Source organism: Lampetra planeri, chromosome 4, assembly GCF_965212315.1.
Source record: "Lampetra planeri chromosome 4, kcLamPlan1.2.h2, whole genome shotgun sequence".
Taxonomy (NCBI): domain Eukaryota; kingdom Metazoa; phylum Chordata; class Hyperoartia; order Petromyzontiformes; family Petromyzontidae; genus Lampetra; species Lampetra planeri.
This window is the reverse complement of record NC_136110.1, coordinates 5,860,860-6,005,038: the sequence shown is the minus strand read 5'-3', so window position 1 is coordinate 6,005,038 and position 144,179 is coordinate 5,860,860. Positions and strand designations below refer to the sequence as shown.

The window sequence follows — 144,179 nt, the reverse complement described above, 5'->3', positions numbered from 1 at the left end:
TGCAACCATTGTGAATATAAACATGGTCAAATACAGATTTTCGCACAAAGGGTGTAATTCTAAACCCGTTGGAGGCTGAGTCGGTGGATCATTCCGAAATCGTTGTGCGTAATTGTCACCTGCGTGACCATGAAAAGCCCTGCAGAAGGCAGTTTTACGAGTAGATTCGTTGACACACCTGTGCAATTTTTTTTTGTGTAAGCCGCCTGCGGGTACAGATTTTCTTTGGACACTCCTTCCACATGCAAAAACTACTCTGAAGATTTATTTTCAAAAAGGTGAGCTGCTTCCTCCTATAAACGTCTTGTGGGGCTCATTGAAGGCTCTCCTACGTGAAGCAGTATCTATACCAGAATAGTCAGCCATGCTCTATCCACTGCAGGATGAAGCCCTTCCGAGGACGTCGCTATCTTTTGCGCGCTTACAAAGCAACGATCCATTTAGCTTCTGAATGAGCTTATTTCATTACTCCATCTCTGCAGTGGATGTCACCTGAAGTGTGTTCCTTAGGTAGTGTAGTGGTTAGCGTGCTACGCTACAAAACCGGCGACCCGAGTTCGATTCTCGCTCATGGCCAACACCAGTGAAGATTATCTGAACCGATCCTAGGCCTCCCCTATGTCGACTCAGATCAACTCTGCCTCAAATGAATACCTGGTGCAGTGTGTAAAACATAGTCAATGAGGAGACAAAGGCAGTCGGGCGTGGTGCTGGCCACCTACCCCCTCGTGTGCCGTTCCGGCCTTCATAGGTGCTCGCTAACAGCACTTGTCCCAACAGTCTGTTAAGGCTACACGGGGGATCTTTGTCTTTGTTTCCTCCCCTCACTGATTCTTCCTTGTTAGTCTTGAGCAACGGCCATCATCCCTTCTAGCGAAGTGTGCTGCTCAAGTTTGATTACTTACCTTTCTTAACAGTCAATACGTCGTATACAACTTTTTTTACTGGTAGGAACCTCCTGGTTACACCAGCCCACAAGGGATTATTGTGTCCGTCCGTCGTGCAGGGAGGGGCTGGGTGGGGAGGGAGGGGCTGAATGGGGAGGGACTGGGTGGGGAGGGGCTGGGTGGGGTGGGTGGGGAGGGGCTGGGTGGGGTGGGTGGGGAGGGGCTGGGTGGGGGGGCTGGGTGGGGTGGGAGGAGTTGGGTGGGGGGTGGGAGGGGTGGGGCTGGGTGGGGAGGGGCTGGTCACCCCGTGGTGCCCTTAAAAAACTCAACGTTTAACCTACTCACGCCGGCTTGTGCCCGCCCTCACAGTCGGGCATATTTGCGGAATACACCACGCCGCCGTTGACCCTGGCCATTGACCGAGCAACCCAACGTTCCTACCAGCTCCCTCCGCAGGAATGTGTTCTGACCCATAATGTTTTCCCTTTGTCTCGGACCCTAAAATGGAACCAGAGAAGGCCCTTCAACGTCTGCTAACAATGGCACTTGGGCTTCGGGACATGTGACTTTGAAACATGTTCACCCAGTGGTTGGTTTATCCTGGTGTTCAAAATTGTACATACTGGGACAACTATATTATCATATTTATATTCTTTAATGGGGTAATTGAATATAACTTTCAGTTTGAAGACTGTGTCGTTCTATTCTTGCATACGGCTATAGTTGTATATCCAGCAGCTATTCGCCAATGTCCAGGTCTGTTAGTCATGAGAGTGCTTCAGGAGAGAGTTTGTGTACTTGATATGTAGAAGAATGTGTACCGTATATATGCATATACGTAGTGCTTAACATCTCCCTTGAGTATATTGAATTATCACATTCACTTGCAAACTGATACATTTTATCTTCTCTGTGTGTGTATATGTATATATGTGTGTGGAGCGGAGAGTGTAGCGGTTAGCACTCTGCGCTACGAACCCAGCGACGCGAGTGACGATTATCTGAACCGGTCCTGTGCCTCCCCGACGTCGACTCGGCCTCAATTGAGTTCCTGGTGCGGTGTGGAGTAATAATCCCCATTAGGGAGACAAAGGCGGCCGGGCAGAGGTGTTGACTACCTACCCCTTCGTGTGCCGTGCCAGCCTTCATAAGGCCCTCGCTAACAGCACTTGCCTCAACAGTCTGTTAAGGCTGCACGGGGGATCTTTGTCTTTTATATGCGTGTGGAAACTGCCGTATTTGTGTGGGGGGGGGGGGGATGGACAAGAGCCGTAGACTTACCTGTGAACAGGGCCAGGAAGGAGTGGATTAGCACCGTGACAGACTCTGCTGAGGCGAACTAATGAGAACGTGCACAATCCGGGCTGCCGTGACCCCGCGAGACAGCCGCTCCCAGACGGGACCCACGTCTTTACCGAGTGTCAAGAAGAGCGGCGGCAGCTTCTTGTCGAACAATGCAAACCGAGGGCTTCTTCCATTTTTCACTACCGTTTGAGAATGTTTTCCTCGCTCACGTTTGGCCCCGGCGAGCTATTTGTCAGTTTCGGGGAATGCGGTGTTTGCTTTTCTCGCCAATAATGACCCGTCCTGACGGCAGGTCACCGTTGAATCACCGCTTATTTCATTATTTTCTGTCGGGGGGGAAAAACAAAAATCCCCCGGCCCCACAACCTCTCAAAACCTTGTGGTAGGTTCATACACTTGATAGGAGACTTGTTATACGACAAATTCACAAACCTGTTCTCCATCTGAGGACGGCTACTTGCGTTGTGGCCGAAACGTCGTGAGAATTATTTTATGATGTTTTATTTTTATTATTTTATTATTTCAATTCTACGTGACTTTACCGAAAGAACCAAGAAGAAAAATAGCGAATACTTGTTTAAAACAAAATCTATAAGTATGGTTACACTGATGTCATACCGGTTAGGTGCACTGCACTTTGACCCTGGTGACCTGAATTTGATTGATGGCCACGGTTAACAAAAGTGACATCTAATATCAGTGACGAGTGATATCGGAATCTGTCCCTGGGTCCTGGTTGGTGCCGTCATGTGTGGGTACCGCCATTTCTTTCAAGACTTCTGGTCAACACGGAAGAGTAGGCAATATACTCCCGCGATGGGCTCTAGAGAGCTTCCTCCATTGGCAAGGCTCTTTCTGCCTTGGAGTGGCGATGAAACAATACGTTTTATGATGGTACATTTTACTTCGTTTTTATTTTACCTTTTCACAACGTGTGCGATATGATTTTCAGGGCTGTCTCCTGGGTTCTGGAGGCCCTAGGCAGAATGTCACGTGGGGGGGGGGGGGTGCCTCTTATTCATCAGCGAAACAAAACAGGCCTTATGTGAAGTCTGGGGCAAATCGCTCCAATTCACCCTTACCTTTGGGTGGCCCCGAACTGATCCAAATAAAATGTCGCGCACAAATATCTGTAACTTTAGGGACGTATTCCACACGAGTTCGCCTTTACGCCGCTGCCCGCAAGAAAACCGCACCGAGCACAATTGCGCTGTTGATACGCAGAAGCTCAAAGCTGTGACACTCATGAGTGCCTGCCTGATTGGCAGCCGGAGCTGCCCGGCGTGTAAGGGTACTCCACACTTAACATTTGACCAGGTTCCACACAAGCCCTTTTGTTTTCACTCTGAAGCGTTCATCCATAGTGGGGCACATTTAATGCATGCAGGGCTCAAGCGTACATACCATTGTGGCCAAGCCACTGTCCTGTTGTTTTGAGCAGGCGCTTTTGGCATTTATATTCGATGAAAACAGGCTCAACAGTTCCAGCTGAGATGGATGGATAATTGTGGTGTGATTAAGTTACCGCAATTAAAATTCTTTGTGTATTGAATAATGGGGAAAAAGTATAGTCTTGTGATGCTTTTTTTTGTGTCAATTACCACTCGCGGACAAAGATTACAGCGAGTAAATGCATTTCGGCCAAGTTTTTTAAAAACTTATCTCAAATTACAATATACTGTATCGTGAATGCTCCCTTATTCAAACACATTTTGAGCATAACTGACGTCGCTTGTTCGGGTAATATGCAGTACATACGTAAAAAAGACAAATGCATGTTTTGCAACTTTCAAGGCAAACTTATCCCACGTGTTTCGAGCGCTTTAAAGAAATGCATTTCGTTTCCCAGGGAAGCATTGCAGAAAGCTAAACAGCAGTCGCATTCAGATAAAGATTTTTCTTAAAAAAATTTTTGCCAAATCATTGCCTTTTCTTTTCTTCCCCCTACATCTCGAACAAAAGTTTTGTTTTACTTTTCACGCAACACCGGTTGGGTGCAACGCACGCTGACGCCGCTCGCTCGCGCGTCACAACGCGACGTGCAAAAGCGCGAGGGGGTTTTTGTTTCCCCCTTCCAGAACATTTTACCGCTGCCTCTCCTTCGCTCGTCTGCGATTTGTTGGAATCGTACAACAAGGCGCGCGAGGACCTAAATATTGACGATTCCCCTAAGCTGCGAGCGTTCGTCGGGAAACGCAGCCAAAATAAGAGCGGGGGGCCAGCCTGATGGGAGCGGTGGGCCGCCCGCGTTTGGCCGCACTCCAGTGCCGAGCACGTGTTGCCGGTCGCATTTCGCCCCCCCCCCCTCGGAGACCGCCCTTCCAAATCAGCGCGCTCAATTTCGCCCCGTCCACACACCCCTCCACACACCCCTCCACCCCGCGCTGGCGAAAAGGTCCTCCTCGCTGGCTGGCTGTTTGGACACCTGTCACTGCGATCAGACCTGCTTAGCGTCTCCTCGGAGACTCGTCGTGATGTGGTGGTGGGGATGGCGGTGGGTTGGGGCAGTCGTGGAGGGGAGGGAGGGAGGGAGGGGGTGGTGGTTGGGAAAGAGTGCGAGAGAGGCGAGAGAGAGAGATCCGAGTGTTTTTTTTTGGTGTGTTTTGTTGCCAATAGGGTCACGATGTCGCGGAGCTCAGCCGGCCATCACAGTGCGTGCACCTGCGCTGGGTCGTTTTTCATGAACAACGTTCGCTCTCCTTTTCGGCGCAGTCCGTGCGTGGCAGAAGATGAAGAAGGAGAAACATCCTAGAGCCCTCCTTCATTCCTACAGCTTATCCTTGGTGCGGCGGGGTTTTTTTTTTGTCCTCGTGGTGTTCGTGCTCGGGGAGGGGTGGCGGCGGGGGGGGGGTTTGGTTGTAAGTGTTGCGTGCCATGGTTGGGTTGCTTTGGGGGCACGCCGTGTACTGGGGACGAGGTGCTGGGAAGAGGGCAGCCAGGGTGGTTTCAGAAATTTGTGTTGTGCCGGAGGAAATATTAGAGGGCTCGTGGGGTGGGGGGGGGCGAGGAACGCGAGACTCAGTACGCCGGTCCCAGCGAGCCGAAGCGTGGCGCCTTGCCTCGAATGCTTAAATTCTCAACTGGGAGACGTCACAAACGCCAAATCTGTGAAGCTTTGTTAGGGGAGCAACCAGGCGTTAATCGACGTATTAATTTTCTAACCCGTCGGTAGTCCGCACCGGGGCAATGATTTGCAGGAAAAAAAATTAACGAAGACGTCGTATTTAAACAATGAGATCCTCCGAATCTGTTTCTGAATTAGTGATGCCAACACGGATATTCGTATCACTTTAGTCACGTTCATGGTGAAATGTGTACCGCGAGTGGAGTGTTTATTCATGGTGCATTTGAAACGGATTCTGACATGTATATGCTAACTTTAGCATATAAAAACATTTCATTTTTACTTGCGGCATCGGTGAATACAATTACTATTCTAACCTTAAACAAAGCTGCATAAAACCTTAACTCTGAAGACACATTTGGTCTGAATCTGCTTTAGACGACTTAAATCGAAAAAAACAGAGGAATTTTCCAGCAAATGTGTAATGGTCGTACTACAATGGGGGATGGGGGGTGGTTGGTGGCACAGTGGTTAGCCACACTGCACTCTGAACATGGCTGTCTGAGTTTGATTCCCCTCCGTGGCTAACGCAAGTGGCGAGTGGGTATCCAACGTGCACTGACCAGCGTGATCCAATCAACCTCTGTTGCCACGGAGTGGACGGAACTTTATCCAGCAGTGGATTGACAAAGGGACGTGTGTGTTTTTTTATGATGGAGGTGCCACGTGGTTTTAATATAGAAGAGGAATACATGCATCTCTGTATGTATCTTGAACTTCTTTCGCACCCTACGTAGCCAAACCATGATAAATCGGAGGTGTTTATGCAATCACATTACACACCCGTTGCTTTACAGGCTTTTGTCTTGGGTGAGATTAAGTTCCCACACTTCACCCCACCACAATCAATTCACAGATACATTTACCAGTTCTAATGCCAGGCTAGCAAATCCACAGTGACTCTTCTTTAGAATTAACAAAACGTCCTGTATTATACATATATGATTACGATACTTCAAATATGTGTTCAGAACATATTATTATTGTTATATAAATGCAGATACAATTGGCATGACATAAATGTGTGGGAACACACAGCCGGCTACAACACACACAAGATACCGATACGTTCTGAAATATATTTCATACGGCATACAGGGTGACCTTTTAAATGTACGTTGTACGCATTTTTATTTTCCTTTTACACCTTCGAACAAAATGGACAAAAGCAATTAATCTGAACATTGTGCAAAGAAGCGTGGATAGACGCAGGCTTGTAATTCCGCTGAGAGGGCAGAAAGAGGAACGCATGGATCGGAGAACGCAGACGGCAGGTTACGAAGAGAATTCAAACTGTTCAGTGCACTCGGGCAAGATGTGTGGTTTGGAGGTGGCCAATGGTCAAGAATAGTAATGGAGTGGCAGCCAAGGTATGGAACGTTTTCGTGTGGACGTCCACCGAGGGGGCGATGGAACGGTGAAATTCGCTCGTGTGTAGGTAGGTGCTGGGTGGATTATCAATAAAATCGCGCGGGAAAGACCTTCATCCAGCAGTGGCTTAACCGCGGATGATGATTACGATGATGATTTAAGAAGAATGTTGTCACATTGTTCAAATGTTGTAATGTTTCTGCAACAACAGCTTTCGCTCGCCACTAAATGGTACTTGTGCCGGGCTAGGTGCACAAACGCATTGCACAACACGTGCCACATTCCACGAGCGGCTCGTGTCGAGTGGCAGTGGTGGTGGTGGTGCGGAGGCAGTGGTGGTGGTGGCATCACGGTGGTGGTGGTGGTGGCGGCATCACGGTGACAAAATAGTATGCGAGAAATGCAGAGAACGCGAGGTGCAGGGATGCGTGACGGACGTGTTTGGGACAAGCGGGGGGAGCAGATTACAGGGCCCTGTGAGCTCCCTGCGGGGGGGGGGGTTGCCTCTACCCCCCCCTTCCAGCTCCCCCAATGTGTCCGCTGTTCCGGGGGCGACACCCCGTCGCCACCCAGGGTGTGCTGTCGCCGTCCCCAAAATAGCGCAAATCCACCGCCCCCTCTCCTCTCTCTCTCGCCACGTTCCTGGTCACAGATAAGTGGCGGCGACACCCAAGGGCCTTGCTGCGTGTACAGTGGTGGCAGGGGGGACGTGGGGCGGCCAAAGGGCGAGATGGTAGTCGCAACTAAGAGGCAACGTGGATTGAAGCTTTCGTCACGGCAGGAATCCACACGCTTCGGTTCTTTGGGTAAAGTCACGTGGGTAGAAATGAAATAAATCACGACGTTTCGAACGCAACACAAGATGCCCGTCTTCAGGTGAAAATCGCGATGTTCAAGGGAGCAGACATCGTGCTGCTCGCAGCAGACATCGCAGCTGTCGCGATTTTCACCTGAAGACGGGCGCTCGTGTTGCGTTCGAAACGTCGTGATTTATTGTATTTCTACCCACGTGACTTTACCGAAAGAACCAAAGAGGAAGAGTCAACGTGAGTCGTACGTGCGCACGTGGCCCACCGGTGCTAATCGGAGGTGCGATGGAAGGACAATAAAAAGAACCAAAGAGTAATTCCTGCAGTCACGAAAGCTCCAAATTAAGTTTGAAGGACAGTAAACTAAACGCTAAAAGCAGTTCTAGAGAAATGAGTTTTTCAATCTGAAACGTACTTTGCACGATTGAAGGCACCAGGTTGTCGATAATTATCATTTAGTGTCGACCAGGTTTTCGTTGTTTGGTTTTGGCAGTTTTTTGTGTAAACCCCCTCTCATCCGACGGTACAAATCAAACGCTCCGGAAATGTTTTGATGTCCGATGTTTTGCTGCGTTGGAGGTTATTCGGGAAAGATGTGGAGCGAAACGTCTGACATCGTGCCAGACAGATCTGCACTGTTTAATAAACATTATTGTTCTGCACAATTTTGCTGCCTTTCATTGCATATGCCCATTACAGTATCACTAACAGAGATACCATCTCGATTTAAAGCTTTCGTGACTGCAGGGATGTGAAATACGTAGGAGGTGGGCGGGAGGTTTCAAAGTCATATTATGGCACAAGTAGTGACTAATCCCATATCTGCATTTCCTATAAATATGCTAAATTCTTCTTGATATGCAAATTATTTTGTCAAGGCGCTCTTCCCCCTCCAACCCAACTTAAATATATGCTCCAAGCGTGGTGGTGTTCATTTAGACGCTGTCTCTCCGACAGACCTGTTCTTCACCTGAGGACGGCTGCTTGCGTTGTGGCCGAAACGTCGTGAGAATTATTTAGTTGGTTCATTTTTATTATTTTATTATTTCCCTTCTACGTGACTTTACCGAAAGAACCAAGAAGAGAGATACCATCGCTCTCTCTTTTGATGCACTCTGCTATAAATCAATTATACACTCTCTTTGTGCTTGACGAAAAGCAGCTAAGGGGCCATCCATTGAGTAGGTACGCAACAATCTGTCAAAACTCGACCCCTCGTCCCCTCCCTGTACGCACGCGGACTTTTTATACCCCACCCCACCCCACCCCCACCCTCGAATCCTATAGAACGGCCTATATTAAATCCACGCAGAAACGATCAAGGATTAGTCAATAAATTAACGTGTGAAATCACGACTGTAGGTGCTAAAGCGTCCACGTCTGCAGGAGAGGCTTCGAGACGGTCTCCGCTGGTGTCGGTGATTGCGCACGTGACCAGCGAGTTGGAAGATCGATTCTGCTCGCCAACGCTTTACCAGCTCGATCAGCAGTCACGTATTCATACGAAGTTTTATCACGCTTTATTTTCTCCCATAACCGATTAGTTTCGTGTTGTCCTTGTTTACTAGCCTGCGGCCGAGTTTTACGCACAGCTTTGTACAAACAGTTATCCTTGACCGTGTTAGGGGCCGTCCATAAATGACGTCACGCGATTTTGGACGATTTTTGACCCCCCCAACTCGTCACACGACGTCACAAAAAGTCAGACCCCCCCCCCCCCTCAAAAATGACCTCTCTGCCCGCCCCACCAAAATAAAGCATGCTTCAAATCGCTTTAAACTATTGTCATTGTCGTGCGTATTTAATGTGCCGCTGCACTCTGATGTTGTAGGAGAAACATTTATTAAAAAGTCTATTTAATTAAGTGGAACGTGTTGTCTATATTTATTTAAAGTTGCGCATTTTGATGTGACGTCACATTTCTCACCCCCCCCCCCCTCGTCACACATCGTCACAAATGTCTGACCCCCCCCCCCCCCCAGGTGCGTGACGTCATTTATGGACCGGCCCCTTATCCATCCTGACTGGTCATTCAAAAACTCGTCCACTATGATCTTAAACACACAGTTAAAACTCGATGATCTAGTCTCCATATAAAGTTCGTCGACTGAACATCTGCTGTAGCAGTAGACGGATGCACAGACGAGTGTTAGTGCTGAAGTCCGGGGGGGCAGCAGCAGCACGCACAGAGCACCGCGGCAGCTAAAATCTTGAGCCCACGTCAATCCGCAGTGAGGCCAGATTGAAGGACGTGTGATCATCCATGGGACAGGCCGCCAGACGATGTCAGACTCACTGCTGAGCTGCGTAATAGCTCGCAGTCAGGGGTACGGTGAGCATTCAAGTGACACCTCTCCCGCAGTCCTACTTCTCCCGCTAGGACTTGTTGTCTGACAGCTGAAGAAACTGAACTGTGGCTCATTTGAAGGCCAATGTAGACAAATTATTATCGAGGCTTCACTCCCCACTCCCCCCGTTTCTTATGCGTACGCACATTGTCAGTAGAGCCCCCATACGTAAGCGTACGCATTTGGGTTAGCCCCCCCTCCCCCCTCCATGCGTACGTACTAAATGGATGGCCCCTAACTCAATATCTGAAAATGCCTGCGCTCTTGGTCGGCATTCGGTTGAAAACCAATACACTTCAACATCATGTTACCGCTAACCGCCTTCCTGATTAGTAGCAGCTAGGGTGTAGCGATAATTATAAAGAGAGAAAAATATAGAAAGTACCCTTTGTTTGAAAAGTATAGCATTGCCCGATGAATGCATGCAGTTCACTTCTTAAACGTTTTAACCCTCCAAATGAGTTTTGAAATTAATCAAGTCGTGCATTAAAATAGCAGTATTTGTGCAATTTAGAGGGAGGCCTATGTATTCTATTCAAGAGAGTAATTATTTCCAGAAACTATTATGAAGGACATTAAACAGCATTTATAAAGCTGTACTTCGGTCATTAAGTAATTCTAGTATCAGGAAAGACGTTTGCTAAAGCTTATGAAATATTTTCGTACTCGTGTGGAAGTTTTCTGCGGAGGTTAATTTTGGTGACAAAACCCGCCGTTATTTGGCACTTGTGTGCCACCAATTTCAATGAGTGTCTAAAGATAGCCACTGGTAACATGGGGTGACATGTTACACGTGTTGACAAAAACTGACGCCCTATTTAAAAAAAAATAACAGACTACACCAAGGAATTCCTCCGGGTCCTGTGAGAATTTAAAGCTTTTTTTTTGGTCAGAATCCACTGGGAGTTTCTAGAAAACAATACTTTTTTGGAGGGTGGTCTTCTGTTGGTTTATTACATTATTCAAACTGGGTAAATTACATTAGTAAAGTCTGTACAATTTTAAGTTAATTATTACACGATTTTGGCATTTCCCAAGAATACAAATCTGAAACGAATACAAAGGGGAGTCCTGTGTTTTCTGCTGATACGTTTTTTCGTGAGCCATTCTGTAGAGATTATGCTTTGTGGTTGCTGATATCGGTGGGCTATGTAATACACTCAGAATTTTGCCAAGAGTATCATCGTCCAGTGTCATTCCCTGATGTGATTTTGCACAACTGTATTATAATTAATTATTATAATCCAATTTACCCATTTTTTTATTATGGCATTAGAAAAAATCAACGATTGCATTTGTTATTTTGTAAACAAAAAAACAAATTCATTGGCTTAAGGGAAAATGACATCCTTCACATGTGGTTAAACTCAACAGATGTCATCACTCTGGTGACCAAATGCCTTAAAATGACCTCCCGGTCAATAAAAGCAATAGCAACCATGTCAATCCAACTCACTGTTGTGCATACCGTGCTGTAAATAAAGTCGAAGAGATGAAATAAAAAACAATGACTGGCAGCAATGGAGGGGTGTCCTGGCATCTGTGCGTAGTGGAGTATTATCCCTGGTCTCGTGAAAGCTCCGAATCTAAGCAGGCTTGAGTCTGGATGGTGCTGGGACTGGTGACCCACCTTCACAACCACCGTGGTGAAGTATGGTCAAATATCCATCACGCCTCTCAAGGCGTGGGAAAATATTTATTTTCAGCGGGGGATTGACACACGGGCTGTACACGCACACACATATCCAATAATATGATCACTCCGCGGCAAGTCTGTGTGGGACAGAACGGCATACAAGCCCGCATGTCAGGCAAGGCGTGAAAAAAGCAATATGCCACCCGCTGATGAAAGCGCGTTGCATTTTCATTTGTATTGTTTTTAGTTTTTGCTGGGAGGCCGATCTATGGGAGAGTTATCAGGAGACCAACGGAAGCATGAAGTATGTGTTCTGCTGTGTATGCGTGGGAGACGAGGCCTTCTGGGCCTCATTAAGTCCTGACCATGCTAGGCCAGTGAAATATTCTGGCAGGCATCCACTGGGCTTTCTGCAGTGATTTTTATCTGTGAATAAATGTTCATATTGACCCACTTGAATCTCAATGTGCGCGCACGTGTCAGCCAACAGTGAATAGTTAACGCTGTGCTCGATTGCGAGACAGAGTCAAAATACTTAATCCGTTGCGTCCCATGAATGTCGTGTCACATTCTGATGTTAAACAAATGTTTTGCTGGGTTCCGTGAAAAGTGTGTTTTCATGAAGTTATGTTGGAAAACTGTGTGGGATTGCTGTATGAGTGGATGTAAATTATTGTTTAGAGAAAATGTTGTCTGGTTTGTAACATATTTTCTTTCCCCTGCGATTAGAAGTTTTGGCTATTATACCACACAGCTCTTGTAATGCCTTCCTCCAGAAAACGGATTCTGGGGTTTTAGCGCTTTCGAGTTAGACGTATACCGCGTACCTTTAGAAGCTGGAATCAATTGCACTTCACATTCAGAGGTCAACATACTGAACTTCTAGACCACACAGCTACTCTGTGGCATCGTATTAAACGGTAGCTTCTACTGAATATTTATGGCCTACCGCAGCAGCGTATGTATTCAGTGGTGCATCCAGGGTGGTGGGGGGAATAACGGGGGGGGGGGGGGTGACGAGGGGGGGGGGCAACGGGGGTCCATTGCCCCTCCAACATTTAGATGGCCGTTGTATATCATAGACCATTTGTTTATTTTAATGAGTATATAATTGAAACAAATTCATGAATACTTATTGATGTATATGCCCCGCCTATTTACATGCACGTGTCACGGATTTCTGGATAGTATCCTGTCTAAACGATCAAAAACTTATTTCGTTGACTTGTACATAACATGACAACAGGTTAATGAAAAATAATAATAAGATTTCAAAGTTGTCGTTGTGAAAGATCTTGATGTTTTAGCCAACTTGCCTATTTCTAAAGAGAGTCACTCAACCAAAATGTCAAGATTTAGCTTTCTCGCTCCATAAAATAATTAGAATTCTTATGCAGTGCATTTTTGAAACATTGTACAATACTCTTTGGTTCTTTCGGTAAAGTCACGTAGGTATAAAATAAAATAAAAAATAAAATAAATCACGACGTTTAGGGCGCAACACAAGTGCTCGTCAACAGGTGGAAACAACCCTAGCAACAACCCCAGCAATTGCAATAACAAATTGCAAATTGCAATTTGCAAAAAATTGCAATTTGCAATTTGTTATTGCTGGGGTTGTTTCCACCTGATGACGGGCACTTGTATTGCGCCCGAAACGTCGTAATTTAATTTATTTATGTTATATTTTATACCTACGTGACTTTACCGAAAGAACCGAAGAGTATGCATCATTGCAGTCACGAAAACGTCAGATCTACATTGTACAATATTCGATTTTCTCTTTTTCACAACTGCATAATGCGTTCCCTGTAACAGGAGTATTAAAAGCATTAGTTGTATAGCACGCAAGCCGAGCTGTTAAATTCTCCAGTGCGTCGCAGTTTCCACGTTGCTATGAATTATGTTTGTGTGCCTCCCTGGCACATCTTCTCCACAGAGACCAATCCCCAGCCAGCCACATGTGCATTCTTGGCTTGCCCGCTACCGACAGTCTGGGAAGTGTGGTGATATGCGGCGGGGTTAATGCTGGAATAAAATGCCCAATAATTCATCGCCTCTAAACCGAACGATAAACCTCAAGTTGTATTATTTACGCGCTCCGTTTGTCTGCACATGGAGGTCAGATGCAAGTTCAAGGTAACCAAGAATGGTCTTTTTATTGAGATGGGTTTTCTGCCAAGTATGCCTCACTGCCTGCCCCAAGATGGGCCGTCGTAATAAACATTCATTTTTCAAAATGAAAAACAACGCGTTTTAGGAGTGCTAATATTGAAGGCCTAAATAGGGTGGCTTCTTTTTGGGGGGGGGGGGGGGCGGGGAGGGGGGTGCCCCCGCAGGTTGAGCGGAATATCGGTCACAAAAATAAATTGTCGGCGCACGCGCTGTTGACGGAGAGTCACAAATGCCGCAGTAAATCACAGCACTGCGAGAAGTTCAAATAAATATTTGAAGGGTGCAACACCAGCGGCCGATTGGCTTTACCCAATAACATTCGCGTCATCAAAACGGGAATCCGTATGGCGATTTTTGGTTTTCGCCACGTCCCGGTGACTTACTTGTCGAAACACGTTTGTTATTTTACATGCAAGGTGGGCTGGCATGGTTATCACCATCGCACCATGACACCATTGTACTCTGCTGATCCCAACGGTCGCACCTTGATCAGGTGACCCACTCGCCCTGCAACGTGCACTGTGCTCGATACTCGAGTGTGCTTTTTTACCCTTTTTTAAAATCCTTTATATTAAGTTCACTTGCTTGCTTGCTTGCGTGCTTACGACCGTGCAAATCTTTCGGTCGTTTTTTAACCCACTTCCCGTGATCCAATTGAGCTGACATTTTGCACACAGACTCGTTGTGCGTGACAATTTATTTTCGTGAATTTTTTTTTTCCAAAATTTTACACTTTTTAGGAATTTTTTTTATATGTAATTACCAATTGCTTAATGGTGACAGGCAATCATCTGACCCATAGGTGGCAGCCATCTCAAGCCAGAGGACGAGAGGACTCTAGCCGCCACGCATATAAAGGATTTATAGTGAAAAACTTTGTTTTTACGGGTTAATTTTTTATTTATTGCCGAGTTCACCTCAGACGCCCCCCCCATCCCCCTACCCCCCCCCCCTTATTTTCTTACTGTGATGAGGGCGGTGTTTTGCTTCTCCGAGTTGTGACCTTTTGGAACCTCCTCCTCTTAAACTGAAAAATGATTTGATTGCTGGGGCAATATGATTGTTTTGCTTTCCAGATCTGCATTCAATTCCTCCACTAATGCGAAGATGTCTCTTTTATGGGCTAGGGATTATCGTTCTCTCCAAGGGCCACTGCCATTTGTGAATTCTTAAACATCATGCTTCCACGCTCCCTTGTCTTGTGATGTTATCTTTATTATATTTTCTGTTGTGTTCTCTGATTTGTTTAATTATTTTCCTAATCGGTTTACAGACTTCTGTGTTATTATATTTATTGTTTGGAATTTTCAACCCTTTTCGTAACTGTACGTTTTTTCATGTTTCTTTGTGGCTTGGATCTCTGATTTTTCATCTTGCAACTCACATTCAGTGCCGTCCATGACTATTTTGAGGAGTGTATTCTCGTGTTCGCTTCTCAAGGCCTTAGAATATGTTGCCTAGACTTAGTTTAATTTATCCTACCTCATGACCTAGCCTTTGTCCTCTCATTGGCTTTTCGTATAACTTGTATCATACCTGCCCTTGATCACGTGATCACTTCCTGTGTTGAATTTTCTGAGAATAAAGACATTGCTGACATCCATTTGGGCTCCTCCAAATCCATTTCCAACTTTATCTAAAGGACACTTGAATCCAAAAACGTCACGTGATCCCTGGAGAGACTCGGAAGCCCATGCCTCCATCACAACTGTCAACTTTTCCCCTATGATAGAAAAGGTTTTAAAATATATGGCGTTCTCTTTTCTTCTCACTTCATCCAATCCATCTTTGTGCCAATTTATTGTACTCTTAGGTTTTTTCGGTAAAGTCACGTGGGTAAAAATAAGTAAGTAATAAAATAAATAATAGAAATAAATAATAAAACTAATAGAAATTGAAATAAAATAATAAATCACGACGTTTCGGAGGCAACACAAGCTTCCTTCATCAGGTGTAAAAAGGCACAGCAAAATAATAACTAGGCACAGCAAAATAATAACTACAATTATTTTGCTGTGCCTTTTTACACCTGATAAAGGAAGCTTGTGTTGCCTCCAAAACGTCGTGATTTATTTTTTTATTTCTATTATTAGTTATATAATTTGTATTATTTATTTGTATAATATCTTTCTATTATTATTTATTTATTACCTACGTGACTTTATCGAAAGAACCTAAGAGTATGGACCCTTGCAGTCACGAAAGCTTCAAATCTAGAATTACTAGTTTTGTATGTTGAGGTGGGCGGGTCTGACATCAATGTGTATCTGCTCCATGGAGAGGTGAGCGGCTTAGCTCATGCGCGGCTTCAAAAGCAGCCACATGAATATTGTATTTGGTGAATGGTGGAAGCGGGGCGGTGGTGATATTGTGTGGCTGCACGGTTTGAGGTCGTTGACTGCAGACAGCCCCGCGGGCTATACTCTTAATTATGCGCTGCTGTAAGAGATGGTCACTGGACTTTCACTCGTACCTTTAAAATAGCAAAAATAAACACGACGGTGTGTGTGTACACATACGCGCACGCACATTACATTCTCAGAGCACAAGCGATGGGAATTTTGAAAAAGACAATTTTTGCAGCTCTCTCAAGCTCGAGATTCGCTCCGCTGCCGAGCCAAACGCCGTTGATCACAGACGCTGCGTGATTGCGCACACAACTGTGTGTGCCCATAGCATGCAGAACCACGATCCTTGTCCCTGCGTGGCGGCTGCTGAAGAACCACCACGGCCTTGCACGCGATGCAAACCTGGAGAGGAAATCGCGAACGGCGGCGAAGCCAAGAAAATCGGGCAGCGCGCAAATCGTGAGATTCCCCGCGCGTGATTGCCGTGAGAGAAAAATGGTAATTAAAAATAATATTTGGCAATACGGGGGAGGGGGGCGGTGGTTGGCTAAGTTCGCTATCCAATATAGTAATTCAAATCAAAACGCAAATGAATCGTTAGTTGTGTTTTTTTTATATTCGAATTTCTGCTAGGGTATCGTCCGTAGGGAGATTTAGAATAAGAATGAGTTGTTGGCCTAGCAGGCTGCGCTATGTCACGGTAAATACACTGCTAGGCTTAGTGTCAACGTGGGGGCTCCTTGAGACCACACATACAGCGGTCGACCGACGAACAGACAAAAAACCCCACTGGCTACTGGGAGCGTTGCTGAAACGTACACTATTGGCCTTAATCAATTTAGAGGTGATTGAATAAGAAGCTTCTTAATTCGCTTCTGCGGTCTTGAAACTTACCTGTGTGCAGCCCCATAAAATGGGTTCATTTCTCAAGCAGCCATATGCCAGTGTGTAGATTAAATTGAGTTAAATTAGAATAAATACATTTTCGTTAATGTGCTGTTTGTGTAAGGTTTATGCATAATTTTATAAGCATGTCATGGAGTGAGCAAAATGCAACGAGTGCATGGGTGGCCAAGTAATTACTAATTTGTCAAAGAATTAATCTTTTGCAGATGCTGAGTACTGGAAAAATATCAGATGCTTTTTGCAGATATGAATGTTTGCTCTCTCCAATGCTCGTTCTCTGCATTTTCTGGAAACTGTCGCAAGGGGTTGAATGTGTTCTGTTCACAAACTGTACATCCTGTTTTTGTTACGATTACCATAATTATAAAAAAAATATATAAACCATAACTGAAAAAGACAAATTTTGATGCTGATCTAGAGGCATTTGTTCCATATAAAGCAAACTTTTGTGCTATCGTCTTTGCACGTGCGTTGCAAATCAAACTGAAACGTATACACTGTTTGGATGCAGTTATTTTCCCAATGTTCGCACAATGCTGTTTTATTTCAGATGTTTATTTGATGTCTTTTTTTATGGGTGGGGATTGGTCGTATTTTTGGTTTTCGTGGTACAGATTGTGCAGCAGCACGTACGTTTAAGTTTGCAAATACGTCAGACACGTACCACGAGATTTTGACTGAAGTAATATATTGTGCCTTCGCAGTGTTTTAAATTAGAAATATTGGTTGCACAATACTTAAAAATTACTATAATAATTATGTACGGCTCTGTTATTCCTCTGCTGGTTGAAGAAGGATGTTATGAAGGATGGGGGGACGGGGTGACCAGAAATGGTTCAAATATCCCCTCGCCAATGATGTTAAGCCGTGTCTAGAAATTAAATTCGGGTCATAAAATGTATAGATTCGGTGCACAAAGCCGCCGCGCCAATTCAATGCCAAGAATTGCAATAACCATGCGAATACCAAAAAATGGCACCGTAATAGAGAACACGCACGGGTGTCGTTGAAAACGCGTTCGTCTTGTTGCACGAAATCTATTATTGCGCGAACACAAAAAGGGGGCAAAGAATTTGGAAATTCCTTGTAATTACCAGAATATGATTCACACTGTTTCTCCTGTAAAGTGATCCGCGCCTGCGATAAGACTCCCAGCACCTGTCGGCGGTAACAGGATAACGCGTCCGAGATAAACGCGTTCTCTGGGATAATGAGTAACGATTGAACACCTGCCCCGACTATGGGGGTAATTACACTCGAGCTGGACTTTTTTTTTTGGCACTGATAAGCCCAGCATTCGTTTCGAACGACGCATACTAGTCACGTGATGGGTTGAACACCATCGGCTACTTAAGAGCCATACAAATAAGCAGATGCTGCGTGTTATCTTGGATTATTTAAAAAGAAATAATAATTTATGTTTATAAAAAAAAATCACGTATCAAATGTCCCAAAAATAGTAGCGCATTTATTCAAGTGTACCATTGCCGCGTCTGACATTTGCGTGCGAGCAACGTGAACATTTGATGTAGCAGACGGAACAAAAGCTGGAAAGTGTGCAAAGCAGCGGGGAGGCGCATCCTCGAAATGACACTGACACTGAAAGAGGGGCACGTGGATGAGAGAACATGGACAAGAACGAGACATCATTCACTGTTTATGTACGTGTGTGTTGAAATTCTTTCGCACCGTACGTGGCCAACCGTGCTCATTAGAGATGTGGGGGACGGGACGGACAACGCACTAAACACAAACATCAGTTCTAAAGAAATGAGTTTTAGATCTAGATTTAAAAGTGTACAGCTCCAGTGGCTTCCTAATATCGAGAGGAAGAGCGTTCCAGACGGCCGCAGAAGCGCATCTGAAAGTGTGCGATGCTTCTCAAATAAAGTATCCTTGAGTCGGCCAGTGTGCGAACCAACGAAATGGCAGCCAAAGTCCAGAGTGGTCCAGATGTATTATGACCCCCCCCCCCCCCCCCATTGCATTCAATAAAAGTTTTGTATCTTTTAAGTAGGATTTATTTTAAACAAATGAATATACAAAGGAAAGACATGTTCGAGGTCAATAAATTGGGGAGGGGGTGGGGGGGGGTGAAAAGACATCTGGACCACCATGTAGAATACACGTGCGAGAGTTCATCCACCGTGGAGATGGAGCGATGAACATCCGCTCGTGTGCAGGAGCTGTATGGATAATTGCATCACAGGACAGAGATGGTGACGGCTTGAGGGAGTGGGGATGGGGAGGAATGCCTTCATCCAGCAGTGGATATGTCATGGCTGCTGATGATGACACCGTTTAAATACCGAAGCATTTCAACACAGCCAGACGGCACGTGCAGACAAAATAACCAATATAACAACATCAAATGAACTAAGCATGGTCCGGGCAGTTTGCGCCATGGCACACAATCCCTCCCGAGTGCCGTAACCCCACACAGACGGGAAACTGTGCTCTGATGTGTCATTAATCAAAATATATTGAAGTGTGAAAAGAAATGTTATGTACCCGTGTAGTCATAACAAACACACACGCGCGCGCCTATAACACGCACAGTATATCAACACGCATATATCAAATATACTGCAGCATTGCCCAGTAAAGGAATGCTTAATTTTAAAGCAGGATTTACTATTTAGATTATTTATATTGTACTTACAATTGATTAAAACGTTTTCGAGACGTAGACCATCGCAGAGTAAACACATAACTTACACAAAGATGTTCACTTGAATGCAAAGTCGGCTTGGAGCGGAAATTTGAACTGTAGGACTCTTGCAAAGTGGTCCAGTAAAAATCATAGTAACCACTGGTCGAGCAGCCATACAATCTACAGTGTGTGTGTGATGAGTGTGAGCGAGAGTTATAAAATGAAGTAATTTAAATTTCACGGTCTCGTTCTCTCTTAACTCAAAAAAAAATATCAACGGTGAATTTTTCACGGTGCAACGTCGCAGTCGGGATTGATTCCTCGCAGAATCTTGGCACGAACACCGTTTTTCTTTGCAATGAATAAAAAAAATATTTTCCCAGTTTCATTTATTTCTTAAATAGTTTAATTTAACAAACTGTTATTAAAGTTTACTTTGGCAAAAAATGTCGGGGTCAGCGAGTGCATTTCACGATCTATTTCGCCGGCATAAATCAGATGTAATTAGGTGCGGAGGTTAACAATGATCATATTAAGTAGGGTTGTCACCCCTCTTGATTTTTCCCAGGAATGTCGTCTCTTTGAGGAAGCTGTCTTGGGAAATCTGCGAGTCTTTTCTGGACCATAAAAGTTCCAGGCTTTGTCAGCTGCGTAATAATACAATACTCAAGAAAATGCATTTACATGTATACTAGTTCTCTCCCCTTCCTATATTATGAGACATTGTACATTCCAAAATCATCATCATTACCATCAGCCAAGATCAATCCCCTGCTGAATGAAGAACTCCCCGAGCTGTCCTCATATCTCGTGATCCCACGGTGTAACAATGTCACAAGCACCCACGCAACCTGATTTAATCGCTCCACCTCCTCAATGGACGTGGTCTCAAACACGTTCCATTCCTTGTGGTGGCTGCCACTCCATTACCACTATTGACCATCGGCACATTATCCCTTCTCGTGATCTCCTGCCGCAGCCCACTTTCATAACCGTTTTTTTAACAGTTGAAATGATGTGAAGTGTCACGGTTGTTGTGTGCTTCTCGTGGTGGTAGCCCTAATAATTATTCGTCAGATCGAGAGTAGTGCTGCGGTTAAAAAACAGCGTTCCTATCGGAGAGACGCGCCGCAGTTCGTGCCCAAAGTGGCGGCTGGCGTCGTTTGCGAGAAACGCCCGGAGAAAAACGCGCGTCGGTGGATGTTCCTGTGGTGCTCAGATCACAGGCCAGAAAATGCAAAACAGACAGCTCGACCGCACGAGGTTCTTTTAAAGTGCGCCCAGCGCTGAAGCAACGCGCCTTCATCGTTTCCATGTGTCCGGCTCGGCTTTGGTGGTAGCGTAGTGGGCCAGACGGTGGGTACCAGCGTGCCCGTGAGGCGGGAGGAGCAGGAGGAGGCCCGCGATCAACATTATTTCCTGCTCAAATGACCATTGGCGCCAGTGCTCGTGTCATGCTTACTTACAGCCCTTCTAGCCAGTGGTGGGAATTCTACTGCGGTGGTAGCGCTGCTCTGTGGGATCAGCAGCTGTGCTGTAAACCACGAAGCCGTGGGTTCAAATCCGCTGTCCGCCAACGCTTTATTTCGCACCTCCGATTCGCACGGTTGGCTACGTACGGTGCGAAACTTCGACATGCATACGTGGTGGTTTGCCTCCCGTACCGCGTTTGTCCTAATTTTCAGGTTTGCCTCCCGTGCCGCGTCTATCATCTCACTTACAATGGTAGTACGTTAGCGTGAACTCATTGATCTCCCCGCCCTCTCCCTCCCCCCGTCCCCTCCCCCTCCTCTCTATATTTAAGGGACCGTCACAGAAACGACCATCTCTTTGTGCCGATTTGTGTCCTCTCTCTGTGTGCCGTTGTGATGTCTGTCTGCTTGTATGTCTGTCTATAGTTTTCTAGTTAGATGTTTGTTGCTCACACAGCCGATTTGTGTCCTCTCTCTGTGTGCCGTTGTGATGTCTGTCTGCTTGTATGTCTGTCTATAGTTTTCTAGTTAGATAATTGTTGCTCACACTTAAAATTCTAACTTAGCAAATTTTGAAACACGTAGTCAACCAGGCCATGCGTTAATTGTGTGTTAACCGACTCTCTGTGTTGTATTACATCACATTTCAATATTTTACTAGGTTATTTAATTTTCGTGTGCCTGTATACTCCTCTCTATGTGTGCCGTTGTGATGTCTGTCTGCTTGTATGTCGGTCTATAGTTTTCTAGTTAGATTTTTGTTGCTATTTTCTTTTATGCCTGATGATGATTGCTTGTGTTGCAATCGAAACGTCGTAATGCGTTGTTTTATTTTGATTTATTATTTTATTTTTAGACGTGACTTAACCGAAAAGAACCAAAGAATAATTCCTGCAGTCACGAAAGCTCCCAAATTAAGAGTGGTGGTGGGGGACATTCTATCCATAGCACAACCACTGTTGACTTCCATAATGGAGGCATTTGGGTTAGATCGCGTAAATATATAAATGTGTCGTTAAAACCAGCCACCACCCGACACAGCAAACTAGTAAGGGTTGTCACGTAAACAGAACATTCCAAATCGTAACGAGTACAGCACACCGGTGTGTTGGAGGGCCAAGCCACAACGACACATTTTAGCGACACATTTACACGATCGAACCCAAAATACCTCTATTATGAATGACATTGGTTCGCGAAAGCCTACGTGTTACACTCACTGTTGCCTTGCCCACAAAGTATTTCATACATTTGTCAACTCCAAAAGGAACGATGGGCTGCGTCGATCCCCATACAGGCTTCTTCGGGTCCTCCTTTCTGTCTGGAGCCGCTTGCTCCGGCAGTACATATACTAACATTGGAACGATACAGAGAAGATTAGCATGGCCCCTGCGCAAGGATGACACGCAAATTCTCTTTACAGCTGAACCACCGCGTCTTGCGATGCCACCTCGCTGAGTGCCATAGGCGCCACGGTGGCGAGATGTTAACTACCTCGCCCGCAATACAGGAGGTCGTGGGTTAGATTTCGACCCTGACGACTGCTGTATATTTGGAGTTTGCATCTCTCTCCCCTTGGTCGCGTGGATGTTTCTTCGGGTCCTCCGGTTTTCCCCTCCGCATATAGAAGCGTGCATCTGGAGTATTTGGCTGCTATACATTTCCACGTGGTAAGTTACATCGCTGAGCTATCATTGTGGCCACGTCGCTTCTGAAAAAGAGCTATACAGCTCAGTGGGCCTTACCTGGTAAAATAAACAGTTTCAATAAAAAAAAATTGTCGGTGGAATATTGCTGACTTTTCTTGAAACATTTGACCTCGATCGCAAGAGTTGCAGCTTTTTACGAGAATATGCCATTAAAGAAGGGATACTGTCGTATGTTTGAGAGTCAACATCCTTTGGGAAATAGAATAATGACAATTCATATGACGTGCGTGTATAGACGCTGAGCTTTATACTCATGGTGGAGACACAGCTTTTTGTGGCGCACACTGGCAGCATTTGCCGCCGCAGGTGATACCGACCAGGCCCCTTGACTCGCGGCCTTCAGCAAACGCGAGCGGCTCTTAACGCCATCGCTCAACGCTACAACAATTCAGCACGGTCAATCTCGCTTCTGCTCTAACGCCCCCCCCCCCCACCTCTAGCATAGAACGCGAAAGTAGTAGTAGTAGTAATATAGGTTTGAGCTGCCCCAGAAAGCATTGTTTGTTAATTGTTCATGATGCTCATTTATGGTCCATATTGTCCAAGGCAGCGAAATTGCATCTGGACAAAATTAAGGCGCGCAACCTTTTGAAACTGCGTTTCCGCTTCTAGCATGACGAATTCTCACCAGAGGCCTGAACTGCTGGATTCTAAACGAGGGGCCCTTTTTGGCAAGCAGTGAAGTTCATAACGTGGATATTGAATGGATAACTCCTGCGGCTACGAATATACTGCGCCCTCCGTGCGCATATAATGTGTCTACAATATGTACACGCTCACATTGCCCATACGGGGCCGGGTCGAGTTGTAGCCGGTGTGCTGAGACGGTCAGCGCCACCGTGGCTGTGAACCATGGGAAAAAGTTAATCAAAACGACATTAAGGCCGGCACGAATGTTTTGTTTTGTGCGTGCGTGTCCAGATTCGGTTTTTTTTGGCACGACGTAAGTGCATGCTGAATCTTTCGATTGCGTTTTGGAGTCTGCCGCAACGTAATGCGGTAAAACAGCTTTTTTGGCATTGGTTGTTTTTTGGGATATGTTTGTGGTTGTTGCTGTTTTAATACTAATTGAAAACGCAAGCATGTATTCCATGCACCTCGGTGCTTTTGAGTGCATTCTGATTTTTTTTTTTGCTGCAGGGGTGCCACGGTGTCCAGATGTTAATTCCCTTGCCTGGTACGCAGGAGATCGTGGGCTCAATTCGGAACCTGACGCCGGCATGTTTGGAGCGTGCATGTTTTCTCCATGTGGTTGCGTGGATTTGTCGCCGGCTCTTCCGCTTTTTCCCTCCACATGTTTTCGAATCAAAATGCGTCCGTAGCATTTGGCTGCTATACATTTCCACATCACGTAAGCCACTTCGTTGAGCTTCCCTTTGTGGCCACGTCGCTTCTAAAAAAAACAGCCCGATTATATACAGCTCGGTGTGCCTTACCTGGTAAAAACCGAACAAAACATCGTTTATAGTTTAGTTTATTGCTGGGGGAAATCTACCCTGAAACTGGTGTCATGTTGTCGTGCGTAAAAATTCATCGGCACAAGCGAGTGGCAGATTTCGTCGTTGGGGGACCATCGCAATCAGACGCTCTGCTCTCACGTCACGTGTGGAGGGCACTGGGACGAGAACCCAGGTTTTTTTGTCATCCAGTGATCCTTTAGGGACTGATAATTAAAATTGTCACGCCTCTCTGTGAAATATGGTTTCTCCAATGTTTCACGGTCGTATACGGTCATGATGAAAATCCATGCAATTGAAACTATCTGATTTTTCGAAATGTTGTTTTGTAATTAATTATTTCGTCGCGGAAATGTCGACGAGGGGCACTACAGCAGTTGTCTCGTCTGTGGAAGAGTACCAGGTACATTTTCTTAAAACTTAGCCATTTATAATCCTCGACTTCTCTGTCAAGGGCATATTTTTGGCTCCGGTTTCCCTCCATCCTATCCAAGCTCTTTGTTTGGCAAAGATTGTCCATCTTCAAATCATTGAGCAGCTCTTTCCCTTTTCTACCACTTGGCCTTTTCTCAAACATCATCATTTCTTGTTGAGCTTCCTTCTACAAACCTTTATAACTGACATTTTAAAATCCTCCATTGAGAAATAAGCAGACGGTACTTACCGTCAGTGCATCACTGCTGTGCAAATGTCTCAAGTCAAAGTTTAAGCCCTGGTGATCGTAATCAGGGTGTGTGTAAAGTGTGTTTTGAAATGACTTATCATCCGGCCTTTATTTGGCTCTAAAGATGTTGGTCCCTTCTGTATTTGAGGGCCTATTCATCAATAGTTTGACCATTTGTTCAGGAAGGGTAAGAAGCATGCTTGGAATCTCACTGTGAAAGAGAAACGTCTGGATCAGAGACTATACGCAAGTTTAAAGGCACAATCCAGTCTCTTCTCCTATAACGGGGTAGTTGCATTGCTGAAGAACACCGCATTATCGAAAAATCGCGTTATGATCGATTATATATCATATAGGGTAAATCACATTCCGCAATAACACGTGAGCTACGCATGCAGAGACTGAGGCGCGTGGGTAGCATCTGGAAGCATCCAGCAGCATCCCGCTGCCTTGTGCGACGCTACGATGAGGCAGCCGCACAACCGCTTATTCCTCCTCGCGTGACGTAGTCCTGTTCACTCAATCGCGGCATATCCAATTCCGCGTTGTGAAAACACGCGTCATAGGAGGACAGACTATTGACTCCTAAGAAAAGTAAAGTGGGCTTGTGCAGCATGTGTCTCTGGAAGGGATGATGGCCGAGACTAACAATGGACTCGTAAATTTCGATTTAAAGCTTTCGTGACTGCAGGGATTCATCTTTTTGGTTCTTTCGGTAAAGTCACGCTGTCTTTCCGACAGACCTGTTCTTCACCTGAGGACGGCTGCTTGCGTTGTGGCCGAAACGTCGTGAGAATTGTATTTTATTATGTTTAATTTGTATTATTTTATTATTTCCCTTCTACGTGACTTTACCGAAAGAACCATAAAAATGGACTCGTAGCCAAAGGAGGAGCCTGTTCCAGGGGGCATCCACGGATAAAATGCTGGATGAAAATCTTGGCATTGCAGGATAATTAAGGATGGTGATGGCTTGGGGATGCGTTCATCCAGCAGTGGATAGATCGTGATTGATGATGATGATGAATTGTAAAACAAAAGCCATTGAAAATAGTTGCTGAACAAAATATGTGTTGATGGACAGAGACTTCTGGTCAGGTGGGCGTCACCTTGAAGGTTAGCTTCGTACTTTGGGTGAGATAGACATCACTTTGGGCCAAAGAGCACAATACCCCATTGTTGTTAATGCAGACATCAGCACGTGTTCACCAAAACACTCGTTCAAATAAACATTCTCAAGGCGTCCTACCATTTTGTTTTCGTTCACATAGTTCTAACCCTGGTCTCGTTTTTTTTTACACTTTGGGTCTCCATTGCATAACTTGGGACTTTATTTAGGATCTTGAGTTGGACAAATATTTTCGGAAGAAGATACAATAAATATGTGCTTGACAAAATAAACTGCTTTGTTTTCAGCTAAGCGTCTTCCATCGGAAATGAGTTTGTTTTGATTTCTCGGCACAAATTGGTCTCTTTGCTCTGTTCTGCGATGTTGTTATAGATCAAGCTCCGAGATAAGCTGATTTCATTAACTGGAATTAGGGACAGGGCAGGCTTGTATCGTATTACGAATGAGGCTGGCGATAAAGCAAAGTTAAGTAAACAATAAGAGCATCGTGCATTCATGGAAAAAAAACCCCGAACTTTTGAAAATAATGTAATACACGTGTGAAATTATTTCATTATTAATAATAACATCATCAGTTAGGTATAACAATAATACAAATTATTATCATTTACGGCCTTGTAGCTATCCAATGCTGGACGGATGCCTTCCCATGATGTGTGGGTGATAGGAGTTGTTCACCAGGCTGGATGGTGCGGGTTGGTGAAAGTGAGGACCAAATAGCGCTTTGCAATGAATGCTAGCCATGGCCGGTAATCGCACTTGGCTCACCAGGGCACACTAGTTGGTTATGGACGTTGCAATATAAATGTTATTAAATACTTTTTCGTGTGTCGTATAACAATTAAGCATTTTCCAATGTTTATACTGTGAGGAAAGAGATACAAAAAAAAGTTTGATCATTGTCATATGTCAAACCACAAGTTTGTTTTCGCGAATGCACATCAACTTCGGTAATCATAAAGGAGCTTAATAGGATGTGATTTGACTCTCCGAATTGATTGGCGATCTATGAGACTTTGGCGATATTTCTACCATTCTGTTGGGGTCAATTTTGACAGAGTTCAGCAAATTTTTTTTTTTTGCGATCGGCAAAAGGATTAGAATTTTCTGTGTTTTTTTTTTCCCCTTCCCTCCCGGTATTTAGTTTGGAAGTCTGAAGGCATCCCCGTGACCAATCTTTATGGTTTACATTGGCTGCAGTACACACTTTCGCCACCAAGGGGACAGAATTCATATTGTGCTCCTCGGTTGTTGTGGTTGTTTTGGAAATGGTTCAGCAAACGTTTATCTCAAGACGAAGGATTACGGTATTCAATGAAGTAGGGGGGCGTCCATAAATGACGTCACGCACCTAGGAGGCGGGGGGGGGGTCCGACATTTGTGACGATGTGTGACGAGGGGGGGGGGATAAATGTGACGTCACATCAAAATGCGCAACTTTAAATAAATATAGACAACACGTTCTACTTAATTAAATATACTTTTTAATAAATGTTTTTCCTACAACATCAGAGTGCAGCGCCACATTAAATACGCACTACAATGACAATAGTTTAACGCGATTTAAAGCATGTTTTATTTGGGGGGGTGGGGGCAGAGCTTTGTGACATCATATTTGAGGGGGGGGTCTGACTTTTTGTGACGCCGTGTGACGAGGGGGGGGGGGGTAAAAAATCGTCCAAAATCGCGTGACGTCATTTATGGACGGACCCTAGACACAATTACAGTGTTTTACAAATCTTGTCTTTGAATGATCCGGTGGTGACCTGTACAGAGAGGATGTACAGGGGGAATGCACCTTGGCGTATGAGAGTTTGATTTATACTTTAATCCACTGTAGCACAGACTTTGCTTTTGCAAAGTCCATGTGGTGGACATCAGAGGAAAGTCAGTCATCCCAGTGTCGAGCCTCTGTAGACACAACCGCCGTGAAATTGTGCTTGCCGCATGAAAACCGCACATGCCTTAAACAATCTCGCTTTATCTTCTTGGTTCTTTCGGTAAAGTCACGTAGAAGGGAAGTAATAAAATAATAAAAATAAAACATAATGAAATAATTCTCACGACGTTTCGGCTACAACGCAAGCAGCCGTCTTCTTCCACCTCCACCTCCAACCCGGCTTATATATAAGCTCCAAGCTTGGCAGTGTCTCATTCTTCACCTGAAGACGGCTGCTTGCGTTGTAGCCGAAAGGTCGTGAGAATTATTTTATTATGTTTTATTTTTATTATTTTATTACTTCCCTTCTACGTGACTTTACCTGCAGTCACGAAAGCTTTAAATCGAAATCTCGCTTTATCTTATCTTCAAAAAACCCCTGGGCTTGTGAGCTTTATGAGGAGCGGGGACGCCATAAACGGCCTCTAAATGGGCATGGTCAAGATGAATTACCCTTTTGTGATGGTTCTGAACTACTGGAGGCCCTGCTATGGGAGCTCATTGCTTTGTCCGAAAACTGACCGCAAACTGAAAAAAAAGAACTCTCGCTTAATTACAGGTGATGCCGTGTAGCTGCCCCCCAGGTGGTTAACATTCCAGCAGTTACATTTAAATGATTGTTAAATGATCGAATATTAAAACGCATTATTTACGGTGCTGTAGTGTAACACTGCAATCCAGAGGTCCTCCGTTCGTTCTCCCAGCGTGGCTACCTCCGAAGATGAATGATGAGCTTGAAAGTGCAAAAGGCTATGACACGGACCCTCAATGGGGCCTACTGCTCCGATGTCATATGATGTTGGGTCACATTTTTGGTAAATCCATGCAGGTACTGTACTACCAAGCTGCTGCAGAAATCAAATCTGATGTAAAGTGGCTCCGTAGTGTTTGGGAGGAGGCCTCAGTACATTTTAACTTCTGTACTCGTGTCATGTAAAATGAAAGGCATGTCTGATTAGAGTAATTCCAAATGTACGCTTACGTAAAGGGTAAAGGGCAATTTGTTCACATTTTGATGGGCACGTTTGGATAACCGACCGTTTCGGTGTTTAAGACTTTGACGTGACTTTTTTTTAGGAATAGTTATCAGAAAGGGTGGTGGGGGGAGGCGAGTGGATCATATGTGTTGAGTGAATTATTCATGCGAAATTCCAGCAAGGCAGTTATTTGGATAGAACTGTCCCGGTGCTGAGTTAACAAAACGCAGCTTTACATAACCTCGTGTCAAAACGCATTGTCAGCTGTGTGTGTGTGTAGTGAAGAGCGCGCCCTTGAAAACACGCCACGCGATTGAAATTCTCATGAAAAATAATCCAAAATCCTTTGACAGCTTCACGACATTGAAACACATCTTGCAGGAAATGTAAGAGGTAGTTATGACACCAGCTGAAACATGCCTGGCGTGCAAAGATGGAACGGTTTTGGTGTAGCCGCGAAACGTGGGCCTTAGTGCACTTGAAGTGTGCGCGGAAAATGATCGGTGAGATGTTACAAAAATAACAAACGCAGCAATAAATAACCCCGAGTATATTTACAATAGAGTCAAACAGATAAACGATGCCACATGCCAATGTATACAAATATTAGCTCCCTATCAATTAAATGCATTCTTACGTCTACACAATGCCTCCAGGGAGCTCGTCGTCAGAATCGATTATTGACATTGTACGCAATTTATTTGCAAATAGCGATGCTGCCGTACGGTGCGATGGTTTACCACGCCGCTCTTGCGATGGAGAGGTCGCCGATTTACTTTCCCGGTGCGGCAGTTAAAATGGGGGTACGTTTCTTGAATCGGGTACGGTGAGGTTGGGTAAATGTTGGGTGCTCCCTGACTCTCACCTCTTACAAGACATCTGGCCGGCAAGAAGTATTAACGACAAATACCCTAGAGTGGAGAGACCCTTCCGCCAGCAGTGGCATTTGCAGGGCTGCACCTTTGCCACCTCAGTATGTGCGTGTGTATACCGCATGCCTTAATAGACTATCCATAAACTATATATAGCATAAATTGATAGGCGTTTCTCCAGCAGGATGCTCCCAAAGTGTGACCAACGGAGAAGTACGAAAACAGGTTGCACATAGACGATGCAGGCAGTGATGAGAAGGACACTTGAACTATTTGGACACACGTGTAGGATGGACAACAACAGGAACATTAAAGGCGTGTGGTCGTTCGCAAAATGGAAGCAATCGCAGAGCGAGGAAGACCTTACAGAGAATGGCTTAACGACGACATAAGAAGAGATTGGTGCCAAAAAGATGTGCGCATTGCTTGAGCATATTGGCACAAGGGAGAGAAAAGTGGAAACTAATGACGACATGTGCAGTGGACACCTACGGGCGATCTGTCCATGGATCGTGATGATGATAATGATGATGATGATATAGATGTATGTACAGACCACTGACACGCTGAAGGGTGTAGGATCTAGCCCACGACCAAGTTGGCAGAGTGTAAAATCCTGCCATGGATTGATGCCTCAAACATCCTTCTGTTCATAAAGGAGCCAAAACTGATTTGAATAATTTCACAATCATTAGACTCTCAATGTTAGTTTCTTCGCAAACATCGTCTAATTGTTCACGGAGATCACATAGAACCAAACAATTGGACAATTATGAGGCCAACCAATCACGAACGGGATTCAGAATAAAAAAGTGTTCTACCATTGCCCACATACATACCACAAATCGGATTCTAGAAGAAAAAAACGAATATAAAATACCATTCATGCTAAGTTTTCTTGATTACATTTACTTAGTTCAGTGGAAACAGCTGATGTCCTCCCAGCTCTTAAATCATGGTCTCTCTCTATATATACACACACATTGGTTGGATGACCACCATAGGGATGGAGTGATGAGAGCAGGTCATGCGAAGAGCTGAGACGGATAGTTGCATCGCAGGAGCATGAGGGATGTGCCAACTATGTCAGGAGTCCATCATCCAGCAAATGATTGATTGGCTGCACGTGAAGATGACAATGATGAAAACCTTGCAAATAAAACTAGACGATGATGAGCAAGCCTTACGCCAGCACATTCTGCTTCTGAAGCACCCAGAAACACACTCCATCATCACGCATGTATTGGTCTGATGTGTCTGTGAGATCACAAGGGTTGAATGTACAGCCTCTCGGGCATAGAGGCAGTTGCCTCCTCCCACAACAACATCCCCTGCTGGCTCTCCTTTCCATTCCACTAAGCCGAGCTCCCAGATAACAGCGGCAGAGTGCACTGAAAGCTGCAGCCCCAATGGGAGAAACCCATCGCGCTTGCTTCCAAGAAACATCAAGTGGGAGCATTGTGCAAAGCGAAGCAAAGGAAAACTGCACTCCTAACTTGAAATCAGGTAAAAGGCGCAGCGCTGAATGGTATTGCCTAAGCCGCTGCTGATGGAAGGGCTTCCACTAGCAGGAGCTCCAGGTATGTTTAGCCTTCTCTTCACGTGTTGGAAGAGGAGGTGGGGGGAGTACCCAAACTTTTCACCTCGCCGCACGCGACCTGCAGATCGACTGCGGTGGACACATTTATACCGCTGGATGGACAGGGCCCGGGGTGGGGGGGGGGGGTTTAAGAAACGTGGGCAATGATGGTTCGACTATCGCGCTGCCATGAGATCGCATTGCACCGGCGAACTCGCAATGAAACGTCGAGTGCGCTGACCATTTACACCCCCCACGGCACCGTCGCGTGGAAAATCCGGAACACGTATGAATCAAACGCCGGTGCAGAAAATGTGCTATTCTTTTTCAACTCTGTCACGTGTGCTATGCAAATGTGATGGTTAGTTTGAAATATGATCTCGACAAAAGCGAAAATGTGGCTCGGTATTAAGCAATGATGTCCTGGCAGGGCACTGACACTCGCAAATGAAAATGAATCGTTCAGGAACTCCGAGTGGTGTGCTTTGAAACCCTATATGGATTTTGTAAAGGCTGAAGGGAGAGGTGTGGTGGTTTTGTGCCACTGCCTCTACCAAAACATCCTGCAAAACATCGTGAAAGGCAATCCCGTAAGTAATTAATCTTCCCTTGCAGACAAACTGGGAATGTAATGCAACTGGAAGTGCATGGGTTGGATCCCAAATTGGTTCGAATATAAAAATTCTAGAACAACTCATTTCTGATATAATGCTCATTTGGAACTATTGATATTTTGTAAGTGCGGTGGAACTCCTCTTGACTGCAGTGATCTTAGGATTGAACAACATGGATCCTCAAAAACATAACTCTGCAGGGGCGGTTTCTTCATTAGGGCGATTGGGCGACGCACCACCAATGTCATTCAACCACAGAGTCACGCTAGCCGTCACTGTGCCTCTGGATATAGTCCAATCAGCGTCATGCTACGTTCTGTGGAGTACCGCCTCTTTTTGGGCGATTTCCTTCCAGCTGAGAATCGCCCCGAGTGGTCCCAGAGACTTACATTCAAAGATCATTTTTTTCGAACGGGGGCGCTGCAATGCATTCTCTATGGCTTCCGGGAGGGCTCGCCCTAACGTGCTTACGTCATCATACGTGCTTACGTCAACATACGTAAGCACGTTTCATCCAACAATATAATTTGTCGCCACCTAGTGGAATCTTTAATAAAAGAAACTTGAGTGGTTTGTTTTAATAGTGAGTATAGAAACAAACAAGATGTATTGTAAGAGTCACTTTATTTTTCATTAATATTAAAGAAGTGAAGTTGCCTTTACATGCTTAAGCTGTTAATTTATCCATTGCATGGGTGGACCTTATCCTTATCAATCATCCAGACATTTGCCCCCCCTGAGAGATTTTGCAGGAGCCGCCACTGTAACTCTGATAATGTATCCACTGTCCTTGAAAGTGCGCCTTTTGGCGTCATCTGGTCCAACACCAATGGAGACTAGGCTCTAAGAAAAGCTGTCTCGGGTGTGGACCAATCAACTTCAAGGACAGTGCATATCATTATTATCATCATCAGAGTTGTTTCTTTTTTGTTTGCATTTTGATTGCTTGTGTTGTGGTTATTGCAAACATGATGCCTTGTATAAAGGTGTCAGTTTTTGTACCAGTTGAAAGGGTAAAAACCTATTACTTCTAGCATGGATTCTATTGTCCGTGATGTTATCTGCGAATTGACTCCACATGCGCTAAACAAAATCACGGATAATTGCAGATAAGAGGAAGAATAGGGGCGTGCGGCTAATCGGAGTTCGTGTGTCCCTTCGGATAATAGTAATCGCGGGCAATAGAGCCGCAGAAAAGAGACGTTCAACAGTAAACGCTTCTCTATTTGGCCACGTTGCAGAAGCATTTGTAGTCAGACACACAACAAAACCATGGTAAATATTTGCTTGTAAAAATAAATAAATGAGAAAAATGTTTAGCGTCTTCACTTTGTGCTCTACACACAGCCGTCACATTGACTGAACTTCGATTGAAAGCTTTCGTGACTGCAGGGATTCATCTTCTTGGTTCTTTCGGTAAAGTCACGTAGAAGGGAAATAATAATATAATAAAAATAAAACATAATAAAATATTATTTAAATTTCGATTTAAAGCTTTCGTGACTGCAGGGATTCATCTTCTTGGTTCTTTCGGTAAAGTCACGTAGAAGGGAAATAATAATATAATAAAAATAAAACATAATAAAATATTATTTAAATTTCGATTGAAAGCTTTCGTGACTGCAGGGATTCATCTTCTTGGTTCTTTCGGTAAAGTCACGTAGAATGGAAATAATAAAATAATAAACATAAAACACAATACATAAAAACATTGTATTATTATTTAATTATTTCCATTCCACGTGACTTTACCGAAAGAACCAAGAAGATTGCCTGAACTATTTCCCTGCAAGGCAAACCGGTTGCGTTCGTCTTGCCACGGCCGTTTGCGGTAGTCAGTTCAATTGCAAGATCACTGCGCTGTCTTGCTTGACGACTTCGTATCCCAGCAAAGTTTAAACATATCCGGACAACCTTTCACCGCCCCCCCCCCCCGATTCCACTGAAACGCTGGTCACTGACAGCGACAATGTAGAAGTGTGTTTAACCAAATCGCGCAGGAATGCTTGAACGCCGCGCACATGCAGTAGCATCGATGCATTAAGAAAAACGAAATCGCGTCTGTCCTCGTAGTCACTCGACCTTTAAAAGCCGTTAAATCCACATATCCTCGCAGTCAACGCTAAGCAAATACGACGAAGAATTTCCCGCAACCTCTGACTGGTTCGGCAGTGATCCTCGCACAAAAAGGGGGGTGGGGGGTGTGGACGTCTCACCCAGTGCGCTTTCAGGGCAGACACTCAGAGATGGCACCCAGAGTTAATCTTATTCTTCACATTTGTAAAACAAAATAAACGTATCTATGGGATCTTTTTTTGTTGTTGCCAGTACCAAAATGAGGAAGAAAAACTATAGTAGGCTGCTTCGCCCTTTCTGATCATATAACAGGTGTTAAGTTGTTTAAGCACCAAAATCGATACCTGCTGCAAGGCGTCTGCATTAACCACACATGTGAATGCACGCATTATCAGGGCATGTTTGTTTACACGTTTTTTCGCAAGTATTTGCGGTTAATGCAGAATTGATACCTTGCGAAAGTATATCTATTTGATGTTTGCACACCTTAACGCCGGTTTTATTGACAGAAGCCTATTCTTACATTTTAAACGTTTTTTTTTACTGAGGCTTCTGGGATTGGTAAACATTATAATGGGGTCCCTCTGCCCCTACCCCATTGAAAACCCAACCGCTCTGTCTGAGGAAGTAGAATTGCAGTTTATTGTTATGTTCTAATGTCGCGGCTACGCATGAGATTTTTCGGTAAAATTTGCGGGGGAAAAAAAATACGAGATGGTATCGTATCGCGCGTATGAGATTGTTTGACACATCTGGCAAGGTGAATGTTGAAAGTGAAGTAAACCATTGAATGGAGTTTACACTTAAACAGCAAGACGTTGACAACGTTGTGGATACTGGATGAAGGTTGTCATTGACGGAGATATCATGAAGATACCAAAGCTATGTTTCAAGATATTGTTTTAAATGTCATGAATTCGCCAATGTCATACAGTGAGGACCACCCCCTCCCCCCAGCCCCCCACTCACCAAACACAACACAGAAAAACATTGAAAATGATCTTCTTGGCACATAATTTATTTACAAATGTAACTTGACTGCAAATGAAACAGACGTAATTATCCATCCGGTTCAGGAGAAACTGCTTACATTTAAAATCATTATTCAAAAAGTAAAGATCATTTCTCATCAATGGTCTAAATAAACCACTCGGCATTTTGATGCAATGCAGTAAGGCATTTTCAGTAAGATGTTTTTTTTTTGCTTGATATACTGTATAATATATACTATTTTATAGTCTAAAAGTGGTTTCATGGTAATATGCATTTCTATATTGCTGGTTTTATTGCTCGTTTTAAATTAATCATAAAGGCCACAATGAGAATTTTGGATGCCTGCATAGAAATATGTTCACGATGCTTAGTACACCACGGAGTGTGGCGTCTTTTGGTGTGTACAAAGGTAAAGGTGCAGCCCTGCAATGGCCTGCTCACGCCACTGCTGGCAGAAGGGCCTCCAACCAGAGGGGAATCTAGAAAAGCCCCCTCGAGAAAATTATCTTGTGCTTAGCAGTTAATACATTGTGTATGAGGTTTACAACATCTTTAACAACACCCACGAGTTATGAAATAATCCTTCAAATTGCCTAAGCAAAATACTTCAGTTAAACAAATGCACAAAAAAGGACACTATTGACATATTTCTTCCTTGCTTTTCCAGAAAATGCAATATCTTAATATATCTCGCTTTAGTAAAATAAATACAGATATAGCTATAAACATTAAACATCTGTATAGAATTACAAGTCGTATATTATTATTTTGTACACGCGCGTTCGGGGGCACAGGGATATCAAAGCTATGTTTCAAGATATTGAAACATAGCTGAAGGGGCAAGACGGCCCTGGCTTGATTGTCGGCATGCCAACATTAGTGCACTAATTTGCCAATAAAACACATTCGGGGAGAATCTATGTTGAGGATTTGGGAGCTTTTGATGCTCAGTCTTCACGACAGACACCTCAGGTGCCTCTGCCCACACACATGCTCCATCGGGAACTGTGGACATTTGTAAAATATATAACTCCTGCATGGGTTTTCGCAGCTGTACTTGTGCATCTCTCTCCGATGTGTTGTTCGGGTCGTGCCACGTGTTGTTCAGCACGTCTGACGTTTCTGTCCACGTTACGGGCAGCTTATTCAGGAAGGATAGCTTGTGCGGCTGTCAGTGAGTCCTGGGCTTGTCGTTTTACGAACGACTCTCCATATTTCAGTGATGTTAAAACGTAGCCTGATCTTTTTTCCCCCAGCGCTTAAAAAAAAAGACCTCAACTGAAATGCTGGCACTGACAGCAACAAGGTAATAGTATGTTTTGGAACAAGCTCCCAGCAATGGGATTAAGTTGCTGAAAAAGCTCCCAGAACGTGGACCGAAACTTCGGACGTCGTGCCGTATAACCCAACAGCACATCGGCAACTTGTGCAATATAATATATAACCGGCGGTGTTGTTATTCATCCTCGGCACCATTTGGTTTGCTTTCGCTCACAACAGCTTGTAAAATTCTACAGGAATCCTCATTAAATTAACTTTTAAAAGATTATTTTATTCTTTACGAAAGTGGAACAAAACGTTAAGGAGTTCTGAGAATAACACGTGTGATTTTTTTTGTATATTTATGGTCCTGTAGGATTTTGCGAGCTTGGTATAATAAAAAAAATGTTTGAAAGGGAATTTTTGCAACATACAAGGGTGGTTCAAGGTGAAACTGAACTTAAGTTTTTGAAAGTTTTAAAGTAAAGTGAAGTCTAACGCTTGTCCTATATTTCAAAGCAATCCCCTGATACACACACGTATTTGTCCCACCGGTGTTATAATGCCTTCATGCCAGAAGCATAGAATCATTTAGGTCAGACATGCAGCCATTTCAGGACATGTGCTTTCACATATTTTCCATTTTGTGCAGACTCTCATCCATATTAAACCTTTTTGCACTGCTCAAATGCGGTGTTGCGTGAGAGACACGCATCACCGATCTGTAGGGCAAACCTACTGCTGCACATTTCAGCTCTTTTTACAGCCTTCTTCACTAGAAACCTCATTATGCAATGCCATTCCACAGCCCATGGTACACTGGTCGCTGCCATCTTGAAAACACCCAGACTCCTTTGCACAGCTGTGATGTCACTTCGCGGAGAAGTTGCCAGATATTACCTGTACCACTCTAAAACGTTCAGTGATGATCTGTCATTCTTTCACAACAATCCACAACTTAAAGTGCAGGTTAACCTTAAACCACCATTATACATATTTCTAAAGCATTTTTAAAAACAAATCTGATTCAGCACTGTATTGAGAAGAATAAACATGCACCAATTGAATTATAATCGTATGCTCTACAAATGTGATTACTTTGGAAGATAACACATGACACGTTTTCAATAAGAAATGTAAGTAGGGTGGCTCAGATACCCCTTTTGCTCTCAAAACATATAAACCCATTCATAGTAAATACTTCTCTGTACAAAATCAACTTTTATAGCCTTTGAAATGATGCCGTTGACACAGCTATGCCTGAGCCTCAGATTTAAGACGCACTCGAATGTAAGACAACTTCTGCAGGTGCTTTCTTTTTATTTTAAATCCTCTGTTGCCATTTTTACAAATCCAGTTTTAAGCGCAACACTTCCCAATCTGCGCTCTGAAACCTCAACACATTTCCCAGCAGCGCGGCTCAGAAGTGCCTTCCACTCAGGGGAACGAGCGAGCAAATTACGACGCAGTCCGAGGTATGCGACTGCCACGTTCCTTCAAAGCACTCCTTCGCTGCTTTTTATGGGCGAGCGAACGAGTGAGCGCACGAGCGCCCAATTACACATGCGTGGCCCCTTTCCCAAATTCGGGTCGCTTCTACTCGACCGCTCCCCTCTCTCGCTTAATCGCCGGGTCCCCTATTTCCACTGGGGACTCGGAGTCAAGTGCGCTCTGCCAGTGTGCACTTCTCACAAGCAGGGGCATTGATGCTTCATATCGGGGGGGACCATCTGAACACCAAGACGGCTGCCCGCTCCCTTTTGTGTCTCATGGCGAGAAAAGGAGCGGATAAATAAATATATAAACGGGGGTGGGGGGGTGGGGGGGAATTTCTATGCCCCAGAACTCTTGAAAGGGAAATGTATAGAATTGTGATCCCAACGACCACGGGCTAAAGACAAGGGCATTCTTCTTAGAATGAAAGAGAGAAGCAGAGTGAGGTTGAGAAAATGCGTGGCTTTTTTTTTGCTTTCTTTTTTTTGCTTTGTTGGCATCGTCAGTGTTGAATTCCCTTTTTGGGGTAGAGGTTTTTATTTACCTGACTCAGCCAAGGCGGCGACACTCAAAGGCGCTGGCTGCTTAGTGAAGGAAGTCTTGTATTTTTAAAGGCAAATGGCAGTGAGAGGCAAAATCCACAGTCTCCTTGTCTCGCAAAACATTTGAAATGCTTTGAATTGGATTGTCATCAGCAGACTCTCTTCGTGTCCAAAACCATGAGTCGAACAAGAGCGACGTTGTCCATAATGTAGGTGATGCTTGTTGGTTCACGTTAGAAGCAAAACAACTACATTTGTTTTATCCATCTCTTGCTTGAAAGTAATAAAATTGCTTCGTATGATGAATTGCTGGAAAAAAACTTTCTCACGCCGTGATAAGTGCCAGTTGCTACGTTTTTTGTTTAACCTTCATATGCTTTTCTGTTATTTTATGCCATTAATCAGAATCCGTGATCTATGACTGTATTTTCATTTGTCTGAAAACGCTTTTGAAATGAAGCCGAGAAAAGTTAATATATCAACAGCTATATTTTCTCTAAGTCAATTAAGTGAACACCATTCCACTGCTGTGTATATAATAGGCGTGCTAATGCATGTCCATGTGTGTCTGTGCGCGCGCGTGTGTGTTGACCCATCTACTCCAGCGAGCCGTATTATTTTCCTAACAGCTGTCCGTACTGGCGAGTGGTTGAATTTTTGCCCGTGAGTTGGTGCGGAGCGAGTGTTTACGCGATCGCTCTCAGAACGGCACCACGAGACCCGGTCCCCCAAGCCCCTTCGCATGTCTGCAATTAGCGCAACTGTTCCCAAAAAATAAACAAGTGCCGATTTACCCTGTCGCCTTGCGAGGTGCGAATAGTGCTACCGCGTGAGCGTGCGGGTCAAAAGTGTTGTTTTAAGAACTCGTTCTTTGTTTAAATATCGGTACTGCAGAACCATTTGTTGTTGACGATTTTGTTCTTTTTGTGCCACGTTTGTAGGACCAAAAAAACGTTCCAAGCCAGATCAAGTTGCCGTGTGGGTAGGACGAGTGTTGAATCAGGGATGCAATTGTTTTACTTTGAACCAGCAGGGAAATCCTTGGTGTACTGTACTGTAATATACCCGAATTTCCATGCTCATCCCCTTCAACAGGCTGCACTGACCAGCGTGGTCAAGTATAGTCAAATAACCCCCACAAACCACATGCTGTGCAGAGGCACTCTTCCGGCAGTGGACTGACACATGGGCTGTACTTGTATACGCTCTGTTGATATTAGTTCTAGGTTTAAATGAGGACAGGTGATTGTCCGTCTAAGTTAGCAAGTGTGTAAGCACACTGTCTATGGCTGTGCACCTCAGTGGAAACGGATTCCTTTCCTGGCACGACCCTCCCCTAGGTCAACTCAGCCTAATAATGACAACCCTGGTAGCCACACGTGGTGCTGTTGCCAGCATCGCTTTCTTTGCCATACTAGGCGCTCGCTTGCAGCTCTTGCCCCGACAATTCAAACAGTCTAAAATGAGGCTCTTTGTCTGAGCGTACACGTGTTTGTGCGTGCGCCCGTGCGTGTGCCTGGCAAGTGATGCTACGGTGGTCAGCTCACCGTACCACCCATGTGTGACTCCTCAACATAAATCATTGGCACTTCATATCAGGATCTAGGTGAACTCGGCGTGAGAATGAACACAGAGCCGTGTGCACAGGTGGGCAGGTAAAGGGGCGGTGTGCAAGCGGTGCTGGCCACACCACTCTGAACGAAGTGCGCTGGCCACACCTCGTTCGTCACCCTGGCCATAACGGGCGATCGCTAATGACACTTTCCCCAGCTGTCAACACGGGCCGAGAAGATTGGGGGACGATCTCCGCTGTTGCTGTTATTATTGTTGTTTCAATGTATCCTGTGTTTGCGCGGGTGCTCGTGAACCTCAATTCTCAGTTCATGGCAGTCGTCGGCTGGCTCCTTCCACGCAGCACTAGCACTGGTAGTAGGTGTAGTGGTGCTGGTGCACCTTCCCTTCCACGTGCGTGTGCGTATGCGTGTGTAGCACGTCCGCCCCTACGCCGCCGCCCCCGCCACCCCCGGCCGCCTTGCCGTATCCGCCCCGGCCCAGCGTGTGGGCCTTGCTGGAGTGCGCGGGCACCAGCACGTGGTGGTAGTGCTGGTGGTGCGGCGGCACGAGAGGCGCCGCGTGCAGCCCCAAGCCGAGGGGCTGCAGGGAGCCGGGCACCGGCGGCAGGCAGGGAGACGGAGGGGCAAGCTTGGTGAGGTCTTCGTGCGCCACGGCCGCCGCGGCCGCCGCGGCCGCCGCGGCCGCTTTCTTCTCGGGCGCGCGGTCGCGCTGGAAGCGCCCGGACGATGTGGCGGATGACGATGCGCCGACGTTGCCGCCGCCACCGCCGGCGGCCGCGCCGTCCTCGGCGTCCACTCCGTAGGCCTTGGGCTTGCGGCTCTGGCAGAGCCACAGGAGCACGGAGCCCACGATGAAGAAGGCGCCGGCGGGGATCCCCACGATCACCGGCCACGGCAGCGAGCCGGCCGGGCGTGGGCTCGGTGGGGCCGGGTGCCGGCTTGGGTCTGATGGGGACGGACACGGACGGACACACAGACGCACGCGCACACGCGAGCTGTGAGAAAGGGAATCGTAATGCGCTTTTGCGCGTGTTAATAATTGCTTTTAAAATTGATTGTTACGCTCATCATAGACAGGACAAGAAAATAATGTAAGAGAAGTAAGATGGAGATGTGGGGTAGGTGCAGTGATATGAGCAAAAGGCAAGGGATAGTGTGGTGATGAAGGATAGAAGATATGCATGATGGGCAATTGCCCCCTCCAAATTTTTGTAATCTGATGAACAATAACTCTGGATCGAGATTTAATGTAGATACATATCATATATATAATGAAAATGTTCCTTACATGCCATCGATTTGGCAAGCGATAAATGACCCCATCTGAAATGTTTAGCTGGGTGCGCCACTCCAAGTGAAATTGATCTCCTGCTCAATTGAGGCGGTGCTCACCTCTTTACAGCCCCAAGTCAGAGGCGACAATTCCACATTCCTATGGCTGGGGTGAGTCTCTCCCATAGGACAACGAAATGTTGACTTCCCCCACTAAGCGGTACCATCTTTATCGACCCCAAGATGGATGATGTTCTGAGTCAACCCCTCCAACCCGGATTTGAAACTAGCAACCTTTCGATTGCGGACGCCGCTCGCACTGTCAACGCTGAACCAGCTGGCCACCTGGCCGGATCACCGGTGATTGTTTTGGTCGGTGGTCGGGGTGTGGCGGCTGCATTGGCGGTTGTTGGCACTGGCAGCAGCGGCGGCGGCGGCGGTATTTGCCGAGGCCGACGTACCGGGCTGCACGGTGAGGAAGGCGCTGCGGAAGCTGTATCCCATGGTGTTGGCGCCCAGGCAGATGTACATGCCGGCGTCCTCCGCGCGGGCCCGCGCGATCACCAGCTTGTTGAGGAAGGAGCCGTCGGGGCGCGACCACACGTCTCCCGCGGGCAGCACCACGAAGCGCTGGCCGCCCACGTCGAGTGTGGCGTTGTGGTGGCGCTCCGACCCGGGCTCGACGCGCTTGAGCCACTGCACGACGGGCCGCACGTCGCTGCGCACCTTGCACTGCAGCGAGGTGGTGCCGCCCATCTCCACCGTGGTGTTCACCGGGTGAGTGCCCGTTAGCACTGGCTTGGAGCGCAGGCGCTCTGCGGATGATGTGCCGGATTTGGGTGCGTGGGGGGGGGCGGTGGTGGTGGTGGTGCGAACAACGGGGAAAGGAGAAATTATGAAAGGATAATTGAGAGTCAACGTCGAGGTAGAAGTGCAACGGTTAGCGCGCTGCGCTATGAACCCCGCGGGACGAGTTCGACTCCCGCTCACGGCCAACACCAGTGACGATTATCTGAATCGGTTCTGGGCCCCCCCCCTAGGTCGACTCAGCCGCAAATTACTACCTGGTGCGATGTCTAATCATTACCACTAGGGAGACAAAGGCGGCCGGGCGTGGTGCTGGCCACCCACCCACTCCCTCTTATGGTGTGCCAGCCTTTATAGGTGCGAACAATGGGAAAGGAGAAAATTATAAATATTAATTGAGTCAACGTCGAGGTACCCGTTATAGAAGTGTGTGCATCTAATATTTTAGTCTATAAATGCGTGTGTGTGTATATGTGTAATTAATCATCGATTTTTGGGTTAGGCTATGCAATAAGCTAGACATTTTTTCGTCGTGAAACCATTTCACCAACCAACGGCCTAACACATTATATCGTCACGTTTATCAGTAATTTTTTAAAGAGATGTATATTTCTCACAAACACAGACAGAAACGTTTCACCACCAGCAACAAACAGGACACACTATAAAAGTAGTAATACAACAAATATTCGACTGTACCCTTGCTAGCAATGAAGCATGTATAACTTCAACCCAAGCTCTTCATGCCCTGATGCTTGCATTGTCTTCGTGCTGTTCGCTTTTTGTCATTCTATGGTCTAAGACAGGTTGAAACTAGGCCATAAAGAAGGCTGTCTCTGGTGTAGGCCAATCAGTTTCAAATACAATGCATTTATTATTAGAGCAAGCTTGTTTGTGCGCATGTTTTGCCACAAGTACACGTGTTTGTACGTGCGCAGGCTTGATGCCTTGCAAAAGGTTTCTATTAAAAAATCTAAACATCTGTTTTATTTACAGAAAGGGTAAAGTCAATTCTTATATATATTCCATCATTTTGACACTGGCAACAACGTCGCATAAAGTAGTAATAGTAAGAGTTAACACGTTGCTTTTAATTGAGCGAGGTTATACGAGCTCGGGGGAAGCAAAGAAATTACGGGAGAGAATTCCAGAGTGGTGCTGGTGGTGGAACACCGCGTGGATGAGTCGAAACAGGCACTCTGGTACACCGGGCCCTTAACATGGGTGCAGGAATGAACGAGTGAGGTTCTTTGGGAACAGGAACCATGGGAATGGGTGATATTGATGCACTTTCCGGTTTTATCAGCACTGCCTTCTGTTACCCCTGGCAATACCAGCACTGCCTTCTGTTACGGGTCCAGTGCCAGTGATGTGTGTTCCAGGCTTTCTAACACGAGTCAGAGGCTTCGTTGATTATAAGAAAAGACTTGTAAATCGCACCCATGCATTCCATCACAGCACTCTGGTGATATCACGATGTCGATGTTATTTTAAGATGCCCATTAGAGTGCTGCAACGATGTCTTTAACCATAACTTTAATGGCCTTGGTGAGAGCAATAAGCTCGCCCCCACCACCGTCCGTTTTTTTCATGATCTCGTAAACATCTCGGGGGCATTGTGTTGACCCGTCACGAAAATGCAAGCGAGTGATCTTGGGCAGGGCACATTATCATTGCTATCAGGGACGATGGCGGACGGATGAGACCGATTTACGGAATGGTAGGCTAAGGAGAGGAAGGGACACTCGCGGATGAACACCGTGGAGATAAAGCGATGTGGGATCAGCTCGGGTGAATGATGCGATGGCAATGAGAAAGCATCATCCAGCAGACGCTGTCTCCCCGACAGACCTGGTCTTCACCTGAGGACGGCTGCTTGCGTTGTGGCCGAAACGTCGTGAGAATGATCTTATAATGTTTTATTTTATTATTTTATTATTTTTCGATTTAAAGCTTTCGTGACTGCAGGGATTCATCTTCTTGGTTCTTTCGGTAAAGTCACGTAGAAGGGAAGTAATAAAATAATAAAAATAAAACATAATAAAACATATTTTATTATTTCCATTATACGTGACTTTACCGAAAGAACCAAGAAGATGACATCATCCAGCAGTGAAATAGGCACACACAAAAAAGTCAGATTGCCGTGGCGATTTCATATGTATGTGCTCTATATATGAAATATTACATTTTAACATTTAGATAACTTTACTGTAACGTTACCAAAGGAATGTTGTGTTTATATATATAAAGAAAGATATATTTAATTATTTTCCATATCCTCTGTTACGCCCAGCACAGTTGGATACATTTTGGCGTTCCATTTTTATTATTTTTCTGGGCAAAGAGAGAGAGCGAGTGAGAGAGAGAGAGTGTGGAGGCTGGTAAGTTGTGGGGGAGAGATTAAGGGGTGCAATAAACGACTCAACAGACAAATCAATTATCCTTTAGTTGCGCTCCGTTTTATGGACATCCAGAAGACGCTATGGACTGAACTGCAGATTATACACTCCGTACTGCGGACTATGCATTCCAGTACTAGATTATGTATATGTGCAGCTTTTAGTCAGTCCACTACTGTATGAAGGCCTCCCCCCGCCTGCTGCCATGTTAGTAACGAGGGTCGTTTGACCATATTTCACCATGCTGGTTAGTGCAGGTCGGTGAGGGGTGGGGGCAGGACCGCTGAAATTTCACATACCACTGATTAGCCGTGGCCAGCAATGGAAACTCGGGGTCACCTGGTTTGTAGCACAATGCGCCAACCACTTCGCCTCCAATCAAGGCCACGTGTACCGCTGTGTTAGTTAGGAAGAACTTTCGCGAAACGAGCCAGATGAGAGGCAATTTACAAGCGTGGTGTCCTCTCCCACTGTTTTCTGTTGGGGGTTTGGGGGGTGTAATGATTCACTGTTTCTCACCATGTAGTGAATATGTCATGGTCGTGATTTGATTCAAGAACCGATGATGTTTTGTTTGTTTGTTTAATACTGGCCAAGATAGCGGCATCTAGTAGCTGCAGGCAACACGTGTACCCATTACATATGACATATATAAATACATAAAATATTTAAAAATACTTTTTTAAAAACTCGCTTTAATGAAATGTGCTGTCCGAGCTGCCCCTCCCCCTGCCCCCTTCTACCATCGCCCCTCCCCTCCTTCCACATCCCCCGCCCCTGGGCGTGGCTCCCCGTGGCTTGCTGTGACGTAAGGGACCACGTGGTGATTTACAGCCAACGTGAGTTGAGCGTCGACAATTAGAGCCGTAAACGTGGACAATTAGAGCCGTAAAATAATATTGTTTAAAAATATATTTTTTTAATTTTCAATGATAGAATATAGTATTGTCATCAGTATGACATACCTATACTAAGTTTGCAGTCGATACGACATTGGGAATACGGTTGAAATTGAGTTACATGATTTTAGGATACGACAACACACAGAGTAAGTTAAATAAAAGCGTGTAAAATGTTAAAAAATATATGTTTTGGATTTTTTTATGATAGAATATAGTGTTGTCATCAGTATGACATAGGTATTTCAAGTTAGCAGTCGATAGCGCATTGAGAAGTGGGTAAAAATTGAGTTACAAGATTTCTTTTTTGAGAATACAACAGACGGAGTGAGTTAAATAAGTAATAATAAAAGCGTGTAAAAAACACACATTCATTGTTATTGCTTATTGTAGCATACAGGGTCCGAATCTTGCAGCGAGAGAGCTCTTGTGAATAACATCTGGTGACCCAGGAATGTTTGCTTAACTAGACTTACTGTTGATGAGACCCAAAATGTCAAAACCGCTTGCGTTTTTACTTGTTTCAACAATTTATGCTGGATTATATTTGTATGAAAATACCATATGCTGATAAATGAAAACATATTTGTGCATATATAGTTATTACGGTATTTTGTTCGAATGTATCTGCGAGTTATTTTCAAATTAGCAACTCGAGCTATGAATTTGGCACACAAATGGCCCAATATTAAAGTCAAATACTTGTCCATAAATATCTGAAACGGTGGAAGTATGGTGATTATGAAGCGAGATTAAGCCTGGTTCTAATTTATAACCAAAAGCATATACATGAACATTATTAATGCCCTCTTATTTGAGATACATTGGCCCAAGAATGTCCTGTTGGTAATCTTTTGGGAAATCACACACGACAAGGAATGCTCGTTCTCGATTCTCCCCCCAAAACGATTTTCCCTACAAAAAACAAAACAGCTATTGGGCAAGCGATTGGGGTCGTGGGTGGTGGTGGTGGGTGGTGGTGGTGGGTGGTGGTGGCGGGTGGTGGTGGGTGGTGGTGGTGGGTGGTGGTGGTGGGTGGTGGTGGTGGGTGGTGGTGGGTGGTGGTGGCTGGTGGCTGGTGGTGGTGGGTGGTGGTGGCTGTTGAGCAGTGCTGCTATGGTGGTGCTGGCTGGGTAGTTCTGGGTGGTGCGGTGTGATGCTGGGTGGTTGTGGAAGGTCCTGTGCGGTGCTGGGTCCTGTCGTGTGGTGTTAGGCGGTGTGGAGTGGTTCTGGGATCGTGTTGGCTGATACTGGCTGGTTTCATGTGGTGCTGGGTGGTTGCTGTGTGCCACTGGGTAGTGCCGAGTGTGCTGTGGAAGGTGGTTTTGGTTGGAGTGGGGTGCCGTGAAGGGCTGCTGCTGCTGCTGCTCGTGGTGGTGGGTGCGAGGTTAGCGCTGATAAATGGAGTCTTGTTCTGCCGAGAGCCGGGCATTCGTATTGCGGTGCCGCGTTTCCCACAAGCCCCTTCCTGGAGGCAAAATCCCCCCGGCTTGGCTCGTGGCAGCAGCTGTGCAAGGCGGCTGTGCCCAGCAGCTGGGAGCGCCGCGGAATGATTTAAACTCGACCCTCGCTTCACAACACGCATGTGTGTGCGTGCGTGTGCACGTGTGTACATGCGCGCACGTGCATTTGGGGAAGCGGTAGTGTAGTGGTTAGCGCGCTGCGCTACGAACGCGGCAACCCGAGTTTGATTTCCGCTCACGACCAACACCGGTGACAATAAATTGAACCGGTCCTGGGCCTTTCTGAGGTCGACTCAGCCTCAAATGAGTACCTGGTCCAGTGTGAAAACATCGCCACTGGGCGTGGTGTTGGTGACCCAACCCCTCGTGTGACGTGCCGGCCTTCAGAGGTGCTACTCGCTAACAGGACTTGCCCGAACAATCTGTTCAAGGCTATGCGGTGGATCTTTGTCTTAGTTGTTTTGCGTGTGTGCACGTGCGTGTGCGCTCATAGTACGTGTAAGATTAGTAAGCGCAATGGGTCCAATGCACCATACTTATAGTCAAATGAGAGTGATTTTCATATATGTAATGACTCGCCTCCTATCCCAGTGATGTGATGAATTGCCACTATGAAATGAGATTTCGTTAATTGTTACTATTCACAGACCCGTGCAGAAATTAACATGTTCTCTTTCATTTGTACTCTCCCGATGTGTATTGTTTCTGGCACTTTCTACCTTGCTTGTACATTTCATTGTCACAATCCAATAGGAATGCGTTTGTATGAAAGCAAAGAGGCATGTGGGAAATTCATTCTTTCCACCCTCATCTCCTTGAACTTCCTTGAATTGTCACCCTTCGTTATTTGGGACCGATATTCGATGCAATATATATTAGCAAAAAATACAAATCTCTTAGAACATCCAATTTGGTTTGCTTAGTTTTTTCACGGCCGTCGTGTGTCAACCCACCTTTGGTGCGAGACCTTGTTCGCTCAATTAGCCTAAACGCAGTCTCGGCGCATAACGTCCATGCAATTTGCATAGATTGTAAACCATCGATTCTCACACGCGCAATTCGATGGGCGTTTCGTGAGCATTGGGTAAAGAATTTCAGTCGGATCAATTGACTGCATTGTTTTGTGCGACTGCAAGCGAAACGCGTGCGTTGTGCTGCACTCAACAAAAAAACGCGCGTACACAGGCCCGCTGGGCCGGACAGTTTCATAAACACTGCCCGGAAAAATCCTCCCCTTCTCCCCCACCCCTCCATCACCTGTTACAACCTCGAGATACCTTTTAGCAAGAACCACGTGCAGTGTGTGAGAGAGAGTGAGCGCGTGATGCCATTGTTCTAAAGAAAGAAACGGTGACCAGCAAGTACATGGCCCTTTTTCACAAACACCCTTCTATGACTAATTGTGTTCACGGAAGATGACGGATAGTGAGTGATTGATTGTGGAGACAAGTGACATATACGCGGAGGGAAAAAAATTAAATTGACAGGCCTGAAGGGAACATGCCCCTTAATTGTGGAGGCCATGACCCCTTTAATGTGACCCCCCCCCACACCCACTCCAAACCCTATGACGAGACAGGGCAACCACTGTTCACATCCAGAGCTCCCCGCAGTTGCATATCAGCTGTGGCAATTACAGAGATAGTTTCTGCAAGTTATCTTTGGTGCCTAAACTGTAATCTCCAGCAATCTGTGCCCTCTGGTCATAATTGCCACAGTTGTGTAAAAAAAAAAACATCTGGCAGAACAATTCTTACCCTCGTCATCTGCGGTGTTGGAGCATTAGTAGAACTCCCTATCAGCACTACTGCGTGTGATACGATATATTTTGTTGGCACAGAGCAGAGGTCGCAACCGGGTACCCGATACCCGTACCCTACCCGATACCCGGCTACCCGTACCCGGCCAGGTATGGGTACGGGTAGCCGTTTGCGACCCTGGTGCGGCCGGGTACGGGTAGGCCGTGAGTCACTGGTGAGTAACCGTTTGTCACTCATTTCGGGTAGGGTACGGGTACGGGTAGGGAATGGGTACCCGTACCCGGCCGGGTACGGGTACGGGTACCCATTTGCGACCCTGGTGCGGCCGGGTACGGGTAAGGAATCAAAACCCGTTTGCGACCTCTGGCACAGAGAGGTCGCATACACGTTCAATAGCGCAAGAAGTTTGTGCATATTTGTTTACATGGATACGGTTTCTGTATTGTAATAATCCACCTTATTCGTGCGGTTTGTCCTTTTTATTTTGTCTGCACTAGTTATATTTCTTGGATTATTTCCACCGTACCATGTCTCCCTTGGCAAAGAACCACACTGTGGATTACATTTACCTGGCTCTCACGCAGTGCCAGTGTTAGCAATGCGACAATTCACTCCCTCCGACAAATCCATGAATTGTATTGCAATTCAATGAAGGAATGGTCTCATATTTGCCATCTCGTGTGCATTGTTTTGCCATTTGTTCCGTCTCGTTTGTAAATTTGTATTTAATTGTATCAACTTATTTTCATACATTTCATGACAATAGTAAATCACACGAGTGATTTTGATGCACGCACCGTGAGTGTGGGAATCAATATTAGTTGATAGTTGAATAATCAATGTGTCGCCACGTGTCATGTCAGTATATACAGAAGCCACACAGCATTTCTGGGAGGCTCACCCTGGGACGCAGTGAGCTCGCAGGCCCTCCGTCTGCCACACACAGCCACTCGACCAAGCACCCAAGTGGCCTCGCTGTCTTTGACATTGGCCCCACCTAACTGCCCATAAGCCCTGCCTACTCCTCTGCCAACCCCTCCCACTACTCAGGTACCCCCCCTCCCACCCCTTTCCCAATATCACGACTCAAGCACGAAGAGGCCACGGGACAAAATCCCAAAATCCCAATTTTTTAAAATTTCTTACAAACGCTTTTGGCCGACACCGGAATGGCCCCTTTTCTGAAACCACCGCAAATGCCCCATTCAAGCTGGGTCCTCCGGTAGCCCTGAGGCAGGCAGCGGGGTTGGGGGGGGGCAGGGAGAGGTGAGGTGGAGGAGTAACTCACGCACGACGTCGACGCGGTACGTGGCGTTGATCTCTCCTGCGGTGTTGAACACGCGGCACGTGTAGCGGCCGCTGTCCTCGGCTCGCAGGCTCTTGAGCGTGAGCGTCCACTGCTGCCGCCTGCCACCCCGGCCAGATGCTGTGCACACAAAGACAAAGGGGCCGTACGTAAATGAGGTCACGCACCTAAGGGTGGGGGGGGGTCAGACATTTGTGACGATGTGTGACGAGGGAGGGGGGGTTGAGAAATGTGACGTCACATGAAAATGCGCAACTTTCAATAAATATAGACAACACGTTCTACTTAATTAAATAGACTTTTTGATAAATGTTTTCTCCTACAACATCAGAGTGCAGCGCCACATTAATACGCACTACAATGACAAAAGTTTAAAGCGATTTGAAGCATGTTTATTTTTGTTGGGGGGGGGGGGAGGGCAGAGCTTTGTGACATCATATTTTAGGGGGGTCTGACTTTTTGTGACGCCGTGTGACGAGGGGGGGAGGGGTAAAAAATCGTCCAAAATCGCGTGACGTCATTTATGGACGGCCCCAAAGACCCCCGCCGTGTAACCTTAACGGACTGTCGGGGGAAAGTGCTGTTAGCGAGCACCGACCGCCCTTGTCTCCCCAGTGGCGATGTTTTTACACAGCGCACCGGGTACTCAACCTAGCGGAGGCCTAGGACCGGTTGAGATAATCGTCACTGGTGTTGGCCGTGAGCGGGGGATGAAACTCGATATGAGCGCAGCACGCTAACCGCTACACCACCGCTCTCCATGCACACACACACATATATAATACCACCCCTGACCTTCCCCTTGTATAGCCTTTAGCAGACTGTCAGGGTGCGAGTGCTGTTCGCGAGCACCGAGCGAAGGCCCTCAAATGAGTTTGGTTTCTGTGCGTGCGCGCGTGTGTGCGTGCGCGCGCGGTTAGACTTTAGACCTCATTATTTACTTGGTAGCAAAAAAAAAACACGATAACAACTTCCCAAACGTTCATGTTATATCCATTACATTTCGATAATACTATTTGCCGCCAGCGCAAAAATGTCTCCGTCAGTCCCCCGCTTGTTGCTTGTCCTCGTTTTGCACGGCGGCGAGCGAGAGAAGGCGCGGGGCCACCGATGAATAAACGGATGAATGTGTGCAGAGTACGCCACTGGTTTCACTTTCCTTTAAGTGAAGGCAACTGAACAATGCACACGTTCACACAAAGATCGCCCCGTAGACTGTCTGGGTGCAGGTGCTGTTCGCGAGCACCGTGCGAAGGGCCCCCGCATGGCACACGAGCGGCCGTCGATGGCCAGAAACCATGCCCAGCCACCTTTGTCTCCCCCCCGATGCTGATCTTTACACACCACACCAGTTACTCGTTTAAGGCTGAGTCGATCTAGGGGAGGGGCCTAGGAGTAGTTTTAATATTCGCCACACACACACAAAGACAAAGATCGCCCGTATAGCTTTATCAGACTGTAGGGGCAAGTGCTGTTAGCAAGCACCGATAAAGGCCAGCACGGCACACGAGGGGGTGGGTGGCCAACACCACGCCCGGCCGCCTTTGTCTCCCTAGTGACCATGTTTGTACAGCACCAGGTACTCATTTGAGGCTGAGTCTACCTAGAGGAGGCCTAGGACCGGTTCAGATAATCGTCACTGGGTGTTGGCCATGAGCGGGAATCGAACCCGGGTTGCCAGGTTTGTAGCGCAGCGCGCTAACCACTACACCACTGCTCCACACACACACAGACACACAACACACGCACACACGGGCACACGCAACACACGCACGGTACATTGACAAAACAGTCAAGCACAGCCTGCTAGCCGTGCCGATCTTATAATAATAAATAACATTGTTTGTTACACTCCGGTCTTTACGACACCCCTCCAACCCCGATGGTGCATATTTCAACAAATCTTATCTTATCCCTTTCAGAGGCAAATCAAGCCGCGACACATTGCACCCGTCCAATGGTCGGTAATCTGCGCAATGGGAGCTCGCGAGGACTGGCGCTTGACAAACGCCGCTTCATAATATTAAAATCTGTGTTGCAGACGAAGAGAAAATACTGCACCATCGTGATTAACAAATTCTGCTCTATCTTTGCTCTGAAGAAGATAGGAGGCGTCACCTGAAATTGATGGCCAATTCATGCTACAACCTGCATTCACCCTTGGGAAGGATAAATCCACCAATATGTAATTTTCTGGAAAAGCCCATTTCTACTTGTTATGGATATATTTTCAGGGATAAGAGGAATTATCCAGAAGTGTTAGCAAATTCATCATTGTCTCAACTGTGCGGATATCAGGAGGACATTTGTGAGGATAAACATAGACAATAGGAACCGCTCATAGTGCTCTCCAACATCAACGTGGATAAGGAGATTCATTATCAGTGTCGGAATGTAGCTTTCCTTGCAACATGCCATGATGCTGAAAAACCAAATACAAAGGCATATTTGTCCCCGTGATATGAGTGTCTCTGTGGGGTGGTGGAGAGTAATGTTTGAAAACCGACATTATACCGACTACACGATCTCGACCAAAATAAACCAATTGTGAATAATAATCATAATATTGGTCGTGAAACCCTAAGTATTCATAAGTGGATAAGTAGGGCTTCAATGTATTGATCCCTGCATTGAATCGTCAGTTCATTTAATTAATTGAATTGTGTAGCGGGCATTCAACAAAATGTCATGAGCTACGGACAAATTTCCGCAAACGGTGGAATCACTCATGCCGGTTGTTGGTGGTGATTGGTGTCCGTACTGGTGGTTGTGTACTGTACGTCACGGGGCGGTGTTTTTGGGTAGTGCTGGTGTCGGTGTAGCAGTGCCGGATTATCCCGGTAGCACAAGTAGCTACATAATGCTACGGGCCCCGCACTTTCAAGGGCCCCGCGCTAAACGCTTTGAAGCCATCAATTCCGATTCAGTGATTCTGCACTTGCTCTATTAATATAGTACTATACTACCTTCAACTTTTATGAACAACTGGGTGTTTTAAGGTTAGCGATTTGTCGTATTATCTGGCTGCATAGCAAATTAAAAAATACAATTAATTTACTATGCAAGTGAAACAATCTGTTTTAATATTTATGTTTTTTTTAATTTAGTGCCACCTTTATAACATCATGCTACAGGCTCCGCACTAATTCTAGATTTGAAGCTTTCGTGACTGCGAGGATTCATATTCTTAGGTATTTTCGGTAAAGTCACGTAGGTAAAAAATTAAAATAAAAATTAATAAAAGTAAAGTAAAATAAAAAATCACGACGTTTCGGAGGCAACACAAGCTTCGCACCAGCTTCATCCGCCACTGGTCGCCGCTCCCACCTGCCATGTGAGACGACGCCGCCACTGGGGTGGGCCTCGCGATGGGCCGGTCGTCCTTGAGCCACACGATGTCGGGCCTCGGCTCCCCGCTGGCGCTGCACTTGAGTCGCACAGAGCTTCCCGCGGGCCGGGCGAGCACGCGGCGCCGCATGCGCGACGGCTGCGTGAAGCGGGGCTTGGCTGCGTCGTGGGGGGGGGGGAACACACACACGGGGAGCGGTTGGCCATTGAAGACAGAGGAGAAGCTGGCACCCAGCCATGGCTGTCCTTGTTGGCGCAGGCGCTTCAACAACCAAAGTGTGAGTTCTAGATTTGAAGCTTTCGTGACTGCAAGGATTCATATTCTTAGGTTTTTTCGGTAAAGTCACGTAGATACAGAAAGCGTGCTGTGACGGTTCCAAGACGGAATCTTGTGTTGCCTCCGAAACGTCGTGATAAAATGTTTTTATTTTTATTTATTTATTTATTTTAATTTTATTTTACTTTCATTAATTTTAATTTTTTTTTACCTACGTGACTTTACCGAAAAAAACCGTAGAATATGAACGAAAGTGTGGCTTTGACAGATTGGTTCTTTGTCAGGCTTGTTTGCTTGTTGAGCACGTTATTCTCTCAAGGGGTTTCCATGCAGTCCCGTGGGTGATTCAACTCGAGTCAACTCCTGTAGGTGCTTCCGGCAGTGTGTGGTGAACGTTTGAGAGAAGATGTGCTAAACACGCATGCCAGCCTGGAAGATCGCGCCTGGATGACAAGCGGCTGTGTAAACATGTAAAATTGGTGTAGGTGCTTTTACACGATCCCTTATATACATGTTCCGCAGCCTTTTGGAATTTATGTCGACGCTGTGGTGGTTGCCACGTTTTACGTGAACTAATTGCATACTGCATGTGTACATGTACGGCTCTTTTGTCAATCCACTGCTGGATGAGGTCCAGGAGCCATAGATGCGGAATCATAGAAGTACAATACAAAAACAAATTCTGCAATGTGGTTTTGTGCGCTCTGGGTAAGTGAGTCAACTTTTCTTCATACAACAAAAATCTGCGTTGGGAATGCATTTGCTCGTTGGCTCGATTTGACACGTGCACATTTTCTGGACATGTGTGAACAATTCACCTAAGTAATTGGAAGTGGGACAGTCGGAATGGGAAGGCGGGCGGGTGGGTGTGTACTTTAGGGGTACACGCCTGGGTAGGCAAGATTTCTTTGCTTTTGTTTTGAAGTCCCGCTTACGCATTTTTAAATGTGTTTAATATGGAAACTGTGTGAGTTTTTCTCCTTACTAAATGTTACATTTGGTAAAGAAAAAAACACTAACAATAAAAAAACATTCCAAGCAAGTTGTGTTTTGGCAATATCGAACTCGTATTTTTAGCTAAAGTTCCCTAGACTTTTGTTGTATCTGGCGGCAGACGAAAAGCAGACGTCTTTGTTGAAACTTGACAAATGACTCCTTTAACCTTTACAACTTTGTTACACATTTTTTTTCCTTGTTCATATTAGTGTTATGACAACGTTTCTTCATGCGCAAAAGTATAACCGTCAGACGCCTTTTTGACACCGTCAATGCATTAGCTGTCAGTTCACGTGCTTTGAACAGCGGGGCTGTTTTTTTTTACCTTCTTTTGAAAAAAAAACGTCAAAAAAAAAACTCCCAAAAACCTCAAAGTATGCAGTCGCATTACGAGAGTACGGTTCAACCGCGGTTTGTCTGCGTGACAGGTGAAGAGCTTGTCGACTGCCGGTGGGAAAGTGCTTATCACCAGAGGTCGAGCGTCGCCAACGGCACTCACTTCCCAGCTTGCGTTCGGCTTCTCGCTCCGCTGCCGCCCTGTCCCCATTTTCTGCCTGCGACGCCTCGGTTTTCGCCGTCTCGCTCTCGTCTGTTGGGGAAGGAAAGACAAAGATCCCCCGGTGTAGCGATAAAACAGACTCTTGGGACAAGCGCTGTTAGCGAGTAGTGCCTACGAAGGTCGGCACGGCACACACAGAGGTGGGTGGCGAGGACCACACTCCACCGCACTTTGTCTCCCCAGTAGCGATGTTTACACACCACACCAGGTGCTCATTTGAGGCTGAGTAAGCCTAGGGGAGGCCTAGAACAAGTTCAGATAATCGTCACTGATGCTGACGGTGAGCAGGAATCAAACTCTGGTCACCGGGTTTGTAGCGTAGCGCACTAACCATAGCACACACACATATATAGTACTGTTGTGGGTAATTCCAACTTCTCAAAGTTGTCTGGCCAGCGTGTAAAGGTGGAGGCTTTTCTACCAGCAGTAGTGTCGGTACGCAATTGCAGGTCGCCTTTACCTATGTGGCTTTTAATTATCGTCACTGCAGCTTTCACGTTTGAATTCTATATTAAGTTGAAATTAACCAGCAATATTACAATTCACAAACCCAACGGTGATCATGGCAATGCAGATACGAGGCTCTCATATTTCTTACGAGCATGACCATCATCGTATTTGACCTAATCCTTCAATTTTCAAATAAAAGGAAGAGTAATATTTCACCAATAGCTGTTCTTCATTCATGTTCTATATACAACTGACTATGCAGGCAGTGGTTTTTGTTGACATTGGGCTCTTCATTAATGTCATTAAAGCTTTGAGGCTTCCCATTTTAATATGAAGCTAAAATGAACCCACAATATAAACATGTAAAATCCTAACGGTGTCAATCCAATGCCTACTTCAAGCTCTCATTCCTTATGATAATAATAACAATATGAATAATACTTCATTAGACTTCCTTTGCCAGTACCAAAATATAATAATAGGGGTTTTCCCTTTTTTCTGGCAACAAAACTGAAACCTTTTACAAGGATTCATGTCTGCATTAACCACAATACTTGCAGTCAAAATGCAAACAAAAACACACTATCATAATATATGCATTGTCTTTGAAACTGATTAGTCCACACCAAGGGACGGCTTTCTTTTGAGCCTCGACCCAATTGGCGCCTTTTGGCGTCCTTATTTAAGAAAGCCGTCCCTTGGTGTGGACCAATCAGTTTCAAGGATAATGCATATATTATGATAGTGTGTTTTTGTTTGCATTTTAACTGCAATTATAGTGGTTAATGCAGACATGAATCCTTGTAAAAAGGTTTCAGTTTTGTTGCCAGAAAAAAGGGGAAAACCCCTATTATTACGACTAACACTCTTTACTCAGGAAAACCTCAGTCTCAAGTGCATGTTCATGGTGTTCCTGCTTTGGGATGTTTGACCATTTCCATAAAGGGGGTGTTCTTGTATTCATGTGTGAGGCGACTGAAGTATTCAAAGGATAATCCTGCACATGTGGGAGTAACACGTGGAAATACACACAGATTCATTCAATAATCGATCCACGTAATCTATCTCCTGCCACTTTAAGCCTACATAACGTGGTATTCTCCATCCAAGTACTGACCAAGCTCAACCTCACCTTGTCTTCCGAGATCTCATGATATTAGTTTCATTGTGGGTGATTTTTTTTTTGGTTCAACGATCGCGAAGACAAAATTTTTGTTCCAAGGTGAACCCGAACGCGCAGCTACACAGATGAAGCAGGCTACGCTGCAGAGTGATGCGAGGGCATTTCACTGCTTCCTGGTTCCCTGCAGATGTTGTAACCGAGCAAAGCCCCATCTCACTGGAGATACGAGGAATAAATAAACCAAACAAAAGCTTAGGACCCCAAGCAGCTCGTTTTGTTTTTAGCAAAACTAATTTCGCCAGGGTAATCCTTTGATCGAACGTCTCGTTTGCAAGGGTGGCCAGGGTGTCAATTGACATTGCATCGAGTATCAGTTCAAATTAAAATCATAATAAACATAACGATCTAACAAACATAAGCAAGCAATTCTCTCGTGTCCATCTTGTTTTCATCTCACTTCTCTCATCTCACTTCATCTCTATCTTCTTCGACATCTCTCTCATCTCACTACTTCGCGATTTCTTGTCCACATCTCTGAGACTTTATAGATTGAAAGGGGAGTACCCCAGAAATAATTTCTGCTTAGGGCCCCCATTGAAAACTACTGCACACTATACTCATCTGTGAAACATAGCACCTTCGTGATATCCTTGTGCTCTAAGAATATTGTGAATACCAAAAGAACGAAATTATTATTGTTATTAATGGGCCAGCACCGCCACCACTGGCCACGCTAACTCGGTACACCATACGATGCGCAACGGGGGCTCGGGTGTCGTGATGTCATCAGCTCGCACGATCATTCACGCACCACTGCCCGCACTGTCAGACAAGAGGTGCCCTCAACGGCTGCCCCAGAACCCTGAAAACGATCCAAAATTTGGACGTCTCACATTAAACCTAAAATGGAATTTAAACACACACCAGAGTGCGCTGCAGGTGACGGAAACGTTGGTATTATTTTTAAAAAATGCAGTTACAATTGGTCCTACAAAAGTACACGTGCAATTTTTGTAGGCGACTGCTGCGCATATTTTTTGTTTTAACGAAGCCGCGTATCAAGGGTTTTTTTAATCCAGTTCACATTGCGTGGGTTTGGGTCACACGCACAAACACTGAACTGGAAACTGAGTAATTCACCCGGCGAGTAAACGCATCTTATGCGGCGACCACTCAACCTGCTGTGGCTCTCGGTCACTCGGAGCAAGTTCCGTGTGATTGCTGGACGTGAAATAACCACGGGACAGTCAACCGAATAGACTCGCTCAAAGTGTGCACCATTTGTGTTCAGCTTACAGAAACTTGTTCGACTTCATAAAACCAGCCGGTCCCTTCGGCCAAGCTGCCAAAACCCATACGATGCTAAAGGATCGTTCATGATGACGGTGACTATGACTAAACTTGCGATTCCCCTGGACAGCAGGATTAATGCGACGCCACCTAATTTGGAGCAGAGAGGTGCAACCTGAATCCCTGGTTGTGAGATCAATATGCAGGGACATGTTCTGTGTTACGTTGGTGGAGTGGAGGAAGTGATATTGAAAAGTCAATTTCGTACATTTAATCCCCCTGTGCTTCAAGTTTGTCACCGGGAAAGGACAGCTTCGCCCATAATCTCGCCATTCTTTTGCGTTTTAATTAATATGCGCAGTTATATTAACAACAAAAACTATTTCAGCTGGCATTCTGTTTTCATAGAAATGGGTCCAGCATACTTCTTTTTGCAAAACTATAAAATACAAATAAAAACCGTGTGCTTAATGTAATAATGAGGAAAGATATTTGATCCGAGTCCAAACAAGTCCACAACACGGAGCTGGTGGAAGAAAAAACGTCTCACTGCACCTCCTTTGATGTAAAACGCAATTCTTTAACGGAATGCCCTGCTTTGCATGTCCCATGCGCTTTTCATCTATTTATTTTTCTGCGAAAAGAGGGGAGAGAAAAATGGAGGGTTGGGGGGATGTTAGGGGGGGGAGTGTTTGGGGGTGCGGGGTGGTTGGACGGGGGGGGGGCACGAGTTTGGGGAGGCAGTCGTTCCGTTTGATCTGTCACAATTTATTGTGCGGAAGGGCGAACAAAAACGCGATCCTGAAACGGCACCGTGTCACCCTGACCCTTGCCCGTGCACACGAGGGCCTTTGATGTGCCGCAACGGCGAAATGTTTTTTCACAACCCCCCCCCCTGCCCCCGCGCCCCCCCCCCCCTGATCCCCGTAACTCAAGAACCAAGGTGGTGCTGCTGCAGACGGAGCTGACGCGTCCGTTTCTGCCGTTCCCGGCTGCAATGCACACCTGGAAAACGTGCATCTTCTCTTGAGTTTCATTTTTCTTAAAAAAAAAAAATATTATAATTTTGTTTTGCCTTAGCCTTCTTCATACGGAATGCGGTGAATGGGCAGGTCAACAGGTGGACCCACCTGTTGAATTGTCTGCAACCCTTCTCAGAGTAGTTTGTCGGACCTTGAAATACATCTTATTTATTTCTCCACTCATCGTGTCCCTCTGAAGGAGTGGCCACACTGGGCGTGCAAACCAGATTCTGATGTCGGGGGATATGGTAGGGGACTTTTACAATAAGCAACATCAGTTCATAACTTTCCACCCTCTGTTATTCCACTGCTGGATGAGGGGCTACCCATGCCGTGGCAGTCATGACGGTTGTTTCAATAAGAAGTATTCATTATCCTTCGCTATGCCGGTCAAGGTGGGTTGGTGATGAGTAGGGGGCCTTTGACCACTTCATTCATCGCCCGTCACTGTTGTTTAGCCGTCGCAGGGACATGAACTCTGGTCGCTGGGTTCACAGCACAGCGCGATAACCAAACCACTGCACCACCACCACCCCGTTGAATCAATTCACAGGCGTCCATATATGCTTTTTCACATTAATTTGGACTGGTGGTGGACCCACTGATTGCGGTGACCTGTGCCGATTTGCAGCTGGGGAAGGAATGTCACAGAAGCTATTCTACAGGCATCCCTCTGCAGACATGAGGAAAACAGACGCCTCCTGTACATCGCAAAAAAGAAAAAACGATGCAAGCACCTGGATAAACCTGCGTCTGCCGCCCCTTTCTCGAGCAACGCTGGATCGCGCGCGAACAATGAGGGCGAGTGGATTCCACGGAGAAGCCGTGTGTGCATGGAACCCCTCGCATCGTCTCGGTCTGTCGGTTAAGGTTAACCTCCTCCCTCCTTCCCTCCTTCCTCTCCTTTCACCAAGTAGCCCAAGCGCTAAGGGGGCGGTGGGTTGGTAGCACTTGTGGCGGAAAATGCTACTCGTGTCCACGATGGGGAATGTCCACCATAGGCAGTGTCCACCGTGGGCACACATCTTCGAGTATATTCCGTCTGTGTTAGTGATACCCTTTTTTTACTTTCATATTCTACGAGACATTTAAAAATCACACCACCCCCCCCAAATATTATCACCTGTCAAATATGCTATAGGATCATTAGTTAAGCACACTTTTCTCATACACAAGTACCACAGTGACCTTGCTGCCATATACATTTGTGATTTAAAGGTACAATTATTCGAGAAAATCATCGTTAGCATTCGTCACCCCCTCGGTGGTACCGATCGGCCTTTATGGGGCAAGATGACTTGAGGGCTAAAGGCCACAATTGTCCTAAACATTGGCTCGTAAACGTGAACGTAGATAAATGCGGCACGGCTACTGTGCACGGCTGTAAAGGCGCAACACCGAGAGGGGACGGGAGGGACAGGTGATCGGGAGGGTTAGGATACTGTAGGTGTGGAGCAGAAGAGGCTGCAACCGACAGTCTCTCAGCTGTGAGCTGGAATGCACCTGGCCGTTGCACTCATAACCTACTTTATCCACTACCTTGTCTGCTATTGGGCTGGGGACGTGAGCTGGCTGTGGGTGCAATGACGCATGTGTGTGTGCATTTGTGTGTGTGTGCGTGCGCGCATTTGTGTGTGTGTGCGTGCATTTGTGTGTGTGTGTACGCATTTGTGTGTGTGTGCGCATTTGTGAGTGTGTGTGTGTGCGTGCATTTGTGTGTGTGTGCGCGCATTTGTGTGTGTGCGCGCGCATTTGTGTGTGTGCGCGCATTGTGTGTGTGTGTGTGTGCGCGCATTTGTGTGTGTGCGCATTTGTGTGTGTGTGTGCGCATTTGTGTGTGTGCGCGCATTTGTGTGTGTGTGTGCGCATTTGTGTGTGGGTGTGCGCATTTGTGTGTGTGTGCGTGCATTTGTGTGTGTGTGCGCGCATTTGTGTGTGTGTGTGTGTGCACGCATTTGTGTGTGTGTGTGCGCATTTGTGTGTGTGTGCGCATTTGTGAGTGTGTATGCGCATTTGTGGGTGGTGGTTAATACACTTCCCTACACGAACACGGTAACCTGAGTTCAATTCCTGGCCATGTTTAATGTCAGTGACAAATATGATCTGAACCAATTCCAGGCTTCCCCTAAGTTGACTCAGTCTTAAAAGGATTTGCTGATGCAGTGTATAAATATCATATCGTCCCTAGGCAGAAAAATGGGTAAGATGCTCATCACACCTCCATGTGCACTGCATCAGCCTTAATAGGTGCTCGCTAATGACACTTGCTTTGAAAGGCTATATCTATATATGATGGATATATATCTTTGTATTATATTCGTATTAATAACGGGCTGTAATGACTAAGGGGATGTCAAAGGCTGGAGTACAAAGTTACAATGAAAATCTAAATATAAGAATCCATACTCTTGGTTCTTTCGGTAAAGTCACGTAGGTAAAGAAAATAAAAGCTAAAAAAATAAATCTAGAATGAAAAAATATAAGAAATTCAACATTTCTCTCTTGCCCGGAGGACGTGAAACACCAAGTTAAAATGGTCTTTGGTGTTTATCTCTGGAGTATAATCTATGGAAATGTATGTTACCAATGTGGTAGCTGAAACGAATGATCAAGGAATTCGTTTTGCACGCCACGTTCACTGCAAACTGACGCCAAGGGAGAAATGAAAAAAGCTATCTCATACATATTCACAAATAGTTGTAAAAAAAAAGAACAAAACTACATTGCCAATGAAAGCCCACGCCACATCAAAAGAGGCACCTTTTTATCTGTAATTAATAGATTTGGAATGCAAAGAGAAAGAGGAGGCAACAGAGGGAGGGAGTGAGAGAACACAAAAAAAGAATCGCAAAGATAAGTGGCAGGCCCCCCGAATGGTGAACGGGAGGAGTCGCGGCGCGCGCGCGCGAGAGGGAGAGAGAGAGAGAAAGGGCGACTTCAAAGGCTCCGACGACGCAGAACGAACCCCGATGAGCCGGGGTGTGAGGCCCCACGCTGGCCTGGCGGGTAAAGCCGGGGGGGGGGGGGTGCACAGAGGCACAGAGTGATGTTTGGACGGTAGTGGTGGGGGGGGGGGCATGGAGGGTGGAGGACCGACAGGGAGGAGAGAAGACACTGGCTGGTGAGCCTATGAAAAGGGTGAATTGATTTTTATTTTATTTTACTTTTATTAATTAATTTTTTTTACCTACGTGACTTTACCGAAAAATCCTAAGAAGGTGAATTGAGGGTTGACACCTGTCCTGGTTTTCCCAGGACCGTCCTTTTGTTGAGATGGGTGGGTGTCCTGAATTTTTTTGAAACGTTGTTTTCTATTTGTATTTAACGCAGCGTTATTACATTTGACTTTGGCAAAAGTGTCAGGGTCAGTAAGTACATTTCGTTATTTATTTCTCCAATTTAAATCAGATGTAATCAGGTACAGAGGTTGATAATGATAATAATTAATTGGTTTTCCCAGGATCGTTCTCCTTTTGAGAAAATTGTCCTGCGAAATGTGTACGTCTCCCCGGGACATTAATTGTGCCCTGCTTTTGTCACTTATGTTCATAATAAGACAACTCAACACGTTGCATTTGCATCTCGCCGAATTGATATTTACAGAGCACCTTCACTCAAGCAGCTTGACATGCAGTTCTACCCTCTTCCAGTGGTGAGATATTCTTCTTCCCATGAGGATCATCATCATCATCATCAGTCATGATCAATCCACTGTTGGATGAATGCCCTCCCCAATGCATCGCCATCTCTCATGATCCTGCGATGTATTGATCCACCCAGCGCCTGCACACGAGCTGATTTCATCGCTCCGTCTCCTCGGTGGAGGTCCCCTCGTGAAAGCGTTCCATTGCTTGACTGCCACTTCATCTCTCTTCGTGAGCATTGGCCATTATCCCTTCCAGCAACAAGTGCTACCCAAGGCCACTCATGATGTACGCCACAAGTGATAACGTCTCTGCGCCGCTTGTACCTTAGTGGTGGTGGGCAAAGCCTTGCTGAAACGGAGCCGTTGGCAGGAGGGAGCCGAGATCGAGAGGTTACGGCGAAGAGAGAGAGAGACAAGAGGGAGAGCTGGCGGGCTGGCGGGTAGCGAGTTGGCGGGGGGTTACGGCTGTGGCTAAACGGTCGGAGGGCTGGCGGTAGGGGGTGGGGTGGGGGACCCATTCAAGCTGTGAACAATGTGAGGCCCTACCGAGTGGCCGGGCCCGCCTTGAGACTGGGTGGGTGCTGGGGTTCCCATCGCCCATTCGGGACACGACAGCCTTTGTGTGCGGCTTGCCCCGTCCGTCTGTGGCCGGCAAGACGGTGGTGGTGTGATGAAGCACTCTGCCTTTTTTTTCTCTTCTTTGCCTTCCACCACTTCTTTCTCGCTTGCTTTGCCCCCCCCCCCCCCCCGGTCTTTCTCTATTTTGTGTGTGTGTGCATGCGAGTGCATATGCATGTGTGCGTGTGTGTGGCTATTTCGGTGTTTTTAGTTCTTTCACTGAAACCCAGTTCAAACGCGGCGCCGTACAATCGGCCGCAGCTGTGCGTTACATTAATTGGCTTCCCCCAAATTGTTGGAAAATTAAACATCTCAACAGATTCTGATGATGTCGTGAAGAAATTTTTTTTGTTGCAAAAATTGCTCCTATCGCCGAAAGTAAAAGTGAGAGGTAATGATGATTGTATGTGTCGCCGGGCTTAGACACTTTCAAGCATATGGCTCTGCAATTCCCTTAATAGGGGTTTTCCCTTTGAATAGATGGGCCCATTCTGCTGAATTCACATCAATCATGTTCCTCCCAAACCAATGAATGAATGCCAAAAAAGAATAACAGAAAAAATACTGCCTCCCAAGAGCGAGTCCACCCTTTCAATGCCTTCACCAGAAGTGGCGTTTGTCATTCCATCTCGCCTCTGTCTATAAGACACTGTCAACAACACATCGTACATATCTAGTTGCAATTAACGTGTGGTGGAATGGTGGCCCAGTGGTTAGCGCAACGTGCTATGAACCCGGCAACCTGAATTTAAATTCCTGGCCAGGGCTAACATCAGTTCAAACTTAACATCAGTTGGCGAGTGATATCTGAACCATTCCTGGGCTTGCTCTCTCCAGCAACCCGCACTGGGAAGCGTGGTTAATTATGGTTAAACAAACCCGCACAAGTAACACGGCATGGGGAAGGGTTCATACAGAAGGGATTGCCAATTGGCTGTAAATTATTCATATTAATTAAATTGTGCTCAGCATTTGTCATGAGATATTGCATCAGCGTTAGAGACAATATACTCTACCTTGCGCAGGTGTGTGACTTTGCCATGGGATTGTTTGTTGCATGATAGTCCAACCATTATTTTAAAATGTCAAAGCTGGAATTTGACCACATGCAAAAGTTCAAAAACCAAGTTCAAAGCCAACTTTAATATCGCGGTTTTGTTTCTTCAGTCATTTTGACCAGGCTGAGACGATTGGCTCGCCACACTTGTGAACCCTGTTTTATCGTGGATTTCTACCTGCTCTTGCTTCTTTCGGTAAAGTCACGTTGATATAAAATGAAAATAAACAAATAAAATAAAAAATAAAAGCAAAAAACCACGACGTTTCGATGGCAACACAAGCAGTCTTCATATTTTCTCTCCACCTGACGACAGTTTTAAGTCAAGATTTTTACCTGGTTTCGAACCCAGATTCCAAACGATTCCAATGCATCTCTTTCACCTCTGAGCTATCCAGCCACCTAATATTTGGAACGTTAAAATGTTGTCTTGCCTATTGAAGTCAATATAATAGAGAGCCTGCAATATACCTAGATAAATACCGGTGTGTTTTAGATAGTAGACAGATGACTTAAAGATATTCTTACCATTAGTGAGCTACAATATATATAATGATCAATGATATTTTGATTATACATGCATATTTTGCTCAGCTTGCTCATTGCAAAACTATAAATATAACCATAGCTCTGGTAGATCACTGATTGCTCCTCAACAAGGAGAATATTGACTTAAATAACTGTTTATCAAATTCACATTCCCAGGGATTTAACCGTCCTCAAAGCCCGCTGAAGGCAACCAATGTCATTCGGTGAGTTTTCTCCGTGCAAAGTGAAGTTACAGTGCCACCCATGCCCAAGAGAACATTTGATCAGTGTTCACCACTGTTAGTAGGGCTGAGCCAGCGGTGGAAATTCCACATTCTAATGGCGTGGGCGAGTGGTGAAGGCCTGGTTGGCATTAGGTCCTCGAAACAAGGGATGGAATGGGGCCTCCTGTTTAATTTCCCCCCCCCTCTTCACCACCAGGGCAGTTGCACTGCCTGAATACCCCACAGCCATGCCATACTGTTGACAAGTCTTGCCATGACATGGCTACTGTTTGCACAATCAGTGGCTCGTCGGTTACCCCTTATCAGCGGTTAAGGTGCTATGAGGCTAAGTTTATTCAGCTGACCTTTAGATTTGCAACACCTCCATATTGCCTGTGACTAAATCTCACGGGAATGCACCCATTCTTGTCAGATGTCAGAAGATAAAGCAGCAGCAGCAGCAGGCTTGAGGCTGGCTACTGCGTGAGTCAGTGATTGGCAGGGAATACCATGCATTGTGGGCAATCGACTGTGAGGAGGCCAGGAGATGGCAGTCCAGAAATGGGTTGAATCCAGTTGTGCGGAGCTTTGAATGTTAATGATTAACACACGTGGTTTTCTTCTTTCTTTGGCACTGCGGTTTCCTCTCTCATGCCTTAATGTACATAAAGAGTCATGAGACTCAGCGAAATTTTGGCGTCATCTGGTCCAACCCATGTGAGAGTAGGCTCTAAGGAAAGCTGTCTCGGGTGTGGACCAATCAACTTCAAGGACAGTGCATATATTATCAGAGTTATGTTTTTTGTTTGCATTATGGCTGCAGGTATTGTGGTCTATGCAAACATGACTCCTTGTAAAAAATGTGTCAGTTTTGTTGCCAGATAAAAGGGTAAAAAAACTATTATCATATTTTTTACTGGCAAATGAGGTTCCAATGGTGACGGTCTCTTATCAATCCACTGCTGGATGACCGCTTCTCCATGCAATGTCAGTCGTGGGAGTTGTTGTTTGACTGTACTTCACCATGCTGGTCAGTGCAAGTTGGCGACCAGTTCAAATATCACCAGCCATGGGCCAGGAATTAAACTCAGGTGGCTGGATTCATAGCAGAGCATGCTAACCACTGTTCCACAGCTCTACAGATAATTAAAGCGTATTCTTGTTAATACGTACTTTATACTCTTTGGTTCTTTCGGTAAATTCACGTAGGTTTCGATCGCAACACAAGCGACCGTCTCCTGCTGTATCTATTCCACCTGATGACGAAACGTTGTGATTTCTTTTATTTTATACCTACGTGACTTTACCAAAAGAACTAAATAGTATGGATTCCTGCAGTCACAAAAGCTGCAAATCAAGACGTACTTTATAAATGAAAAAAAAATACAAAATATACCACGGTCTATTAAATATAGCATGGTCAGCTAATAATGAGCGGTCAGCACAGCGATGAACTCCACTCTTTGCTGCGCTGCGTAACAACACAAAGACAAATATCCCCCATGGAGCGAGCGCTGATGAAGGCAGGCACTGCTCACGAGGGGGTGGGTGGCCAGCACCACGCCCGACCGCCTTTGTCTCTCCCCGGTGGCAATATTTACAGACACCACACCAGGTACTCATTTGAGGCTGAGTTAACCTAGGGGGGGCAAGATCGGTTCAGATGATCGTCAGCGGTGTTGATCGTGAGTGGAAATCGAACCCGGGTTTCTGGGTTCATAACAACACAGCCACTTCTTTTTCTTCTTGGTTCTTTCGGTAAAGTCACGTAGAATGGAAATAATAAAATAATAAAAATAAAACATAATAAAATAATTCTCACGACGTGTCGGCAACAACGCAAGTAGCCGTCCTCAGGTGGAGAACAGGTCTGTCGAGGAGACAGAGTCTGAATGACACACTCCAGGCTTGGAGCCACTATTTAAGCTGGGATGGAGAGGCGAAGAGCGCCTTGACAACACAGCCACTCTGCCGACAGTAGCCGGTGAGAGCCCCAGTCTTTCGCACGCTGTGTAAACCCACGTGGCGTCGTCGTAATCGTGCTGGAAAGGCGTGACAATGTCAATGCCTCTCAACGTGAAAATTAAAGTCTGCTGTCCAAATGGATGTTTGCCAAGGCCAGCAGATGTCTCCTAATTAAAGGGGAAATGAGACCGACTGCGGCGGAGTCACTCGAAAAAAGAATTAATGGAAATAAATAAATAATCTTTACACGAGCTGAGATTTCCAAATGTAGGCAGAAATGAGGTTGCGGATGGCACCACGATGATTTGTTTTTAATTTGTTTATTTTTCGCCAAATGTGCAAACACTAACAGCCATGCATCACTTGTCAACGCAGCGATAGAGAGAGGCGGTTATTTTTAACATTACACGCCAGTGCGTGTGCAGGGGTGTGTGAGTAAGTTTATGAATGTCATGGTGTGTGTGTGTGTGTTTTGTGTGTGTTATGTTGTGTGTTTGTATATATGACGCTGTGAGTGTGTTTACACATGCGATTGTGTGTGCGCATCTCTGTAAACATCCGCACTGGGGAAACAAAGGCGGCCGGGCGTGGTGTTGGACACCCACCACTTCGTATGCCATGCCGTCCTTCATCGGTGCCAACATCACTTGCCCTAACAGTCTGCTAAAGGCAATACAGGGAATCTTTGTCTATATTTTTATTTATGTATCTGGTGGTATGTTTTTATGTACGTGATGATGTGTGTGTGGGGAGTAATGGTGAGCATGCTTCTTTATGAACTTGGTGACTTGAATTTTAATCCTGCCCTTGGCTAACACTAGTGGCAATTGATATCTGATCCAGTTCTGGGCCTCCAGTAGGTCCACTCAGCCTTAAATTAGTACCTGGTGCAATATACCATCGTGTGCCACACGCCACTGAATAGTTACGTGCTAACAGCACTTGTCCCAAAATTCTATAAAACGACATTGATAATCCGTCCATGTATTCACGTCATGCTCTGTGTGTGTGCATGCTTACGTAAGTAATTATGGCAGAGTGGGGAGCACAGGTAGGGGTGCATGTGCCAGTCATCTCAGTCTGTTGATCCATAACACCCGGGTCTGTCCGGTGACCTGTCAATTAACCATGAACACGTTACACGGCCACAGAGTGCACCTACCCTGGCACAACTGCTGCGTTGACATCACCGTCACTTTGTGGCGAATGATGGCTGTTGTTGTTGTTTATTCATGTAAAGGTGTGTATTTTAATGTTTGTGTCCGTACGTGTGTACACGGAGGAGCGGTGGCGCAGTGGTTAGAGCACTGCGCTGCAAACTCGGCGACTGGAGTTCAAGTCTCGCTCAATGCCAATAACAGCGACGGATATTTTAACCATTCCTGAACCTCCCTTGGGTCGACTTAGCCTTAAATGGATACCCGGTGCAGCGTGCAAACATCAGTAATGGGGAGACAATGGTGCTCGGCAACCCATCCACCCCCTGGTGTGCCACGTCTGTCTTAATAGGTGCTCGCTAACAGCACTTGCGCCCCGACAGTCAGCCTGTTATACGCTATGCGGGGGATCTTTGCGTGAACATGTGCATTGTTTGGTTGCTTTCGCTTAAAAAAGAAGTGAAACCAGTGCGTTACTCTGTTCGCATTAATTCATTTATTCATAGGTGGCCCGCGCAAACGGGGACTGACGAATATCTTTTTTTTTCCACTGGTGGCAAATAGTATTATCGAAATGTAACGGAAAAAAACACGAGCGTTGGGAAATTGTTATCGTGTTTTCTGCTACCAAGTAAATAATGAGGTCTAAAGTCTAACCCCACACACGCACACGCGCGTGTGCGCATGAAGAAAACAAACTAATATGCGGGTAGCGCTTTATCAGGTTGATAGAAAAAATAAATGGTTTCATGGGTGGTTTAGAAATGCATTTATGCCTGTGGTCCAGTGTACGCCACTGATATTTCTGACGTGTGCCTGATATAAGTGAAGGTAAAGGTGCAGCCCTGCAATTCCTTGCTCGTGCCACTGCTGTTGGAAGGGCCTCCAGTAGAGGGAGCTCTAGATAGCCCCACTTGAGGGAACTAAATGAGATAATCATATCGTCTGTTTTGCTAAATATTATTTTATCGTGATTATTGTTGCTTATATGCTTTTTTTTTCTAATTTCCTAATCATATTTTGGAAATAACAATAATAGTAACAATTATAACTGTAAATAATATATATTACCCATTATATGTGCTTGCTTTCCTGCATCACAACTTACAAATAATCCCAGACTATAGCAGAAATTCCGTTAATTATTTGTGTAAATGGCAGCATGTATATTGTAAGAATTTTATATTATATGGTTGCATTGAACAGAAAACTCTGAGCAATCTTATGTTGAGTAAACTTCATACTCTTAGGTTTTTTTTCTTTACTTGAGTAAACTCCAGTTGAATTGCTAAGTAATCCTTACCTTTACTTGACTTACAGCAAAGCACAAAACCAAAAACATAAAAAATTAGAATTTAAATTATAAAGTTATGGGAAACTGATATAGCCATGATCATCATATCGTGAAATTTGACATCGCATCCATATCAATGTCGCGGCAACCCGAGTAGACGTGAAACAAAAGAGCAAGGCTGGGTCCTCATTATTCACACAGCTCAGGGCGAGGACAGGCAGCAAATTGGACAGCAGTGGTCCATTAGAAGATGTGCTGAGTTTGTTCATGTAATGCGACTTAATGGATGGTGAACATTTTTTGAAGTTATCGCCAACTTCTTGACAACACGAAGCCTTTGCGGAATGAATCTGCATTGTCATGGCTGATTGGGTGGGCCCTGCTGTGCGTGATCGATGCATGTCAAAGACTCGCACTGATCCAAACAGGGCCTGTTTTTTTTAGATGGTGCGTAAACAACAAAATAATATAGAATTAATAAAATGAAGAAGCAAGCGAATAAATTACCAGTAAATGCAACATTTCAAGAAAGTTGTTTTCTTATCTCAGAAATATTTTGCTGAATTTTCATTGTGTGAAAAATAAACAGCAATGAACTAAAACTACAAAACTACATCTCTTTTATGAGTATTCTACAAAAATGTTTTTGTTTTGTTTGGCTTGTCTTGATCATAATTTCTATGAATTCATTACTTTACTTGATAATCAAGTCGATGAGAGGTCACAGGATCTACATTTTGCAAGTAAGCACATTTTCTCCAAATTTATTTTCATCTGCCATGTTTTGGAAATGTTTACAGCCTCAGAATTATATTCCTCACGAGATAGATAATTCTTAAGGTTCAGTAATTACACCCTGTTTTCTTTGTCCTTTGAAATTGTGAATCTAATGTTATTTTTGCTTGTCAAGGAAATGTGTCTCAGCTCCGTTATTTTTTCCCAATTGATTACATTAGACGATTAATATGTTCGAGTGATGTTGCAGAGTATTACAAAATATGTCTTAAAATGATCTCCTCTGGCTCAAATGAACATTGAGGGAGTCCTCATCTCCCGTTTGCAGCCCTGAGCCAGTGATGGGAATTCAACATTCCTATGATGGGTGCAATTCTATCCATAGGACAATCACAGTTGACTGCCCCCACAAAGTGGTTCCTATTCAATAGACCCCCAGAGGGATGGTGGTCTAGAGCGAGCAGTGGTTCTTCACCTGTGGTGCATGCACCCCCAGGGGGTGCGAGATGCCCTTTCTGGTGGTGCCAGACACGTCCAGATTTTTTTAGAAGGTAAATCATCGAAACACAAATTAAGCACGGACACGTAAGTACAAATACTTTGTTTCATCAAACCTAGGTATTTATTTACATTATACAGTTTGTTTTACGATTAAGAACTAAAGGGGTGCAAGGCTGCAATAAAAGTTAATAACCACTGGTCGACAGTGTTTCAATGTCACAATAATTAACCCTACTGGAGAATAAAAATCATATTGAATATAATGACACACGGGATTAAAAAATTCATAAAATAATTTCACAAACAATCTTCATGAAATGCTTAAACAAACTCTGAACACTGAACAACACGGCTAGGTCATTTGCTACAAAGCAGCCCTCGGAGTTAATGTGACTTCGTGAGCTTTGTTTCGTGGCTAAACGGGTACAATGCATGACTGCACAAAATCTACTTCATTAAACTGTGTAAGCATTTTTTGTTTTAGAAAACTTGCCCATGGTACAGTTTGGTGGTCCGTTTTTTTACGCTCGCTAGAGCGAATGACGGTCTGCCAGCTGAACGGTTTTTGTCGTACACACAGAAAGCGTGAGCATTCCTTCCTGCTGTGGTCATTGTTACTCATCAATTGTATGTAATGGTGAATCAGTTTTAATTACGTTAAGCATCGCTAAGTTTTGCGCAGGATTTGGTCATGTTTTTTTCTCTCCTTCCATTTGCTGTAAGCGTAATCCCGCGAAGGTATGTATAAACAAAGTCATAAATTATAACCAAAGTGGAGAAGTGGTGATGGTGAAACTCAATTCGAAGTTAAAAAGAGCCTTTCTTTTTTAGCTAGCCATCCTCGGGCATTAAAAGTAGCATCGTATAAAATCTGTCCCTGTGCAATGGTATAAAAGGGCTAATTGTTGTCCCTCGATATTTCTGTGGCACATATGGCGATACAAAAGTGGATGACACTTCTCCGAAAGGTCAAATATAGGCCAGCGAAGGGTCAACAAGTAACACAAAAATCTGCCAAATGAAGCAATTCGCATAACTGCAGACAAAGAAGTCCACGCGCCTTTTTTTCATTAATCGGAATTTATATTCAGTCTCCCTTTTCACGCATTTCCCCCCCCCCCCGCCCTCCCCGGGCAATTCACATCGCGCACCCATTGCCCGACACGACGATGCAGGCCGCATCTCCTTTCTCACGCACCAGTTTATCAATCAGTGGCCAGGCGCTGAATGGGGCCTGACAGACAGAGAATAGGTCAATTAGTCTCCTTTTGACGCACACAAGCCCAAGCCAGAGTCCAGATCCATTGTACCTGCACTGCAGTCTTGTAACAATGTGTCTCTGCAGAATGATTTTTTTTCCTCTTTAACAAACTCAACCAATCCTTTACCCCCCCCCCCCAACTTCCATGCTATGTTTTCAACCTCCTAATACATCATGTCCACTGTGGTGGACTGCTATGATTTCTACAACTGCCGTGGAATTTTATGGAAACAGAAAATCAACACATTTAGGGATTCCTTTGACTCTTACATTAAAATTTACGTAAAATTGTTTGGCTTTTTGCTTTTAACAATTCATGCATGAGTTTAAGATGTTGATGTTTTTTTAAAAGTTTTTTTATCGCTTGATTTGAACTCTAACTGATGAAGCCATTAAGTGTTGCTTTATAAGTGATGCACTATTCTAATGTTTGTGGTAAAAGGCCAGCCAAGGGAGACACGAAATGCATGCACGCACTCGTTTAGGTTTTGGCTGAAATGTGAGGCACTCCGTCTACGTTCATCCGTCTGTGCGGGGTTATAATTATGCCCCGTCAAAATTATCCCTGGAACAGGTACAAAAGCTGGGCAACACGAACGCGATGTGCCACTGCACGCAGCAGCATTTGGCGTTTACGCGAAACAAAAGAAGAGACGACACATCCAATGTTGGCCATGTGTGCTACCTCTTCCTCCTCCTCCTCTTCTTCTTCTCTCGTACGGATGATATCGACGCAGAGCAACAACAACAATTTCACACTCAGGTGGTCAAGCCAGATGTTTGCTTAATGACACAGAAACAAACAAACAAAAACATCAGTTCCCCCATCTGCACTCTTCCCTTTAGTTGCGGCCGTCGAGGTAATGAATGTCACACGCCTGAAAGAAAATGCATTAGCCTGTGTTTTTTCCCCCTCCTCCTCCTCCCTTTAACTTTTACCCAAAAAAATGTGTTTTTTTTGTTACACAAAAGGAGCGAGAGAGAGCGAGAGACGGGTGGAATAGAGAGTCAGTCATGCAGAGGGACGGGGGGGGGGCAGCCTCAGTGAGTGCGCCGCCCCCAGCGAGGGCTGCCTTGTGGGGGGGGGAAGAGGGCGACCGGGCGACGCGCACGAGCTGCTGGACACTCCGGCAAACAAATCGGCCGAGCTCCACTCAGCTGGGACGGGCGCTTTAATTGCAGGACGAGGAAGGAGGCTGTGGAGGGTTTTTTTGTGTGTGTGTGTGTTTGGTGGTGTAGCGGGGCGGTGGGGTGTGCGTAGTAGAGGGAGTTTGAAAAAAAAAGTGTTAGAAAAACAAAGCGGAGGCAATGGCGCTTAAATCCTAAAACCAACAGCGAGCCACCACCCGGGCATTTCCTTTTTTTCCCCTCTCTCTCTCAAAACTTCATCCCCGTAGCGGCTGTCGCCACCGTGGCTAATCTACGGCACGCTCAGTAAACACGGAGCCACACACCCCGTGGCGGGCCCTGCTGTGGCCTCAGAGCGACATTCACGTGGGCAAACACACCTCAATGGGACGCATTGTAAGCAGGAGGTTAATATTGTGTTATCGAGTTAATATTGTGTTTTTGGCTGCTGAATGTTCCACGCGCTGCGCTCTCTCTCTCGTGTTTGTTTGCTCACATGATGTGCTTGAGCTATTGGTAAATGATCTGCAGCAATTGTGAACGTGCCCAGATCGTGTCGAATATCGCAAGCCATGCTGCAGGTGGTTGAACCTGGTTCGTACTAGGTGCTGGAAGATGCTGGAAGATGGCAGCGTTGGGTGCTGTTAGGAGCGGTGGTGTAGCGGTGAGCGCGTTGTGCTACGAACCTGGCGACCCGGGTTCGATTCCCGCTCACGGCCAACACCCAGTGACGATTATCTGAACCGGTACCGGGGCCTTCCCTCGGTCGACTCAACCTCAAATGAGTACCTGGTGTGGTGGGTAAAACATCGCCACTAGGGAGACAAAGGCGGCCGGGCGTGGTGCTGACCACTCAACCCCCTTGCGTGTCGAGCTGCCCTTCATGGGTGATCACCAACAGCACTTGCCCTAACAGTCTGTTAAGGCTATACAGGGGATCTTTGTCTTGTCTTGGTGTGTTTTCTCCAGCTGCTTTGGTTTCCTCCCCCAATAAGTTAAATCCTCAATAGATGTCTCAACGTGTTCTCGGGGTTGTACCACGTGGTGTAAACAACACATTGGACAGCCATACGGTACGACCACGGTCATTGAGCTTGACAAATTGTGCGTCCTGATCAGGCATCGTCCAGCTTCAGTAAAGACTTCAGACATCTATGTACACTTTTATTGGAGGACCATTGTACATGTCGGAGCCGTGTGTCATTGTGGCCTGTTGTGACGTGTCTGCTGGAGAGGAGACAGGGTGAGACATGTGGGACCATAATCGCCTCTTCACTAAGAAGGCTGTCATCACAGTCTGGGTTTCTGATTTCTAATCCCCCTTTAACATTTTCTCCTTTGCATGCATTACACATTTTAAACGATGTTTTGATTACAATTGTACCTCCTGCCTATCAGGATACATGGAATATAACACCGAAAATATATCTGACAGAGAGGAAAAAAGAAATAAATTATTATGTCCCGTGATGAAAACACTTTGCCGAAGAAGAACTGCCATGGGAAGATAACAGCACCTGGGCTCTGATTAGGAAGAATGAGCAAGTGTGGCAGAGTGAAGGATCACAGAACCAGCACTCCTGGACCACGTGAGGCCATTTGAGTCCCTGCAAAGCCCCTTTCATCAGTGAGCCACGTTACGTCTTTAGCATTAGATTTCAACCAAAACAAACCCATTAAGACAATAGAGCTGAGTTTTGTGTGTGCTTTAGCCCCCCCCCCCCCCAAAAAAAAAACGATTGTCATTGTTTAACTTTTTTTGTTGTTTTGCTTTCTTGCGGTCGTCTGTGGACCGTGCATTAACGCTCAAGCTTAAGCTCTCGGGGGGTAGGAGTGAAAAGGAATGAAAGAAAAGCCACGATCGGGACGTCGGCGTGCATTAGGAGGTGAGCGGGCGGTTTGCGCTGTCCTGGCAGCTGCTGGTGCGTGAATTAGGGGCAGCACAACACAACAACAGGGCCAGAACCCCCACCGCCACCCCCGCAACCACCACCACCACCACCACCCCGCTCCAACCCCACTCGTAGCTCAGGCGTCATCGCGGTTGCCGCCGTTGCCGCGTTGTTTAGCGCCCATGAATTCACGGGGGGAGCGAAGGGAGCTTTGGCTCGGAGTGGGATGGAGGAAAAGAGTTGGGAGGAGGGCAAATGGTTTAAGTTTCTGGGGTTTTTTTATTTGTTGCCGGAGAATGCTGGGCAGTTGTTAGCCAAAGCTCAGAACAAGCCGTACAGTAGGAGCTCATTTGTATGATAAATGCATAATTAATCAACTCATGTATTATTTTGCAGATCTTTTAAAACACGCTCCCAACAGTTCAGCCTACAATGAGCTTGTTTGTAAGTGGGACCTTCCATTTCAACGAAACATTTCCCAGCTTATTTTAAACGGCCAAATCAGGCGACATACACGACTCTTTTTTGAGAGAAAAAACCATAATAGGATGCTTTAGTGTCTGCATGCAAGCCTGTGGCAGACATGTTATATGACTTTTGATCCAACACATTATCAGGGAATCTGACATTGGATTTGAAATTTTCTCGCAACCTCACCCGATCATGAAATGCAAATTACGACACACTTTTGCTAAATCCAGTGATTTATGAACTCTGCTATCTCGATTTGATTCCTGGCCGTTACGTTTTGAGTTGTCCCCTCCCCTTTTTAATAATAGACTGTAAATTATGCAAAACAAAATACTTTGCAAAAGTTACGTTTTTCTACAGCTCCGTTACAAAACCATGAAAATTGTGGATTAAGAGAACGAGGATAAATATGGTGAAAATTAAATATGTATCGTCCTTTGTAAATCTACCGCTGAATTAAGGCCTCTCCACGCCGTGTTGGTCATAGCGAGGGTTGTTTTCTTAGCCCTGACTGGGAATCATACCCGGGTGATCGCTGCACCGGAGCTCCCACCCAACAGATTCATGAGATTAATAAGCAGCGTAAAATTGACAGTACGGAGAATTGTCATAAAAAATATATATGTACGTTCATGCTGCATATGTACATAGAGTATCCATTCACCTAGAACATGTCTACACATATCTACATATACACATATGTTTTCACATATACAACTACACTATATCAATTCCATGGACCCAAATTATATGCAATTGGACTTTTAATATACCTCACGATTCAGAAGATCTTGTTCAGACGAGCAGCTAAGTCTTTTCGTGGCTTACGATTGGACATTTTTGGGCAACAAAACCCTTCCGCACAAACATGATCAAGTTATGTTTAGGAGTCTGCCAAGCCCTGGCGGCTTACATTGGCCTGAACCAGCTAAGAATGCACCTTGAATATTTCAGAAATATACACTGCTGTATGTTGGGAAGCATAATGTGTGAATCGTTTTCATTTTTTAAAAGGTGCAAAATTTAATTAAACGTGACTTAAAACTTATTTATTTTTGTACGTGATATTTGTCCCATGTTTTTGTATTCCATCTGTGCTTTCGGCATCATGCCGTGAGACGTGTCCGTTTGGAATGCTTGAAGCAGTATAGTCCTCGCAGAACCACTTAAAGTGACCCTTTTTTATTCACACACGAGCCGGTGAACTCTTTGCACACACCCTGCTACAGAGCACTACAGAGCACTGCTGCAGACAACTGTGCATTACATGGCAGTGCAACCAAACATTTCCCCCCCACAATTATTTTTCTGCTACACTGTCGGCAGTACGTTGTGCGACAAGCAAGTCCATTTTGGACTGAGCGTGGAACAATATGACCTCGTGTGTCCAGAAAGGCCCACACATTTTTGGTCGCAGAACTTTTTCTGCAAAATTCTTAAGGCGGTGGCCATTTTTTTGTTATCATTTACACAGCAAGGGGTCACAATTTCAATACTTTCTGCTATGAGGTTGAGGTTTGTCACATGACAGTCGAACATGTAATAGATCTCAAGAGTTGTAATTTAGACGAATTGAGTGAAAAACTAAATATAGTGTGATCAACTATGAGATCTCTTTTACCAGTGGCAAAATATAATAGTAGGTTTTTACCCTTTTAACTGGTATAAAGGTGTCAGTTTTGTACCAGTTAAAAGGGTAAAAACCTACTATTATAGTGTGATCAACTTAACACGTGGGCCACGAATTATATTATATTGTGATCGGGTGTTTTGGGCAGTTTATTGCTGAACGAGATGACACAAACAATTCGTATACAGCCCGAGTTTCATCATGGGTTGCTGATTCCAACCCAGGCTCTCAGCTTTGTTGGCTGAGTGCTCTGGCCTCTGAGCCACCCGGTCACCTCCCTATGACTTGAATGTTAAGGAATGGCAACAGCGTTGGAAATCTTAATGAGAACAGATTTTCTGTGTGTGTCTTGACTGGTGCTCTACTCACAAGCATGTCATTCAACCAGCCAGCGTGAAGACCCAGAGGAAGGAAATACGTTTAGGGTCCCAACGTAGTGCCAGCAAGTGGTCGACAGTATTTTATCTGTGTTCCATCTCTCACCGAGGAAATAAGGCATAAACAAGGGCTTTGTCTGTTAATTAGAAATATGTTTGCTGAGGTTGGCTCCATGCCAGACAAGGTCCAAAAGGGGTTATGTATGTAGACATGCATGGAAAGCAGCTGGCTAACCAACGCTCCCAGGCACAAGCGAACGGGCGTCACTGACAGTGCGAAAGCCAGGGTGGGTGCTTTGCGGGTGAAGAGGGTAGGGAGGTGGCGGTGGAAGAGAGGGGTCACGTGGAGAGGGAATGCAACGTCAAGGAATTACGAGGGAGACTTGGACTAATTCCTGTAAGGTTTTGGTTGGTTGAGCGAGCGAGGGAGCGTTTGGATGGGAGGCGACACAGAGGGCACGGAGGGATAGTTCCACTCAAAAGCACAAAGGCACAAAAATGCGTTGCTTTTTGAGACTGCTCAGACAGACAGAGGGCCCCGTTCTTCCCTTCTCCAGCCGTCCCATAGCCCGCAGTGCAGAGTGAGTGGTGCACATAAATCCACAGCCACTCAAGGTCACTTATCTGGAGAGGGAGACCTGCTGACGTCTCATACGCAGGCTGCTAAGCTTGCCGGGTATTACCAGGCCATTAAGACATCGCGGTGATTCTCATGGGTTCTCCTAAACGGGCACCACACGTTACACGTGGGCATGGTGACTGCTGCCTACCAATTGGACTGATTTTTAAACCGAAGCTAACACGCAAATATTGTTCTAAAATTAAAGCAGTACCTCTACAACGATAGCGTTATTATGTTATGAATTATAACAAGTATAAAATCAGACCCTTTTGATCCATTAAGGCAAAATAAAAAATTGCATCCCAGCATTGCCAACCAGATGACGCCGGGAAGGAATCTGTAAAGATAGTTTAAATGTGTTCTGTATTTAACTGAGAGCCCATTGCAACGCATGATCTATTGCACAAACATAATGTATTCTACAACTATAAGAGATAATGCTGTATGGTAGCGTTGACAGTGGTTTTCACGCAGCACTCTGAAAGCAGTGACCTGAGTTTGATTCCTCACCATGGCCAACATCAGTGGTGAGTGATATCTGAACTGGTCCAGGGCTTCCTCCTCAACAACACCACGTAGAGCTGAGCGGTGTGGTGAAGTATGGTTAAACAACCCTCACAATCAACACACTGTGGGGAGGCCTGTGTAATTGCAATGAGCCAGAGCCAAAGGTTATTATTACGCAGAAATCATACAGAACTTTATCATTATTTTCATGAATTACCATTCAATCTATGGTCATTTCAAATGCATGATTACAGCTACGATATTCGGAAGTAACAGGCCAATTCATCAAGTTATTCTGAACCACCTCAAAGTGCATTATTGTTGTGACTTATGCTGATAGTAGTTATCATGTTTCGATTTAAAGCTTTCGTGACTGCAGGGATTCATATTCTTGGTTCTTTCGGTAAAGTCACGTAGAAGGGAATAATAAAATAATATTTATATTATTATATTATTATTTTATCATTCCCTTCTACGTGACTTTACCGAAAGAACCAAACATATAGTTGTCATGTTTTTGAAAATAATATCAATTGTCTGTTTTTATTTGCAGAGTTGTACAATGGGGGACGGGGGCACATCTCAGCAAAAATAAGACTAAAGTTAATGCAGTTTAAAAAAAAACCCAAGTCGACTGTCAGACAGAGAAGATAGCGCCTAAGAAAGGTAGTTGATGGGGCAGAGGTGTGGTGGTGGTGGTGGTGCAAGGGGGTTGGGCGAAGGGTGCGGCGGCGAGCAGGATTCACGGTGGGAGAGGAATTCTCCCATGATTTAGGTTATTTCTGGATCACCGACAGAGGCTGGTGTCCTTTTACGCAGAATTCCACCCTGGTAGGGCGTCGGGTTTTTGGGGAGATCCTGGGATTGACGAGAGCCTCTGACAGGTCACAACGGTGGCGCTGACCCGCGCAACCAGTCCCCCTCCCCAGCAAGTTATTTATTAATTTATCTGCAGGTTTGTTTAAACAACTAATTCCATCATCCTCTCCCGCTGTCTGTTACGGATTAAAACGTTAAAATGTTGAGGGGGGGGAAAAAAAGACGTGACATGAAAGGTCACACAAACTTTGTGTGTGTGTGTGTTTTTTTTAAAGATCAGATCTAAATATACACACAGCGGTTGTGCAAAGTAACGATGCGCCGATTCATTGTTTAAAGTAATCTGTTACCCTCATGATGCGTGCATTGAATCACGCGTTAGCGAATTTTTCATTTACAATTAAATGTTTTTGTAATATGGTAAAAAAAAAACATTGTCCAACATGGCATGAGGCATACATCCCACAGTGGGACTGACTCAGGGCTGTAAACTATTAACCTGCTGGTTATTTATCAATATTTCCTACATCCAAGACATCACAGTTTATGCAGACAACTAACATCCCAATATATATATTTGTTAAGCTACCGTTAGTTAAAGGCGCAATGAAAACTTTAGAAACAAGACGTTGATACATGAAAACACAATACAAATGAGATGTCACAAATAAGGTAAAACATTTATCAATTCTTGAGTTACATTTTTAACCCCCCCCCCTCCAAATTGCTACAATTAATCAAATCGATGTGGGTGGTAAATCATTAAAGGCCCGGTGCTAAGCAGTTTCACTCGGTTTGTTTGGAAAGGCTGTGGAAAACAGAGAAGATTCACTGTGCTGTCGTTTATGGGGCTTTAAGAAAGCTCCACGTAGTGTCTGCAGCACGGGCCAGACTTTTATGGGCAGCGTGGTGGTAGGGGAGGGGGGTGAGTATAGGGGAGGGGGGTGGGTGAGTGTGAAAAATAAAGCCACGTGAAAAGAACAGTGGCTCAAGAAGCCATAAGGCCCGACAATACAAGCACTCGCATCTCACGGCGCACGCCACCGCCACGACAAGAAGCACAGAGCCTCACAGCAATTACCGTCCATCACCGGCTCGCAAAGCTCTCCCTTGCAATTATGATCCTTTTCCGCTCCCGATGCAGCGAATGGGCGCAGATCCAAAACAACTCAATGGAAAGAAGATTAAAACAAGGAAATAAATACGTCTGAAACGCTTGTCAGGTTTTGAAAGTTGCGCGTTGGTTCGGGGCGGGTTGTTAAGTTTAAATGAACGTTAAATTATTTACCTTCTCTAAACGCTATTCCCAGTGCGCCAGGGGCAATGGTGCTGTACACTGCAGTGACAACGTTGGGGGGGGGGGGTTAGAAGAACACCCAATTTGGAGGTGGTAAAAGGAAACAAAAAACACTTTAATCCACAAATGACGTGGATTAGTGTGTTCTGGCCGGTGAATGAGTGCGGGGCGCTGCGTGCACTGTATCTTTCAGCAAGTCGATCGAGTTTCTCACCATCCTGCCCAAGAAAGTCGCATTTGGGACCCCGGCTCCCATGGCCCATAGAAATGTGCGGAAGCTCCATGGAGTTGGAACAAACACTGTACACCGCTTCTTTTTCGTATGCATGGCGCTGAGTCGATGAGCAATGTTTACATGTTCATGTCGAGGTTTGGTGAGTGAGCCAGTGGATGGTTTTTGGGAGTTGGCTCCATCGTAAATTTCTGAAATGCTGCCGGTGAAGAATGTCCACCAGCTGTGTGTTGCTCTGCGGTCCATGATTTTAGATAGAGTCTCACGTGGAGATTCTTTGATATTCGTAGGTTTTTTCGGTAAAGTCACGTAGGTAAAACATTAAAATTAATAAAAGTAAGCACGATAGCTGTATCAGCTACAGCTATCGTGCTGTGACGGTTCCACCTGAAGACGGAAGCTTGTGTTGCCTCCGAAACGTCGTGATTTTTTATTTTATTTTTATTTTACTTTTATTAATTGACATTTTTTACCTACATGACTTTACCGATAAAACCTAAGAATATGAATCCTTGCAGTCACGAAAGCTTCAAATCTAGAGATTCTTTGACTTGCATCGTGACCCACGGACTTAAACGATGGACGTTAATTTCGTTTAACCAAGCGGTAGCTCAAGAGACCAGGATATTCTCATTTGTAAGATGTACCCGCATCACCCAAATGACAAAACTCATAATTTGAACACTGTTAGCACGTCAGGAATTACGTGACATGCAGTGAGAAATCGTGTGGTGCACGGGCTGAGATTAGTGACAGCAATCGCACTGCGAGCTATTTTTAATTGTTCATCGGTGTTGTCGATAGCCTCAGTCTGCCGTGCAATGTTCTAATGTGGTTCAATATGGAACACTATATATGCAGTACAAACTATACATGTTACAAACTCTCCTGTAAGCTCTTTACAAACCGATAACCGTAAAATGGGCTGCACTAATTTACATTCCATTTTAAATATATTGCCAGATAAAGGCTTTCCCATCCCCCTGTCACTTGTAGGGAGGGGTTGTTTGACCATACTTCACCGTACGAGTCACCCTTGAAAAAATTTGCTGTACAGCTCAATGGGTAATTTAGTCGGATAGTAAACTCCTTTTCTGTTTGTCTATGTGTGTGTCTCTCTCTCTGTGTCTCTGTGTGTCTCTCTCTCTGTGTCTCAGTGTGTGTCTCTATCTGTGTGTGTCTCTGTGTGTGTCTCTCTCTGTGTGTCTCTGTGTGTGTCTCTCTCTGTGTGTCTCTGTGTGTGTCTCTCTCTGTGTGTGTTTGTCTGTGTGTCTCCGTATCTGTGTTTTGTCTCTCTCTCAAATTTAGCAATGTTTGGAAGAACGTAATCAACCAGGTAGGGTGTAGACTGTTGTGTTAGCCGACTCTCTGTGTTGCATTGCATTATATTTCTAAGTTTACTATGCTTGTTTTCTCATTCATTCAAATCTGATGATGGTTGCTTGCATTGCAATCGAAACGTCGTATTCTATTATTTAATTTATTTTCTTTCTATGTGACTTTACCGAAAGAACCAAAGAGTAATTCTGAACAAACTTCTGGTCATTGCGGGTTGGTGAAGGGTGAGGGAGGGGTGTGACCGCATATCACTCACCACGAAAGTTAGTCACAGACAGAAATACAATTCTGGGTTCATGGCAAGGTGAATTCACCACTGCACATGGCTTAATTTTTCCATAATTTACATGTTATGCTTGGTGGAGGTTGCATGGTTATGACATTTTAAATCCAATGCTTACTGACGCGATGTTGGCAATGGTTGGGAATTTAATTTATTAAGCCAGGTTCACAGTGTAGTGGCAATTTAACACTGTGCCACTAGTCCACCCAATATATTATGTATGCATACAAACTCGCAAAGTGCTGTTGTGGATAATTTTTGGGGGGTTATAAAATAACAACTACGTCTCTGTGTTTCTGCACACACCACATTTGTTAGCTTATCAGCCAATTGGAACTCCGAACTTAAGTGGCAAACGCTGGGCCGGTTTCGACCTTACGAGCTCATCAGCGGAGCGAGCCTCCTTCAAGCAATACTGCAGGATTGCCCGAAGCCATCCAAAGACGCGTGTATTTATGCGCGCGTTAATTTAACATCACAAACATTGCACGCGATCGATTTCGCATTGTGTGTGCACGGTGACCCTGAGCGTGACCTCTCTAGACCTCAACCCATTCCCGCCTCCACCAAGCCCTGCCCACTCACAACATTCGCCCAAGCGCAGCTGCATTCTCAAAATAAGGTCAGATGGTGTCGGCAGTTTACAGACAGCGCCGCCCCCCCCCCACTCCACCACGGCTGCCCCCCACCCCCTGAACCCCAAGCGCCTGGCCGAGCGGCTGCTCGTAACATTCCCTGGCATCTTCCCCCAGGGAGGAGGGAAAATGCCACCGCGCGCTCTGCTGGGCCACGGTCCCAGGCAGCCGGCATTACATAAACCCGGGCTAGAATGCGCACACCCAAATTGCTTTGTGTCATAAACATAACCGTAGCAATGTTGATTGAATCGATTCCCCTGGGAGCCGTGAGTGATGGCGTGAGTAAGTGCGTGCGTGCGCGCACGTGTTTGTGCGTGAGCGCGCGTCCTCGGCAAGCGATGGTGTTGCGGTCAGCGCACCGCGCTTACGAACCCGGTGAACCGAGTTACATTTTATGCTCACGGTCAACGTCGGCGACAAATATCTGAACCGTTCCATGCCTGGTCAGCTCGGCCTTAAGTTAGTGTAGTACTGTATCTACAGGGCCCTTAAAAAAAATGTTAACACTAATATGTGACTATCGTTTTTTATGGAAAAAGAACGGATAATACACTGTAACATGGTAACAAATGTACGGTAATTGCTTCAAAAAGTCTCCACTTGTTCGCCATCATTGTCAACACGTGCCTGGAATCTTCTCCAGGTCGTCTCCGGAGCCCGGAGGCACATTTTTGTGGTATTGTTACACATTCTCAGAAGCGTGAAAACATTTTTGAAGAGCCCTGTAATATATGGTGCTGCGTGTAAACATCAGCACTGGGGACGCAGAGGCGGCCGGGCGTGGTACCTGGGCACAGCAGCCTTCGTTTGCGTACCGCGCCAACCTTCGTTGGTGCTCGCTAACGGCACTTGCCCTCCCGGTCTACGGAGGCTACGTGGGGCATCTGCGTTTTGTGAAAATGGGCTCGGAACGGGAACTGCGGACTCACTCTCGTGGCGTTTTCAGGGAGGGGGCGAAGGGATGGGGGCAGGTTCTGGTTCTGGCTCTAGCACCGAGAGGGCTTGCACGCTGCCAGGCGGAGAGTGAGTTAGTGGGGGGCAGGGTGGAGTGGTGGGGGGGGGGGTCACGATGGTTGTGATGCGGTGCTCGCGAAGCGCGGCAAATTTACGGCGGCCGAGCGGGCTGGCCGCCCGGCAAAGATTTGTGCAAAGTATCTCCTGCGTGGAATAAAAATAAATATTGCCGCTGCAGTGCATTTTGCTTAATTTCACCCACACTCGGCAGTTTGTGTCCTCGTGAATTGATTTTCTCAAGTGTAATTAACAAACGTTAATTAAGCATTCAATACTGCAGGCAATGTACTAACAAGCACGACCATTCATTGTCTACAGATAAACCAACACCAAGTTTTATTTGCATAGTTATTTGTAACCACTACATTCACGCTGATTTTTGCCGAATGGTTATCAATTAAACATTGAATTATGTTAGACTCTACAACAACCCTTTTGCATTTGCATAGATTTTAGACCAAACGGGGAAAATTAATGAAAGCTCCTAATTTTTTGTTCAAATAAAAACTAGAACTCGTCAAATTATATATATTATTGCTTTACACTGTATATAAGCTTGTGTATGAAAACTGGTGTGTCGTGGTTGCGAGTTGTGAACTACCTCGCCTGGTACACAGGAGGTCGTGGGTTCAATCCCGACCCTGGCACCTGCATATTTAGAGTTTGCATGTGCTCCCTGTGGATGTTTCTACGAGTCCTGCGGATTTTCCCTCCACATATAGAAACATCCATTTAAGAGTATTTGGCTGCGATAAATGTCCACGTGATAAGCCACTTCGTTGAGCTATCATTTGTGGCCAGGTCGCTTCTGAAAATTAGATCTATAGCTCAGTGTGTCTTAGCTGATAAAACAAAAATTGTGTCGTGTTTAGTTTTAGTTTCATGTAAATGCGGCATTGGATACATGCAGAACAAAATGTCAGCCTTTGACTCTCCTACCCCTGACTCGCTCTGCCAGCAGTGTATTGTAACACCTTGATGTGAAGAAATCACATAAAAACGATCAGTTATTATTGTTTACCGAATATATCTCTCAGTTTATTCAAATCTGCATACTCCCTGGTACTCAATTTCGGCACCCACCTGGTCTTGCCCGCTGGTTGCTGGGAGTTCAGCAGCGGTTGTCCTATGGGGTGTGAGTGGTGAATGTTTGAAATCGAATTGACTTTGATGTATGAATGCACGTGCAATAGTGTATTGGGTCGAACGACCCAATAAATATGCACGTGTGTACGTAAATTAAGATAAATGTACCATTAATTACCCACCCTTAGCTGAGCACATTTGTCTTGAGACTGGTAATTAATGACTGCCATTAAATAGCAAATTAAAGCAAGCGTCTGCTAATGCATTCTAATAACATAGTTGACCTTGTAAAAAAAAAGAGAGTATTCGAGTTTCTGGGAATAAAGATTACCAGAGCATGAGTACATAAATCTACAACACAATTACCATTATAATGTATGTACGCAACAGCTCATGTGTTGCTCTGGATCATCACATTGTGCATGAGAGACTGCAGCTCAGCTGTGCATCTTGGCAATACGTTTCAAATAAATATGACGTGATGGTCTTTTTTGTACTTTCCAGGTTACTAAGCAGACCATTTCCCCACAAAATAAATGATACATCGTTGCCATATCTTTTTTGCCACATTAAACAGGCTAAAGTATTTTGCTACTCAACCCATGACCACATAACCTCATAGGAGAGCATCTGACTCAGCAGCATAGGTTCAACACAAGCAAACTGTGGACTGGTTTTGACATTCAGTGCCTCATCACGCAAACTCGGGGCTCACTTGAACCAATGCTGGCGAATTATACCAGATGTTTATGTGTAAAGATCAATTTCTATACTACATGGGTGAATTCCCCCACAGTGCGTTTTATCGTGCCTGGGTCTTGCTGGAAGTGAAGCTGCGTTTGGATTCCAGGCTTGAGACTCGGGGAATTTGAATTGTGACATTGGGGCCGGATATTTCCACTTGCCGTGCAAGAGCAACGCAATCTGACACGTTCGCTGGACGCACCCTCCGTGGCTGACGTACACGACTACAGGCCTTCCGAGATAGAAAAAAACATGTAGTTCACGAAAGATTAATCGCGTGGAACAGATGCTGCTCGGCAAACCGTTCTACATGTCCTGGCAGTCAGGAGTTTCTGAGACGTCATCTTGTCACGTGGTCTGGATTAGACGCTGTATTAATTTTCCGCGCTCGCTGTGGAATCTCGTGTCCGCGCGTCGCTTCCCCGGGTAAAACAAACCCGAGTCGCCGGTTAGCGGTTCCACAAAAGTCACAGAACCGCCTCCTCTGCGGACAGCTGACACGGGGCTATGCCGCTACGAACTAAGCAAAGCTGTTTTTATTTTACCAGGTTAGGTAGGCCCACTGAGCTACATAGCTCTTTTCTATAAGCGACCTGGCCACTTATGATAGCTCAACGGAGGTGGCTTATCATGTGGAAATTTAGAGCAGCCAAATACTGTAAGCGCATGTTTATAAATGTGGAGGGAAAACCGGAGGACCTGGAAAAAAATCCACGCGACCACGGGGAGAACATGAAAACTCCAAATATACAGGGCATGGATCGAACCCACGCCATCCTGTATACTAGGCGAGGGAATTAACATGTCGCCACCGTGGCACCCTGCACTTGTTGGCAGTCAGAATTCGGACCGTTGAACAAATTAACGTTCGTGCATCGCCACGCAAAGTTCCATTATGTCGAACATTGGTTCACAACATTTCTGGATCCACGGGCCACTGGCAAGCCTTAAAGCATTCTTGCGGACCACCGTCTCTGAAAACAATATTTTTTCAACATTAAAACTCTACCTGTACCCTAACTCGTAATATCTGCAAAATTTCTGCAGACCAGTTCCCACAGCCTTGTGGATTAATGCATCACAGGATTGTGGACCACTGGTTAGAATTCATTGATCTAGTAACCTCGGTCTGGATCATAGGCGTTAATAATGCATTATTTAATAATGTACTCATCATTTGTAATGACAGTAGAATCTACATGTGGTGTGAGTGGACTGGTGGCCGCGGGGGGTAATGGCAGAAGAGTCAGTTGTGAGTATGAAGTGACTGGTGGCCACAGGAGGTAATGACAGAGGTATCAGTTGTGAGTACGAAGGGACTCGTGGCTACGGGAATGATCGAGATGGGAGCGTGGTCAGGCGACGGAAGAGGACGGTGGAGTCTGCTGGTGGAGCGAGCGTCCAGAGTCAGCGAGAAAGTTCGGGAAGGGGGGCGTGGCCTCGGTCGGTATATAAGGGAGATGCGCGGGAGACTCGGGGCTGTTGCAGTGGGGGTCTCTGCCTGTGTCAAGTGAACGTGTCTTCAATAAAGTGTCATCTCAAGAGAAGTGTGTCAAGTCGTCATTACACATCAACATAATCATCAACCATACCTCAATGCACTGCTGGATGAAGGTCTCACCAAGCCTTTGCCACCTCTCACAATGCTGCGGTGCATTAATCCACCGGGCGCCTACACATGAATTGATTTCACCGCTCAATCTTTTCTTGGTAGACGTCCTCTCAAACGCATTCCATTCCACGGCTACGTAAATATATTCGTTAACAACCAACAAAATATACGGCAACGACAAAAAAAAAACCCTCAAACCCTCCTTCGCTCGAGGACGTAGATTTCAGTCACGTGATTACATAAAACGCACGCTAAAAGGTTTTGGGCGCTCGTTGTAGTACACAGGGAGCATTGTGAGTCGTGTGTGATTTTTATCAGACGTAATTCACGAGTGCTCACCTTACCGTACGAGGCGGAGTTATCCTACGCATCTACGAACGCTTTTTGTCGGTAGGTAACGGGCACAATGCAAAGCTGAAACACTACACGCGGCATATGCGGTGGCAGCAGCTGCCTCTGCAGTGTGGCCAGTGGCCTCTCTGGAACCGCAAGTTCGTTTGCCAAGAGCAGAGGCCGGTAGCCCCGAGAGCTGCATTTACTCTATATTATGTTTTAATTTCGCCGGTATTAAGTGCGGCCGTGGAAAAATATACTGTGGCGTGTCGGGCGTGCAAAATGCGAATTTCTCGCATTCAAACAACCAATCCGATACTTTCCCTACACTTACCCAGGAATGCCTCCCCGAGTCTTAAGGCTCTTTGCATGGGCTGAATCCCGCCTGTGGTGTTTGTGGTACGGTAACATTTTTGAGTATTTCTGCATGAGATAAAAGTCACGGTTACCCTGCAAAACCCCACACATTGGAGGTGACCACAGATAGGCCCCCAGCCTATCTGCTGTACTATACTGTCCTTCGATAATTGACTCACTACTCAATAGGCAGGTGTCTTGTGCAAGCAAATCATCACATGCCAATTGGGTTCATCACATTAAATTGGGCTAAGTTCCAGCTCTGAGTCGTAAAAACATGTATTTGGTCATCATGCAATGAACACTATTGTTCAATGCAGAACGGGTGGGAAAATTCTGCCTTTTACTGCGTGGGACCTGATGTCACTTGAAGCGATCTCAGAGGCATATCTGTGATTTTCACTTCCGTGGGGCATTCTCTGAACCACAAAGGATTGCATTGCTCTGTGAGAGATCTGGATTGTGATACTATATCTCATGACATGACCCCAATTACAGCACATTCGGGATAAAATTGGGCTGAAAAAAAATGCATCAGGACAGATGGGACCTTTTTTTGCATTGCTAGCACGCACACAAAAAAAGTCGGTCACTGGGCCCGGATTCAAAGTTCTCATCGCTGCCTGACACTCGCAACCAGCGGTGGAAAATCGGTTGGGTGCATCTGCTGGGCTTTGGAGCGTTCCACTGACTATAAAGACGATGGCCCGGAAAGAACAGTGAGTACAGTCGCGGTGATTGTGATGGACCCCCACAGATGCTGGTGTGGATTCCTCGGAGGGGGTAGGAGGAGATGGTGGGGGGGTATTGTGGGGGGGAGCGGGGGTACATTAGCGAGAGGCGATGAGGGATCGTGATGGTGGGATGCTAGGCTCGAGCTGGGCGGACTAAAATTGTCTGCCGCTGATAATGAGTGCACAGCGATGGGCGAAGAGATTCATTTAAAACATAAATAAATCCCGAGTAGAATTTTTTTTAAAGATAAAGCTCACCGAAAAAAAACAAACACTTGTCTGTTCTGGTTGGTTGGCATTCACAGCTTTGGCTTGAGTGTAAATGTGAAAAGGTTGAAGATATGAGATATGGATAAAAAAATAAATAAACATTCAATGCATGAATTGCAAAATTGCATTCTTTCACATCTGATTAAGTATTAATATAGCTTAAAATAAGAAGAGGAAAATAAAATGCGTTTCCACGGTTTGGGTGTTTGTGCCATTAAACAAACTGAGGAAATACCACACAATCATACCAAGTTGAAAAAAAGAATGATGGAATTGATGCTAGTTGAGTGTGTGCTTGTGCCTGTGTGCGTTTTCTGTGGCTTTTTTTTTTAAACCTGGCCATCCAGAAGGAAAAACCCCCCACAGACGGCCCCAGTCAGAATTTGTTTTAGAGATCCTGATGAAGAGTCCCTTTACTGTCATGGCTTCTGCTTGTATGTAAATGTTTTTGCAAGGTCAAGGGAAAAAAAGACCAGTGTCTCCACAATCATTTATTTTCTTTGCGAGTTAAACTACCCAGCGAACTATGCAGTAGAGTACATTGAATAAAGGAACACCCCCACTGCAGCTCACTTCAAAACTGCTCGGCTCACAGCAAAGCACATATGCTCATATGCTGCAGACAAACAAATGTCATGCTAACAGACAAAGACATTTAAAATTACAATAAAAAAAAATCGACCAACTCTCAATTCACTGTTGGATGAGGGCCTCCCCAATCCGTGTTGGAGGTGGAAGTTGTTTTGACCATACTTCACCACGGAGGTCAGCGCCGGGTGGTGACGTGGTGGGGGAGGGGACCCAGGACTGGTTCAGATAACACTCGCCACTGATGTTAGACGTGGCCGGGAACTGAACTCTCCTCGACGGATTCATAGCGCAGCGTGCTAATGACTGCGTCGCCACTCCACCCATCCATACTATGACATATAATATTGATGACGTGCACTGGAAGATGTTAACCAGACACATCCTACTTACTAAATGCCTACATTTAATTTTAATGTAATTTAATGCCATTGCTATTAAGCTCTCCAGTTATGAGCAATACAGGACTTCGTAATTTGCTGTGCTGCTGTTGATGGTAGGCAAGTATGACAATTCTGAGTGATTTCGTGTTTCCATGTGCTCACACTAAAGTCCAAGGTCCTGTGGCTCCATGACCCAGCCACAGTTCCAGTCCCGGTACCCTTGATAGTGTCTGTGAGTGGAAGTATTATCACGACATCGTGATGTTCTTTGGCACGACTCCTCCTGTCTGTTCACTCCTAAGTCCTCGTCTATTTAAAACCGGATAAGAACCTGTCCAGAGAGCAATCCTATTTGTTTTCCAGAAGGTCAAGCGTGGGACCTTAAATTGTTTGTTTATGGAGCCACTTGCAGTGGAACAGCCTGCAGCTCAACAGAACAGGTCGCTTCCGAATCACGACATTCAAAAGTAGATGCTAACCGAATGATGCATCACTCAGTATATGGCTGAAAACACATTCCTCCTGCGGAGGGAGCTGGTAGGAACGTTGGGTTGCTCGGTCAGGGTCAACGGCGGCGTGGTGTATTCCGCAAATATGCCCGACTGTGAGGGCGGGCACAAGCCGGCGTGAGTCGGTTAAACGTTGAGTTTTATAAGGGCACCACGGGGTGACCAGCCCCTCCCCACCCAGCCCCATCCCTCCCACCCCCCACCTAGCCCCACCCTCCCCACCCAGCCCCTCCCCACCAGCCCCTCCCCACCCTCCCCTCCCCTCCCCACCCAGCCCCACCCTCCACACCCAGCCCCTCCCCACCCTCCCCTCCCCACCCAGCCCCTCCCTCCCCACCCAGCCCCTCCCCACCCTCCCCACACCACCCAGCCCCACCCCTCCCATTTTTGCATGCACGATGGACGGACGGACACAATAATCCCCTGTGGGCTGGTGCAACCAGGAGGCTCCTACCAGTAACATCCAACTATATTGAGGACTGCAGGGCTTCAGCAAAATTGTTGGTGCCGGCTCACCGCCCGGCAGCCTTTTAGCTTGCCTGTGGTTCGTCAGCGATTGTGAGATGCACTTTTCATGCACAAAGCTATATACATTTTAAAAATAATTATTAATTAATTAGTTCATATCAACTCATTGATTTAAATCAATGAATTGGTGTATGCATAAATGTTCTTCAAGTCATATCTACATCGTCAACTTTACAAAAACAAGACTTCAACTTGAGCTGCTATGGAATCGTATCAAAATCACACAGACTGGCCCTTGATGAACAGTTTCGGGCATGTAGTTTGGCGGGTGCGTGATACGCCGGGTAGGTTCATGGGCGAGCGGGTGATCGAGTAGGTTGGTGGGTGAGTGGCTTACCCAGTAGTTTGGCGTGTGAGTGTATGACCCTGTGAGTGAGTGAGTGGGTGGGCGGGTCACCCCGTTGGTTCGCGGCTGAGCGAGCAAGGTGACGTGCGAAGCGCACCTGCGATGACGACGAGCGTGTAGTTGAGGCTGACGCTGCCGAAGCCGTTGGCCGCCTTGCACACGTAGACTCCGGCGTCGTCCACCTCCGCCTCCTCGATCTTGAGGCCGTGGCGAAGCACGCGCAGCCGCGTCCACCCGCCGTGAACCGTGCGCCCGTCCTTGGTCCACATGGTGAGCGGCGGCGGGTCGCCCGTCACGGGGCACGGCAGGCGGATGGTGCGGCCCACGCGCACGCTCTGCCTGCCGACCACGCGGCCCGACACCTTAGGGGGAGCTGGGACAGCGGAGGAGCAAGGCAAGGGGGGGAGGGGGGGTCAAGAAGCGATCAGAGCCGGCCCAGCCACTAAGCGACCCTTGCAATTGCAAAGGGCCCCGTGGCCAACAGAGGGCCCCCTAGAGTCACTGCTAGCTAGTGGGTGAAAAAAATCATACATCAAAGGGGCCTCCAACCAAATTTTGCTTAGGGCCCCCAAAGGTCTAGGGCCGGTTCTGGAAGCGGTCACCCTTGCCGAGGGTCGAATGTCAAAGTCGGCAGTTGTACGTGATGGAATGAGCGTCGGGGGTTGTTGGTGGTCACCTCCGTTGTTGTTAGGCCTGAGCCGAATGGTGGAAACGTTTCTGTTGTTGTGTGGTCATACCGTCGCCATGTGGTATTTTATAAGCCCTCCAAAGAGATGATGGGCTGAGTTAAATCCCAGCTTGGATGTAGAGTTGCAATCGTATTATTGTGATACAAGTATGCTGTGAGCAGTGATTTTGGCGGCTGGATTGCAGAAAAAAATTACAAGTCATTTATTAAAAATACAGTATCCGGCCCTTTTGAACATTATTGAATGTAGGCTTCTTACAGAATCACATAATTAGCACATTTGCAAAGGCGTAGCTATGATCATTGGCAAAACATAAAAGTCCCCACGTTCCACGATGTAAAAAAAGAATTGTAAAAAAATAAATACACGTCAGCATTTAAAGTCTAAAAAAAAACATTCTCCTGTTTACGTCGCAAATATTTGTACTTCGCGATCTGATTTGTGGAAAATCGGATGACAGATTTAAAACACAAGGACTCACATCTTTATCTCATCACGACCACGGCTCGCACGCGTACACACAGCGTGGGGTGCGAGTCCAGAGTGCCGCTTGGACACACGCATCTGCTGTCAACTGGGGGGGGGGGGGGGTTGTGCTTCTGGGTGTTCCCCGTTACCTTAACAAATACTGACACGTTCTTGTGTTTTTGTGCCAGCGGCTTGGCGATGTTGATGCGAGGCTTACGCACAGTGGGCGAGTGCTCACGTTGGATTTATCACGATGATGCGTGACGTGAACACGTGGCCGTATCTCAAGCGCCGTACAGCGCCGCGTGTCGTCGCGTGTGTCACCGTGTGTCACCCTGAGTCGTCACCGAGTGTCACCGGGTGTCACCGTGCCTCGCCGTGTGTCACCGTGTGTCACTGTGTGTCTCTGTGTGTCGTCGTGTGTCACTGTGTGTCTCTGTGTGTCACTCTGTGTCTCCGTGTGTCGTCGTGTGTCACCGTGTGTGACTGTGTGTCACCGTGTATCACTGCGTGCTTCATCTGTTCGTGGACAACTGTGTGTACAAACGTGTTACTAAAGAACCCACGAAAACATTATCTGACCAGAGTAATACAAAAAAATTCATGTTGACTTAGCTTCCTTATCAGGGATTGTAAAATGTCAAACGGCGACTTGCTCCAATGTTTGAGATGTAATGTGTCTCTCAAGGAGGTGTCAGAAGAGCATCTCCACGTCACCACAGAGAATATATGGAAAAGGATTAAGTTGGGTTTTTTTTCGTGCGTTTAAGCAAATGTCATATTTCAGCGACACACAGGCTGTGCGGGGAAACAAACGTTTCTATCATCCGCGCTGTACAACTTGTTCGTGAATACCAGCTCGCGAATCTTTGCCACAATAACTATTCACAGCTTAAGATGACAGCACCTGCATAAACTTGGTGCCATCTGGGAAGACTATTGTCTGTATTTATCCTAAAAATATATATTCCATAAATGTGCAAAAATAAAAAGGAAAAGAAAACTCGCCGTTTAAAATCTCCTTCTAGTCTGTTCAAAAGTGCCACCCTTTTTCCAAACTACATTTTTGTTTGGTCACTATACCAAGTTTCCCAAGAGTAACGGCAAAGATGTGGAGTCTGTGTTTTTGTAAGAAGATACCTGTTGTCAAAGCCAAGATACCAATGTGTTGCCACTCCCACGTAGTCAAGATGGGAAGACACTTTAAGTAGCCGTGCATATGCCCTGGATAATTAAACAGGAGGGATACTTGGAGGGAACCGCAAATACGTTTTATGTATATTGAACTTCTTTTGCACCGTACATGAAAAGCAGTTCTGAAGAAATTGGTTTGAAATTTAGATTTAAAAAAAATACAAAGTTACGTTAAAAAGTCCATGTTCTTACTCACCCCCCGCACATTGCTGCGTACGTGTAAGAAATGTTTTTCTGAACATATAAGATATATTTTAATCCCTGAGATAAACCTACGATGGTTACAGTAAGCGACTAAATTTGAAAGAAAGATTGAACAGATATGAAATTAAATAAAAGTCTTCTCTCAAACAGCAAGTTGAACAGTGACTAAATGTCGATGATTCCTATGAACAGCTACATAGAGGCCAGCGATTTGTTCCTGATTTTCAGACTCATCTGAAAATTGTGAATCGTGATGGTAGCGATGAAATATTGGATGGAGTTTTTAGATATAAAGATGTATATATAAACGTAACAGGAAATGACATTACGTTGCTATGTGTGGCTAATGCAGACTTGATGCCTTGAAATATGTATCTATTTGATGTTTGAACATCTTAACACCGGTTTTATTGCCAGAAAGGGTAAAACCTATTCTTAGTTTTCATGAAATATGTATGTTGAACATCTTTCGCACAGTATGTGGCCAACCGTGATAATTGGAGGTGCGACATGATATCACTTTTGTTGGCACAAAGGCATGTTCATTCAATACATCATGCAAAAGATCCGAACATCTGAAAACGATCATGAAATGTCCCAAATATTTTTTTTTCTAAAATTTCAAAATCCGAAACTCATCCCGAATGGGGACACACATTGCGCGCACATGCACGTGTGTGCGCGCGCGGTGCGTTCGCGAGCTTCCTCTGTCGCAGTACGCTTTCCTAAAGAGAGTGGGTTAACCTCTACAAATTGTCGGGTCAGGTTTCGTCCGATTGTTAAAGGAAGGGAAGGCAATGGAGGCCTGTGGGGAAGGAGCTACAGGGAGCCTGATGTCAGGGGTTTGGTCAGGCTTGGGGAGGCCAATTAATCAGCAGCGTCTTGGGCCTTTCAATGTTTGTAACAAAAAAAGGGGGGGGGGGGAAATGAAACCCAGGCTGTGTTCTGGCCTCAGCTGACCAGCAAGCTATGAATCAGGGTGATGTAACACAGATGCTTCAGAAGCAAGTTTGTTCCAAAATCCCATCCGGTGTGCGCTACCCCGTGTGCCTTGTACAATGTAATGCTATCAGAAATAATTTAATCTCTTGGCAGCGCGGACAGCCGGGGCTCCGAGGTGATTATATGTCAGGACAGGCAGCGCCGCCGCTGCGGTTTTGCGTTTTTTTTTCCCTCCGTCCCGCTCCTCCGCCCACCCCATGACCGTGCGCAGCAAGTTGTAGTACAGAGCGCGGGCTTCGTGTCAGCCGGCGAGGTGCGATGTGCAGTCGTCTGCGGTGAGTGGGCAGCACTTCCTGCGGCAGGAGCGTGATTGCGTCGGGAAGCGACCGGACGGCATGAAGACGACTGCGGGCAGCTCCTTCAGACGAAGAGCATTTCCCTCAGCTGAAATTACCTTCTCATTGGTTCTGTCGGTAAAGTCACGTAGAAGGGAAATAATAAAATAATAAGAATATAACATAATAAAATAATTCTCACGACGTTTCGGCCACAACGCAAGCAGCCGTCCTCAGGTGAAGAACAGGTCTGTCGGAAAGACAGCGTCTGAATGGGCACCACCAGGCTTGGCAGCGTATATTTAAGCTGGGTTGTGGCCAAAAGGTCGTGAGAATTATTTTATTATGTTTTATTTTTATTATTTTATTATTTCCCTTCTACGTGACTTTACCGAAAGAACCAAGAAGATGAATCCCTGCAGTCACGAAAGCTTTAAATCGAAAAATTAAATTACCTTGTCAGCTAAAACAAATATCGTCAGTTATGGAAACTGATGGAATTGATTGAGGAGGGGATTTTTTAAAATGTATATTATAGAAAAAAACACCTTTGCGTCTAGTTTATACATTTTTAAATGCTATCCATCAAAGCGAATAGGAGCAACGATGTTTTTTTAAATTCTCCTCATCCTGTGAGTGAAACCACTCCAGTGTTGGGACTCAAGTCCCATGGAACGCTTGCAATACAGCGAATGTGCAGATGCCACATTCTGAGCCCCTGGCACACAAAGAAGAGATTCTGTCGGTTTCACACGACACAGCAAAAAGTGCAGCATCACGTCAAGCTTGGCTGCACAGACACTTATCCCCCTACAGGACCTCCGAATAGCGCGGTTGGTAACGTACGGTGCTCAAATGAGGTTGAAATACATACAATGTGATTCGAATTGTACGTGTTGTTGCGGATAATTTCTAGCGCTATGTTCCAGGCTGAATTGAATCCAGTACTCGATGTGTTTTCGATTGTATCGCACGCTGCTCTGTCCGACGTTTTTCTCCACATGCTGAGCTTCTTGAGAAGCTCAAGAAGATCCCAGCATGTGTAGCGGAACGTCAGACGTCACGCCAACCGTCACGTGGTACAACACAGCTGAGAGCGATAGAACACAACTGCAAAAAATACACTCGTTGGTATGCCCCTACCAACACCCACCCACCTATTATCCACAAAGCCACATTTAAACGGCGAACTTTGCGAAGATAATCAGAGGTGTTCACTCGTGTTCAATGACGCCCGATGCTATAAGCACTCCTGGTACCAATGCCTCCCCCCCCCTCTCGCCCCCAGCTTGGCCACTGACTGAAGGTGGAATACGAGAGATAACAACGCAGCCAATCTTCTTGGTTCTTTCGCTAAAGTCACGTAGAAGGGAAATAATAAAATAATAAAAATAAAACATAATAAAATACAATTCTCACGACGTTTCGGCCACAACGCAAGCAGCCGTCCTCAGGTGAAGACCAGGTCTGTCTCCCCGACAGACAGACCTGGTCTTCACCTGAGGACGGCTGCTTGCGTCGTGAGAATTATTTTATTATGTTTTATTTTTATTATTTTATTATTTCCCTTCTACGTGACTTTACCAAAAGAACCAAGAAGATGAATCCCTGCAGTCACGAAAGCTTTAAATCGAAATTTAACGCAGCCAATGTGCAGCGGTCAGCGCACTGCGCCGTCAGCCTGGCGATACAAGTTTGATTCTCAACCAGGGCTGGCAAAAAGTGGCGAGCGATGTCTGAAATTGTCCCCGGGCCTTCACCAAGCCTGCCCTCCTTACTAGTGCGGTAAAAATATTGTAAAAAAAAATACTTAAATCGACATGGTATGAAGAGGGTTTCATCCAGCAGTGGATTGATAAAGATCACTCTGGTTCATCGTTATTATTATTATTATTTAATGTGCCCATAATGGGTAAAGGACTGTGTCACTGCGCGAATTGATGAGGAAGCAAGCAGCGATGCATGTGTCCTTAGACTGCAAACACATTCCACGGCACATGGGGAGAGAGAAGACAGCGTTGGAACCAACAAGACAAACGCCAGCCCCGGGGATGTTTTACCTCTGTTTATGGGAATATGGACCTGGGAGAAGAGGGATATTTGTGGATGTAAAGCTGCGCTATCTTACGAGTGCAAGAAACTTCATTGCTACGCATTGGCAGGGAATGTATGTGTGGATGTTGAACTTCTTCCACACCGTACGTAGCCAAGCGTGGCAATCGGAGGTGCGGGGAAAGAGACAACAAACTAACCACGTCTTATTGGTTCTTTCGGTAAAGTCACGTAGAATGTCTCCCCGACAGACCTGGTCTTCACCTGAGGACGGCTGCTTGCGTTGTGGCCGAAACGAATTATTTTATGATGTTTTATTTTTATTATTTTATTATTTCCATTCTACGTGACTTTACCGAAAGAACCAAGAAGATGAATCCCTGCAGTCACGAAAGCTTTAAATCGAAATTTAAACTAACCACGGAAAACAGTTCTAAAGGGCCGAGTTTTCAATCTGGATGTTAAAGAGTGCACACTTTCGACTGGGGATATTAATGAGGACGAACTCGGAGACCACTCAATGCTTGGGGAGTGGCACAGGCGGCGGCAGTCACTTTGGCTGCCGGGTGCATTGTGGCTAAATCCCCCCCCCCCGGCTACTGACAATCACGTGTCAGTGCTAGGTGGCTCATCCCGCCCCCACCATCATCTGCGTGTGCCCCCCCCCCCGCCCCGCCAACCCCCCCACCCCCAACTTATACAGCCTCCCAACTTACCCCCCCAACTTATCCACCCCCCCGCCAACCCCCCAAACTTACCCCCCCCCAACTTATCCACCCCGCCCGCCAACCCCCCCACCCCCAACTTACCCCCCCCAATTTATCCACCCCCCCGCCAACCCCCCAAAATTACCCCCTCAACTTATCCACCCCACCCGCCAACCCCCCACCACCAATTTACCCCCCCCAACTTATCCACCCCCCGCCAACCCCCCCAACCCCAACTTACCCCCCCCAAGTGATTCACCCCGCCCACCAACCCCCCATCCCCAAACTTACCCCCCCCCCACGTATCCACCCCGCCCGCCCACCCCCCCACCCCCAACTTACCCCCCCAACTTATCCATCCCCCCGCCAACCCCCCAACCCCCACTTACCCCCCCCCAACTTATCTACCCCCCCCCCCGCCAACCCCCCAACCCCAACTTACCCCCCCCCCAATTTATCCACCCCCCCGCCAACCCCCCAAACTTACCCCCCCCAACTTATCCACCCCACCCGCCAACCCCCCACCCCCAACTTACCCCCCCCCCCCAACATACCCCCCCCCGAACGTATCCCCCCCCCGCCCCCCACAGCAGGATTAGTGCGTGCGCGTACACGCCGGGCTAAATTCCGCACCATCGGGGGCAGCCGTTCAAACACCCCCCCGCCCCACCCCCCCCCCCCACGTGTGACAGTAATTACGGGGGGCGGGAGCTTCAAATACGCGCACTTTTCCGGACCGTTTGCACGGGACTCGCCTGACGTTGAAGGAGATGAAGTTGGTCAGCAGTGCACACCCCCCCCCCCCATGCACGGACTCTTACAAACACTTGGACTTGAAGTTGAGTCAAGCCACCCTTGGCGTTGCGCTCGACGTGGTGAGAACGTTGAGCTTGCTGTGACTGTTACCCGACAACTCCTACAGCCGAAGATGTTTGATGCTGTCAACGGTTTTAATGGTTATGTCGATACAGAAGGGGGTGCCGTGGTGGCGTGGATGTTAGCTACCTCGCCTGGTAGGCACGAGGTCGTGGGTTAGATCTCGACCCCGACGCCTGCTGCTGTATGTTTGGAGTTTGCGTGTTCTTCCCGTGGTTGCGTGGGTTTTCCTCCGGGTCCTCTGTTTTCCCCCTCCACATTCGAAATCGAAATCCGCTTCGAATATTTGCCTGTTATAAATTTGCACACGATAAGCCACTTCATTGCGCTTATCATTTGTGGCCAGGTCGCTTCTGAACAAGAGCTACTGAATAGCTCAGTGGGCCTCACCTGGTAACATACAAAAAATAGTTTAGTTTAGTTTTAGATTCGATCTCGCTTCGCTGCAGTTGAGGCAATGGTGTGAGTTTCTTCCATCCACCCCACCGCCCCCGTCCACCCAGGAGGAGTCATGGGTGCAACCACACTGACGTTGTTGATTGGCGGGTCGCGTCTGGTGGAGGTGAAGTGTTCGTACTCCCACTTCTTACGAGACGTCTCGCCAGCGTTTTTGTGTGTGTGTCTAGTTTGTTGTCCTTCACCCGCACCTCCGATTAACACGGTTGGCTACGTACGGTGCAAAAGAAGTTCTACATACAACGAATGAAGAGTACAGAACAGGGGTCAATCAAAATAACAAGAAGAGCATTTTTTATTTTATCGAATTCGATAAAAAAAAACTCGGCATTTCAAGAGCCGCAATGCAATGTGATTGCGGTACGGTGGTCCTGAGTAAATAACGACCCAGAGCAGTCCCTGAAGAGCCGTGTGCGGTTCCAAGGTCTAGACTAAATACCCGCTAGCGACACTCTCTCCGGAGCTCCACGAACCAATACACGTTCACTGCTTAGATGCCAGTACCAGTTTAACGTCATGGAGGCACGGTAGACCATCACGACTTGCTCATTGATGCGAATTTTGCTCGCATCCACGAGCATCTGCCTCTTGCCTGGAGCCGACCTTTGAGCTATCTGCCCAGAATTCTATTCCACGCTGGTGCCCTACATGCGAACGTTTCTTTTATAAACACGGCGGCCTTAAAGGGACATTGCCATGACTTGCCCGCACTCTTTAAAGAGACACAATGAGTCCACAAACTGTCTATGTGGCGCACTGTGACTGCATCGGTTACAAAGCATGATGACATACATGCTTTTTTACATTTATAAAGTATATATGTGTGTGTATATATATGTGTGTGTATACATACACACAGTTGCTGAGCACCGGCCTAAAAGTCCAAATTATCCAAGTGACCAGAAATAAATAGTACTATCGAAGATGCAATAGATGAGACTTAATAAGTTTATTTAATAAAGAATGGTTATAAGAGTTTGGGGAAAATAAATTACGGGAATTCCAACTTCGAGAGAAGCAGCAATAAAATAGGATAATTGTGACGTTCAGCGGGTAATGGTGGTGGTTGAACATCGTGTGGATGAGACGAGACAGTCAGCCTCTGGTCGACCGAATCCACAACGTGGGTGGAGGAATCAATGAGCGACGTACATGGGAGCATTGGCCGTGGTCAGAGATGATAGAAGAAGATTGATTAGCAGGTGACTGAGCGAGTGACTGGAGTTAGTCGTTGAGTGGCTAGATCATTCATCACCCTGCATGTATAGGTATGCGTCTTGAACTGCTTTCACATCGTATGTGGCCAATCGTGCTCATCGGAGGCGACTGCTTTACGTTGAAATGTACCGCGTGCAGTGCGTTCAGAACTGGTTGCTCCACCCCAGACATGACAACAGGTCTAATTTGCACCTTGCAGCGCTGTAACAATTGGAGACATCGCAGATGTCTCCTTAGCCAGATGAGTAACGCACACGTCAAAGGAAAATGCTGTGCCAGGCGGATGATGGGATAGGTATATCTTGTTGTGTTATGTATACCATGGGGAGGAACTGTGCTCAGAAACCGCATGCACTGCACTGGAAGCCAGAGGCCACAGACGGTGGCGCTTGCCATCGGCTCTAAAGTCCATTGGCCCAGGTCCCAGCTGCAAAGGACCCGGTCGCAAAGTGCACACCACCATTCTCGGGACGCGTACATCTGCGCCTGGGTATTAAACATCCCACAGCACTCACGATACATCACCAGCGCAGAAGCCAGAGGGTGAAGAATGTGAACAATTTATATTCTTGTCGTGTTAGTGTCTGTGAGCATTCCCGGATTGGGAAGAAAAAAAAATCGTGTACTACATAAACCTGGGTACCACATCTACATCATCGTCTTCATTACCAGCCAGCATCTATCTGCTGCTAGTTGAAGGCCTCCGCTTAATTTTTGCTACAGTTAATATGTCTCTCAAATTCTTGGTTCTTTCAGTAAAGTCACGTAGATGGGAAACAGTAAAATAATAAAAAAATATAAAACAATACTCACGACGTTTCGACTGCAACACCTGATGATGGTTGCTTGTGTTGCAGTCGAAACGTGGTGAGAATTTTATTGTTTGAATTTTTTATTATTTTATTGTTTCCCTTCTACGTGACTTTACCGAAAGAACCAAGAATATGAATCTCTGCAGTCACGAAAGTTTTAAATAAAAAAAAAACTGTCTCTCAAACTCGCATTACTCATGCAAGCTTTACTTAGAGCATGTGTTAACTTGCACGTAAATTCCACACCCTAATGATAACAATCGCATATAATTTGCAAAGCCCGCAAAACAATAACCGATCATCGTGCTCGCAATGCGATGCCATGCATCGTAACTTCGTAAGACGATTTTAAGCAACGAATTGACGCCACGTTACACGTCTAACAAAAACAAACGTACAACCAAACGCACCTCGTACAAGTCTCCGTGTGTCTGGCTTCTAAAGCACGCGGTTGCTACTCAATAATGTAAGCAATTGGAAATGTTTAGAATTTAATGATCCTAGCCGGGAGCACACTGTGAGCGAAGAGACCCAGTAACTGAGCTTAAATATATGATGTCAAGTGTTTTGACATTCAAAGTGGCAACTCGCTGCTCCCGGATTGAGCATTCTTAACTGCAGCCACTGCAGGTGCTGGAGAATGATAAAATGCGCGGAGGGATTTTCGTTGTAAAGTGTCGTCGTCGTCGTCGTTGTTTTTCACGACTTCTCGCAACTCGGTCGCGTGTCAATTTTTTTGTTCAGTTTGTTTCGCGTGCTGTTTTCTAAGGGGGGGGGGTGGGTTTTTTTCTTCTTTTTCTTCTCTTAATCGATGTCATAAATGCTACCGGGCTTTTTGCAATGTTGGGCAAGACGTTATGGCGATAACGCCTCTTTAAGAGTGTTTTGAACCAAATCGGCTGCATTTAGAAAAGTCTGGTGCCTTAGAAATCGCAGAAACCTGAAAGTCACGATCTTGGTGGGAGCAATGACATACAAAAGCAAAGTTCTGCGTACATGCGAGTTAAGTGATACCACTGTGAAGGCACGTAAACCACATTATTTCCTCATCTTGAAATAGATTTAAGAGTTTACGAGCTTTCCACACTTAACCTGCATGCGTTTTAATCTCTGTAAAATAGTTTACAATTTCAATGTGATGCGTACGGTATAAAACATGCTTTATTTTACTTTTAAAAGTCATAGCCAGTAACATGTGTTTTTATAAGAAGTTTTGGGGGCTATGTCTGTTTAGTGACCAACACTGGATTGCAGATGCCACTGTGGTCTAACGGTCAGCAGATTGGACTTGTAACCCAAAGGTCGCCGGTTCGAATTGATCTCTTGGCACAGCAGTTTATTAAAATCCCTCTAACTTTGTCCATCCAGCATTATTAATGTGTAGCACAGTTAGGCGGATCGACAGGCCGAGTGTGCTGGGGTATGTATGTTGAACTTCTTTCGCACTGTACGTAGTCAACCGTGCGAATCGCGGATGTCCAAAGTGTGGTATGGAAGATTAGGCCAAACATTTTCTTTCGAGAAGATATCTCGGGCGCCCTCTAAATGTAGACTCTTAGTCAGCAGTGGCGTCAGCAGGATTGCACCATTAACTTTTACTAAATAGCACCATTCATGCAAAACAATCTAATTCCAAACTGCGCAATAATTTGTTATCTGCAAAACAAACTGAGATTTGGAACACCGTTTTACAAGCGTTTGATATTTTTCATATGATGCAAACCATTAATAAACAAATACAAAAATAAATTCTGTTAATCATTCTCTATGTAATCCCGGTGGAGCTGTGCTACGTGTTGAGCAAATACACAAACCGACAAAGATTAAACTCAATTGAATCACAGGGTTCATGTAGTCGAAAGTATGCAGCCTGAGTGAATACAAGATAAAGTACGCCAAGTTAAGAATACATTGAAAAAATGCATGTTGTTGTTCACTCGTATTATTAACATTATTACGTTACTTAAACCAAAATGTTGTAGGACATATTACTATAGCATGGGGTGGATAGAGTGGTAGCAGAGCGGTTGATGCACTGCGCTATGATCCTGGCCACCAGAGTTTAATTGACAGCTAAGTTCATATCGGCTGAGGGTGACATCTCCACTGTTTCCCAGGCACACCCTTGAACAACCCGCATTGACCAGCGTGGTGAAGTATGGTCAAACCAATCCCCATGACAACATGGCATGGGGAGAACCTGATCCACCATTAGATTCTTTATTGTATTACTAGCATCTGCATTGTTGTAACATTTACTAGAGGGGAGGCTATGTCAACATAGCCCCAATACAGTTGTTAATAATTTGCCAATAGTCATGCAGCATGGATTATGATTTAAAATGTACAGAGATAAATTAACTGGTCACTGGCCCGAGAGTGAATGCTCTTGTTGAAATAAGAAAACAAGTGGCTCAGTAAAACTGCAGACTGGTCTCCGGTCAGTAACAGTACCCTGGCTACTGGACAGTAACAACAAATGGCTTTACTTTCTGTGGCTGCACCATCCTGAAAGAATTGTGATTGCTCAAGCTGCGAGCATTTATTTGCATCCCACCCCTCTGCCTTTCCTTCCAACCACATACCAGCGGGCTAAAGCACTGTCTCATTTGTGCCATGTCAACATTCATCAAAATGACGGAAGAATGCCAGCTATTTAACACCCCGGCCACTTGGCTTTCGTGATGACGGGACTCTCAAATCTGGGCCCCATGACTGCTTCTCATTAGAGTCGATTGGCCATTGCAATGGGCATTGCGCGGAATATAACAATTAATTGCCATAGCAATTTTCGCGAGCTTTCAATTGCCTCTAAAGGGGAAACTGCAGTACAAAACACTTTTTTCTCTTTCACTGTGTTGTGTTGCATGTTCCCCAATCAATCTCCGAAGCGGAATTCCAGAAATTCCGTACATTGCATGGCCTTGTAAAAATGTTCATGCTTGACAATGTACGTAATTTTTTTGTTCGAATTCCTGTAGGATTTCTTAAAGGGCTGTTTGTTTAAAAGAATATTCCTCTGTCAGTGTGCGCACTGCACAGTGCTGGATATCTTCAAAGAGATCAAAACCTGCAAAGCATTAAGCATGCAATGTAATATCATTGAATTACGCTACAGCAATGCATTACCACCGGGCATAGAAACAAATGGGAGTTAAAAAAAGCGTGCCACATTTTGCGGATACGTATCATGTTTACTAAAGCAGTGGATTTGGAACGGCAGTGTGGCATTAATAGATACTGCCAGAACAACATGCCCCACAAGAGTTCTTGACATGTTATCCCAATGTGGCAGATGATACAATTATCCACAACATTGTGGTTGCTATAACTAGGCAAAGTGCCACATGTTAACAAGATATTTTATTTTGGTTCTGCAAAAAAGGAAGAAAAAAACCCGGCGGTAATAAATGTTTCAGTTACATTTCATATCTCACCATTTCATGGTAAGCAGATGGGTGCACAATTGTGAAACACGAGTTGGGTATTACTACGTAAAAATTAGGGATTTGAAACGTGAGACCGCGGTGACTCGACCAAGATGCCGTAATTAGCTGCAGAAACTCACAAAAAAAATCATGTGTGAGCCTCGTGTGGATTTTCTTCCTGTCTTGCCGGCCTCACAACTTATTCCACCGCGTTCCTCCCATACGCGGTGCATGGAGCTGCCTCTCAACGTTTGACATGATAAGACTTGGAGAATGGTTTTTTTTCTGCAGTCAAACGTGGCCACTGCAGAGACCCAGCTCCCAATATCTCACTCGTTTCACGGTCTGCAGGCTCTCTGAAGGAATCTTTTTTTCCCTCCCCCTGTGTTTTTTTTTACTATAAAAAAAATCCCATTTAAAAACACTCCCCTTTAACCAACACCCCTACCACAAAAGCAAGACGGAAGATAAATAAAACACGCACAATGCTCGTATTTTTAGAAATAACAAACGGTGGACAATTATTGACGTGTAATTCGTCTCCGCGAAATTATATATTTTTTAAAACGCACAACAAAGCGTGGCATCTCTTGGCGCAGTGCGTGGCGACGTGGCATTGGCCCTGTCTGGCCAGGGTCTGGTGTGAAATGGACCGTAGTGGCAGTCCCAGGCCAAATCACCGCCGCGTGTTTGCTCAACTCACTGACAGTCGCGTCACCGATGTCAGAGTTAATTTCACTGTCTGGAGAGGTCTCCTTTTTGTCGCCATTTTCTCGGATGCCAACATGTTTTGACTCTTTCTTCAAGGTGTCCTTTTCACTTTATATTCCCTGTATTGTCCTCGGTAGAATAGGGTAAGTGTTCAAACGTAAGAGGCATGGCAATCACTGGCATGACTCTCAATGTGGGGTTTTTACATATGTATTAACATTGTATAGACAATAGTTTGTTTGGGGGGGCTTTTTGTGCTGACAGTGCCTCATCATTTAGAGCAGTGGTTCTTGACCTGGGGTGCACGCACCTCCTGGGGGTGCGAGATGTCCTTTCTGGGGGTGCGAAGAGACATGGCCAAATTATTTTAGAAGGAAAATCATCGAAACAAATGAAGCACTGACACGTAGGTTACGACTACTTTGTTTCGTGAAACCCATGTATTTGTTAACATTGTACATTTTTTTTACGATTGAGAACCAAAGGGGTGCATGGGTGCCAGTAAAGGTCAATAACCACCGATTTAGAAGGAGTGCTCTCATCAGGGACATCTGGGAAACCAGAAGTATTTGTTTTGCGAGTCTGACTGCTGATGAGACGCAGAAGGTCGAAACAGGTTCAGAGTTTGTTTGCTTAAACAAATGCTGTTGACTGATGGAAGCTGAGAAGGCTAAGAGAGAGCAGTAGCCTAAACAATAATATAATTTTAATGTGAAGATATGACCTGTAAGCTGCTTTTGTGAAATATTAGTTTGCCCGATTGCATCATAACACTTCCCTAACAGTTTCATCCGAATTAGAGAATTGAGGTATTTTGCGCTGTGCATATGAAACAGCAATCATAACCACAGTGAAAAAATACAATTAATGCAACGTAATATAATACACATTATTATAATATATACAAAATTAAGAGGCTTGTTAAGGCTGTGCATTAGTGTACGAGCCACATGTTATATCGACGTTGATCTTTTAAAAATATTTTAGTATGGAAGCAAGACGGTACGAATATGCATTAAAGCCCCAGCCTCATGAATACCATATGTATGTAACTCTGGCTGGTGGCGAAAGTGTCGGGACTGATTTAACTCTCGTTTTAAAAACACACCAAAATAAACGCCCATAGCGCCCTCTCTCAATTATACGCTCCATCAGAAGCAATCCGCGGCACCGGCAAAGTACGCGTCTCGCCGTGGCTCGATCCTCTGATTCCGTGTGACATTTAACAGTGCATTAACACGCACTTATCTGAGTAAAAACACTGAATATTTATTTACAGAGCAGAGGTCAGCATTATATATATAAAAAAAGAAAACATCTCAAAAACCGAATAGTTTTAATGTGTAAGTACAAGGTTGTAGACAGGAAAGTCCATTCATGTCGTATTTATGTCTAAGCTCAACCCTTGACATTTCTGGGCCAATCTGCAGCTAATGTGCAAGAAAGCAAATATTTGGCAGAAGAGGTGAGCCCGTACAAAGATCCTATTGTGAGGCAGCTCGCTCAACGAGCCTCAGGCCTGCCTAGTCACCGACATCGCCTTGGGATTTTCGTGCGTGCCCTGCTGTAGGGACAGCCGGCACAAATAAAGGAGCAACCCACCATAGCCCAGGTGTTCCATTCGTGTAGCCTCCCCTGTGCTGGACATCTTTGACAAAGAGCTTCACAGCTCATCGGATTCCTCCAGTCTAAATGAAGATTTTAATTCTGATTCTGTGCTCACATGCTGTCCTCGGAGCAAGCACGATGGCCTTTAATGCAAACGAGCCTTTTTGATGGACCGCGATATGCTGCGAGGAGACACATACTCTTGGTTCTTTCGGTAAAGTCACGTAGGTAAGGAAAATAATAAATAAAATAAAAGATAAAATTTGATAAAATTAAATCACGACGTTTCGATTGTATTTTATTTTATTTATTTTTATTGTATTTTTATTTATTATTTTCTTTACCTACGTGACCTTACCGAAAGAACAAAGAGTATGGATCCTTGCAGTCACGAAAACTTCAAATCTAGATTGAGGAGCCACATGTTTCTGAGTAAGTGACTCAACGACTTCAGTGACGGACTGAGTGTGGGACTCATGTAAAGCAGAGCGATGTCCTAGAAGGGATAGAAATATACAATTTGGACATATAGTCAAGTTCATGTCTAGAAATGGAAATTTCTTATATACAATTATGAAATATTTATTTTGGACCCCCCTGTCGAATTAATATTGGGAGGCAACATTGTTGAATATTTTCATTTTGAAACGAGGTCTCCTAAAGTTTGCATCTGAAGGTTGTCAAGGGCGCTGAATCAAAATGGGACAACAGATTTGAAAGTTGATTTACCAGTACAGTATATTCTTGAAATGTTTGAACATTTTACTTATTTATACATTACGTGCCCACGCATATAAATACATCGTAAGACCCTTTCTCGATTAGTTTTTGCCAAACTCAGAAAGCAAAAAAAAAATCCCCCCTAAAAAGGGAGCAAAAACTCAGAAGTACAACCAACTTGGGAGTACTTTATTGAGCCGAGCGTGTTTATTTCTGCAGAAGGTTTTGGTATTGGTGCCCTGCGGCTCAAGAGTTACTTGACATCTCTGAGAAAATAAACTGGACAACACAGGTCTCTGACGAATGACCTCAAGAATTGCTCTGAGACTCCAGTGAGCAGGACTAGAGCGGCCACATCTCAACATGTGAGTTGGCCCTCAAGGCTAATACGCTCACATATTAGAGAATAATCCTGCAAATAAACACAGAGGCGTACTTTTTTTTTCCGAAGGATCAGTTTATTGCGTTTTGTCATTCTGCTTTCAAGTCCATTTATTTTCTTGTCCCGAACCGCAGCAATTTGAAATATTGCGGCGGAGGATGTTTGGAACTTTCTGCCCACCCGTATGAATCTGTTATATTTCTAGTGATATTTCCTCTTTGGTCATTGCACTGCTGGATGAAGGCCTCCCAAAGCACGGGTCGTTCAATTGGTTTGTTTGACCACATTCCACGAGGCTGCGGAGTATGGATTGCTTCGGATATCACTTTGCCACTGATGTTAGCCATTGCCAGGATTCGAACAGAGGTTGCCGGATCCATGGAACACAATGTGTAAACCATTTGCACATCTCCACCCCAGAGTGGTCCGAAACGTATTCTCACTTTAATGCATTTAAAGTATACATCTATTTTACCTTACTTGATCCATTGATCATTGCATTAGCTCTCATAAATGCAAAACACTCAGCAGAGCGTAAAATAAATAAATAACGTTCACCAAACTATCAAGCGCACGTACGTACTTATGCAAAAGTTGGCATATCTGTACGACAATAACCAGAGGCCGATTTACTGAATTGTTCGCGCGATATTTAGTGGACATTCCTGCGTCCGTGCGACCCAAACGAAGTCATCTTCGCGAGATGACTCGACGGGGGAAATCGGCGCAGAAGCAGGAGCGTTGTCAACACACTGCGACGGACACTTCGCACACGTTCGTGAAGATGCTGCGCAGAGCCTTCGCCGCGTATTCGCAAATTCCTCTCCCCCCCCCACCCCCCCTCGCAGCTGCGCGCCGCTACTGAGATTTGTGCAAAAACGGCGATGGGGCCGGGCGTTCGCGCAGAAAAGAGCGGCGGGCGACTGGCTCCGGCTCGCACTGATCCTCTACCGCATCCTCCTCATCTCCCCGGCGTCGCCCGACAAAATGTAGGCACGCCCGCTCACTTTCGGCACGCTCGGTTACTGCACTCGACTTAGAGCAGTCGAAACTAAAACACAATCCCTTATTACAGTAGGGTCCTTGTGCCGGCGGGGCCAGGATTTTTTTTTCGCGACCGTTTTTTTTTTCTTTTTGCCGCGGCTGCCCCGTAAGCCCAGAAATCCAAGCAGCCTCCATGTTTGACCTATGACCCTGCCCAAGTTTTAGCCATCAAACCCAGCTTAAACACACAAACATCGCTCCCTGCTCGTGATGAGAAACGCAGGCAGGGTCCCCGCGGAGCACAGGTAAACAAGCCGGCGGGAGACAGATCCGCGGCCGCCCCAGGGCCAATGGGTTGGTGGAAACTATTAACAGCTTCCACGCATTGTTTTAACAGATTGGATTTTACCGTTAATAAAAATCAGTGGCTCGTTTGCCAGATGAGGAAATGCAATCTTTCATTTTACCACTTTAGCTCGGGGCTCTGTGTTATCTGTTTATCTTCTCAAATAAGGTTGTATTATTTTTCTTTTCTTCTCCACACAACTGTTTGGGTTAGTGGCTCCAGTTTATACATTTCCTCCGTCTTAATAAAGTGGGCCTTGCAAGTGATTCACCCGCAGCCAATTTCCTGCAGTTAGATGATTTTTTTTTTAGGATGTCGGGATTTTATTACGGTCACGTCTCTTGCCAGAAGATTACAGCAAAACATTGGTAATGCTGAAAATTATGCCAGCATTTGTTCGACCGTGTTGGATAAATAGTAGTTTCGTGCAGACAGAGTTGTTAAAAAACAACCAGCAATAGTTACATGTATTTAAGAATGCAACATTAGAACAGTACTTAAATTAGAGTCTGCATTTTACCGTCGCCTTTAAGTACAAACCTCATTAAAACATATGAGTATCTCAACGACAAATGTATGCTCCTTTTAGTATATAATTACATATGAACTTAGCACCAACACTTTGTTTTCAGCAAAGCTCTCAAATGTATCGCAATAATTCTTCTCATACACACGCATTCAACAAGCTCCGAGTGCATAACGTCCTCTCTGGGTGAGCTCTCAACGAGCAAGACGAATGGCCGAGTAAATATATAGTCATTAATATGAAAACGTTGCTTATAAAACAGCTCCTCTTGGCCAGGGGAGCCTTGATGTGAACTGCAGGTGGCGAACAGACAGGTAGAAATAAGTCAACCCTGGGATGACCAGCGTTGTGCCTCACTAGGATCCCTCTGACTTCCACTTCCAAGGGTGGGGCGAATGCCTCTCCCAGATGAGCGCACAGCAGGACCTGTCATCAGCGGCTGGGAGAAACAAAAATAATCGCCTCTTTACGTTGTGCAAATGCCCTGACGATCCGCGCAAAAAGAAGCCATCCAAAACCGGCCCATTGTTTGCCAGGCCAAATCCGGCTCACTATACACGGGAGCGAGCTGCTCCAAACTCTGCGTACCTGCTGGGTCTTTTATTTCCCTGGCCCCGATGCAACGGGGTAATTTTTTTTTTACGACCCGCATTGCTTGTCCCCCCCCCCCCCGCGTTACGTGAAATTGATGCTTCATGTGTATCCCGCGGCAGCTCTGCTGTGGCGTTTTGGAAGGGGAAAGTGTGAAATTCAATGAGGAACAGAGGAAGGGGATCTGACCCAGTTTATATTCAGACCTCTTGTAACTTTATCAAGCGACAGGCTGCTGGAGAATGCATTGGCCTGTTGTTAAACTTAATAGTCCAACACTCCCTTCCTTGGACAATGCATACTCCTCAAGTGTGGCCTCGGTACACAATCACAAGTGTTGCTGATGGTTTTCTCACGTGAAAATGTTCTGTGAGTCATTTGCTTCCGCAAGTATAACAATAAGAAAAATAAGCAATTCCAACTACAGTAATCCCAAAGGATTTGCAAAAAAAAGCGGGTTCTATGGGACTTATAAACTATGGCCACGTTGAAAAAAATTGTGCAAAGTCTCAGATTTTTTTTGAATAAAATCCCCCTATTAAGAGCATGGATTTCAATTGAGCATCTATTTGGCTAGAAATTCAAGCTCATCAGATGGTGCCCTATCACGAAAAATCTGGCCCTCTATGGCCAATGTTTTTTGTTGTTTGCGGGCCACGTGTGAAGAGGTGGTGACCACGGAGGAGGCCAGGCCACGGCAGGGAATGTGGTTTCTCATTCATCTCATCGACGTTGGCCCGGATGACCGTAAATAAGACGACCCACACGCGAGCGATCGGTTAAGCAGGTGAACATGCAAAGAGAGTGGGGTGGTCCCCCCCCCCGCCTTCCCCCCTTCTTCTTGTATTTGGATAATCTCTCAACACAGTGAAACAACGACAAAAGTTGTTGCCTATTTTAAAAAACGTTGACTAGCATTTACACTATGAGATCTCTTTTACCAGTGGCAAAATATAGTAGTAGGTTTTTACCCTTTTAAAGCCGTCTCGGGTGTGGACCAATCAACTTCAAGGACAGTGCATATTATTATCATTATCAGAGTTGCTTCTTTTTGTTTGCTTTTTTGACTTCTTGTGTTGTGGTTATTGCAAACATGATGCCTTGAATAAAGGTGTCAGTTTTGTACCAGTTTAAAAGGGTAAAAACCTACTACTATACGTTGACTAGCAGTTGTGCTTTTGATGTCGTGTCACAAGAGGAAGAAATTTTAATTGGAACTGTCCCAGGAAGCCATTCATCATCTTGTGTGATACAAAGATGGTATCAAACTAATATCTATTGTCACAAGTCGATTTAGGGTGCCGTGGTGGCGAGATGTTAATCTCCTCGCCAGTAATACAGGTCGTGGGTTTGATCCCAAACCTGATGCCTGGACATTTAGAGTTTGCATGTTCTGCCCGTGGTTTCGTGGATTTTTCTCTGGGACCTCCGGTTTTCCCCTTCACATTTAGAAACACACGTTTCTAGTATTTGGCTGCTATAAGTCTCCACATGATAAGCCAATTTTTCAAATACCATTTGTTGCCAGGTTGCTTCTGAAAGAGACCTATATAGCTCAGTGGGCCTTACCTTGTCAAATAAAAAAAATACTTATAGTTCATAGATTCAACTGAACTGTGTAATTCTCAGAGCTCGATTGCACTGATTAAGTAGAAAATGCAGTAATTGGTGTCTGGGGTTGTCACCATCAGATCTCACTATCCAAAGTAGCTTGGTTTAATTACCAGGATCTCAGTGATGCAGGTTCAATGCTCTGACTTAGTATTAGCTCTCTTTGCCCAACCTGGTCACCTACACACACATGTATATATATAGAAGCCATTAACACAGAGATATCCTGAGATACGCAATTGCAATTCATTTTACTGCCATCGAACCATCACGTTAGTAAAACAAATCCTTTGTATAAGATCTCTCACATTCACCCAGGCTAATGGCAAAGCAGCTAAAGGAAGTATTGTGTGAGCCACTCTCCTATCCACACATAAGGCATCATCGACGAGGAATTTGCTGTTTCTGATTTATTCCCTTCCAGAACTGGTGGTGTACAATGTGCATAAAGCGATCTATGCAACACACGCCACAGTGCGGACTGAGAACACAACTCCTTAAGTTGACGGATTTTACAAAGTCAGGTCCCACATTCGACGGGTCAGTAGTGCCATTGTCAATTCTTTTGCCAGTTGAATTACAAACCTTGGAAAAAAATGTAATGCAGTGCTGTAAATCATGCAAAAAAGATTGAATTATTTACAGTGGCCATGGGAAATCACAACTCAAATGTGCCATATTGTATTCTAAATGTCAGTGATTTGTACTTTTCGACATTTTAGTCTGAGCTTGATTGTGCTGTTCGCAAATTGTAGGGATGTTTTTCTCTCTCTCTCCAAGTTCATTGTGTGCAGTATGGCATTTTCTCATTCAATGGCTATGCTCCACAAACCATTGGCCCTAAGAGCAATGCAATTATGTAGCCGGTATTGTGTTTTTTCTGGCAGGCAGCCGGCACGGACCACAACACTCTTTGTCCATCAACCTGACCGAACCCAACGCTCCCACAATCTCCTGGCACTGACCTGCAGTGGTTCTTGGCTCGCAAAAGCCCATTTTTATTCCTTCCAACAAAACATTCCGTGAAAATGCCGAGCGATAGCAAGCAAGTGAGCCACCAGTTAGAGTTTTAGCTGCGGATGTTGAAGGTGAAAGAATGGTACAATGAGATATAAAAGGGCACTCTGTTGCCTTTTGTAGATGGTGGAATATTCCGTAAGAGCCCTGTGAGCGAATACGTTCACTAACTGCAAGTATTCAATAACTGATCGTTTCTGTTATACAGCGTATGCTTTGCCGCAGCATAAGTCAGCAAACGTGTGTTATATATTAATCGCAAATACAGTCTAATAGCAGTATGGAGTTTCATAATACAGCTGTCATTCAGCAGAATTCTAAGAAAAAATTCCCAACAATAATGGCATTTTTTTACATCTCAAAAACATTGTGTTATTGTGCCTGTCCTTTTGAAGACTTGATGTCAAACCTCTCCCTCTGAGTCTGCCCAACACGCCCTGGCACTTGGCTCTAAGACCATAAGCCCCTCTCAAGCCCAGAGGCAGCCCCATTGCACATGTTCGCTTGCACGACCTCAGCAACCCTTGACCTGTGACCTCCGAGCAAAGACAGAGATCGTGAGACATTACAGCCGGTTGCATGCAGCTGTAGCTGGAACGAGGACTCGGTGCTGCTTTTACACCTTTCACTCTCATTTGCTCCATTCCACTACCAAGCACCTTATGTGCTGTGAGCTATCGGCAGCAATGGATGAAGATATCCCATTATATGCGGGTCGTTTAGTTTTTTTTACCATACTTTATCATCCTGGTCCATGCAGTTTGGTGAAGGCGGAAAGCATAGAAGTACATCACAACAATGAATGTTGCTGCACTACCCTCTGCTGATCACCACAAAGCCCTATGAGTACCTGTCTGTGTATGGTGGTCACCATCCAAGCACTATCTTTAAGGTCTTAGGAGAAATATGTTGAATTAGTGCATCGATTTATCAACCATAAACAATCAATTTGATATTTTACAAGAAGCATGCAACGCCAGCCTCTAACGGAATTCTGTATTGTACACCTTATAACACCGTTGTTCACAAAGATGTTAAGTGGCATTGTGTGGTTTTGTCTTAGGATGCCGGAAAGACTGAGGAGTAAAAAAACATTTATGTACGAATATAAATAATCGAAAGCAAAATGTGGCTGCAGGAAACAGGAATCAGCTGGTGCAGCTGAGATGATGGGTTTGAATTTGGACAACGTAAACTGGATTTTCAAGTGGCGGCAATTGATGCCCGAGGTCCGGTCACGAATGACGGCAGGATAAAAAAAATACAATCACAACAAATTAGTTTGATTGCTTAACTTGGAAACAAAATATATCTCTTGGAGGATCCATTTTTTTTGTCTTTGTCATACGACAAACATCTCTCTACTTGGGCATGTGGGTGAGCACTGTGGATAACTGGTTACTTAAAGAGATCTCAGAAGTAGTTTCGTGTCGTCGAATTCCATGGACCGTTCTCTGGCACGGGGTCATTTCGCCGCTCGTCAAGAGTTCCGCTTGGATTTCGATTTAAAGCTTTCGTGACTGCAGGGATTCATCTTCTTGGTTCTTTCGGTAAAGTGCTTTGTGGCCGAAACGTCGTGAGAATTATTTTATTATGTTTTCTTTTTTATTATTTTATTATTTCTCTTCTACGTGACTTTACCGAAAGAACCAAGAAGAAGTTCCGCTTGGATTCTACACCCACTGACACGACGCTGATAGCACATTCGAAAAAACAAATATATATATAAGATGAAAACAAACCCACTCAAGCAAACATGTCTACAAAAAAAAAACCGGTACGTTGCGTGATATTAATCCCATACCTGCCGAAGGGGCAGAAAGTCAAACAGCGCGTGCATTTAAAGCGTTTAGCCCCTAATGCCGCACGCCGAGCGGGTGACCTCGCAAGAAACAACAAGCGGCTCTCACGTGGCGTGTCAACAATGTGTGCGCCGTCCTGCTGTGAGCACGAAAACCTCCAACCCAAACCATTACCGCATCTCCTTACAGGCGGAAGAGCTTAGTATAGACACACGTGCCTCAGCGCCGCAGGAAGGATGGTAATTTTAGCATGCGGTGGGATGTCCGCAGTGGGGGGGAACGGTGGGAGGGGGTGGGGGCTCGTGGAGACAGAGAATGGTGGCGGCACATGCTTGCAAAAATAGCCCATCAATTGAGGAAGAATTTTATAAACTTCCAACTCAATTGTGTCCGGTCATTTGGAGTCATTACGGAGCCACTGGTTAGCGTCAATGGCATCAAGCTGGAGGGCAGCGGGCCGACGCTCGCAAGCACACACGTGGTTGGTTGTATTCCGCCAGATTGCGCCAAACAAATGATTACGATGCCACAATCCATTTTCTGCATTAACGAATTAGGCCCTGATTGCTTGCTGTGCGACGCGGGGGTAGGCGGGGCAATGAAGGAAGATGGGGGGGGGGGGAACGGAAAATTGGTGGGAAGTTGTATTACATTTTTAGCTTTGAAATGGTCAAAAAATATATCATTTGGAACAATGTTTGGAATAGCTTTTATGAACACTTGGCCAGAAAGTAAAAACAAATCTTTTTGTGTTACTATAAAACATCTTAACACTATGATTTAATATTTCACAATATAATATTTATTGCACATGGTTGCGCCAACACAAAGGCAATTTTAATGGTTGTAAATAAAAGGAGTGTTACACAATGGACAATACCATTACTGTATTGTAAGGTTTCAAAATGACCATACCATGTAAAATTAAATGTTTCAAGAACTAATATTATTATAATTAATTGCAGCCCTTTGTCAATCCACTGCTGGATGAAGGCTTACCCACGCTGCATTGGTCATGGAAGTTATTTCATCACATTTTTACACACTGGTCTGTATGGCTTGGTCAGGTACTACTGGCCACTGATTTTAGCCCTAGCCAGAAACTGGACTCACGTTGCCAGATTCATAGCGAACTGCTCTTACCACTGTGCAACCACACCCTGCAGAATCTTAAACCCCTACACACCCAGTACAATATACAGCATTCCACGCTATTCACAAACTTGCTATCCGTGATTTTGGCTATCCGCGAATCGCATCTGGAACTCTACACGACTGCACCGAGAGAGAGGACGTTATTAGATAAAGTGATGAGAGACAACGTGATGAAAGATAAAGTGACGTTAGAAATTGATGCGATAAAGTGATACGAAAATTTGCATGTATTGAATAGATTATTTATGCATTTATTTAAGAACACATTCCTGCGGAGAGAGCTGGTAGGAACGTTGGGTTGCTCGGTCAATGGCCAGGGTCAACGGCGGCGTGGTGTATTCCGCAAATATGGCCGACTGTGAGGGCGGGCACAAGCCGGCGTGAGTAGGTTAAACGTTCAGTTTTATAAGGGCACCACGGGGTGACCAGCCCCTCCCCACCCAGCCCCACCCTTCCCACGCCCCACCCAGCCCCACCCAGCCCCTCCCCACCCTCCCCACCCAGCCCCTCCCCACCCTCCCCACCCCACCCATCCCCTCCCTCCCCACCCAGCCCCTCCCTGCACGACGGACACAATAATCCCCTGTGGGCTGGTGTAATCAGGAGGTTCCTACCATTTAAAATATAAGTGTTTGTAGGCCAATATAATTATCTGCGAAATGTTCTATTCACGAGTAACTCCGGAACGTATCCCTCGCAAATAACGAGGGAATACTGCACATGTCAAAGTGCACATTTCCAACTTGCTATAGATGCCAATTTATACAAACAAAAATCCACAACAGATGAATTAAAGGGCAAGAATGTCGTTTTGTCTTTGACCACATTAAATTATATTTGTAGCCATCCAGGATTGATATTATTGCACACATGTAACTAATGAATGACAAAAGGTTAATCTGATAGGCTTTGAATTTAAAATTGTAATATGTATCAGTTGTCAAACACTCATATAAACACTCACAGATGTGTATACATATACATGAACGAAGACAAAGATCACCTGTACAGCCTTACAGACTGTTGCGTCAAGTGCTGTTAATGATCACCTGTTAAGGCCGGGTTTGTATGGCCTGTAAGGGACTTGTCACCGTTAAGATTCAAATACGTTCATAATTCCGGGACAAACTTAAATTGAATAATTATATTTGTTACATTGCAGGGGACATATGAACTGAATCCTGTGTGTATAAGTGCGCAGTATACGATAATCGATCATCAGGTATGATTTAATGCACGTATTGCAAGAATCAGGGGATGGTGTGTCCAGCACCATGCCTGGCCTCCTTTGTCTTCCCAGCGCTGATGTTTACACACCACACCAGGTACACATTTTCAGGCTGAGCTGACCTAGTGGAGGCCCAGGACCGGTTCACCACTGACGTTAGCCATAGCGGGCAATCAAACTGAAGACGCTGGGTTCAAAGACAAATACAAAGATCCCCTGTATAACCTTAATAGGCTGTTGGGGCAAGTGCTGTTAGCGAGCACCTATGAAGACCGGCACAGCACGCGATGGGGTGGGTGGCATGCACCACGACTTTGTATCCCGAATGGCAATATTTACACACTGCACCAGATACTTATTTGGGGCTGAGTCGACCTAGGGGAGGCCCAGGACTGGTAGCAGACAATAGTCACTGGTGTTGGCCGTCAGTGGAAGTCGAACTTGGGTCGCCGGATTCGTAGTGTAGCGTGCTTAACGCTACACGACAGCTCCCCACAACAACACACACACACGCGCACGCACGCACACACAAACATTTCCCAAGCGGCATTAAATGAAATGTAAACCGCATACTCTCATCACAATTGTGTTCTGAAGAGCTCTGCCTGTATTATCCAGAATAATAACTGCAAGGAGACTGGAAGTGGAACAAAAAAACCACAAACTGCAGCTTTCCCCCCAGGCCTCGAAGCGATTGCATAATTGTGAGATCTCAGTTAAAGAATGGTAAAAATGCCGCAAACCTCCACAAGAAATTTCAGACTTGGGGTTTTTTTTTTTTGGAGCTGCAAGGGCGCTCGGTGGTTTTGAGCGTAAACACAAATTGAACTTTATCCAGACTCGTTCGGTTGTGACTGAAAAACGACCAGTTTCCTGCCTCTATCGTTTTTCTGTTCATGTTGCTGCTCCAACAGAGGAGGGGGGGGGGGTAGGAGGGGGGGGGGAATCGAAATTTCCTCGCTGAAGTGCACCACCGAGGGCAACGTTCAGCCGGCACAGTCATGAGACAAATACCGTAATGCTGAAAACAAGAACCCACGTAATTGTTCTGTATCGTATGGCATCAATAACAGATCGTTACGCCGCAATGTGCTGGGCAACTCGATCTATTTGGGTTCACGTTCTACTTCACAGCAGTTACGCGAGGAAAATTATCCCATGAACATTCGCCCCGTCCGCTTTAACTCGATATTTCAAGCATAAAATATTCCGATTCAAGCACGTATATTTAACGTGGCATTTTTTTTTATTGAGGGAAGCGGTTCAGAGTGATTGACGAGCACAAAGTAAAATTTGAATAAACTTGGTTATATTTGAAACCAATTTATGCGGATTTTTTTCGGGCTATTGCAACTAAACTGACTTTTGGAAAACTCTTCACGTGTCGATTAAAAACTGTTCGTATTTCAATGCTCTTAATGTTCCAATTTTTAAAGCGTGAAAGTGCAATCTGCAACTACAAGTCAGTTAATTTCTCTATCCAGCCCCTCCCTGCACTGAAAAAGGAGCATTGCTCGAAACGTCAGCCTGTTATATATTTCTCGATTATAAGGCAGCGTGAAAGATGAATGCTGCGAGTTTCATTGCGTGTTGTGTTGAGCCGCCTGCATGAGGCCATATCTAATGGTTTTATTCAGACGTTTAAACTCTCAAAGGCATTCTATGATTATGAAAGATATAACTGATTTCTGATACTAAAATATTCTCTTCTTAGAATTTAACCAAGGCACTTTCGTACGTGCCTAACGTATTTGATTTTTGTTCTTTAATGATATATGTTTAGATGCATATATAAATACATATTTTCAAAATTAGATATAAAGTGTGTCATTAGTAAATACCACATTGATCAAGCTCACGCCTCGATTATGAGAAACTTGTTTAGTCCATCTACGTGTCAGTCTGTGTGTCGTACCACTTGAGTCATTCTGCTGCACGGCATCGAGTAACGGCTCATTCTGACCGTAAAAAATGAGGAACGTATGGTATTGATGATGTGGTATGTACAACCTTTGACCGAAGTCAAAAAGACCGTGACCAAACTTTTTCACCATTTTAAAATCTTGCAGGGGTTTAGCCATCTCTAAGCTCTCATGCTATTCCTTTCTTGTTTTCAGTTGAGATTTGGCAATACTTTACAGTAATATATATAGAGAAAAAAACACACACACAGGTAAAATGTGGGGGATAACTGAAGTCTTGCGAGGGGCAGCACAGAGTAGGGGACTTCAAACCGTGAAACATAACCACCATTTTCTTGGTTCTTTCGGTAAAGTCACGTAGAATGGAAATAATAAAATAATAAAAATAAAACATAATAAAATAATTCTCACGACGTTTCGGCCACAACGCAAGCAGCCGTCCTCAGGTGAAGAACCAAGAAGATGAATCCCTGCAGTCACGAAAGCTTTAAATCGAAACATAACCACCATTGTCAAGTACCCAAAAGGTTGTCACGTTCAGCGTCGTTGTGCTTCGTCCCGTCTCTTTCCCCAGCGTGAAGAGGCACACGACAAACGGTGTGTCGGCGTGCTCTCTCAAACCCGGAGCTCGGCGCACCACTGAGCAACTCCACGAGGAAGCAGCAGCAGCAGCATCAGCAGCACAAACAAATCCCGTGGTGTCTCTGCAAAGTGGCGAGGGAGGCTCTGGGAGTGCGTGCGCACGAGCAGGCGCGTGTTGCATCGGTGGTCACCGCATGCCCGACGGGCTCCTCGTTACCGTGCGCCTAATGCGGCGCTGTCTCCCATCCCATTTCCTCCCCCATTAGACCGGCCTTCCTCCGCCGTCTAATCAGGGCCTCCATGGGTCAGCGCTCGGCGCGTTCGTTTCACACGGGCGTGCGACTCACCCTCCCGGGTTCGCGCATCGCGATGAGAGACTAGCGTAGCTGCGTTTTGTGGGATACAATAATAATAATAATCATAGATTTTTTTTGTTTGTTGTTGTTGTTGTTGAAAATATGGAGTAAGTTTCGGAAATACCCGTCACCCTGCTGTTCCATCCAGCAGAATAAACGGATGCACCGAAATTTGTCGATTGGTAAGTCGCGTGCAGTGCGGTAAAGTGTTGTTGGTGCCCCTGACTCTTCTAAGATGTTATGGCCAGCTTGGAAGAGAAGGCCAACGGATCCTCTAGACGTCCCAACTCTGGGAGGCCCTTTCACCAACAGCCGCATGACCAAGTAACTTGCAGGACTGCACCTTTACCGCAACTCGATCGTTATTTACGCAGGCACACCGAAATGCGTCTGCAGTTTTTTTTTCGTGTGGTCTTGATTGAGATTAAATATAATAATTGACAGTCTATTGTGAGTCCACTGCTGGGAGGGTTGTTGTCACGTCACCAGTGGGGGGGGGGGGGCAGGACTGTAACAGCACAACAACAACAATTATAATACATCTATATTGTTTTAACCTTAAAAGCCGTAATTGAATTTGAGGAATTTATTTCAGTAAAGTCCACCTTGTAATTATGAATCATTACACCCCCCACCTTCTAGTTTATAAGGCGATTAGGCATCATTAATAGTGATAGTAAATGATAGCTTAATCCAGAAACACGTGTCCAAGCGTACACGTGTAACTGCGTGGCTATGCTTATGAACGACAGTTGAACATTTCCAATGTTTTGAACATTTTTATTTGACAGAAAATGTGTGTAAGGTTATATACCCAAAAAGGGTTACTCATTTCCTCCAAGACCGTGTTGTGTTACCAAGCACACAATGAACAAACTGGATAAATAAGCGATTTGTTTTAATTTTCCTAATTACGCGTGTGTGATTAAACAAAGGACCTTGTTATCTCGAGGCAAATTACCCCGTTTCCACTCCTAGGTTCTGGAATGCCTGGTAAACCTGGGTGGTTACCACCGAGTGAAAGACACCGATAAAGTGTGTTTATAATCGGTGTGCAGAGGGATGAGGCCACACAAACGGTGTGCATGAAAGCCTGTCTCGCAGACGTGTGATTCTCTTTAAACGGATGTTTTTCTCACCTGCGTTTTTTTGTTATCGCAAATGCATTAAATTAAGAAATGCAAACAACATTCAAAATCATCTCCACTGATTATTCTACCAACGTAAATTCAAATCAATACATTATAGAAGTGTACTTTGAGAAATTGCTAACTCAAATGCATCACCGAAGACCTCTCAAAAGAGTGAGGTATTCGTATTATTCTTGTACCTGTTTCATAAACAGGGCTAATCATGAAGCACGCATACACGTGTACATGTCATAAAGCCATTGAGTTGTGCACGCTGTCAGACCTGTAAGGTGCAAACCAAAACCAAAAACCCTTTACTTATTGAAGCATGAATGGGCAAGACCCAAGCCTGCTTTGTTTTGTGTTCATTCAGGTAGTAAATGAGACAAGCCTCCGATTTTCGCTCAACAATGGGTCCCGCTGAAGAAGGGACGCCTCACACGGTTCACAGTTTAAACCTGACTACTCTAACACAGCGGCGGTACAAAATCAAATAAAAAATATGTCCGTCCGGAAAATTGCACCTTCAAAGACGATTAAGTATTGGGATTTTTTTGTGCCATTTTTTTTTGCCTTAGCGGTCACGTGTCAAAGTACACCCAAAGTACTGTGGCGTCAACAAGTTTGCGCTGATTGCTGGTACTGAAGTGGCACTCAGGGCCGATGCGATGACATGAACCAGTCAAGCGGCTGCACAGTATTTGCGTCAGTTCACCAGCTTGTGTCAAATCGACATCGCAGGAGTGCCACTTGAAGAAGCCACCAGAACGTCTGGCGATCGTCTGCACCGTCACACGGTATGCAGCAAAACATTATATATACGCGTATGATTGCCCCATATATGTACCTTTGCAACTCACTTGGAAGCGTACTTTTTAGTGCAACTGATCTCCATAGTTGCGTCTTTAATAATATTTTTTTCCAAAATATATTTGCAGAACTGTGCCAAATCTCCTGCTAAGATAAAGGTTTCCCCTCGTGTCGTTGCTTGACGATACTTGACCACCACGCTACTGTCGCTCTTCGGATTAGCATGGTTGGCTAGGTACGGCGCGACAGAAGTTCAACACACACTGACTCCAATTGAGCTGCGTGAATTTGAGAAGACAGGGCTGGTTCGGATACCACTCGCTGGCGATGCTAGCTGTGGCCAGCAATCAAACTCGGGTAACTGGGTTCTCGGTGCAGCAAGCTGAACACCACTCGACCCATCTCTGTCACTCAAGTGTTCATGTTATATTCACTCCAGGTTTCTATTCACTGCGAGTGCAAGAGACGTTAGGACTGCGCACAATAGGAGCAAACCACGCAGGCAGTCAGCGGATGTATGAAAAAAAAAGCCGGCAGGTGATCACAGATGGGAGCAGCTATGATGATGATGTCATGCTAGCGATGAGCGTGGCAGCTTTGTCTTCCACACCCTCTCGCTGGCACACGAATGTTTCCATTAACGCCAGCCCCGACCAGTCATATCGCCCGTGTGCCATCAATCGCTCTCTCACACACACACACAACACGCACGGACCGCGTTGTTGGAACAAGTTGCATTTGTAGTTCGGCCCGACTCGCTCATTGTTCGCAAGCGTTTAAGGTGCACGTTGAGGCCGCACCTCTGCGCATGCACCGTGGGGATTCAGGGTCTCCGCAGCGAGGCTTTATCGAACAATGATGTCAAATTATCGGCGGACACCTCCAGCGGCTATTGGCGCGGCCCTGGTAATTCTTTGGTAAACGGGCTGAATCCTTTTTTTTTCTCTCTCACCTCTCTCTCCTCTCTCTCTGCCTCCCGACGGTTTCAACGAATCCCAGCGTGAAAGACGCCGCTCTCAGCCGCCCGTAAGCTAATTCCCGTCAGCTGCAACAACAGGCGGCGGAATTATGGAGGCCTTGTTGTGTTTTTTTTCGTCATCTTTCCTATTTGGTTGCCCGCTACAAAATCAACAGGCCTTAATCCATCGTTAATGCGCTGCAGATGAATTCACACCTAGGGGGATATTGAGCACGCTGCCTCATTGTAACGTCGTTACACGGCACCTTAAAAGGTTTACAAACACAAATGAAAAAACAATATTTGCCGGAACCGACAGCATAATCCTTTTTCCCGTATTTATTACCATGACTCTTTTTTTTTCTCATGCATAAAGGACTTTTCGGAGGACTGTATTATGTTAGCAAAGAACACGCTGTAGCAACAGACATGCTTATTCTTCTCTGTCACCGGAATTCTTTTTCATGGGCGAGAACATCGAACACAAAAAAAATGCATCTGGCACGTCTAGGTACCACTCACGACACGTGTCAAAAGTGTTGATTTTTTTTGGTTTGTTCTCGATCCAAACGAGGAGCCCTTATTTTCGCACTTTTCACTCTTTTTTTCGTGATGCACTGGCTTGATCGCTTACAGTTGTGTGGCCTTCGTGTCACAGTGCAGTCATTCCTAGCCCGGGTCGTGTATTGATGGGGCAAAGTACAGTGAGTAATCTTATGCAATGGGGCAGAGTGTACGGCTGTGTGTAAGTCCGTGCGTATGTTGAACTTCTTTGGCACCGTACGTGTAGCTAACCGTCCTAATCGTGCGGGGCTAATTGGAGACGATGCAGTTCGAGGAGGCATCATCGCGTGCTGCCGTAAACCCCTCAAGCAAAACGTCGCAGAACCACTCTGATGTGTGCTCGGGTTGCTACCGTGCGTCGTTTTGGTAGGTGGGAAAATTCGCTCCGCATGCTGAGAGCGTCTTCGGGAACTGAATGAAGTTCCAGCACGTGGAGCGAAATGTCACGAAGATTAACGTGAATGATATGCTGCCGCATAGGTTTTGACAGTTGTGCCGTAGAGCCCTCTGATGTATATTGGTTGTTGTTCCACGTGCTGTGCGTGGCGTGATGTTTCGACTGTTCGCTCTTCCACATTTTCTCGGCACGAAACTCATCCCCCCAGCTCGTGTAGCGGAAAAGTCAAACTCACGTCACTCGTAAACAGTGACCTCAGTTTGATGTCCAGCCGTAGACATCAAGTGATATCTCAACCGATCCTGGCATCCTCGCTTCACGAATCGACGTCGGACATCGTGCCGAGCGACGCGCGGTACAACCCAAAAAGAACACCAGAGAGCTGTACAGCTGCACAACCGTGGAAACCCCTACGCAGTAGCACGGGAGAATCTATATTTTATTTTCCTTTGCTGCCACGAGACCGTCACGCCATCCCCGGTGCGGGATCAAAGCAGCGCCGCGTCGTGCGAGATACCCATCGCAGCGCGCCCGTACCAGGGAACAGCGCACCCACATCAACCCCGTGCTCTCCTCTTCCTCCACCTCCTCCTCTACGTCGCCCGGCCCATGTCCCCCACCGTCTCGCTTTTAAGCGTGGCCAGCCAGTGTCCCCTTGCTGTCATCAGCCACGGCGCCGACACAGTGGCCCCCTCTGTCCTGTAATGATGGACGCTGGGCTTTGTAGATGGTTCTGCAGCATTGCCGCCTGCAGGAATACTTATTTGGCTGGCTGACTGTTTGGATGGCCAGCTGGCTGACTGGCTGGCTCACTGGTTCACTGGTTGGCCGGCTGACCAGCTGACTGGCTGACTGGAAGACTGGCTTTGCTGGCTGCCTGGCTGACTGTCTGGTTGGCAGGTTGACAGGCTGGCTGGTGGCTTGCTGGCTGGTGGCTTGCTGGCTTACTGGCTGGCAGGCTAACATAATGACCGACTGGCCAGCTAGCCGGCTGACCAGCTGACTGGCTGACTGGCTGACTGGCTTTGCTGGCTGCCTGGCTGACTGTCTGGTTGGCAGGCTGACAGGCTGGCTGGTGGCTTGCTGGCTGCCTGGCAAGCTTGCTGGCTTACTGGCTGGCAGGCTAACATGATGACCGACTGGCCAGGTAGCTGGCTAATCAGCTGACTGGCTGACTTGCTGCCCGTGTGAGGCTGCAGAAAAATTCGGCCAACGTAATTTCCTCCTAAGTTGGTGCAATTTCGAAAAGAACCTGGAGTGGTGCAATTTAAATAATGATATAGCTCTGCTCACGCTAAGTACTCAGTGATTATGTTAATTCAAGGGCTTGCACAGAACACGTTAGCGTGTGAGTACTCTACACTTAAAAAGCCTTGCGTGATGGTAATAACCTTGAACCAAAAGTCAAAGCAGCTGAGCCTCTCCAGTACATGCCTTGTGTACGAAACATTAGAGCTTCACAAATCAAGAAATGCGCACAAGAGAGGTAGCCTCGCTGCCAAAATGCGGCACGGTCCTGATAGGAAGTGGCGATATGGAGAGCACGTGGCGTTGTCGTTTCATTGAAAGCTGTTAAAGGGATACTCATCAGTAATAAAACAGCGCCTATTATGAGGGTCACCTCCTCCGTTACATCAGATACGTAGCGTTTTTCAAACCACAGAGGTCCTGGGCTACAACGGGAAAGGATGTTATGCAATACAAACTTCTGTTTACTCCGGAATTATACAGGGAGTGTCTTATCAGTTATCACCAATGCTCAGAATGAACTTATGGTTAGATTTTACAAGTAGATAGGTTAGCTGCCACGCAACCGGAACTGCACTACATTAACTCGAAGCCAGTTTTGGAAGGTTTAAAAATATATCTTTTTAGAGACCCGAAGAAAATTGCACGTCGAGGGAAACGACCGTCTCCGAGGTTAGTGTCGCAGGCTTTAAATGATTCGGGCTGTAGCACACGAGATACAAAACATGCACCAGGGTCTCCTTTGCAGATAAACAAACAAAAAACAAGTAACTCTCATGTTCATCATCCCCATGCTGGCGCGAGCGTTCGTTACCTCCTCTGGTCTCCTTTGAAAACCAAACGATTTGTCTCAATGGGCTCTCACTGGATTAGTGGGTGGTGGGTGAGTGCGGGGTGGGGGGTCGCTCCTTCTCCTGTGCTTCCTCTATAATCTGACACTTCCTTCCATGGGCCATCCGAGGTCTTGACTCCCTGCCCCCCCCCCCGTTCAAGTCCAAGCTCAAGTCTGTCCTCCGTTCCCCCTGCCCTATGATTGGTTGGTTTTCTTTCGGGGGGTGGTGGGGGACCGATATGTTCTCCTTTTCTGCAGTCATACTCTTAGGTTTTTCGGTAAAGTCACGTAGGTAAAAAATCAAATTAAAAGTTAATAAAAGTAATAATGGAAATAAAATAAAATAATATTTTTTTTATTTTATTTCCAAAAAATAAAATTAAACGTTAATAAAAGTAATAATGGAAATAAAATAAAATAATTTATTTCCATTATTACTTTTATTAACTTTTAATTTTATTTTTTGGAAATAAAATAAAAAGTAATAATGGAAATAAAATAAAATAATTTATTTCCATTATTACTTTTATTAACTTTTAATTTTATTTTTTACCTACGTGACTTTACCGAAAAAACCTAAGAGTATGAATCCTTGCAGTCACGAAAGCTTCAAATCTAGAATTCTGCAGTCATGTGCACGTCTCGATGTCTTGTTCAGTGGTTTTGAGATGCAGTTGCATCGTCTAAGCCATTGTATACAAATCCGAAATGTTTTCGTTACGGGTTACGTCATCTGTCCACCGCCCTGCGGGTGCGGCGGTGGCGCACTGCAAATGAAAGCCTCCCACCTGAGTTTGATTCCGGGCCACGACTAATGTGAGCGGCAAGTCAAATCTGGACTGGTGGAACGACAAAGCGCTGTAAAGTCGCGTTATTTAAGAGACAGACATTAAGACCAATGATCACTAATGTGCATATGTTCATTTTGACATGCATTGTGTAAATACAGAGCAAAATATACCAGCAGCAATGATACACCGTCCGAAGGTGCTGAATACATCGGGGTAAGGTAATAGCGGTTGCCTTCCGGTGTGATTTACGTGGATGACATCAGCGCATACGCCATTGCGGTCAAACAATAGCGATTGTTCCAATTGCGTGACGAATTTTTTTTATCGTCGTTCTCGTGGCAGTCTTAAACGAGGGTTTTTGCCCGTGAATTTGCCTTCCCGTGAGTAATGCCGACTTTGTCGTGAGAAGGTTGAACACCGTCGGCGCTTTTCCACACCCTGCTCCAATCTGATGTGCGGCCCAAAAAAAACCTGTGCAGAAGCGGCGGGCGGGGAGTCGGAGGGTGTGAAAACGCACGCCCGCTATTGTATTTGGAAGGAACGTCGAGAGCCGAAGCACATTTCACTCGTCCTGTGTTGACGCAAGCGGCAACGCAAAGTCCAATTAATTGATGAATGCCAGAAACTGAATTCCAACGGCCCCACATTATGTGTGCTTGGTAAAGATAGCGAGGCAAAAAAAATCCAAACCCCCCCCGAAAAAATATCCATCAGCATGTTTTGGTTGCCAGAAGACTTGCGAGTCAAATTTCGATTTAAAGCTTTCGTGACTGCAGGGATTCATCTTCTTGGTAGAAGGGAAAAAATAAAATAATAAAAATAAAACATACTAAAATAATTCTCACGACGTTTCGGAGGCAACACAAGCTTCCGTCTTCAGGTGGAACCATCACAGCACGATTGCTGTATCAAGTAAGTGACGGTTCCACCTGAAGACGGAAGCTTGTGTTGCCTCCGAAACGTCGTGAGAATTATTTTATTATGTTTAATTTTTATTATTTTATTATTTCCCTTCTACGTGACTTTACCGAAAGAACCAAGAAGACTTGCGAGTCATTTAAAGTCAAAACGCACGAGGTTGAGCAGAATAACCATCAGGTTCTGTGTCCGGAGCAAGCCGAGACTCGAGTGCAAAAATGATACGTCTATAAATTTAAATGCACATTTATAAAAAAATGTATATTTTGAAAGATAAAACAAAACAAGAGAGGTTGGAAACCATGAATAAGAAAGAATGTTCTGGATCGTTTCGTATTTTTTTTGACCGCACAAATCGTAAGTTTTCCTTTCATGGTCATTCACGACTCGCCGTAGATCTAAAGTGGAAGTATTTCAGTGCACATTTACAATAACATGACGTGAAGAGGTGGCATTATGGTCTAAATATGTGCACAAGTACTAGTGTTAAGCACTTCACTTGAAATGTATTTAAAAGTGTATCTAATAAATATGTCTTTATTAAATATGTGTAGGATATGACTTTTTTTTCCCCTGGCCTCATTACCTGAGTGACACACAATATGCCCCTGCCATGTAGAACCGAGCATTTAAAATCAGTGAAATGTTACACTGCCGGACATCCTTGCTAAGCAGCATAAGTAGGGCATATGTAAAAAAAAAATCGTATTAAATCAAACAAAATAAATAAATAACCAACTATTTCCACCCCCCCTACCACTATTGAATATAAATGTCTTCCAAAGTACCGTAATTGCTCCCTCTGCTCTTCATGTCGTTATAATTGTCGGCTATCGTCTTTGGCAATCTCGGTGACCTCCATGGTACATGTGTGTAAAAACCCACTTTATTACAGCCGTCACCTCATAACACTTGGGACTGCTGCTCCTGGGTTGTTTCGTTACTTTATTACTTGCTGATATACGCTCACTTTGACACTTGACTTTAAATAAACTAGGTGACTTTTTGAACCTTCTCGTCTCCTCTCTTCCGAGGCACAGAGAATGACGAGAGAGTACAATTGTAAACAACGATTACACTGGTCAACACACTTTTTCTGGCATAAGGTATTCCAACGGTTTTAAGGTAATTTTGGGGTGCTGATTCCAAATCTGGCATCAGTTTTTGTCTATCACATCAGGTTTTTGAGATATCAAATATTGCATTTTCAATCAAAACTGCCGAATAAAAATATCAAATAAATGTGGATATCTACATAAAATGATATTATAAACACACACTCCTAAAAATACAGCACCATATTTTAACACTAAAGCAGTCACTGACTCGCAACAACTTGCAATCGTAAGTGACAGAGTTAATTTCGGGTAAAATCAATGAAAATGGGGTATGCCGATAGCATGAAAATGAGATGTGATAGAGCAAATCTGAGATCAGATTTGGAATCAGCACCCTGAAATTAGTCTAAAACAGCTGCAAAAGTCCAGGCCAGAAAAAAACTTTTTTTTTGTTGACAGTGTTATTTTCCCCCCCTCACATTTATTCTTAATAGAAAGTTGACCAAATTGTAGGTAAAATTCACTGACATATCTTTAGATTTCCAAGCAGCAATTTCCATCAAAGCGTGTAAGCAGCGTGGCTTATTACGCCTGCAAAAAAAAATCAGTGATCAGAAGTGGCGATATGAAGCGTAAATGAAACATTTTAGAACAATAACGGAAAACAGTGCCGTTTCCATCGCGCTATAATGTTTTTAAAAAGTCATTACATTTTGCACCGGTTCCAATAAAATTGGTAAAACGCGAGATGAAGTCAGCGTGCCAATGGGAGCTTTTATTCTTCGCCTTTTGTTTTTTTTCCCCCGTGAATTTTCACGTGGAATTCACCTGGGTGCCAGCCAACCACTTTGGCTAATGGAGCAATGTGGCAGCCCTCTGTGTGTGCAATGGAAAACAGGTTTGGGCGGCACCCCACTTCCACAGCCCATTCCCAACCTCTCCACTTCCCCAGCTCCTCATTCTCTCCCTCTTACCGCACACTCCCCTCTCCTCCTCCCAACCTCCCGAGCCTACTCAGCCCCCCTGCACACCCACCTCTATAACCCTCAACCCCCGAATCTCTCCCCCAAACCCCCCTACCTACCACCTGCCCCACCCCCTCTAAAATCTCAACTTCCACCAGCACTCTCAACCCCTTCCATTAGGCAAAATCAAGAGGCACTGTTTTTTTTAATAGCTGTTAATAACGATTAAAACATAGAATTACTCATGTGAGACTTGATTATTCATAATGTAATTATGCACTCAAAAGGTTTGCGAATGTTATATTCAAGCTCATGGAATGGATAGAACTTTACTGACAAGACGGAGCAAGTGGGAAACGTTACAGACGAGACGGTAAAAAAAAAATAGGCAAAAAAAAAGAATGGACTCTGTAACCGCATTACAACTCTGAATCGCATTATATGATATTAATATTGCACGCTAAGAAAAATATATTTACAATTTTTGGTCAAAAGTTCGCCAAACGACACCCATGCAGGCCACGTCGTGCCCAGCACGGCGTGCTTTGGAAAACATCAACTTCCAAGAAAACATCAACTTGGAAAATATCAACTGGAGAAAACATCAACTTGTAAGAAAACATAAACTTGGAAAACAGCAACTTGGAACACAACAACTTTGAAAACATCAACTTGGAAAACATCAACTTCAGAGAAAAAAAAATCTCGCCGGCGTGTTGGAAACCACCTTAGACAGCACAGTTTTCCCCCCGTATAGCTCAAGACAGACCACAATCAACGCTCTTCTCCCCTCGCTGGGATTGTGCAAGCCACGCGGCGTATTTAATTACGACGGTCAAAATCGTCGACTGACCGCCGACTCAACCATAACCCAATTCGGAGGCCCAGCTTTGAAAAAAAGAGCCCTTGAACTCGCCACGCATGAAAGCCGCGCCTGGTGGACGGTTCCACTATTAAGGAAACAAAATAGAACCATTGAATGGGCGACCACTGCACACATCGCCATATATTAACGGCGCATATCAAGAGCTCATAACTGCCCGGTGCTGGCTGAAAGACGTCGCCTGTTTAAGAATGGCGAGAGCTAAGATGCACATACAACTCAAGGGGCTTGTAACGATCCCGGCGTAGCCAACGTGAATGTGGTCGTCACACGGAGTGAGGTGGCTCTCTGCAGTTTAAATAACCGTGTTTACAGGCAGCCGGTTTCAATTACGACATTATGCACTTTTGTTTTCTTCCTGCTCAAGAGAAAGCCAGCCATTTGGTAGACATATGGGGGTCGTTTCGTCAATGTAAATGTTCTAACTTATTCCAATATATCTCCTGTCCGAGTCATATATTTCAAGGACATAAAGTACGATTTGTTTTAGCTCCATAGGTTTTCGCAGTTGTGCAGTCTTAGCTCTCTGATGTGTGTGTTTTCTGGTGATGGCGCAATGTTGTTCCTGAAGAAGCTCCCAGAACGTGGAGTGAAACGTTGGACATCGTGCGTAACAACACGTGGTGCGGGCTGAAAACACTCGTTTGAGAGCGAGGCGAACTTGCTTTAATCGAGATGATCCACGGCTTCGATTTGGTTTTGGATGTATTCTCTGCCGGCTGCTCAACACAACTCATATTGAGAGCGCGCTCTTCACCCGCGCGCAACGTTTCTGCTAAGCAGGGTTTGCTGTGCGTGTTGTGTATTCGCGTTGGTCATTTTTAGACGTCAAAAAAAAAACACATACAAGTGGCAGTGAGTGCTCATTCACCTCCCCTTATTAAATACGAGCACTCTATAGGGGAAAATGTATTTCCTTATGGGGTACAATGTAGCAACACTCTCGTCTCTAGAATTGAAGCCGTTTGTTTACTGGACGGGCAATTAAGACTTGTAAGTTGATTTATTTTTCTTTTGAGGCAATTGCATATCCACTGGGTATCGTTTAACGCACTGCGGTGCACAATGTTGTTTTGGAGCGAATCGCGTGGAGTATGTAGCGTTGAACTCGGGTCGTTAGTGAGCACCAAGACACCATTTTCATATTCACATCTCCTCTGCCTGCCACCGTCTCTCCCCTATGCTGTCTTCATTCAGTACCTCTGCTGCTAAATCGTCTCAACTCCCTCCCAGACCTGTAGCGTTCTGCCCCTCTTGTTTACGAAAAAAAAGGAAGAAAAACAATTATTTGAATACCACCGCCACTTCTCCTTTAAACGTTCCAGATGCTCACGTTTCTTCCACCCGGAGCGCATTGAGATGCGGTCGCATTCACACGCTTGCTAGGTCCGAGCTGTATTGTGATATACTGACAATGTTTAATTTGTGATGGAGCAATTAATTTAATGTACGCAGACACTGGTGCATACTTAAGCTAACCCAATAATTGTTTTTGCATGTTTATTTTTTTACGTAACTGTTATGAATGGCAGTATTTTTCTTGAGGATTCATACGGAAATGATGTAAGATTTAAGTACTTGCAGAGGAAAAAAGCTATTACTGTGATGACAGCATTGTCAGTGCGCTTTACTTTTCCAGCCGCATTCGTTTTGTGGGATGACCCCATTATTCTTAAAGGGCCTACAATTTGACGACCGTGCATAAACGTTCACGCACAAAGAGACTTATTTGTTATGTTGTTTTTTGTCAGTGCTTGCTACCAGGGTTTCACGTGGAAATGTCAGCTCCGTAGCCCAGTGGAACGTAAAAATCAGTGGCTGAAAAAGCTCCCAGCACGTGGATTGAACCGTCGGACATCCGGAGCGACACGCGGTACAACCCGACAACACGTCTTATAGCAACTGAATTAGAAATAAAAAAACATGAAAAAGTCAAAATATAAATAAATATTTAATTTTGTTACCACAATAAAACCTCCAAGTTCACTTTTTGTTTTCCGTTCTCGGTATAAACTCAACAGAGTGTGCATGTAGAGTGCAAGACGAGATCCACTGTGCTCAAATACATTTGGAGTTAAAGGTCGCATTGGCTAATAGTTGACAATTCATATTAGCTAATAATTGATCTATCATTATGTCTAGCGGATTACAAGTCATATAATACTTCCTGTAAGCTTTCCCCTGCACCCCTTCAACGCGTAAGTGCCGCACAAACACTGCAAGGATAAATTCCACATTCCAATGACAGGGGCATCCGTTGTACACCCACGATTGACCGCTCGCTGCGCGGTACAAACTTGCCAAGCGGTACTCAATTTGATAAATTCCTGTAAAAATTATGATGATGATGATGATGATAGCGATGTCGATATGCCTACCTCGTGCTGCACCTCCCATCGTCCCAACCCACACGACCAGCATGATCACGGCGACCAACGTCGCTCGCCTGCTCCATGAGCACCAGCCCAGCATCGCAGAGGCTGCAAGCCGCTCTTTATCCAGGGCAGTTCACCTTTGTCTGCGCCTGCACGCCAACACAACGGAGAGGTGACACGAGGAAGAAAAATCGTCATGGATTCTGCAGCGCTTGACAAAATGCGTGCGTCTCCGAGTTTTACTGTTCTTCATGAGCAGTACGGAAGCAGAGAGGTAGCTGACAGGGGGAAATGTGTTTGCCATACTAATAGTTCGTAATGATTTGCTCTGGTTTGTGTCTCCAAACTTTTGGGTAACACTGATTAATTTGCCCAGTTTTTTCACCACGTTTATACTATCATTTGGTTGATATTGGATGATCGTTACAAGAGCTATCACCCCCCCCCCGGCCCCATCTGCCCCCCCCCCCCCCGTTGCAGACAGACAGGGTTCACACATAGGTGGCAATTCAACCAACCTTAGCTATAAAACGTTAAATAAAAAAAACGCTGTCGCTATCCTGCCACACGCAGACTCCAATGAACTGTGGTGTGCGACCGTGGGTTAGGCTCGGAGTGATTTTTTTGACGATGATTATTACAGACCGACCACAATGAGATTTTCGACAAGCGTCAGTCTCTGAGTCGGTCGCCCTTTCGTCACTTCAGAATATTTATTTAAACTGGAGAAATCCGATGAGCTATGAAGCTCTTTTTCACAGATGTCCAGTGGGGCCACGGGGTCAGAACGTTACAACCAAAAACAGTAACAAAAAATTATGATAGTAGTGCAAATGGCCAAGAACAAATCACCCAAACACATACGAATAAAACTAAACCATCGCCATCCTTAGCGAGTATGGGCGCTCTTTCAGCCAAACCTATGGTCCCACGATGAAAAAAAGGAAAGCCCTACCCAGGAAAAGCCATCATTGAGTCTCTAAGACTGTTATTTCAGGAGGAGGGTCCTGCATTGAGATCGTGGTTGGAGGTTGCACTTGTTTGTGCAATCATTTATGTTCCGTCGAAACTGTTAGCAAACTTTCATCGGTGTTGGTTAATCAATTTACACATTCACTTAACATTCACGGGAATAAATATCCAGCGATTGTGCGTTATTCTTTATGAAGTAATATGACGTGTAATTCTGTAACCTTGGGCAAGTGGTGAGGTGTAAGTATGGCACTTATTGACAGGAAGAAACAGTCAAAAATGGAAACCATTGCTCGATCAAGTGAATTAAACATCCCAATCACATGTCATGCTAGGAGCTGATGGGTATAGTCATTGAAACAAACTCCTGTAAATAACAATAACAACCACGTTCGATCAAAGTGCACTAAAAGTTACATTTTGTAAAGAAATCGTGACGATGGTGGTGGTGGTGGCATTGATACCATCACATTTGGACTTTCTCAATATGTCCACACCAAGGCAATTCACAGAAATAAAATACCCAACGCATTCGTCAATAACGCAACGTCGCCCGTTATATAAACTATAAATCTAAACTCTATAACAGGTGCCGTTTAGCACGACGGGCCCTTCTCTATGTGCTATGCGGAAGGGCCACAGCCCGAAACGTCGCCCAGTGCATGTTCTCCTTTCAAAGCCACGGATGTTATTGACCAAACGCGTCGAGATGTCTGTTGTTTGCGCATCATTGTCAACGCAGCAGGAGTAGCGCGAAATCATTTGTGTAATTGCCCCCAATGCATGAGTGAAACTTAAAAAAACAACCGCCGTTTGGTTCACCATTAGCCTAAATTTCGATTTAAAGCTTTCGTGACTGCAGGGATTCATCTTCTTGGTTCTTTCGGTAAAGTCACGTAGAAGGGAAAAAAAAACACAATAAAATAATTATCACGACGTTTCGGCCACAACGCAAGCAGCCGTCCTCGGGTGAAGAACAGGTCTGTCGGAAAGACAGCGTCTGAATGACCATTAGCCTGCTTTCATGCAGCGTGAGACGGCGACTTGAACTCAAGCGCAGAGGACGCTTTGACATCCGCATTTAAAAATAGCGCAAACTGCACCACCGCAGGAGCCATAGGCTGCTGTTCAATTACACTTGGAGGTTGCCGCCGTAGGGCGCGTGGTCAGCATACCGACTCGCGCACGCGGCTGCCCAGAAGAGTGGGCGAAACAGACGACGGTTGCTGGAGGTTGCTGGCTTACTGGGAGAGAGGGAGCTAGGGCGACTCAAACGTTTACCCCTCTGCCCCTAACCTGCGACTGAGATGACACACCCGAATAAGAGACAGAGATGGAGTGAGATGGGTTAAACGGAGGCAGAAGGTATAGAAGCGTAGGGAGATACAGACGAGACAGAGTTGTAGTCAATTGAGAGAGACAACGATGGGAGCTAACAGAAGCGAGATACAGTCTGAATTGGGACCCGAGGTATTCACTCGCCGCTTTTATGTTTATTATGGTTTTAATTTCAGCTGTTATTTGGTTCAATCTTACTTTTGAACTAATCCGGAGCCCCTTGAGCTGTTTGGGGCCCTGAGGTTGTGTTTGTTCTGCGTATGCCAAGCGCCAGCGTGTGCTAACGCTCACCTACATAACCCACGTGCCGCTCGCGCCTTCTCTCTTCCACCCCAATGAAACAAAAATCACGACCCATTCAACCGGCTGCGCGCGAACGGGGGGCGACTCACCTCGTGCGGGCTGGCACGCAGCGGGAGCCCCGAGACTTTTAAAAACAACCTCCCGGCGCTTGAGCAGAACCGAAGGCGTCAATCACAGCACGCGTCCTCGGCAAAGCAGCGGCGCTGCGCATACGTTTTTGTTTTTGTTTGTTTGTTTCAAAGTTGATCGCGTTGCAGCGACTTGGGAGATAGATAAGGGAGAGACGGAGCACGAGGAGGGGGATGAGACGACGGAGCGCGTTGGCTATAAGGATGAGTCGCAGAAGACGACGAAGTAGACGCGAGACGATACACGCAGGCGTCGAGGCTGGAGTTTGGCTGAATCCGTGGCAGGAACGCAGAGGCGCGTGCGGCCGGCGTTACCGCGCCGATCGCGGCACCAATTCTTCGATCTCGGGGCCTCGGCGGCGGTGCCGGCAGCAGCAGCAGCAGCAGCCCGTGGCCACGGGGCCATGGAGCGGGGTTGAGCCTCCTCCAGCTCTTGCCAGCCGTCGTCGCGATGTCCGAGGAGGAGACGGGACGCGGGCACGCGGCGTGCGCGACGCGCGCGCTGCTAACGCGCGGGCTGACGAGCCGACACCCTCGCGAGTAAAAGTGCCACTCTTTGACAGTTGTCGTAGACCCGGTTCCCTTTTCGCCGGTTTTGAGGACATGAGGATGGAGAGGTGGGGGTGGAGGGGATGGTGGGGTAAGAGTTGGTGGGGGGGGGAGGATGACGGGGGGGGGGGTAAAAGAAGGGATGTTTGGGAGGGAGGAAAGGGGGGGGTTTAGGTGAGAATGGAGAGAGAGGAGAGACACACACGCGCACGCACGCGCGCGCACACAAGCAAGGTAGGTGCTTGGGTTGTTTGGTTGGACGCTGCAGCTCACAGTCTGAAACCGCGCCTCCCTCCCCCTCCTCGTGTGCAGACTTCGCCCCCCCCGTCCCTCCCGACGGCTCCCAGCCTCCTGCCACAGCCACACGCGCCCCCTCTGCTCTACACGATGAACTACAAAAGAGCGAAGCTGCTCCACTGTTCGCCGTTTTTGCGGTTGCCCCGTTGTGCCGCGCTGCGATGCGCTCTCGGGTTGGAGCGCGCGTTTCTCCGCGTTATTTTCTGACGCATCTCTCTCTCCCTCTCTCCACGTGCTAATTCAGGCAGTTCCATGCCGATAATTAGACGAATTCAAATAAATGTTGAAGCCATGCGTATGCGTGATTTTATTCTCTCTCTCTCCATAAATTGTTATCTACTCCAGTGAAATGCTATTTGGGGAAAGTTTGATTGAACGTATACAACTTTAACCGTACTTCCGATATAGTGGCTTACTTTGCAATCGGGATAGAGATGCACACAACACGTGATTTATATTTTGTCCAATAAATGCGTTCGACCACGACCATATCATCCGGAATGCGCTCGATCTCGTCCGATCTCGGAAGCTTTCAGTGCGGTTGAGCCTAAAGAGCGTTACGACGGGAGAAACCCACGCACAACCAGCGGCATAGGCTGATGCGAGGCCAGGTTTGCGGGCAGCAGATTTCATCGTTGGACTGTACTTCTGTGCCTCCACGTCTATGCTCCCCTCCTTCACCAAACCTCCACTCGCCATGAGCGTGGGGTAGTGTGATCAAACAATCACCGCTACCCGCACGGCGTGGGGAGGCCCTCATCCAGCAGCGGATTGACAAAGGGCTGTGATGTTTGTTGTTTTATTGACACCAGGTAACACAGCACCGAACTCAATGACTGCCCATGCGAGCTTTGCGCGCTTTCTATCGGCTTGAGGGTCACACTTCATTGGAGGCGAATCACCAACGATTGACAGGGCATCTCCTTTAAGCGTTTAAAACACGAGACATAAAACAATCTAAGAACTTTAACGTGATCCTATCTCGCGCGTAAATCCACACAATCTACTTCCGGACGTGATTATTTGTGTCTCCGCGTTCGATATGTTAGATTTTCGGATGTTTCTATTTATTGATGAGTGTCACGTTTCAGATTTCTATCCCTTTAACGTTATTAGAATATATATGTAAATACATAAATCAGGCATTCACGATCGCCAATATGTATTAGATCTTTATATGTGTGGTGCGTGCGTGCTAGGATGCATGTGATTGTGTGTATATATGGTGGAGCGGTGGTGTAGTGATGAGCGCATGCACTGCACTTCGAAGCCGGCGATCCGAGTTCGATTTCTGGCCACCGCTCTCTCACAGCAGTGACAAGTGATCATCTAAACTGGTCCTGAGCTTCTTAGAGGTCGACTCAGCCTTAAATGTGTATCCCTGATGCGATACGTACACATCAGCACTGGGGAGATCAACGCTGCCAGCTATGCCACTGGTCACACCAACTCCTAATGCGTCCTTCTGACCTTAATCCTTAATCGGTGCAGGACATGTAGGTTAATCGGTGTGCCGCGTATATGCATCCTGTTGCACGTGCATTATTGCACGCATGTACGACGTTATATATTGTGCATACGTGTATTTGCATTCGCTATATTGCAGCGCCAATCGGCAGTCTGTTTTCCTGCGCCCAGATATACATACAAGCCACTGAAAACCATTTTTGACATTCCCACAGACCGTAAATCGCATGCAGAGAACGCGGTTTCTATCAAAGGAAAGAATGTAGTTTTCAAGTTTCATATTCTTATTTTAACTGCGGCTATTTGTCTCATGATCGCGTGGCGTGTCACCCGTTCATTGACAATTCAGCGATAGACAGTGAATGCTCCATTATGTTCAGGATTATTTAGTGCATTGCAGCTTTACTTGTGTAGCCTAGCCTCAAATGTTAGGAAGCACGTGGGAGAAAACGCAATGTATAATCCAGTGGAACAAGGCTTGTGTGTGTTTTTTTCTTCGTCTACTCAAAAGGATTATTTGCCATTAATTTACAAAAAGGTGCTATTGACGGGCGCCATTATACACATAACGGACTGTATGGGGTCAAAGTTCTCTTAGCGAGCGTCTATGAAACTCGGCACGGCCCACGAGGGGAGTTGCATTGTGTGGTCAGCACCACACCACGCCCGGCCGCCCCCGTGTCTCCCCAGTGTTGATGTTGTCACGGCGCAGTGGATACTCATTTTAATGCTGAGTCGACCTAGGGGAGGCCCAGGACCAGATCGGATATTCGTCTGATGTTCGTAATGGTCGAACTCAGGTAGCTGGGTTTGTAGTGCAATACGTGAACCACGATACTACTGCTCCAGCCTATTTGTAAATATTTAACATATATAATCAGAACTCCGTTCTTTATCTGCACATACAAATAAACACTTTTTTTAGTCCATCGGTCTATCTCATTTCCAGCACAATATTTGCAGCAACGTTTGCAAGAAAACTATGGACCGATGTCGACATCCTCGGTCTCATTAATCAGGCTTTGCTACACAAATTCTGCTGGACTGGCCCGAGAGATGTGTGTAAAAAAAACCAAAACAAAGATCCACCGTATAGCCTTAACCGACCGTTGGGGCAAGTGCCGTTAGCGAGCACCTATGAAGGCCAGAACGGCACACGAGGGGGTGGGTGGCCAGCATCACGCCCGGCCGCCTTTGCCTTCCTAATGGCGATGTTTATTACGCACCTCACCAGGTACTCATTTAAGGCTGAGTCGACCTAGAGGAGGACAAGGACCGGTTCAGATCATCGTCACCAATGTTGGCCGTGAGCAGGAATCGAACTCGGGTCGTTGGGTTTGTAGCGCAGCGCGCTAACCGCTACACTACCGCTCCCCACACACGCACACACACAAACATTGACACACGTATCACATTTTATGAAGTAGGTGTCTGAACCTGAGCAATTGTTCTTCTTGGTTCTTTCAGTAAAGTCACGTAGAAGGGAAATAATAAAATAATAAAAATGAAACATAATAAAATAATTCTCACGACGTTTCGGCCACAAAGCAAGCAGCCGTCCTCAGGTGAAGAACAGGTCTGTCGGGAAGACAGCGTCTGAATGAAACACCATCAGGCTTGGAGCGTATATTTAAGCTGAGTTGGAGGGGGAAGAGCGCCTTGACAAAATAATTTGCATATCACGAGGAATTTAGCATATTTATGGGAAATACGTGACTTTATCGAAAGAACCAAGAAGATGAATCCCTGCAGTCACGAAAGCTTTAAATCTAAATTTGAGCAATTGTTCATTAAAACCCTACAGAGCCATGCATTGAATACATAAATAAATATAACCCCGTTCATCTGCCCCCACATCAATTACATCTTCTCTTAGTCCTTCAGCGTTTGGGGTTTTCAGAACAATGCTGATGGATCGTATAGGTCTGGAAAGGATCCTAGCTGAACAAATATATTTATGTGGAGGGTCGCGTGTGTATTTATTTATTTATGTTAGTGCCCACAATGCTGTTCAACCACGCATGAATGATTTATTTAAATACTCTCTATGTATGATGAAGCCGAAGCAAAATAATATTCGAATATAGGCTTTCTATTTTACATTGTGTAGGTGCGTCTATTTATACAAAGGTCACCCCGATATTGTCTTTTTTTGGTTCCTAAATAAAACATTTGTTCAATTGATACAACATTTTAGATATTCATGGGACTATCACGCACATTTATTCGATGGCACACTGCTCTATTTTGGGCAATGTCCCTTCTGCATAGCAGAGAGATGATGGACAGGGCCGTTGACTGAGTTTTAGAAGTTGTAAACTGTGCACTTTACACTTTGGAGTCCTGATAAAACTGGAATATATCAAAAATATTGGTGATATTTCCACGTGTATAATTGTGCAGCTTCAGAAACATAATCACTCGGCTTTTTGTTTCGTAAATATAGAGGCTGCATTTGTCCAAACAGTTTATTAGTTCATGTAAAAAAAAAACATTGGTTGAACATGTGTAATGCGGGCGTAAACGGCTTCGCGGATATGACGTTATGGGGGGGAGGAGTTAGGTCACGTGTGAGAGAGGGGTGAGGTCTTAAGGGAGAGATACCGGAAGAGACGGGAGAGTGTGGGAGATAGAGTTAGAGTGAGGCCACGCAGGGCGGAGGTTGGAGAGTGGCGAGATCGCCACACACGCAGAGCAAGACTCGGCACCGTCGGCCAGCGGTGACCGAGCACGGAGGAACGAGGAGCAGCGGTGGAGCTGCAGTGAGGGAAGCCGGAGGACTGCACAGGGGATCTGCAGCGGGGCTGCAGGAGCGAGGAGGCTACGGGAGCGAAGGCAGCTGTGGAGTTGCCAAGCGGAGGGGCTCTGAGCGAGGGCCGTGTGGGACAAGTGTAAGAACCCAAATATATAGGACAACGGAGACAGACCCAGTGATCGAGTCCTTTATTACACATGTATAAAGTAAATGATGATAAAAAAAATTCACGTTACATTTTCAATCCGCTGCCGGTTGAAGGCGCCCTCCACACCGTGCCAGTCACGAGGGCTGTTTGGCCCCCCTGCTTCAGCAGACTGCTCAGTGTTGGTTCAAGAAGGAGGTCGACCGGGTCCGGTTCTGATATTATGCGCCACTGATGTTCGCCATGGCCTGGGTATTCAACTCCGGTCACCCGGTTAAGAGCGCCGCGCGTGGACCACCGCGTCGCCACTCCCCCGCACATGCTTATGTAACACCAGAGGTCGCAAACGGGTTTTGATTCCTTACCCGTACCCGGCCGCACCAGGGTCGCAAACGGCTACCCGTACCCGGCCAGGTACGGGTAGCCGGGTATCGGGTAGGGTACGGGTATCGGGTACCCGGTTGCGACCTCTGTGTAACACCCACAGGAAGACGAAATGGGAGACGCCAAATTGGAAGCATTGATCCCGCAAATTAAAAAAAGAGGAACCTGATTAACCAGTGGGGTCGATGCAATGATCTCGTGAAGATTGATTTTATTCATAACAATCCTTAAACGCCCACGGTGCTTTCTGTAAATGAACGGGGCAAACTTTTGACCCCCCCCCCCAAATGGAACTTGCTTTTTGTGAAGTTAATCAATTTACATATATATGCCTAACATTGATATGATGTCAGGGGATAGAGTGATTAGCGCGATGCGCTCTGAACCCGGAGTTCACTTCTCGGCCACGGCAAACACCGGCGGCGAGTGATATCTTAACAGACTGTCTGGTTTCCCCACATTTACCAACCCGCATTGACCAGCGTGGTGAAGTTACGGTCAATCAATCCTCACGACCGACGCGGCCTGATGAGGCCTTCATCTGGCACGAGATTGGCACGCACATGTACAGCCTCCTTTCTTTGTCAAATCACTGCTGGATGAGGCCCTCTCCACGCCACGCGGATCACGGGTTAAATTGGAACGTACTTGACCGCGATGATTGACAAAAGGGCTGTGAACGATTATCATTATTATTATAAATTGTTAAACGCTGACAGAATTAACAGCGGGTGGTTGACGTGAGGGACTGTAACTCCGCAGGGACACTTTTTTTAATGGCTGGGGAATTGATAACCGAGCTTAAAATGATATTAGAACCAGCTCCAATGCCTTGGGGAGATGAGGAGAACAGAAGCGTGGGGTCAGGGTTCAGTGTTATTGAAGATGGGATGCATGTGTGGAGTGGTTGGTGGTGACGTGGGTTCAAAAGCAAAGTTGTTCCTCGGGAATGGTTTGATGTTGGAAGTTGCTCCCGTAAGCACGTTCACAATCGCCTAGAGTAACCCACCGCTCTACTCTTCAACTTAATTACTGTTGTAGCTGCTCACCCTGAGCTACAAATGCTCTGATCATGCGTTGTCTTTGTGCTGTTCGCCTTCTGGCGCTGTTCTCTGCTCTGACACTGGTGGTGAGACGAGGCCCTGAAGAAGGCTGCCGTCTCTGGTGTCGGCCAATCAGTTTCAAAGACAATGCATCATGTATCATCAGAGCAATACTTGTTAACATGCTCACCACAAGTAGCTGTGGTTAATCCAGACATGATTCCTTGCAAAAGGTTTCTAGTTGGTGTTTTATTGCCAGAAAGGGGTAGCGCCGGATTATCATCGTAGCAAAAGTAGCTACACACGCTACGGGCCCCGCACTTTCAAGCTATCAATTTCGGTTCAGTGATTCTGCACTTGCTTGATTACTATAGTACACTACTGCCTTCCACTTTTATGAACATCTGGGTGTTTAAAGTGAGCGATTTGTTGTATTATCTGGCTGTATAGCGAATGAAAAATACAATTACTTTACTATGCAAGTGAAAAAATTGTGTTTTAATATTTACGTGTTTTTAGGGTCCCTTTATAACATATGCTACAGGCCCCGCACTAGCTTAATCCGGCACTGAGAAAGTGTAAAACCTATTCTTACATTTTCACACTTGATTACTGTATTCTTTATGTCCGTCGGTTTCAATTTACCAATTGAGGACGCGCAACGACAACCAATAAGCCAGTCGAGATATCTGGGAGCCTCGATAACGACAACGTGGCGGGCAAGGACAGGAATGTGCTCCGAGAACGCTGCCTCCCGTGGAGATGGAGTGGTGAAATGAGATCGTGTGCTGATTTGCAAGGTGGGTCGTTACATCGCAGCAGTGGCTTGATCATTACTGCTGCTGGTGATGACCGGGGAGTAATGTTACTGCTGCTGCTGCTGATGATGATATTAATGTAGATCTATCAGTGCGCAAGGAATCGATTACGTCTAATAGAGAGGCAGTCACTCACGTGCCGTGCAGGGGGTCAAGCGAGAGTGCGAGGTATACGTGATGACGCACGCTTAGGTGCCTCTATATTGCCTATTGCGCACACACACCAAAGACAAAGATCCCCCGTGTAGCCTTAACAGACGGTTGGGGCAAGTGCTGTTAGCGAGCACCTATTAAGGCCGAGACGACACACGAGGGGGTAGGTGGCCAACACTACGTCCGGCCGCCTTTGTCTCCCCAGAGGAGATTTTTTTTACACACCGCACCCCGTACCCATTTGAGGCTGAGTCGACCTAGGGGAGGGCCATGACCAGTTCAGATAATCGCCAATGGTGTTAACCGTGAGCGGGAATTGAACTCGGGTCGCCGGGTTTATTGCGCAGCGCGCTAACCACTACACC

At 45.7% G+C, this 144,179-nt stretch overlaps 1 protein-coding gene and 1 pseudogene across 1 annotated transcript; one reads left to right on the top strand and one right to left on the bottom strand.

Moving 5' to 3' along the window:
• The first annotated feature begins 22,363 nt into the window (after window positions 1–22,363).
• LOC144718261 (U6 spliceosomal RNA) lies at window positions 22,364–22,453 on the top strand (annotated as a pseudogene).
• Window positions 22,454–35,052: 12,599 nt separating this feature from the next.
• FGFRL1 (fibroblast growth factor receptor like 1) lies at window positions 35,053–136,844 on the bottom strand. Its single transcript, XM_078593126.1, has 8 exons — window positions 136,165–136,844; window positions 133,466–133,611; window positions 91,709–91,984; window positions 54,943–55,032; window positions 53,150–53,329; window positions 49,805–49,942; window positions 41,647–42,000; window positions 35,053–40,858 (listed from the first exon to the last, which is right to left on the bottom strand). The coding sequence occupies exons 2-8, from the start codon at window positions 133,557–133,559 to the stop codon at window positions 40,257–40,259; spliced, it is 1,734 nt and encodes a 577-aa protein (XP_078449252.1). The 5' UTR covers window positions 133,560–133,611; window positions 136,165–136,844; the 3' UTR covers window positions 35,053–40,256.
• Between the last annotated feature and the right edge of the window lie 7,335 nt (window positions 136,845–144,179).

Coding starts and splice junctions, on each gene's coding strand:
- FGFRL1 (XM_078593126.1), bottom strand. CDS start 133,559: ATGCTGGGCTGGTGCTCATGGAGCAGGCGAGCGACGTTGGTCGCCGTG. Junction 42,001..49,804: donor GTACCGCGTCGACGTCGTGC/GTGAGTTACTCC, acceptor CATCATCCGCAG/AGCGCCTGCGCTCCAAGCCA. Junction 40,859..41,646: donor CTTCCTCACCGTGCAGCCCG/GTACGTCGGCCT, acceptor CGTCCCCATCAG/ACCCAAGCCGGCACCCGGCC.